At 48.6% G+C, this 140,528-nt stretch overlaps 5 protein-coding genes across 12 annotated transcripts in view; 3 read left to right on the forward strand and 2 right to left on the reverse strand.

Moving 5' to 3' along the window:
• Positions 1-27,103: 27,103 nt before the first annotated feature.
• LOC132376072 (left-right determination factor 2-like) lies at positions 27,104-30,429 on the forward strand. Of its 2 annotated transcripts, XM_059941624.1 has the most exons (5): positions 27,104-27,353; positions 28,652-28,680; positions 28,783-28,898; positions 29,142-29,384; positions 29,714-30,429. In XM_059941624.1, exons 1-5 carry the CDS (start codon positions 27,104-27,106, stop codon positions 30,075-30,077), a joined length of 1,002 nt encoding a protein of 333 aa, XP_059797607.1. In that variant the 3' UTR covers positions 30,078-30,429. The 2 variants fall into 2 exon arrangements, with proteins under 2 accessions (XP_059797607.1, XP_059797602.1); XM_059941619.1 differs by having other exon boundaries at positions 28,652-28,898.
• Positions 30,430-32,784: 2,355 nt separating this feature from the next.
• TMEM63A (transmembrane protein 63A) lies at positions 32,785-69,434 on the forward strand. 6 transcript variants are annotated; one of them, XM_059941573.1, is made up of 25 exons: positions 32,787-33,109; positions 33,446-33,560; positions 36,262-36,437; positions 37,834-38,189; positions 40,632-40,711; positions 42,653-42,716; positions 43,669-43,706; positions 46,962-47,104; positions 47,847-47,898; positions 48,318-48,426; positions 49,212-49,282; positions 51,371-51,451; positions 51,696-51,819; positions 51,912-52,045; positions 53,345-53,482; positions 54,905-55,058; positions 62,256-62,362; positions 62,505-62,591; positions 63,055-63,117; positions 64,070-64,232; positions 65,110-65,215; positions 65,801-65,968; positions 66,695-66,810; positions 67,161-67,223; positions 68,475-69,434. In XM_059941573.1, exons 4-25 carry the CDS (start codon positions 38,004-38,006, stop codon positions 68,640-68,642), a joined length of 2,415 nt encoding a protein of 804 aa, XP_059797556.1. In that variant the 5' UTR covers positions 32,787-33,109; positions 33,446-33,560; positions 36,262-36,437; positions 37,834-38,003; the 3' UTR covers positions 68,643-69,434. The 6 variants fall into 6 exon arrangements, with proteins under 6 accessions (XP_059797578.1, XP_059797570.1, XP_059797556.1 ...); XM_059941595.1 differs by lacking the exons at positions 33,446-33,560; positions 68,475-69,434 and adding an exon at positions 67,893-68,318 and having other exon boundaries at positions 32,785-33,109; XM_059941553.1 differs by lacking the exon at positions 33,446-33,560.
• Positions 69,435-69,958: 524 nt separating this feature from the next.
• EPHX1 (epoxide hydrolase 1) lies at positions 69,959-110,411 on the reverse strand. Of its 2 annotated transcripts, XM_059941611.1 has the most exons (11): positions 110,276-110,411; positions 102,761-102,879; positions 101,869-102,641; positions 89,597-89,784; positions 87,087-87,267; positions 79,122-79,349; positions 78,410-78,539; positions 77,694-77,899; positions 75,140-75,248; positions 71,074-71,190; positions 69,959-70,463 (listed from the first exon to the last, which is right to left on the reverse strand). In XM_059941611.1, the coding sequence occupies exons 4-11, from the start codon at positions 89,777-89,779 to the stop codon at positions 70,262-70,264; spliced, it is 1,356 nt and encodes a 451-aa protein (XP_059797594.1). In that variant the 5' UTR covers positions 89,780-89,784; positions 101,869-102,641; positions 102,761-102,879; positions 110,276-110,411; the 3' UTR covers positions 69,959-70,261. The 2 variants fall into 2 exon arrangements, with proteins under 2 accessions (XP_059797594.1, XP_059797590.1); XM_059941607.1 differs by lacking the exons at positions 101,869-102,641; positions 102,761-102,879 and having other exon boundaries at positions 110,276-110,410.
• LOC132376107 (small ribosomal subunit protein eS19-like) lies at positions 102,200-102,661 on the forward strand. The gene has a single exon (XM_059941639.1). It carries the CDS (start codon positions 102,224-102,226, stop codon positions 102,659-102,661), a length of 438 nt encoding a protein of 145 aa, XP_059797622.1. The 5' UTR covers positions 102,200-102,223.
• Positions 110,412-130,463: 20,052 nt separating the features above from the next.
• SRP9 (signal recognition particle 9) overlaps positions 130,464-140,528 on the reverse strand; it is a 10,478-nt gene continuing 413 nt past the window's right edge. The window contains exons 2-3 of the mRNA XM_059941644.1: positions 136,453-136,521; positions 130,464-132,712 (exon numbers count right to left, since the gene is read on the reverse strand). Of these exons, the coding sequence (XP_059797627.1) occupies positions 132,593-132,712; positions 136,453-136,521 (189 nt within the window). The 3' untranslated portion in view covers positions 130,464-132,592. The remainder of the gene's footprint in view (positions 132,713-136,452; positions 136,522-140,528) is intronic.

Consider the following 140,528-nt stretch of genomic DNA (forward strand, 5'->3'; position numbering starts at 1 on the left):
TTTAGGGGTAAAAGCTGGTGTGAGAGACTAGGGCAGCCTTCCCAAGAAGCACGTGCACAGCACTCACTCTGCGCCAAGCGCCCTGTGAGGCCTGGGCGTGCCGCAGTCAGGAAGACTTGGTCCTTGTTCTGAGTTGCACAAGGGCTGAGGAAAGATGTGGACACAGGGAGGAGAAGCGGAAAACATGGGAAGGCAGAGGGAAAGGCAGCACGGAGATGGGTAAGAGTGAGGAAGGGCGCCAACTAACCCCCTGCCCGCCCTCCCCCATTCTCTGCTCCCACCTGGACTCTGGGGGCAGCCAGGCCTAGAGCAGGCACAGCCCTCGTTTCATAACTGGCTTCTCTCAGGACCCCCCAAACACTCCCTCATCTATTGCCTCAGTTTTGCTCTCCTGTGAAATGGGGGCACAGACCTCCGGCCCAAATGTTAGCAATAGTTACTTTGGGGAAGTGGGATTGAGGTTGACTTCTCACTTGATTTCTTTCTCTGTTTATTTTGCTTTAGATTGTTGCTTGCAATAAGCAGGCATGATCTCCATAGTTAAAAGATTTTAGGGGCTTCCCAGGTGGCGCAGTGGTTGAGAATCTGCCTGCCAATGCAGGGCACACGGGTTCGAGCCCTGGTCTGGGAAGATCCCACATGCCGCGGAGCAGCTGGGCCCGTGAGCCACAACTACTGAGCCTGCGCGTCTGGAGCCTGTGCTCTGCAACAAGAGAGGCCGTGATAGTGAGAGGCCCGCGCACCGCGATGAAGAGTGGCCCCCGCTCGCCGCAACTAGAGAAAGCCCTCGCACAGAAACGAAGACCCAACTCAGCCATAAATAAATTAAAAAAAAAAAAAAAAAAAAGATTTTAAAACGTTTCCACTGATCCCCACCGGCAGGCCGCGTGGGGCGCAAACACACCCTTCTTCATCCTTGTCCGCACGTGACCATTACTAAGCAACGCTCTGGGGAGGGACACCAGAGAGCCTTACTGTGCTTCTTCCCTCGCCGTTCTCGATGGTGTAGACAGGCCTTTCTGCATATCTAATCAAATACTTAAAGCCTTGACCTGTGCTCTGCTTTTACCAATAAACCAGAACGTAGGCAGAATGGATATCGTGTCTACGTGGAATCAGTAGCGTTCTGAAAATGAAATGCACCTCTTTTCAAGGTCCAAGCCAGTGTGGATAGCTTGCTACCTTTATGTAAGAAAAGGAGGAAATAGGAAATTGGATGAAGAAACTCTAGAAGGATACACAAGACACCAAGAAGGGGTACTTGTGGGGGGACAGAGGGAAGGAGGCTGACGGGAACAGGGGCAGGGGTAACATCTCACTATAAACCTTTTTGGGGTGTACTGATTTAGGAATCATACGAGGGCGTTACCTAGTCACCAAATACATTCTGTAGACCTTCAGGGGGCTGCCAGGCCGAGCAGTGCTCTAGCGGGACGCGTTGCCCCCAGGCGGTCAGTCAGGCCCCGAGCGACCCGAGCGCCCTACTCTGGTCCTGTGCTGCATCCAGGAGCACTCTGGGCATGAGTGTGTCCTCCTTGGCAAAGGTGGACAGATGGGTGCTCTGGGCCCAGCCTCTTCCTTCCACCTGAGCCCACCTTCTGTGTCGCTGTGGGCAGGAGCCCAGCTCTGGGCTCCTGTGGAACCTGGGACTCCTCCCCAGTGACACTGACCACGTCGTGTGGTAATCATCTGTTTTCCTGTCTGTTTCCACCAACAACTTGGGTGCTTCCAGGTGTGGGGAACAGGCCATCCCTCCCGGTCCTAATGCTTGACACCCAGTAAACACAGCTGAATGAATGCATACAGTCATGAATGAATGAATGACAACTCTTCTGCTTAAGTGTCAGTTTGGGCTGTTACTTGCTGTGCCTCGAGAAGCTTCTGGTTTACTGGGGTGAAAGCCCTGTGCAGCTCCCAGCCTGACCCTCAGCTGTTGAGTTCCGACTCTTTTATTCAATCAGCAAGTGTTTGCTGAGCACTTCTGAGATGCTGTGCTCGTGCTGGATTGGCTGGGATGTGGGGAACTCTTCGTGAGTTTCTATCCTGGCTGCTCTGTCTCGGGGGCACCTCTATTAGTGCACCCTGGCCCTCCCTCAGGGCTGCCTGGGAGCTTTTCCAGCATGTGGACACCTCAAAGCCATCTGTAACTTCATACAGCTCCGGGGTTCCTTAGGTAAGAAGGAAGCACCTCAGGAATGTTTAGGTAAAATGGGATTGGGATGGAAATCAATTTCATAACGGTTTTCAATTTTAGGAGGGGTTACATAGATAAGTGTTCTCTCTTCCTTGAAGATAAAAACAACCAGGGATGCACTCGGTGGGCTGGAGCAGTAATATCTTTGGTTAGACATCAGGGACTTTTCCTGTCAATCAAGATACGTCAATAGTGGTGACCTGGAGAAGCTGAGAAACCCCAGCACCTCTCAGTTACTGGTCACCCTGAATTGTAAGACCTGAATATTGAACTGGAATTTCATTTGTAGTATGTTTTCAATTACATCACAGTAAAGATTGTTTTCCTTCTGCCAGCTTGGTTAATGCATTTCTGGTGCATTCAGAAAGAGCAAAGGTCTGGGTTCTAATCTTCACTGGCCAGGTGACCTCGTGCAAGTCATTCATCTGCTTTGGTTTCAATTTATTATTATTACATTAAAATGGAAAAATAATAATAATTGCATGTGCTTCTCCCAGGGTGGTCTTTGCTTTGGGTAAAGCCTTAGTGAAGCCTGAGTCACCACGCAGCCTGGTGGCACCTCGGCAGATGACAGTGTTGCCCGGACACAGTGGTGTGTCTCCTGCCCCTCCCCCTCCCCCCCCCGCCCCCCCCCCCCCGCCCCGTCTCCCTCTCATTCCCCGCCCCCCGCCCCTTTCTGCAATCCCACACCGCAAGGTTTCCTCTTTCCTGAGATGGGAAGCCTGGCTGACATTCCTTGTCAAGCAGCTTCTCATTTATAACCTAAAACATAGAAACTTCCTTAATAAACTAACATGTATTTTCTTCCTAAGTGCCAGGCACAATAGTATATATGCAATATACGTGAGCTCATTGAATCTTTAATTGAGTAATTATGATGTAGTTATTATTTCCCCATTTTACTGATGGGAACACTGAGGTTTGGAGATGTTAGGAACAAAGCCAATGAAGGGAAAAGCTTGGGTGCTAGAAACCAAGACTCTTTTTCTGAAGCACTGAACGTCCTGCCTCAGGCGGGCACGGCTGCCCTCCTCACTGCTCTAACTGAGGGGCCCTCCTGCCAGAACACAAGGAACAACAGGAAAACTAGGCTGAGGGGGGATGCAAACGGGGGATAATGTGCAGGGGTCCCTGGCGGGTGCCAGGGAAGGAGACCCGGAACACAGGCGGGGTCAGGACTGGCCTCATTACAGCCTTCAGTGGGGGTAGGGACCTTTTTTTGAGGGTACCAAGCCATGGGAAACCCACTCAGAGAAGTAGATATTTTAATTTTTTTGTTTTAGTATGGAAGCAATATAACCATCATTTTGAATGAAGAGAAAGGAATGAGAAATGAGTATTTACTCATCTCCTTTTCCAACGCCATTGCCCACATCTCCCCAAAAAGGCTCCCCTTGCCCTACACACATGGGCCTGTCTCTGCTGAACCCCGTGCCCCCCACCGTCTTGCTCACTCCATCCCTCTACTGCCTCCCCTCTCCTCAGCCCTCTGCCCCAGCCCTTCACTGGTCCTTAGCATCCTGGACCTCACTCTGTTGGTAATTTTCTTATGAACGCAGTAATTTGCTCGTTAGTGGTGCTATTGAGCTGGCAAGGTGCTGTCACCCATCACATCCCATAGGATTCTCACAAGATCTTGGGAAGCAGGTGGGGAGGGTACGAGCATCCCCATCTCACACAGGAAGAGCTAAAGCAACCGGGGGCCTTAGGTCCCAGCTTTCGGATTCCAAGTCCTCTTTCCGGTTTCCCCCACTCATTTCACAGATGGGTTCTCAGGGACAGTAGGTGGCTCCTAAAAATACCCTTTACACAGTAGGCCCTGAGGAAAGCTTGTCCTGGCTGCCCGGGCCCGTCAGGCCCCCACGGCTCAGCTGCAGAGGAAAGGCTCCCTCGCGCCACTAGAGGGCGCCAGGCGCCAGCCGCTGAGCGCCCAGGCCGCCTGATTCCGGTTGCAAAACGCAGAACGCCTGTGCCCTGGGGAGAAACTCGGTCAGAAACACGGATCCAGCTCGGTGCCCCGCGTGCCAGCTGCAGCAGGTGATTTCATGCATTCACATAACAAAGCAGCTTAGTGTTGGTTACAGAGGGAAGCGCTTGAATCGTCTTCCTCTGAGCAGCCTTTGCCCTCTTCCCTCCGCAGCGGCATTCCTGGTGGGAGAAGCGGGACACCTGACTGCCCACGCCTGGGTCCCTCCCCCGGGCATCCCGGGCTGAGGGAGAGGAGCCTTCTCGAGGGCCCCTGTGTCCAGGCTTCTCATAGGTCGTCTCAGTCAATACACACCAGCCTTGCTCAAGAAGAAGCCTTGAATAAATAAGTACTAGGGATATAATGCACAACACGGTAAAGGTAACACTGCTGTACGTTATAAATGAAAGTTAAGAGAGTCCTAAGAGTTATCGTCACAAGGAAAAAATTTTTTCCTATTTCTCTAATATATTTAATATTTATATGAGATGATGGATGGTCACTAAGCCTATTGTAGTAATCGTTTCATGATGTATGTAAGTCAAATCATTACACTGTACACCTTAAACTTGCACAGTGCTATATGTCAATTATATCTCAATAAAACTGGGGAGAAAAAAAAGCGGCCTTGAGAATCAGATCATTTAGCGGTCCTGTGACCCTGGGCAAGTTACTTATCCTCCAGGCACTTATCTGCTGCATAAGGATGATAACAGTCCCCACCTTGAAGGGTTGAGATGAGGATTAAATGAGATAAAGGGCTGGGCTTGGTGTCTGGCAGGAGGTGAGTGCTAAGGACTGGAGGTGCTGTTGTTTTTACTATAATTGTTCAGGAACCTGAAGCTCAGAGAAGTTAAGCAGGAGGACAGGTCCAAGAGCCAGGGCCTGTTGGAGCCAGAGTCAGGCTCAGGTCTGGGTGTGCGCATGGCCCCTGCTCCCTGGGCACCACTGACTCCAGACCTGGTTCTCAAACCAGTTGGTCACCTGCCTTTTTAACTAAGGGAAATGTAGAGGAAACTAGCATTTTTAAATTTCCATTTCCAATTTTATTACTCTTGACTCTCCAAAATCTGGCCCCCAGACTCACCCTTACCCATATGCCCTCCACGGCTTTTGCGCATCCCCTTTCCTGCACTGGAAATGCCTTCTCCCTCTCTTTTCTCTTCTCTAAATGTGGCAGATCCTCATCTCCCACTAAAACCTCAGAATCAGAGATTCCAAGCCTCAGCCAGTGTGGGAACCACTGCCCAGCACTTGACAAATGGTTGTTGAATTGAGCTGATTGTGGCCACAGCCAACGTTCCCAGGTATCCATGGAGATAGACCAGAAAAAAATGACGACCAGAGAAGAATAGCTGCATGATCACCAGTCAACACGTATTCACTTAGAGCTTATTACGGGCACATGAAATGCAAATTATTCTGGTACCAGGACTCTCCATGGTTTGGTGTCAGTATCCTGAGCCATTCAGGGCAGAGAGGGAAGCTGGCTCTCCTGTAACCTTGTACTTCCTCAGCTGTGTGAGGATTAAATGGGAGGAGATGTAAGAAGCATCTGGCTCAGTCTGACTCGCCTGACTTTGTCAGTCATTTATTCACTCTGCACATCTGGAGCACCCCTGTGTGGCAGACACTGGAGCAGCAAATGTAACCAGACCTGATCTCTTCCTCCCCTGATGGGGTTCCTGATCTAGTGGAGAAAACAGATATGAAAGAAATCGCTGCAAGCTCCACACTACAAGGTGATAAATGCTGTGATGGAGACAGTAAAGACTTGGGAGCCGAGAGGAGGTGTTTGGGAAGATCTGGTGAAGGAAGTGATGTTGGAGCTGGTTCTTGAAAGATAAGGGGAGTTTTTCAGATAGAAAGAGATGGCTAAGAGCAAAGGTGCGCTAAGGAGTGACACCCAGGTGATGGGCACTGCCTGTGCCCAGGTCTAGAGGTGGACAGAGGCCAGTGTCTCTCACCTGGCAAGAGTGAAGGATGTGGGACTTACCTGGTGGTACGGTGGTTAAGACTCCGCGCTCCCAGTGCAGGGGGCCCGGGTTCCCTCCCTGGCCAGGGAACTAGATCCCACATCCATGCCACAACTAAGAGTTTGCATGCCACAACTAAGGAGCGGGCAAGCCACAACTTAAGGAGCCCACGAGCTGCAACTAAGACCCAGCGCATCCAAACAAATAAATAAATATTTTTTAAAAAGAAAAAAGAGTGAAGGATGTGCTGGAGGAGATAGGCAGGAAGACAGGTGAGGCTGCACCATGTAGAGGAGGGCCCACTGAAGGCAGGTGCAGCCAGGGAGGATTTTAAGCAGGGAAGGATCGGGTTCTATTTTTGCTTAAGAAAGGAAATTCTGGAAGCCTTTGGCAACAGTAACTTGAGTCTTGCAGCCATCTGGGTAAAAGATGAGCCAGCAGAAGAAGGTGATCCACTGGCTTACGGACCCCTCCCCCTCTTCCCCCAGCCTACCCCCCTCCATAGTAATTGATTGTTTAAAACTCAATTTGTTAATTAATGTGCAGATAAGCTGAAGCTCCTCCCTGCCCACAGGCTTCATTCAGGCCCGGGTGCTCAGCAGAGCACAATGGCTGTTGTTTAGTAGGTGCTGGATGAGGATTGTTGAGTTAATGAAGCAAACACAGGTCAGATCCAGGAGGCGGGGGCAGGTAGGGGGGTGCAGGTGTGGAGGCCCCGCCGAGGCTCCCAGCTTGGTGGCTCCAGGAGCTGACCTGGGAAATACTGGGTCAGGTTTGAGAGAAATAATAAAAATAACAGCTGCCATTCGTTGAGTCCCAAGTAAGGGTCAGACCCAGGGCTGGGCCTTTGTACAATCTTCCCAAATCCTTGCAAGCAACCCTGCTGAGTGGGTGTTTTGATCCCCACTTTTACAAAGAGGAAATTGAGGCTCACCCATTTGCCCTGGGGCTGTGGCGGGCAGCAGTGGAGGCCAGAGCCTGTGCTCACCCCACTCTGCTGTCAGGGGTTCCACTTGGGGTGAAGTGAGGGTTAGGTAGGGACCCCTGAGGTGCAGCCTCAGAAGAAGCTTTTAGAGCCAGGTGTGGATTTGCGACCCAGCACCATGCTTTAGAGCTGAGCAGAGTTGGAACTTTGTGGGCATCTGCGTGGGAAAAGCAGAAGAGTAGTTTGCTAGGGCCGCTCTAACTAAACACTGCAGACTGGGCGGCTTAAGAAACAGACATTTATTGTCCCATAATTTTGGAGGCTGGAAGCCCCAGATCCAGGTGTCTGCGCGGTGGGTTTCTTCCTAGGCTGGTAGACGGCTGCCTCCTCACTGTGTCTTCACAGGGTCTTCCCTGTGTCTGTGTTCTACTTTCCCTCCTTATAAGGACACCAGTCAGATTGGATTAGGGCTTATGCTAATGGCCCCATTTTACCTTAATTCCCTGTTTAAAGGCCTTGTCTCGGGACTTCCCTGGTGGCCCAGCGGTTAAGACTCTGCGCCCCTAATGCAGGAGGCCTGGGTTTGATCCCTGGTCTGGGAACTAGATCCTGCATGCGGCAGCGAAGATCCCGCGTGCTGCAACTAAGACCCGGTGCAGCCAAATAAATAAATAAGTATTTTTAAAATAATAATAAATAAATAAAAGCCCTGTCTCCAAACACAGTCACATTCTGAGGCACTGGGGGTTAGGGCTTCAACATGTGAATTTGGGGGTACGATTCAGCCCATAGCAAGCACAGTCTGGGGATCATGAAGGTTCAAGGGCTGAGGGGAGAAGGACCAGAGAGAGCCTGGGAGGCGGGAGAGGATGTCCTGGGAGTGTAGTGGCAGCTTGTAGGACGGGGTGGAACAGAAGACCTGAGGCTGGCAAATGACGGAGGCCCCGGGTGATCCAGGGAGAAGGGGCCAGGGTGACCGGGGCTGTGTTCCTGAACCCAGAACTTTGAGAAATGGGTGGATGTTCAGGAGGAGGAGGATGTGGCTGGAGTGGCCACCTCCAGCTAAAGCATCAGTCAGACCTGCTTCAGACAAAGGTCAACGCAGTTGTGGAGGCACCTCTGGTCAATTGCCATCGGGGACTGTGGTGTCTTCATCAGTGGGGATGAAGGCCACTCCCCAGAGCTGGGGGCCGGGGGCGCCTGCTGCACTGACCATGCCCCTGCTGGCGTGACCAGCTGCAAAGCCAGGCCACAGGGAAGCAGGCTCTCTTCAGGTGTGTCCACTCCCATCAGCACGTAGTCTGCTTCAAGCACAGCCCAAGCCTGGGACAAAGGTGGTCCGAGCATCACTGAGCCACTGAGCTACTGACTACAGGACCCAGAACGCCAGCCCAACCCAGGTGTGTGAACCAATTCTGAAGGGGCCAGTTTGGTTCCTTTTCTTTCCCCATCCTGTCCATATCTAGAATCTACCTATAGCCACTCCCATGTGGAGACCAAGGGACCCTGGCCTTGTTATTAGACGCATTCTGGGGGCCTCAGGAGTACCTGCCAGGAGCACCCGGCCTTCCCACTAAAACACAAACAAAGCATTTCCTGGGACGACCATGAGCTCCTCTGTGGTCATCGTGCAGTTACAGAGCCCGAGGTCCTACCCTTGGTCAGCTTGTAGTCAGGGAGGGGTTTGTACACCCATGCACGCACACACACTCTCACACACACACTCACACACACGTGCACACCCAGAGGATGCTTCTGTTTTACCCAGTTGCTGCTGATGCCGAACTAACACATCTCAGGATCTTCTTATGAAAAACAGCAACAGTAAAAATGGAGTGGAAATAAAACAGAGACACATCTTGGATGATTCCCAGCTAGAGGAGACCGCCATGGTCAAGAACCAGTCTCTGGAGGGATGTGAAGATTATGCAGGTCAAATCCCTCTTTGTCCAGAGAGGGTCCTGGGCTGCCCAAGATCACACAGCTCGAAGGCTTGTCCTGCGTCCACTCCCTCTTTCAGGCCCTCTTGGTTTGAGTTCAAGCCACGAAGGCCAGCCCCAAGTCTACCCTTGTCAATGCTGACCCACAAACGGATGCTGGGGTGCTCCCACCCGGTGCTTTGATTCGAGGTGGGGACTCCGGCCTCCCACACAGCCTCCATCCTCTTTCGGGAGGCCCCGGGAGGGAGTTTCCCATGCAGGAAATGAGAGGCTGGTCCCCTGGCAGCCCTGGGGACCGGCTCCCTCCTCACTTCACATGTTCTTCCATTTTTAATTACAGAGCCGAGGCAGCAAAGCCTCCCAGGCTGAGCCAGAAATAGTCAGCTTTTTAATTCGATTTTTGTTCTGATGGAAAGCCTTGCAGGCCCACTGCATGGAACACGGAGTGAGGGGCTCAGTGCAGCCTGGAGCTTGGAGATGCGGGGGATTCTGTGACCTAGACGTTGGACTCCAGCCTGGCTCCGCCTTGGCAGGCCTCAGTTTCCCCATCTGTGAAGTAAGGCATTGGGTCAAAGCTTCCCCTCAGGTCCCTTCCGGCACTAAAACTCTGTGAATCCTGAACGGGCCTTCACTCCTCACGTGTACAGCTTTGCAGGGCCTCTGACCTGTCTTCCATTTCTGGGCTTTCCTCTTTCCTGGAAATGGTCAAAGTGTTCTCCTTCCTTCCCTCCCCACACCTCCAGCACCAGCCTGGGGCTCTCTGGAGTGGGGTGGGGTAGGGGATGTCTCCTGCTTCTCTAACAGCTCCTTTTGTCCCATCTGGCTTCCTCCCTCTCCTCCACCCATAGCCGCTAGTTATTTCCCAGAGTTTGCCCTTGGCCCCTGCGCTCAGCCCGGCCCTTGTGCAGGTGCCTGACCATCTCTCCTTCTCTTACCTCCCGCTGCCAAGGGCCCACGCCTGACCTCCAGCAGATTCCTGGGTGTGGCCTCTGGACTTACCCCTGGCTTCTCAGACTGCCTGTGTCCACTCTCTGCCCCCCCATACGCCCCACCGGCGTGTCCCTATTCCTCCCCTGCCTCAGTTAATGGAGCCACCCCCTGCCTGGTCTGTGCCCTGGGGCCCAGGGGAGTGCAGGAGGATGGGGCCTTGCTGCAGGGTGGGAAGGACCCTCCTCCCCGCTCTCCCCCCAGGAGCTTGACCCTCCTCCTTTCTCTGTGCCCGGTGCAGCTTTCTTGCTCCAAAAGATGGGAACAGATACTTATTTTTGAAATTCCAGGATGTCTATCCCTCAGGCCCAGAGTGCAGAAGTGTCTTCATTATGAGCTGGTGAAGAGTCAGGTCAAAGCCAGGTCTCCAGACTCCTGCCCCTGGGGTGTCCAGGGCTGTTCTGCATGCCATGTCATGCCCTGTCCCCAGCCCCTCAGCACCTCAGGCCCCGGGAGCCCTCTGTGGCCGTAGCACAGACTGATTTCAGGAGGACCTGCCACCCTGGGGCTGAGGGAGGCCAGGCCCCTGATGCTGTCTCCCTCACCAAGCGAGGCCTCCACAAGAGGCACAGGGTGTCCTCCTGTCAGGAGATGCCTCGGTGGAGGGTGACTCTGGGAGGTCCTGGGTGGCCAGAGTCCTTCCTGGACCCAGGGAGCCCGACCACTCAAATGAAGAGCTTATTTTCCTGAGGAGATGAAGTTGAGCCCACCTCCTCACCAGACACATCCTGCAGGCTCTGGGTCAGCCTTACAGCACAGAACCAACTGGGGCCACTGTGTGGGGCTGGCACCCCATTCCTTGCTGGAGCTGAGCCCTGGGCAGGTGCAGAAACTTCCCCGTCAGCAGCGGGGCTCGCTGCTCAAGGAAGAGTCCTGCCCACGGGCACGGGCCTGACACTCAGAGGGCTGCCGGGTAGGAAGCCCACAGCTGGGAAATGCTCAGCCCTTCCAGGTCCTGGGGAGACCAGCCTTGGCAGGAGTCTGGCAGCATCTTACACTGGTGGCTGTTTGTCCAGGAAGACGCCCAATCCACCCTTCTTCTCTCTTCCAGTGCTGTGGAGCTGTAAGGAAAATCTAGTTTATCTCCCTCATTTTACAAAGAAATTGAGATCCAGAGACGTTCACAAAGCTTGCACAGGGACTTCCCTGGTGGCGCAGTGGTTAAGAATCTGCCTGCCAATGCAGGGGACACGGGTTCCAGCCCTGGTCCGGGAAGATCCCACATGCTGTGAAGCAACTAAGCCCGTGCACCACAACTACTGAGCCTGTGCTCTAGAGCCTGCGCGCCACAACTACTGAGCCCCCAAGCCACAACTACTGAGCCTGCAAGCCACAACTACTGAAGCCTGAGCACCTAGAGCCCATGCTCCACAACAAGAGAAGCCACCGCAATGAGAAGCCTGCGCACCACAATGAAGAGTAGCCCCCGCTCGCTGCAACTAGAGAAAGCCTGCGCGCAGCACGGAAGACCCAACGTAGTCAAAAATAAAATAAATAAATAAATTTATTAAAAAACAATAACAACAACAAACAAAAAACAAAGCTTGCCCAGCTAAAACTCCCACTTTTTAATTAACTCATTCATCCAACAAGTATTGGAGTACCCACCACAAGGGCTGGACATTGTTCTCGGCACAGGGACACAGCAGTAAACAGGTAGACCAAGTCACTGAGCTCCTGGAATCTACATTCTAAAGTGGAAGCAGTCAATAAACAGTTAAACAAATGGATGAAGAAAGTAACTATAGATAGTACTAAGTGCCATGAAAAAAATAAACCAGGGTGATAGAAGGGATAGTGACAGGAAGAGATGGGAAGGGTTGCACAGGTATCCATGAGTGGGCAAGAGAGGGCCTTCCGAGGAGGTGACATTTGCTCTAAGTCCTGAATGATAAGAGCTAGCTAACCCTGCAAAGGTCTGCGTGCAGAGCCTTGCAGGCAGAGGGAACAGCTAGTGCAAAGGCCCTGAGGTGGGACCAGCATGGCATGTTTGGGGACAGTAAGAAGGCCGGTGTGGTTGGCTCTTGGGGAGCACGTGAGGAGTGGTGGGACCTGAGATGGGAAGATGAACCCGGCCCAGGTCAGCCTGGTCTTTGGTGACACGGTAAGAAATTTGAATTTTATTCAAAGGGTAGTAAGAACTCATTGGAGGTTTTTTGTTTGCTTACTTGTTTTTTGTTTTTTGAAATAGACTTTATTTTAGAGCAAAACTGAGTGGAAAACACAATAGAATTCCCTTATAATCCCCTCCCCCTGCCCCAACATGCACAGCTTCCCCTTTTATCAACATCCCCCACCAGAGTGGTACATTTGTTACAACTGATGAACCTACACTGATACATCATAATCACCTAAAGTCCATGGTTTGCATTAGGGTTCTCTCTTGGTGTTGTATATTCAGTGGGTTTAGACAAATGAGGAATGACATGTATCCACCATTATAATATCATTCAAAGTAGTTTCCCTGACCTAGAAATTCTCTGTGCTCCCCCATTCATCCCCCCACCAACCCCTGGCAACCTCTGATCTTTATATTATCTCCATAGTTTTGCCTTTTCCAGAATGTCATATAGTGGAATCATACAGCATGTAACCTTTTCAGATCGGCTTCTTTCATTTGGTAATATGCATTTAAGTTTCCTTCATGTCTTTTCATGACTTGATAGCTCATTTCTTTTGAGCGCTGAGTAATATTCCATTGTCTGGAGGCACCACAGTTTATTTATTCATTCATCTATTGAAGGACATCTTGGTTGCTTCCAAATTTTGGTGATTATGAATAAGGCTGCTGTAAACATCCATGTGCAAGTTTTGTGTGGACGTAAGTTTTCACCTCCTTCGGGTAAATACCAAGGAGCATAATTGCTGGATCATGCGGCAAGAGAGTATGTTTAGTTTTGAAAGAAACTGCCAAAGAGTCTTCCAAAGTGGCTGTACAGTTTTGCATTCCCACCAGCAATGAAGGTGGGAATTGTTCCGCATCCTCACCAGCATTTGGTGCTCAAGATTTTGGGCCTTCTAATAGGTGAGTAGTGGTATTTCATTGTTGTTTAATTTACATTTCCCTGATGACATACTATGTTGAGCATCTTTTCATATACTTATTTGCCATCTGCATATCTTCTTTGGTGAGATGTCTGTTTGGATCTTCCACCTATTTTTTAATTAAGTTGTTCATTTTCTTATTGAGTTTTAAGGGATTTTTTTATAGTTTGAATAATAGTGTTTTTTTTAATTAATTTATTTATTTATTTTTGGCTGCATTGGGTCTTTGTTGCTGCACGCGGGCTTTCTCTAGTTGCGGCGAGCGGGGGCTACTCTTCGTGGCACTGCTCGGGCTTCTCACTGTGGTGGCTTCTCTTGTTGCGGAGCACGGGCTCTAGGCGCGTAGGCGTCAGTAGTTGTGGCGCACAGGCTTAGTTGCTCTGCGGCATGTGGGACCTTCCCGGACCAGGGCTCGAACCTGTGTCCCCTGTACTGGCAGGTGGATTCTTAACCACTGCTCCACCAGGGAAGTCCCTGAATAATAGTCTTTAATTAGATGTGTCTTTGCAAATGTTTTCTCCTAGTCTGCGGCTTGTGTTTCTGTTCTTTCTCTCTCTTTTTTAAAAAAAATATTTATTTATTTATTTATTTTGGCTGCACCAGGTCTTAGTTGCAGCATGCAGACTCTTAGTTGCGGCACACATGCCGGATCTAGTTCCCTGGCCAGGGATCGAACCTGGGCCCCTGCATTGGGAGCATGGAGTCTTACCCACAGGACCACCAGGGAAGTCCCATGTTACTGTTCTCTTGACAGTGTCTTTTGCAGAGCCAAAGTTTTTAATTTTAATGAAGTCCAGCTTATCAATTCTTTCTTTTATGGATCTTGCCTTTGTTGTTGTGTCCAAAACATCATTGCTGAACCCAAGTTCATCTAGATTTTCTTTTTTTTTTTTTTAATTTTTATTTATTTATTTATTTATTTATTTATTTATTTATTTATTTATTTATTTATTTATGGCTGTGTTGGGTCTTCGTTTCTGTGCGAGGGCTTTCTCTAGTTGCGGCAAGTGGGGGCCACTCTTCATCGTGGTGCGCGGGCCTCTCACTATCGCGGCCTCTCTTGTTGCGGAGCACAGGCTCCAGACGCGCAGGCTCAGCAATTGTGGCTCATGGGCCAAGTCGCTCCACGGCATGTGGGATCCTCCCAGACCAGGGCTCGAACCCGTGTCCCCTGCATTAGCAGGCAGACTCTCAACCACTGCACCACCAGGGAAGCCCTAGATTTTCTTTTATGTTATCCTCTAGTAGTTTTATAGTTTAGGGTTTTATATTTAGGCCTATGATGCATTTTGAGTTAATTTTTGGAGGATTTTAATGGATAGAGTTCATCTGGTTAAAGTTTGCCTAAGATTACTATTGACTAGGGGGTGGGGAATGGGAGCAGGGAGATGGCAGTGACAGTTGCTCAGGTAAGTGATGGAAGGTCGCGAACAAATACAAGATTTATTTTTCAGGTGAGACCAACGGGTCTTCCTGGGAATTGACTCTGAAGGATGTGGGATAGGGATCAAGAATGACACCTAGGTCTGGAGGTCTAGCTGGGTGTAGGGTGGAGCCATTTACTGAGATGGGAACAGGTCAGGGTGGAAGGGCAGCTGGATATGTGGTTCTGGTACCCAGTGAAGTGGGCAGGCTGAAAGTGTGAGCCTAGAGCCATCAGCGATTGGATGGTGAGGGAAGCCAGGAGACTGGACAACAGCACTGCGGAAGAAAGAGCAGCAGGTTCTTTCCATGACCTCAGGCTGTTTGTAATAGCAGGTCAGCCCCGGCGCCCTTCTGGCCTGAGGTCAGAGAGACGGTGAGACACCATTAATACAGGGGACTGATTGAGTGCAGACCTGGCAAGCGGATCAGTAGAAGCAGACAATGAGCAAATCCCCCAGACCTGTTATCCCTCTGCAAACACAGGCCCCTTTCCTGAATGTGGATTCCACCTGGGTTCAAGAGTTTTGCTGGGGAAGTAAAATAATTGGGCAATCAGCCAGAAGAAGGTCAGTGTGGATTGGGAGGCTTCTTACAATGGACTGATTAGCCCTCTGGGGTGATCTTTGTCATGCAGAGGAAGGAGACTGGCTTCCGGCTGTGGGTCTGGGGGAGAGTCTGGCCCTCTGCAGACTGGCTTTGTCCTAAAAGGCCCAGAGGTGGTGAACTCATCCCAAAGCCAGATCTGCTGTCCCAGAGGACAGGAGGTGGGAGCCGAGTCGGGAGGAAGGGGGAAAGCTCACCACCCCTGACTGCGGGCCTGGCCGTGGGCCTGAGGTTGAGAACACTGTGGGGAGATGGATGGTGGGAGCCATGACCACCCTCCTGCCCATGGAGGCCAGGATTTGACTCCAACTAGAGTCCCGGCTGCCAGCTGAGGCCTCATGAGAAAATATGAGGGTCAGAGGTCATCCCATGGGCTCCATCGGTGGGGATGAGCTGGACCTGGGCCTGGGCTCAGAACCAAAGAGGACTCAGGTCAGTGAAGGCTGGAGCCCAGGAGCAGGTTCCCTTCTAGATTAGAGCCCAGCATCTGGGGGCTCCAGGGGGGTCCAGTTCCCTTTCCAACCGGGGGCAGACACCACTCTGGGAACCCGAGACACCCCGAGGCCCAGTCCCAGGTGTCCTGTGCTGCCACAACCCTGCACCCTTCAGCCTCCCCGACCCCAGACATGGGGGCCCATGTGGCTTTTTGGGGTCTCCAGATACACCCCTACCCACAGGGTGGGCAGTGGGCCCTCCCTGTCCTCCCAGAGCAGCTTGGTCTCAGCATCAGCAGGACCGGCCCTTCCCCGGGGCTCCCTGGGCTGAAGAGGGTGGGGGGGTGGAGGAGGACCCGTGTTTCCCTTCATCCACACCTTCCCAGCGAGGCTGGGTCCTGGGTTCAGTCCTTGCTGGGCGGCTGTGTGGCCTCAGGAGGATCCTTGAGCCTCCTTCTGACAGCTGTCTGCTGGTCAGCTGGGTGAGGCAAGGAGAGGCCTGGCTTCTGGAAGGAGGGCCAGGAAGGACACCTTTGCATCCAGGTAACAATAGCTGGTCTGGATTGAGTGTTTACTCTGGGCCTGTACCTCAATGAACTCCCACCGTGAGCTCGTGGAATACATATTATTAGTGTTCCCACCTCACAGATAAGGAAACCAAGGCGCAAGCAAGGTGATGAACTTGTCCAAGGTCACTGGCCAGGACTGGCCCCCTTCCGTGCTCTCATTAACGATCTATGACCTTGGACCAGGGTCTTAACTGCTCTGAGCCTCCTTCCTGCAGTGTCAACAATGTCTTCCTCCCAAGGGTGTGAGGGGGAGTGAGGGAGAAGTGGGAGGTGAGTGAGGCAAAGGGAGAGCCCAGCCGGGGCAGGGGTGAGGCTGTGGAACCACCCAAAGCATGGCATTGAGGGTGCCCCTGGCGCCCGGCCTCCAGCCCCGCTGAACTCAAGCTTCCTCTTGTATCAGCTGCCCCTTCGTCTTCTCAGCTGCCCCCAGGTTACAGAGAAGAGGCACAATCATCAATATACATTTGCTTAATTAACTGAAGAGGAAGAGAGGCAGGAAGAGGAGCATATGGAGACACAGGGCTTCTAGAAGGTCCTTCCTCAGGGCAAGATTTGAGGATAGTCTACGTGGGTGTTTTTCTTTTCGGACGTTTTTTATTTGGGGGGCAAATCAGAGACTGATACTGCTAATGACTCCCTCAGGGCAGGTTGGTGGAGGGGGGAGGGGAGAAAAGAAAAGAAAAGAGAGGGAGAGGGAGAGGGGAAGGGAGGAAACAACTTGTATTACAATCACAATTGTGATTTTCTGAATCTGGGAACTTCTTGTCTTTAAAAATGGAGAGGCGTGTTTGCAGGTGCGGGATGAGGAGGAGTTGGAGCTGAATTTGTTGCTGTTGACAGAGGACGGCAGGCGACAGCCCCGCCATCAGTGGCCTCGCTTTTGTTCTGGGGACAAAGCCTGCGTGTGCGGCGTGGCCGACCACAGACACGGGAGATGGGAGGGAATCAAACGCTCACCCTCACCATGCACTTTCGAGGTGTTTTCTCCAACGGAAAAATGTTCATCGGCAGATGGAGCTTTAAGCCCTGAAAAGAAAAAACAAACCAACACACAAAACCAAACCAAACCAAGCCTGTAGGGATGTCTGTCTTGAGGCTCCTCTGTGCAGGTAAACATGACTCTTCTGCACGCATACCCGTTTCCGGTGCCTCCCAGGTCTTCTGTACTCTTGTTCCGTGTAGAGTGAGAGCTCTCCCAGTAACGCTCACAAGAAAGAAAGGAAAAGATGAACTCTTGAGAGACACGTCTCGTGCTGGGGAAAAACAACACAAGTCTGGGGCTTCCCTGGTGGCGCAGTGGTTGAGAGTCTGCCTGCCAATGCAGGGGACACGGGTTCGAGCCCTGGTCTGGGAAGATCCCACATGCCGCGGAGCAGCTGGGCCCGTGAGCCACAACTACTGAGCCTGCGCGTCTGGAGCCTGTGCTCCGCAACAAGAGAGGCCGCGATAGTGAGAGGCCCGCGCACCGCGATGAAGAGTGGCCCCCGCTTGCCGCAACTAGAGAAAGCCCTCGCACAGAAACGAAGACCCAACACAGCCATAAACAAATAAATAAATAATCGATCACAAGTGCTCCCTGCACGTGGGAGCAACAGCAGGCAGTGAAGGCGATGCCGTCGCTTTAATCTGGGTCTGGACGTCTCCCTGTGACACAGTCACCCACCCCCTCCAGCTGCCCAGCCTGCCCAGCCCTACTGGAAGACCTGGCCCTGGAAAATGGGTGCCCGGACGCCCACACAACCGCGTCTCCATGGTGCCCCTGACCCGCTTAGTCTGACGTGGGTCCCGCCTTGCGGCTGGAGTGACCTTCCACCCACTGCCCTGTAGCCGTTGAGACTCCCAAGGTCAGGGCACAGCATCTCACTCAGCGAGGGCCTGGGTCCTGTTGGCCGGATGCTCTCCCTCCAGGCCTCCGTGGCTGCCTTCTGGTGAGAGGGCTGCGGAAAGGGGGTCGCCAGGCCAAGGCCACAAGGCCACAGAGGGGCTTCGTTCTGGGCCTGTGGCTGGGGCAGTGTTCCACCGGGTGGACTCCCACGCCGCTGACCTCGGCCTGCACTGGAAGCTGCAGGAGAGCCTCTTCCAGCCGGGTCTCTCCAGCGCCCTCTCTGAGTAAGCTGAGTATCATGCTCACTTTCAAGGAAATGCTTAACGAGATTCCTTTGTTCATCACAGAGCGTCTGTTGCACCCAGAGCTGAGGCGATACACTGGTGACTCACACAGCCCACCCCTTGTAACTCAGCTTCCACATGCTCCCTTCTACACATGGGAACTGCCTGACAACAGGAACACGACGGTATGTTTCCCCCTAACAGGATCCACCTGTCCTTCCTACCCGTGAAGCAATTCTCTCTCGGCTCCAAAATGAGAAGACCCACCATCCCAATAGTTATTGTATCCATCACGGGCTATATTAGTTCCTCCTCAAATTTGGTGGTGGTCTCACTAAATATTCTGTTTCCTACTAAATTGTAAAATTGACCTTCAATAACTCATGTATAAAATTTTTTGAAAAGGGAAGCAGGAGAGAGGAGAATGATTACTTTTTACAGATCAGTACATGCACGAAACAAGCATAGAGAGACAAAGCTACCACCACGCTCATTCCTGCAATAGTCACCAGGTCATAGTTGGTATCTGTGGTTTGCGTCTTCACCGACTCATGCCGTGTCTCCCTAGCCCTCAGCCAGAACTTCAGCTGCTTTGGGTTCTGGAGTGACCCAAATCTTCATTCCCCAAAGGTCTGAGTCCTCAGTTATCCTGCCTTTTTGGGGTTGCTGTAGTTTTCAACTCACCTCTACTGTTGGGGAAGCAAGTACCAAGTGGGTCCCCAGAGAATTCCCTGGATCTCAGACATAGTCTTCTTTTTTTTTTTTAATGTCACATTTCTTTTTTTTTAATTTTTATTTATTTTATTTTATTTATTTATTTATTTATGGCTGTGTTGGGTCTTCGTTTCTGTGCGACGGCTTTCTCTAGTTGCGGCAAGTGGGGGCCACTCTTCATCGTGGTGCACGGGCCTCTCACTATCGCGGCCTCTCTTGTTGCAGAGCACAGGCTCCAGACGCGCAGGCTCAGTAGTTGTGGCTCACGGGCCTAGTTGCTCCGCGGCATGTGGGATCTTCCCAGACCAGGGCTCGAACCCGTGTCCCCTGCATTGGCAAGCAGATTCTCAACCCCTGTGCCACTAGGGAAGCCCTCTTTTTAAAAAAAAAAATTTATTTATTTATTTATTTTATTTTTGGCTGCGTTGGGTCTTCATTGCTGCGCACGGGCTTTCTCTAGTAGCGGCGAGCGGGGGCTACTCTTCGTTGTGGTGCGCGGGCTTCTCATTGCGGGGGCTGCTCTTGTTGCGGAGCATGGGCTGTAGGTGCGCAGGCTTCAGTAGTTGCAGCACGCAGGCTCAGTAGTTGTGGCGCACGGGCTTAGTTGTTCCGAGGCATGTGGGATCTTCCCGGACCAGGGCTCGAACCCGTGTCCCCTGCATTGGCAGGCGGATTCTTAACCACTGTGCCACCAGGGAAGCCCTCAGACATAGTCTTCTTTGCCATCACTGTGTGACGGTCCCCTATTCCCCTTGGTAGTCGGGATCAGTCATGCCAGCCAGGGCAGTAGCTCCTTTTTTGACCTGGTGGTTCAGTGATAAGGAGCCTAAAATGGCCAGGTAGATGTCACATCCGAGGATTCAGTGGAACCATTGATGTGTCCCCTGGTAGAAGCATGTCCTGCTCCATGCAGGACAGTGAGATTTCAGTTGGAAGATGTACAGTTTTTAAATTGCAGGCCCAGATGACTCACACAGTCCATGGTAGCATGACTCACAGAGAATGGTAGCAAATGTTTGGAGGCAGGAGAGGGCAGGACATGTTTTCACTCAATATTGATGGAGCCCCTACTGCTGCCTGCCACCATGCTAGGTCCTGGGGATCTATCAGTGAACAATTCAAGGTTGTTCCTTCAAGAGCTTGCTTTCCATGGGGAATTGCGGGAGCATATTGGAGAAGTGGAGCGAAGAGGGAGGGCAGCCTGGGGTTTTCAGAAGGTCTTGGGTGCCATGTGAAGGGCGCTCACCACCCCTCTTCCCAAGTGCCAGGGTAAAACCCCCTGTGTCTGGGGGCTCAGAGGGAGAGCTTAGGATAAAGGCTCTCCACCAGGGCAGAACCAGTGTCACTCACCGTCCAGGAGCCAGGCCTGTCCTCAGCCAGGCCCCAGGAGGACAGTGGTGTACGAGGAATGGGGCCCCATCACAACTGCTGACAGCTTGGCTCTTAGTAGACCATGGACAGAAGATAGGTATGGGGTTCAGGGCTTTCATAGGGCTGACTCCCCTCTTCTCTTCAGGCCACTGGTGGGTAGAGGGTAAGAGAACAGTGGTACAGTATGTGTATCATAGAATTATAGTATAAAGTATGAAGAAGGAAATTGATAAGTCAAAATCACTGCTAGCCTGAAGGTATTTCCTAAAAAGTTTGTACACAATGACTGCAAATACTCAAGTGAGTGACTGTAGAGAGAAATCAGAGGTAAATATTAGAAACAAGGAGCAAAATTATCATTATTAGCAAATAACTATTTTTCTCTTTCCTAAGAAAGCAAAGGAATACATCTCTAAACACTACGGTATTGCCTGGTTTGAATTTAAATAAATGGAATCATATGTCTTTCGGGTCTGGCGTCTTCTGCTCAGTTTTCTGTTTGTGATCATCACCAATATTGTATATAGTTTGGTTCATTTTCTTTGCTGCAGGATATTCCATTACAGGACTATACTACATTTTATTTATCCATTACACTGTTGATGGATATTTTTGGTGGGTTGCTTCAGTTTGGGCTCTTATAAGCAATGCTGTTATAATCATTCATACACATGCATTTCTGTCCAACTGAGTGGAATTTCTAGGTCTTTGGGTAATGTGCTATCTTGAACTGTAGTAAATACTGGGAAAGAATTCTCCAGTGTGGTTGTAGAACTTTACACTCTCACCAGCAACATAGGAGAGTTCTTGCTTCTCCAGATCTTCACCAATCTTCCGCAAGATCCATTCTTGATTTTTAAAAACTCCTACTATGGATACTTCCTTAATATGATAAAATGTGTTTATCTCAACTGTAAAGCTCATACTTAATGGGGAAATAGTAAAGTAGTCCTGTTAAAACAAGGGACAAGACAATGATATTTATTATCATCAATTTTATTTAGCATTGTTCTGAAGATACTAGCTAATGAAATAAGACAATAAAAAGAAACCAGAGGAATACATTTTTTAACACCTTTATTGGAGTATAATTGCTTTACAGTGTTGTGTTAGTTTCTGCCGTATAACAAACTGAATCAGCTATATGCATACGTATATCCCCATATCTCCTCCCTCTTGCGTCTCCCTCCCACTGTCCTTATCCCACCCCTCTAGGTGGTAGTAAAGCACCGAGCTGATCTCCCTGTGCCATGCAGCTGCTTCCCACTAGCTATCTATTTTACATTTGGTAGTGTATATATGTCAATGCTACTCTCTTACTTCGTCCCAGCGTACCCTCCCCCCTCCCTGTGTCCTCAAGTCCATTCTCTACGTCTGCGTCTTTATTCCTGTCCTGCCCCTAGTTTCATCAGAACCATTTTTTTTCTAGATTCCATATATGTGTGTTAGCATACAGTATTTGTTTTTCTCTTTCTGACTTACTTCACTCTGTATGACAGACTCTAGGTCCATCCACCTCACTACAAATAACTCAGTTTCGTTTCTTTTTATGGCTGAGTAATATTCCATTGTATATATGTGCCACATCTTCTCTATCCATTCATCTGTCGATGGACACTTAGGTTGCTTCCATGTCCCGGCTATTGTAAATAGAGCTGCAGTGAACATTGTGGTACATGACTCTTTTTGAATTATGGTTTTCTCAGGGTCTATGCCCAGTAGTGGGATTGGTGGGTCATATGGTAGTTCTATTTTTAGTTTTTTAAGTTACCTCCATGCTGTTCTCCATAGTGGCTGTATCAATTTACATTCCGACCAGCAGTGCAAGAGGGTTCCCTTTTCTCCACACCCTCTCCAGCATCTATTATTTGTAGATTTTTTTGATGATGGCCATTCTGACTGGTGTGAGGTGATACTTCATTGTAGTTTTGATTTGCATTTATCAAAGGAATACATTTTTAAAAAGAAGAATTCAATTATCATTATGAGCGAACATTGAGATTTTGTACCTAGGGACTTCCCTGGCGGTCCAGTGGTTAAGACTCTGAGCTTCCAATGCAGGGAGTGTGGGTTGGATCCCTGGTTGGGGAACTAAGCTCCCACATGCTGTGGGCAGCGTGGACAAAAAAAAAAAATGTACTAGAACATATATACAATGGAATATTACTCACCCATAAAAAGGAATGAAATAGTGCCATTTGCAGAAACGTGGATGGACCTAGAGATGGTCACACAGAGTGAAGTAAGTCAGAAAGAGGAAAACAAATATTGAATAATACTGCTTATGTGTGGAATCTAGAAAAATGGTACAGATGAACTTATTTGCAAAGCAGAAATAGAGTCACAGATGCAGAGAACAAACTTATGGTTACCAAGGTGGGTGGGGTGGGATGAATTGGGAAATTGGGATTGACATGTATACACCACTATGTATAAAACAGATAACTAATGAGAACCTACTGTATAGCACAGGGAATTCCACTCAGTGCTCTGTGGTGACCTAAATGGGAAGGAAATCTAAAAAAGAGTGGAGATATATATATATATATATATATATATATATATATATATATATATATATATATATATATATAACTGATTCACTTTGCTGCACAGCAGAAACTAACACAACATTGTAAAGCAACTATGCTCCGATAAAAATTAATTTAAAAAAAAGATTTTGTACATAGACAATGCAAGAGAATCAACTAAGAACTACTACAAATGATAAGACTATTCAGTATGCAGGCTGAGTTCAAAATTGGTACACAGAAATCAATATTCTTCAATGATACAAACAATAATTGGCAGTGCTGTGGAATAAAAGATCCCATTTTCAAAAACAAAAAAATATAAACTACTACTATAAACTACTATACAAAATATAAACTATCAGTAACTGATTTAACTATCAAAATGAAAACTACACATACACTGTAACCCAGTGTATCAACTTGTAGACATTTATCCAAAAGATACATTCTTATATGTATAAGTGTCATTTATACTAGGCGATTTATTCCAACATTATTTGTAATAGCAAAGGATTGAAATGGAATTTGAATATTCACTCAGAAGATTCTGGTTATATAAATTATGGTACATCTATATAAAAAATTTATGTAACAGTAAAATAAAATAAAAGAATGTGGCAGTACTATATAGAAGATTCTACAAGGCATATTGTTAAGTGAAAGAAGAAAACTGTAGGAAATATGTGTAGTATGCTAATCTTTGAGTTAAAAAAGGAAAGAAAGAAATGTATCTGCATATATTTGCATAGAATATCTCTGAAGGATACCTAAGAAATTATAGTATTTCCTCAAACCTAAGAGCTTTTGATGCTGGAGCTTCCTTCATCTGACCAGGGCTGAACTGTGTCACAAATTCATATGTTGAAGTCCTAACTCCCAGTACCTCAGAGTGTGACTGTAGTTGGAAATGGTGGTGCAGGGGGCTTTAAGGGGTGATTAAATTAAATGAGGCCCTTAGGGTGGGCTCTAAACCAATCTGACTGGTGTCCTAAGAAGAGGAAATTTAGACACTTGGAGAGACACCAGGGATGTGTGTGCACAGAGGAAAGACCATGTGAGGACACAGCAAGAAGGTGGCCGTCTGCAAGCCAAGGAGAGAGGCCTTAGAAGAAACCAAATTTGCTGGCACCTTGATCTTGGACTTCCAGCCTCCACACTGTGAGGAAATAAATTTCTGCTGTTTAAGACCGCCCCCTCCCCTCTCCCCACTAACATTTTGTTATGGCCGCCAGAGCAGTCTGAGACACCAAATGTCATCAGAAGGTTGTTGCACAACAGTGTCCCAACTGCCACCTGGCTGTCAGTGATTATGAGACAAACTCTGATTTCAAAGAGGCAACATGTCAGAGAGAACAATAAACCCCTTTGAATCAATTGAACTAACAACACTGGTGCCTCTGGGGTGGGGTGGTGGTGGTGGATAGAGAGACTGGGGCCAGGGATGGGAGAGACTTTTTACTGTACCATTTACAGCATAAAATTATAATTTTGAAAAGGGGGTAGTAAGATTCGTATGGTGGGAAAAATATCTGAGTTTCTTTGTAAGCAGACTGTCTCTGGGGAGGAGAAGTGGGAGATGAGCAGCAAAGGCAGGGAGGCTGACTTTTTTTAAAAAATATTTATTTATTTATTTAGGCTGCACCGGGTCTTAGTTGCGGCATGTGGGATCTTTTAGTTACAGCATGTGGACTTCTTAGTTGTGGCATGGTAACTCTTAGTTGTGGCATGCATGCGGGATCTAGTTCCCGGACCGGGGCTCAAACCTGGGCCCTCTGCATTGGGAGCATGGAATCTTACCCACTGGACCACCAGGGAACTCCCGAGGCTGATATTTTTCATGAACGCCTTTTGCACCTTTTGACTCTTGTACTATGTGTATTAACTAGAAAATAATTAAGAAACATTGTTAACTTAAAAATTTAAAAAGTTAAACATGGTAAGTTAGTATCAGTTGAAAGACCCCTACCATTTATTGAGCACCTATTGTGTGTGTGTGTGTGGGGGGGGGTGGTTTGTGAGAGGCACTTTGCTGACATCCCCACTAATACTGACAAGTTCTTTGCAAAAAAAAGTACATTATCCCCATTTTGTAGGAGGAGACTTACACTGAAGGGGATAGAAAACCCATCTAAGGCCACACAGCCGATTAGTGGCACAGCAAGGACTGAACCCAGGGCTCATCCTTGCCGGAAGGGTGTGGGTAAACGGAAACATGGGTCCTTAGTCCTCTCCTGTTCCCCACCCTTCTCAGCCCAGGGAGCCCCAGGGAAGGGTTGGCCCTGCTAACGTGGAGGCCAAGTTGCTGTGGGAGGACAGGGAGGGCCCACTGCCCACCCAGAGGCGTGTCTGGAGACCCCAAGGAGCTACATGGGCCCCCAGGTCTGGGGTCGGGGAGGATAATGGGTGCAGGGCTGGGCCTCTGGGAATTTCGGGAGCACCACAGCAGTGCCTGCCCTGATCAGGAAGGGGACAGGAGCCTCTATCCCCCCAAAGACCCCCAGATGCTCTAATCCAGAGGTGAACTGGCTCCTGGCCTCCAGTCTTCACCAACCTCACAGCTCACTTTGGTTCCAAGCCCAGGCTCTGGTCCAGTTTGTCCCCATCCGCAGAGTCCGCAGGATGACCTCTGACCTCACATTTTCCCACGGCCCTCAGCTGGCAGTCTGGACTCTGGCTGGGGTAAAATCCCAGCCTATTAGGGGCAGGAGGGTGGTAGTGGGCACCTGGCCCCGCTCCTCACCTGCCCTCCTGCCTCAGTCCCTATGATCCATCTCTCCTGGACCCTCTGGGGGCCAGGTCTGCTGCCCACACCCCAAGACGGCCGGCCCACTGCCCTCCGGGGTACCCTCAGCTGTGGGCCAGGTCCAGATTGGCCCGTATCAGGGGTAGTGACGCCCTGTTCCCTTGGCTTCTCTCCTCCCTTCAAGACAGAAGATCTGGCTCAGGGGCCACTTAACCATCTCCAGCCGACCTGACCTGGCAGGGTGTTAGGCCAGACACAGGTTGGGGTGGAAGTGGGGGAGGCCTGGCTCCTTCTTCTGCATGACAAAGGATGGGGGCTGCCCTCCCGCCCGCCCGCTAATCAGCCCATTGTCAAAAGTCTCCCAATCCACATTCGATTTCTTCTTTTGGCCTCTGGCTAAGGTTGCCAGACTTAGCAACTGAAAATATAGGACTCCCGGTGAAAGGTGAAATTTCAATTTCAGATAAACAACAAATAATTTGTTAAAGTACATCCCAAACTGTGTTGGGTATTTCATCTGGCAGCCCGATCCCTGGCTGATTGCCCAACTGTTTTATTTCCCCAGTGAAACTTGTCAACCAGGCAAATCCACGTTCACGTGGGGAAGTCTCAGGAAATTGAGGGACATGCCCCCTGCCCCTGCCCAGCCCTGATCACCTGGATTGGGTCCACTTGGCTAGCTTCAGGGGGTTGAGCAGGACTCTGGCTGGAAATAGCTGAGGCTGTGGAAAGAACTCTGGGCTGGGAATCAGAAGACCTGACTTTACGCAGGCGTCCATCATGAACGGTTGTGAGCCTGGGGATGTTTTGCCTCTCTGAGCCTTGGTTTTCTTGGCTCAAAAACTGGAGGAGGGGATGGCCTGGATTGTCTTTTCGACTCTGACCTCTGAATCCATGAACAGCCAGGAAGAGGGAGAGGATGGGGTTCCTTATTGGACAAAACCCCATTGGAACTAAATTATCTCAGGCTCCCTTGCCTAGGAAGACCCCCCAGAACACCAGGGAAAATAATGGGTTTTCCAACCGTGGACAGCCCAGGAGCTCAACAGCTCCCAGGAGCCCTCTGAGCCCCAGGCTCAGACGCTCATCTCGGCAGGCAGGATCGGTCCTCAGGCAGAGAGCCCTGGTGTTGAATTGGCAGTTTAGCTGCAGCAAGGAACAGGACTCTACGTCCACACTCCAGGAGTTTGCTCTTTGACTTGGGGGACAGGGGATCTAGCACAGAATGAGATCCCTGCCTCTTCTTCAGGAAACAAGCTTTTAAATTTAACTGGTCAGGGACCCCAAGCCAAGGTAGAGGCTTCTGACCCACAACAATAGCCATCTGTCCACAGTCCAGACAGCCCCCTCCTCGGGGCTCAGGGACCTGTCTGGCCGCCGAACTCCCAGGAGGTCCGAGGGGTGTGACCTCCCTCCCTCCCGGGCTCCCTCCCTCCCACCCCCCAGGCCCAGCCCAGGCCTGGCTATAAAGCTGGCCCAGCCGGGCCCTCAGCACACCCAGCTGGGACCCTCCCGGAGCCTCCTCCGGGGACACGTCCTCTCTGCCCCTCCCTCTCCCGAGCAGCACCATGCGGCCCCTCTGGCTCTGCTGGGCGCTCTGGACGCTGCCCCTGGCCGGCCCCGGGGCGGCCCTGACCGAGGAGCGGGTCCTGGGCAGCCTGCTGCGGCAGCTGCGCCTCAGCGAGGCTCCCGTCCTGGACGGGGCCGATGTGGAGAGGCTGGTCATCCCCGCGCACGTGAGGGCCCAGTACGTGGCCCTGCTGCAGCGCAGTCACGGGGCCCGCTCCCGGGGGAAGAGGTTCAGCCAGAACTTCCGAGGTGAGGCCCTCCCTCCCTGCTGCAGCCTGGTCCTCGTGGTGGGGGTGGGGGGAGGGCCTGCTCTGGGGAGGCGGTCTGGGGGCGCAGGGTCCACAGGGCGATGGGGAGGGACCACGGACTGTGAGGAAGGCTGGGCCCGGGCCCCTGGTCTCTGTCTGCACTGAGGGCCCCACCCCTCGGGGCCAGGAGGAGCTGGGCCAGGCTGGACCCACTGCCAAGGCCAAGGCAAGAACAGATATCATGGGGTAGGGAAGCAAAGTGGAAAGAGGGGAGAATAGAGAAGAGAAGACAGGCTGTCAAGGGGACTTCGTGCTGGTGGACAAAAAGGCTGGCCTCAGCAGAGACTGTTGCCTCAGAGAGAAAGGACCGCTGAGTTCAGTTCTCAGTTCTGATATTTGTTTTACTTTGGACAAGTCACCGAACAACTCTAGCCTATTTGCGTTTCTGGAAATGAGATTAAAGTAGCTCTGACTACTTCCCAGAGTTGTGGGCGTTATATGAGATGGGAGGTACCAGGTCTGAATCCTGTTGCAGCCTGTCACCTCCCTGGGGCTGGGGCTCACCTCCTCAGTGCCCAGAGATAGACGAGGCCAGGTGTCTGGGGAGATGAGGAGACCGGTCCTGGACACCTCAGCAGGGGTGGCTGCTTGTGGCCACGTGGCTGGGTGGTCTGGTGATCATGCTGCCCACCCGGAGCCTCAGCTGTTGGGGACATGTCGCTGGTGCCTCTGAAGAGGGTGCTGTACCCATCCTCACCGTTTCCCTCAGGGCTCAGTAGTCCCACAAAAGTGGTTTACAGGCCCCTGGCTCCTCTTCCTCCTTTGGGGGACATTTCACTGGGCATGAGCAGGGAAATGAAAGTAAATTCAGGGCTCTTCCTCTGGCTCTTAGGAAAAGCCAGTTTCAGCTGGTGACCATAGATTTTCACTAGCTTGGTCTTCTGCCTCCCGCCCTCCATTCCCCCTCCTGCCCCTTTGCCTAAAGAAGGCTGTGGGTTTGTAGCCCTCACTGGAAGCCCCAGTCCTTGCAGGGCGTCTTAAAGCTGCCCCTACCAGGTGAGGGCAGATGCCACTAGTAAACGAGCCCCAGCCTCAGATGATGGGGGAGAGCCTGCTTGGCCCTAGCAGTTTTTCTAGGAGTGGAGGTGCTCTCTTTCTGGCCTGGCCCATCAGTTTCCCAGCCCCCAATCTCTCCCTAGGGATTACTGGGGAAACCCTGTTCGCTGGCCCTGGGCCCTGCCGCCCTCAGAGCTCCCCTGGTGCCCGGAGGGGCCCCGCTGACCCCGCTCGTGTCCCCAGAGGTGGCCGGCAGGTTCCTGGTGTCCGAGGTCTCCTCGCACCTGCTGGTGTTCGACATGGAGGAGCGCCTGCCGCCCCACAGCGAGCTGGTGCAGGCCGTGCTGCGCCTCTTCCAGGAGCCGGTCCCCAAGGCCGCGCTCCGCAGCCACGAGCGGCTCTTCCCGCGCAGCGACCGCGCCCGGGTCACCGTCCAGTGGCTGCACGTCCGCGACGACGGTTCCAACCGCACCTCCCTCATCGACTCCAGGTGGGGAGGTGGCAGCTGGGGTGCGGGGCGGGGGATGAGGAGGGGGGCTGGGCCCGGCGCGGGAGGAGGGGTGGCCTGGGGGAGGAGGGGCGGCGCGGTCCCGGCAGGGCCCGGAGGGGGGGGGAGGGGGGAGGGGGAGGGGGAGGGGTGGGAGAGGGCCCCCCCCCCCCCGCCCCGGGGCCACCCCAGCCGTCCCAGTCCCCGCCCCTCAGCGCGGGCCTGTGTCTCCGTGTGGTGTCGCAGGCTGGTGTCCGTCCACGAGAGCGGCTGGAAGGCCTTGGACGTGACGGATGCCGTGAACTTCTGGCAGCAGCTGCGCCGGCCCCGGCAGCCGCTGCTGCTGCAGGTGTCGGTGCAGTGGGAGCACCTGGGCCCGCTGGCCTCCAGCGCCCACAGGCTGGTCCGCTTCGCCTCGCAGGGGCCATCGGGCGCCGGGCAGCGGGAGCCCCAGCTGGAGCTGCACACCCTGGACCTCAGGGATTACGGGTAGGTGCTGTGGGTCAGATGGGTGAACCCGAATAATGAGGCAAATGGCGGAATTAAACTTATTTTGAAATGGGCAACTTTACAGGGTGCTATGGGAATGGATGAATATATAAAATTTCTCCTAACGCTCTTAGGAGTAATATCAGGTCTAATTATTTATTTGGGGGTTATTTCTAGTTATCCATCCTTATCACAGATATCCAGCATTTTGAACATAACAAGAGATGGACCATAAATCTCCCTCCAGATGCCCCACTAAGCCCCGCCCTGGGCCCCCTGACCTCTGCCCTCCCAGCTGACCTCTGACTCTGCCTCTCCTTCCCCCACAGAGCTCAGGGAAACTGTGATCCTAAGGCACCAGTGACCGAGGGCACCCGCTGCTGCCGCCGGGAGGTGTACATTGACCTGCAGGGGATGAAGTGGGCTGAGAACTGGGTCCTGGAGCCCCCAGGCTTCCTGGCCTATGAGTGTGTGGGCACCTGCCAGCAGCCTCCAGAGCCCCTGACCTTCAAGTGGCCATTTTTGGGGCCGAGACAGTGCATCGCCTCAGAGACGACCTCGCTGCCCATGATTGTCAGCATCCTGGAGGGAGGCAAGCCCAGGACCCAGGTGGTCAGCTTGCCCAACATGAGGGTGCAGAAGTGCAGCTGTGCCTGGGACGGGGTGCCTGTACCAAGGAAGCTGGAGCCGTAGGCACAGGGTGTAGCCATCGAGGGACTTGGCTTGTGTGTGTGTCAGAAGTGTTCCAGGGCACCAGGAGAGATGGGGATTACTGAACCGTGGATGGCACATGCTCAGTGCTCTCTCCTGAGTTCTTCTGACCAGTCAGCTCACCTTCTGATTTTTGTTTCCCAGGAACAAGACTCCCTGGCCACTGGGTAACTCCCTGCCCAGTCTACTCTTTTCTTGACATTATTCACTGCACTGTATCCTAAGCACTTATCTGTGTAGATTTTGTAACCTAAGAGGAGAAACCCCAATTTGTCATTGTTTCCTTGTCCTGTCACTGGATCTGGGCTGAGCTCTGTGGTATAGGTGGGAGATGCAGCTGCCACTCTGGGCCTAAACCCTAGGGTCAAGTATGGGTTGTGCATTCCCAACTCAGATAATAAGGGCATTCTGCAAGAAACAAATAAAACAGATTTTATTCTGTATTGCTATGTTTTACCCAGAATCCTGCAAATTGTGAGGGAACAGAAAGTTCTATAGGGATTAGGTCAACCAGATTAGAAGACTAAGGGAAAAGCTTAAAAAGACTTGTTCAAGGTCTCAGTTAAGTGATACAGGGTGCTAGGATCAAAATGCATTGATTCTAAGGTGCCTGTCCTCTTAGGATTAAGGCAGAATTGTTTTTGATCATTGTTGTTGACATTTTTACTTTTCTGGGCACAGGGAGTGGGCTTTATTTCAATTCTACTTGATACAAAATTTTTAAAAATCTGTGATCAAAATAATCATCAATATTACAAGAATGTGGGTCACTCCTTTAGATTTGGGAGCAGATAAAGGGAGCAAATGATAAAATGGTGAACATAAGATTTTCGAATGCCAAGATTACACTGGCTTTTAAACTGAGTTTGATGTAGGATCTGGGCCTGGGGCGTGGATGTCTTGGATTCCTTGCCAGCCAGGCTGCACAGCTCTTATTAGCTATAAATTCTATATCCTCTAAATTTTCATTTTCTTCTCTGTCAGATAGGAACAATCCCTGACTCCTGTACTTTTACTGGAGATTTAAGGAAATAGTGTTTTGTTTTGTCTGTTTTTTAAATATTTATTTATTTGGTTGTGCCAGGTCTTAGTTGCAGCAGTGGGCTCCTTAGTTGTGGCATGCTTGTGGGATCTAGTTCCCTGAACAGGGATCGAACCCGGGCCTCCTACATTGGGAGCACAGAGTCTTAACCACTGCGCCGCCAGGGAAGTCCCAGAAATAGTGTTTTTACAAGCACTCTACATACTGCCTGACACATAATGGGGGCTATGGTTATCTCAACTCACATTTTGATCTATCTTGGCCTTCTCTTGATTTTGAAATAACCTACTGAAAGTCAAGTTTAGAAATCCCTTCCCTCTCTGAAATCAAGGATCCTAACTTTTCTCTTTGTCAGTGGCTCCACCAGGGTAGGGGTTAGAACTTTGCACTCCCCTGGGGCCCAGGGTACAGACCAGGCAGGGGGTGGCTCCATTAACTGAGGCAGGGGAGGAATAGGGACACGCAGGTGGGGCGTATGGGGGGGCAGAGAGTGGACAGAGGCAGTCTGAGAAGCCAGGGGCAAGTCCGGCGGCCACACCCAGGAACCTGCTGGAGGTCAGGCGTGGGCCCTTGGCAGTCGGAGGTAAGAGCAGGAGAGATGGTCAGGCACCTGTGCAGAAGGACAAGGGCCGGGCTGAGCGCAGGGGCCAAGGGCAAACTGGGAAATAACTAGCGGCTGTGGGTGGAGGAGAGGGAGGAAGCCAGATGGGACAAAAGGAGCTGTTAGAGAAGCAGGAGACATCCCCTACCCCACCCCACTCCAGAGAGCCCCAGGCTGGTGCTGGAAGCGTGGGGAGGGAGGGAAGGAGAACACTTTGACCATTTCCAGGAAAGAAGAAAGCCCAGAAATGGAAGACAGGTCAGAGGCCCTGCAAAGCTGTACACGTGCGGAGTGAAGGCCTGTTCAGGATTTACTAATTTCTAGTGCGGGAAGGGACCTGAGGGGAAGCTTCGGTCCCACCCCCTCGTGTTGCAGACTCGGACGGAAACCGAGGCCTTCGGAAGAGGGCAGTTTGGTGCCGCAGGCAGGCGGTGGTCTTCGGTTTCACAGGGGGCGCAGTCCTCACTGAACCCCGTCCTGCGTGTGGCCCAGACACACCCTGGCGCCCCCCGGGGAGCTTACAGTCCAGTTGCGGAGGCCGCTGGCTCATAGGAAACACCCTGGGACCCAGCCCGGGGAAACAAGCCACGCTTAGGGAGCTGAGCTAGATGGGTGCTCCCGGCGGCCTGGTCCTGGCAGTACCCGCTTTGGCTCCAGGGGACCGCTGAAAATACTGCGACCTCCGTTTGGGGCCAAACGTAGGACGCACCCACCCACCCTCCACAGGGTGTTCCCTGTTCGGCTGCCCAGAGCGGTAGGGGAGCCGCGGCCTTTCACCCTGGGAGCCGGGTGACCGCGTACTGCGTGGAGCCGAGGTGCGGGCGGAGCCCAGCCGAGCTCCCCATCCTCCCACTCCCCCGGGCGGGCCTAAGAGCCGGTCGCGGAAATGCAGTGCAATACAGGACAATCAAGAACGTTTGCCGATGCTCTCCCCGCGCATCCCCCGGACGCGACCACCCTGTGCTAGGCCCGGGGCTCCCCGAGGTGCCGGGGGGAGGGGGACGCGCCGGGGGCTGGGGAGAGGAATTAGCCGTGGCGGCGCCCTCCTCTGTCCCAGGACGCGAGCCGGCCCGGCCAGGGCCTGCAGAACTTTAGGAGGAGCTGCGCGGGCTGAGCAGCCGCCCCGGGGCCAGGCCAGGGCGGAGGATCGCCGAGGGGCGTACGGTCCAGGGCCCGGGAGCCGGCGGCAGCGCGGACGCCTGCCCCGCCGAAGCTGCAACTTGAGCCAGCAGTGGATGCGGGTCTGCGCATGTGCACGAGCGCCGGAGTTTCACTTTGTAACTTTTAAGTAGTCAGGACACCGCCCCGTCCGGCCAAGTGGAGCCAGACAACCTCCCCGGGCCGCGCCGGGCTGCAGCGACGCCGCCGCAGGTAAAGGGGAAGAAGCGTTGGGAGGGGGGAATGTCGCCCTCCGCCTTTCCCGGGGCGTGCAGGACCTGGGGTCTACGTCAGGGTGCCATGTCTAGTGTCCGGTTCCGGGGTGCGGCCCTCCGGCCTCCGCAGACCCGACTCCGGAGCAGGGGTGACCGGGTGGGTGGGAGGAGAAGGTCCGTCCCTGGGCCGCGCACACCCCGCGCCCCTCTTCCAGCGCCGCGCCTCTCCAGCTTTCCTAGCGGCTTTTCGGGACTTCCCCCTCCAAGGCTCCAGCTTTTCGCTTTTATGGCTGATCCCTTTCTCTTCCCACCCCTCTCTTTGGGGATTTGTCAGCTGGAGTCGACCTCCCAGCCTAACCCGGAGCGCAGCCTGGGGGCCCTTCCTTCTCCGACTCTGCGAGGTGGGCCTGGGAAGGGGCCAGGCATCTGAGTCACCTGCTGCTGGGAAGGTAGAAACCACCTTGGGGCTGCTCCTCAGTGACCACTCCCTGCAGCCCTGCTGGAGTCCTGAGGAGGGAAGCTGGGGCTTTGGGGAGGGGTGGGGAGGGTGAGGAGAGCTCTGCTAGGAAACCCAAAACGCAGAGGTGCCAGTACCTGATAAGCCCGGCCACCTGAGACTCGGGGGTGAGCTCTGTCTTTCAGCTCAGGCGGTGTCCTGAAGGGCAGGAGGCCACCGCGGTACACAGAATGACCCGCCGGCTTCCCTCCACGCTGAAGTCGCGTGGCTGTGGCCCAGCCGCACAGCGTGCAGGGTGTGAGGTTAAGCCGGTGGGTTGCGCTCACCAGTTCAGGCCCAGTGCGTACAAGGCGGCATCCTGGGGTCTTTCTCAGGCCCTGGTTCCTGCAGGGCTGTGGACAGTCGCTGGGGAGAAGGAAAGACTCCAGGTCACCGCTTATTGGAGAAACGACTCATATGTCCCTTCTCCCTTCTGCATGCCCATTGTCTTTCTACCTTCTTCCCTCCTCTGACACCTGTCAGGTAGTCCTGAGTCTGCTTCTGCATTGAGGTGGATGTGTACAGAAGCAGAGGCCTCCTTTCGCCTTCATACGCCTCTTGTTTGTTTAGTTTGGGGGCAAAGGTCTCCCTTGGCTGTTCACTGGGCTGTAACAGGAAAAATATCAGATGGGGTCCTGCTATGCCTAATATTGTCTTTCCCATTGTCTGGAGAGGTGACAAAATGAGAGCAGATTTTGAGTGCCCACGAGGGCTCAGTGCTTTATGGACATTGCCTCTCACCAGCCCTGCAGGAGAGACATCATTGTGCCCATTTTATGGAGAAGGAAGCCAAAGCACCGAGTGGTTAAGCCACATGTCTAAAGGCATGTGGTGCTGAGACCCTAACTCCAGAGCCTGCCCAGGTGACTGCCGGCTGCCCTGCCTCCCCGTGCAGCCAGACTCTGTGCCGTTTCCTTGGCGCTCCAGGGCTTGTGTCTGTGGAGGTAAATGGTTGTCCAGGTTCCTGGGCCCTGTTTGGTGGGACTTTAAGGAGAAGTTTGCAACCTGCCATCTACAACATCAGAGTCACCTCCTGTGGCAGAAGGCCTGGAGCTGCTTGTCGTCCTAACAAAGTCAGAAAATTTGGTGATGATAAAAATACCCTGAATTTGCAAGAGCTGACGACTCTCACACACTTCCTGCAGCGTTCTGTTGCCACTCCTGGCAGGGGAGGCGTAGAGATCTTCAGGTGTGCTGTGGGGGCCAGCAGCTACCAGCTCAGGTGGGCAGGGGGTTAGCATTGGTGGCTGACTTCTTTGGCAATTTTGGGACCAGCCATGGCATTGAGCTCTCAGTCTCACTGGCCACAACCAGACTGTAGGGTGTATGTGGGCTGAACTTTGCGTTGGGGCCTGAGTCACATGCTGCTCACCTGGCACCTGGGCCTCAGCAGTATATCTTGCCTTTCCTGAATGAGACGATGAGCAGAGAGCTCTCTGGAAGGCATGGATAAGACTAGGCATTCACACATGCATATCTGACAAATATGGGATGAGTGGACATTGCCAGGCAGGGCGCCTTTGGCCACAGGGCCTACTTGCTGGTTTGGCCCCTGCCCAGCACTACCAGTCTTTTGCCCACTGAGCCAACTCTCTCCCGGTCACCACCAGCTGAGTTCCCTTCTCTCCCCCTCCCGTTCCTTCTGAGCCTGGTGGGGCTACCCTGTGGTGCGTGTGTTTCCAGCTGCCCTCTCAGAGTGTGCCCGTTCGGGAAGATGCAGGGGGCTGGCCCTGGAGGGACCGTGATGGTTCAGCAGAATCTGGACTTTCCATGTGTAACAGACTACAACTAAGCAGAAAGTTCTGAGAGAGCATGCGGGCCCCCAAAGCTGTGCCCTCACCTGGAGGGGGCAGACAAGACAGGCCACCTCTGGGGAGCCCTGAGGTTCCATCCCAGGCGGGTGCGATTTGATGGCTGACCTCACTGAGTCCTTCTTATCAAACTTTGTAAAACCACCCAGGGGAGCCTGTTTGACTTAGAGGCGTGACTGGGGCTGAAGGGGGAAGAGGAGCATAGGTACCTGCTTCCCACGGGGCCTCTGCTCTCCCAAAGCTCAGCACAAAGCAGCATTGGTGAGGCTCATCCTGCCCCAGCACCACTGCACCAGCCGCCCCTTTCCAGGGACAATGCTCCCTCTGTGACCATTTTATGGGGATGTATTTTTCTTTCCACTTCACTTTTCAAGCCTTCCTTGTTTGTTCTGCTGCATTCCTTTTTCCTGATTCTAGTCTTTGGGGGCCCTGGGGAAGCCTCTTGGGGCCCGCATGAGGTCCTGGACTCAGTCTTCCTGGAGCCTACAGCTGCCAGCGCTTCTGTGGGGGGAGGTCCACTGCCCTGGCTTCAGTAGGGCCTTGAGCCGCTGGACAAGAGGGGAGAGGCTGGACCCTCAGGTGATGCTGGGGAAGAGAGAGGAGAGAGGAGCAGGGCAGCACAGAGGAGTGTGGACCCTCCGTAGTGCTAGGAGTCTGGGGAGAGAGAGCCAGGGCAGGAGGGAGCGCATTGGGAAGAACCACAGGCTCCGTATGGGCGTTTGAGTGCCGACACATTGGGGCACGTGTGAGTGCAGGGGAAGTGTGCTGCAGGGTTTCAGGCCAGAAGCCCTGAACTGGAAGAGGGCAGCTCCCACGTGACTCTGACTGTCTGTGTTCCTTCAGGGAGGTCTGTAAAGGCTGGTGCCCCATGACCCCAGTCAGGAAAGCCCTGCAGGAAATGAGTGGCGGACCTGAGGCAGCTTGGGAGGTGGCCAGGGCTGCCACTGCCTTTGCTAGAGCCTGCATCAACTGAGGTCCTCTCCAAGGCATTCACCCACACTTCCTTCCCCTGGCATCTGGTAAGTGCGGGGACAGGAAGGAGGGGCAGGCCTTTGCCAATCAGTGTCAGGCTGGGCGTTCCGCTGGGGTGGTGCCAGGGGGTGGGGTTTAAAGGAGGGAAGCTAAGACCATCTGTCTGCCAGAGGCAGCTTTTGTGGCTCTGCCATCACACCCTCCGGCCACTGCCCAGTCTCTTATAGGGATGAGAGAGTGACTTGGCCTTCTGGAGAGTCCTCCCATGCCCTTGACCTGCCACCTCCCCCCACCCACCCTGCACTTCCTGTCATGTGTGTGTGAGACTGTCCCCAACCCAGCCGTCCCAGGGGCCAGAATTGGGAATCACCTTCCCCCAGCACACATCCTGCCAGTATTACCAGGTAGTCCAAATATCTGTCTGTTCTCTGTACCTCCTCTTCTTGTCCCCAAGATTTTTGTCCCTCTAACAGGTAGAAAGACCAGACTTAGCCGAAGCCCTGGGAATCTAGGTTAACCAGATTTAAGGAGGTGGGACCTTGAGAGAAGGTGTTGCTGAGCATTTCTCCAGGCTCTTCAGCCACAGGCAGGGTGACAAGCAGGCCAGAACTTGGCCACTAACACTGGGGCCTTTGGTGTTTGGAGATTTCCATTAGTTTCACCTGGGTTACCAGGAGCCTCAAAGGAAAAGTCAACAACCAGCCTGGAGCGATATTTGCTTTGGAAATGCTGGACCTTCCAGTAAGGCTAGGGGTGTAGGAATGAGAGGGCCCAGCCTGGGGAGTGCTCCAGCGCTGCACGGTGGGTGACTCAGGGGTCCCTGAGGAGGCCTGGGACCCCATCCTCCTCACCCTAGACCACCCCCTTTTGCCTTCTCTGTCTCCTCTCCGCTGCCCCTTCCCTGGCTTTTACTCTCTCACTAAACTAACGCATGTGTGTAGACGGCTGCAGAGGGAGTGTGGCGTAGTAGAAAGAGAGCTGGCATCTGGGACCCGGGAGGCTGGGTCTGAGACCCAGTTCTGCCCCGACCAGCTCCTTAATCTTAATGGAAATCTCAAGCCTCTGAGCCTCGGTTTCCAAGTGTATGGAGTGGGCCTGTCTCTGAGGCCCCGGCCTGACATCCCATGAGCTCTCGTCTGTGGCTCAGATGATCAAGAGTTGTTGCACGTGGACGCTCTTCCTCCTCCTCTGTTGGTCCCTGTGTCCTGCCTGCCCTCCGGACCTCCCAGGGTCCCCCTGCAGGAATGACTTCCCGGCAGGAGTCTCTCCTGAGGCTGGAGGAACTTGGCACCCCTTAGGCGGGCACCACAGCAGCTCCTGTCCTTCCCTGTCCTCCTGTTCACCCCCCACGCTGGGGAGGCGGCCAGCTGTGTCCTGGGTGAGCCGTCCGCCCGGTCCATCTGACCCTCCGGGCTGTTCCCACAATGGAGCTATTCTCTGTAGGCTCTGCCGGGCACTCGGGGCCAGTGTCCGCCTCTCCCCGATCCCTGTGCCCCACCAGCCCCTGGAGGAGACACCCGCCCTTGGCTCTGCCAGCGCTGGCTGGGGAAACCACGGGAGACTTGGAGCCCTGACCCTCCGCCGGGCCCCATTCTCCAGGGAGGACCAGCACGATGACCGACTCCCCATTCCTGGAGCTGTGGCAATCCAGGGCGGTGGCCATCCGCGAGCGGCTGGGCGTCGGGGACCAGCCCAATGACTCCTACTGCTACAACTCGGCCAAAAACAGCACCGTGCTCCAGGGGGTCACCTTCGGTGGCATCCCCACTGTCCTGTTCATAGACGTCACCTGCTTCCTGGTGAGACTCCTTGGGAATCGTGTCAGTTATTTGTTTGTTTAACCTCCACCAACCCCCCCCCCCCCACCACTCCCCTTTCTGGGAGACTCAGGTGAGGAGCCAGCAGACATCCCTGGGTTTAAGTCGTAGCTCTGCTACTTCGCAGCTCTGTAACCTTGGGCGTGTTACATAGCTTGTTTAGGCCTCAGGTGTTTGCTCTGTAAATGGAGGTAATAATTTTTACCTCGAAGATTCTGGGACAAGATTAAATAAGGCGATGGATGTAAAGAATACACATTACGATTCTTTTGATTATTACCATTGTTACCGAGTTATCAGCCCGTCATGTGTCTAAGGCCCTTGGGAAGGGTCAGTCCACAGGGATGAGAGATGTGAATGAGAATTAGAGCAGCTGCAATTCCCAATTTATAAATGTCACCCCCCTGCTCCCCACTGGGGTCCCTGGGCCTTTAGAGGATCAGACGAGAGAAGGAGAAAACTGGGGAAAGGCGAGTATACCTTATCAGTGCCGACCCTCACAGGTGGCCTTTCTTTAGTTCAGACCTCCTTGTTCCCACAGACCGCCCCCCCAACCCAATTTGAAATATGCCGTATTCTCCCCTAGACTGACTCAGACTTGCTAGGTGAGATTTACTGGGGCTCAGGGGCACCTTCTTTTGACAAGTGCCCATGGGATGGTTGGTCCCTCTTGTCACCTTCTCCTCCCATGTAGGGGAGACCATCTGATTAAACAGGGTAAGAGTGGGCGGAGGGAGTAGACCCCTTGGACTGCTTTGTGCCAGAGGTTAGGTGGGGGCCTGGGGGAGGGGGGTTAGGGCCCCTGTCCCTGAAGGAGGCGGGTATCCAACCCAAGTTTGCTTGCGGGGAAAATGTTCATAGGAAGAGGGAAAGGGAGTCCTAACTCCTCTTTGCGTTTTCCTCCCTAGGATTAAAGTCTAAATTGTTGCCTTAGACTTTTGCTACATTGTTGGTCCTCTAGGGGCAGATGTGGGAACCAGCGTGCTACTCATGTTGCTTTTACGAAAAAGGGCTCTTTAAGTGCAGAATAACCCACGTCTTGGAGCCAAAACCCATTTGTAGGTTGAGAACAGTCATATCTACCAGCCTTGGTTGGGAGGAGAGAGTAGGCAGGATCGTGGTGATGGATTTGAGGGTTGGTGGGATTCACGGAGGAGGGTGGCCCTAGAGCTGTGATCCAGCGTCTCCAGGGAGGGGAGGGTCTGGGCCAAGGAGAGAAGTCCTGAGAGGCAGGCTGGGGTGGGTATGTCTTGGTTGAGAAGAGAGAGTAGCTCTCCAGTGGAGTGTGCCGGTGGGGGTGGATTTGTATTGCGGGAAGTTACGGGGATTGGGGGTGGGGTGGAGGAAGGGGCCCACCGAAGAGCCAGAGGGGCCTGGAGGAGAGAGATGCACGGGAAGTGTCCACACCGCTCAGGCCAAGGGGGGCAGCAGCCAGGGCAGAGCACAGGCACTTGCCGAGCCGCCTTCACGTTTATCCGACAGCAGGACTCACCTGCCTTTGAAAATATATCACCAACTTCCAGATTCACCTTGAGAAAATTCTGCTGGAACTCAGCCCCTCTGGGGTCCAGAACCCACATTTAAAACCACAGTTCCTGACGAGGGCAGGCAGGGATATACTGATTAAAACGCTGAGCCCTGAAGGGAGGGAGCCTGTCCGGGAGGGGGGAGACAGGAGCAAGGCAGAGGACCTGCAAAGGTGGGCACCGAGGGAGCGAGGAGACAACCTAGAATCGACAGACTTTTAGAGCGGGAAGGGGGTTAGACTTGAGTGCAGCCCCTCGCGTTGCTGTTGGGCGCACGGGCCTGCCGCCCGAGCGCCCCTGCTTGTGGAGGCGGAGCCACACGGAGCCCCAGGCCCTCAGTGGGCGCTGCCCCTGCGTGCCCTGCGCCGGGAGTCCGTCCCCAGGGCTTGCCTCCAGGAGAACCAAACTCAAGATAAAGGTCTGACCACCTCTGGCTCAGCTTCCGGGAGCTCTGCTACCTCTGTTCTATAATTAAAAATGCAGCTCTATGTAAAGCGAAGGAGGGAGCTGGTCCCCAGGGCTGCTGTGAGGACCCTTCCTGCTCAGGAGACCCTGCAGGCACACCAGGGCCGAGGACGGCCGTGGCTGTCAGGGCTGCCTTGGGAGTGAAGAGCAGGGCCTGCGTGCTTGACTGGGGGGCTGCCAGGGCGAGCTCCGTGTCAGCGTTGACAGCCTTTGTGGCTTGGGCACAGGGGACAGGAGCTGGTGAAGGGGGTGAGCGTTGAGCCCTTGAGCTGTGTGGCCTTGGGCAGCTCCGTGCCTTCTCTGGCCCTTTTAGCCCTCCTGAGTCTGGGGGGCGGGGGTTGGGGAGGGGTGGGCTTTGCCCCTAAGACAATTGCCCCTAATTAGAAGCCATCCAATATGCATTTACAAGACTTGATTTCTTTTCTACTTTTAGTTTTTAATATTGGTATTTTCCATCATAAGAAGAAAATTCTGGGATTATGGCCGCATTGCCCTGGTGTCAGAAGCAGACAGGTAAAAAAGACTCATTACGTCAAGTGTGTGTGTGTGTGTGTGTGTGTGTGTGTGTGTGTGAGAGAGAGAGAGAGAGAGAGACAGAGACAGAGGCTGGGATGGGGCTGGGGGCTTGTGAAGCCCACCAGGCACAGCCCACACATGATGCTCATATTAGATTGTGTTCATTAGTGTGTCTGCCAGGCCTGTACCAGAAACTGTTCCCTCTCCTCTTTACCACAGACCTGTGAGATTAGCCTTGGTGCCTTCCTTGTGGTGGTAAGAAAACCATTGCCCACACACCCAGCTTTCCCCTGGGGCTTGGAGCTGGCGTGACTGTGAACCAGCTGCTTCAGGCTACGGAAGAAATCTAGTTGCCTTAGATACTTAAGGCTTTCATCATCAGCTGAGGAGGATGCCAGCTTTCTTTCTCGCCTTGGACATTTTCAAGTGTATCTTCTTTGAGATTAATTAGTTCGGGGCTGGGGATGAGGCGAGCTGGATTGAGAAGGGCACCAGGGCCGTAGGTGAGCTGCTCCTTTCCTCTGGGTCAGGGTCAGCCAGTGGCCCTAATCCGCCAGCTTCGGACGCTCTGTCACAGAGCACAGACTGCCTTGGCCAGGACTCACGTCCTTCTACCTCCACCCTGGGCTCTCTACGCATGTCACTTGAAGGGGGAGAATGAGTTCCACGTCTGCACAACTGGAATTTCCAGCTCCAGCTAGCTGTCCCTCACCCCAGGATCTTGTGTCAGATGCAGCAATAGGAAGCAACTGGGGAAACAGAGACTGGCCCGGGCTGCCCCACCCAAGCCTCCCCGGGGGTTCCGCAGGCAGACCCCCCACTCTTGCTCCACAGGGGGCTCCCGTGTTGAAATGCGGTCTGTGCGGGAGGGGCGATGGGGGTGTCTGTAAATGCACCTTCTTTCCCCACGGTCTCCATCCTGGCGTTTGCGAAAGCCCAAGGGTATTAACCTTGGGCTAAGGTGCTGGGGCCTCTGCTTCAGGTGTGTGCCAGCCTTGGACTGTTTGGGGGGAAACTTCTGAAACACCTGGTGCATTTTTGGCACATTCACTCCTAGGAGGGCTGAGTACTACAACAGACTAGAGCACCTGGAAATCAGGAGCCTCCACACTTCCATGGCTGTGTCATCTTGGTCAGGACCCTGAGCTCGTCGGGTTGTTTCCTCTGGCCTTTTCTTGCCTGTAGGGTTACCATGAAGGTCAAATGAGGCAGTTCTCTGGAAAGGCTTTGAAACTTGAGCTTCATCAGGCCTTATGCCATTAGAAGTGGGATGGTGAAGCCAGGAGTAGGAAAACGGAGAGAAAAGCAAAACTTAGCATACCGCAAACACCTCAAATTCACAGCGCACAGGGTGTTTTTATGGGTTACTCAGAAGAAAGGATCTGCCCAAATTAGCAATGTAAAATGCCCCAGTTCATCAAGTCTAAAATGCGCATTTTTGGCATTTTCTCATCTATGAAATTGGGTGCAACTTATTATCAATGGTGATCATAGTTAATTGACAGCATCCTTTACTTCTTAGTGGTTCAAAAAATAATTGTGCCCTTTACAACCAGTGGTGTCTTAGATTTGATAAAATACAGTATTCCAAGTTTTATTTGCTATATTGGGAAATATATTGTAAACAGGCAACACTTTGAAGTCACTTTATGTAGACCAGTCACAGGGCTGAGGTTCAAGGGTGTGGAGCACAGGATGGTGCACTGATGCCCTGACCCCCTGTTATTCATCCCACGTAACATAGAGTTTGATGTCTCACCAAACCTTGGAATGGTCGATGCCCTTCCCTATATTTTTCACAGGGTGAGTTATATTTTGTCCCAGCCACTGAGCGCTAGTAGCTTTGGTCCTGAGCTCTAAGAGGCAGCGAGATACTAGGCATAAGTTTTTAGACCTTTTAAAAGAATTATCTGCCATTTTTCCCTTTTGTGTTTCTAGTGAGTCCAGATTCCAGAGACTGTCATCTTCCTCCTCAGGGCAGCAGGACTTTGAAAGCGAGCTGGTTGGTATTTAAGGGGCAGGTATGGTTGTGGCTGCGGGATGGGGGCTTGCAAGGATGGGCAGTAGTGAATTGGCAGGGAGAGGGCAGTTGTACTCCTGCTGAGCCGCTAACTCAATACCCTTGACCTTGAGTGGCACATGCTGGTGAGAGCTCTTCTCTGCTTTGACAAAGACACCTGAACTTGGGAAATACCACAGCAAAGATGGCAGCTGGGTGATCCAGGATTGTGAGACTTGATTAATTCTCAGGCACCTGGCTACAGCTCTTGTCTGTGTTATCACACTTAGCGGCTTTGTGTGACAGTTAATTATTGACTTGCTTGCTAGCTTATGAGCCAGCTGTGGGCAGGAACCAAATCTTATCCAGCCCTGTTCCCCACCTCCTGACACCCAGTAGGTGCTAAGTAACTGTCAAGTGAATGACGAGCAAATATTTGTCTTTCCCAGCTGGGTGAGAGTCCAGCTTTAAGGGGTATCGAGTTTAAGAGATACGATGGACACTAAAACCCATGAAACCCTTTCCCTCTCTAAACCCCGCCCCAGGGAACTGTCCAGTTGAGTGGGCTTGGTTCCTTGCTTTTGTCTTGCATCTCATTCAGTCATCTTGAAACAAACAGAAGCCCCCATCAGCTTCTCCAGAGCAGCCTTGAACTTTCATCAACTCTCCATTCAAGTTGCACCATTTGACCCAGGAGCCTGTATTAATTCCACAAATTGTCAAAACTTGAGAAGCTTTCACAAGATTTCCAGGCACAGGATGCATGTTAGAAAGGACTGGGGGCACACCGACTCTGTCGTGTTTGGACAAGAGGGCTGCTTGCTGAATTTGGGACAAAAGCACTGCTTTTTATAAAACGGGAGGTTAGATGGTTGTTTAAAGTCAAAGATGATGATTATATCTGCCTCCGAAAAACAGAGATTGTTGGAAGCTAATCCCTGTTCTCCGTTTCCAGGGATGCTGCCCCTGGCTGACTGCAATCTTCCGCCTGCAGTGAGTACAGCGCGGGTGGCTGGAGGTGTCTTTGTTTGGGTGGGTTTGTTTGGGTGTTTGGCCAATCAGGAGGAGAGAGCCAAGATGCCTGATCCTGAGCTGGAGTCTCTCAGATACTTTTCAGTTCAGACCCAAAGATGTAGTTGGGGGCTGAGAATTAAGGTGGCCCAGGGAGCCCCTGTGCAAGCTAATTAAAGCTAATTTTTTGCTTTAGGCAGGAATTATATCTACGTACTGTGTAACACGGATATATTTGGATGGAAGCTCTTCTAGGCAGTGTCATGTCTTTGAATTAGTGAAAAGTGGAGACATAATGATTGCTTAATATATTCAGCTCATTTGGTTAAAAGTTTTCTTTTTTTTCTTAAAACTTGGGCCCTTTGGAGAGAAATCCTGAAAGAGGTGCTTGGTGATTATAAGCCAGTTATTCCTCTTGCACGTGGTGGCAGAGCTAAGCTGCGAGTCTCAGCTCTGCTGCCTGCGGCCGTATTGCATCCTATCTGAGAAACCACCGTTGTAAGACGCACAGCACCAGGAATGAGAAAATGCTTCCTATTATGCTGTGATTGGCTGTGATCCCAGGGTGCTCCCCCATTTCAGAGGTGTTGAAATATGAAAATGACATCTTAGAAGTGATGAAATGTGATAGTTCTAGGACATTGGGTAAGTCCCTCTCTCTGGGCCTCAGTTTCCCCAACTATAAAAGCAGGCTGAGAATAGCACCTGCTCTGTCTAGTTCAAATGCATTCACACGTGTGAGCGTGTTATAAACAGTCCAGGCTGGTGAGAGTTGTTCCCAGGGGAACTGGCAGGAGGCAGTTTGTGCAGAAGAAACCAGTGAACTCTGGTTTGGAGCAGGAGGGGAGGTTTCTGGGAGGGAAGAGGGGACAGAGGTGGGAGAGGTGGATTTGCCAGCCTCGCCCTTCCCTGCCCACTCCAAAATCATGTCAGCGTTTCCTCCGGGTGTTGGAAGTCATGCATATTCTGTGCAAAAATCCATCACGTACAGAACAGAATTAATAGGAAGAAATTTTAAGTCACCCTTACCCCTGCCTCTGAAAGATGCCCTTGGCGTGTTTTCCTCTGCTCAGCCACTCCCCATGACACCGCTGGCTGGGACTCAGGCCATTCCCCTACCCTGGGCTGTGCCCCCCACTCTCTCCCTGGATCGGGTGGGGCAAAGCCAGAAACTTTGACTCATCATCTTCATGTTAACTAGCAAAGGCTGCTGACGGTTTGCACTGGAGCCAATACCCACTGTTTCTATCACTCCATGTCCCCTTCCTGCCCTCTCCGCGTGGACCTCACTTCTCATTGAGTGAGGCCATACCCATACAGCTGCGTATTCTGCTTTGTCATTTTAATGCTGTATCAGACATATTTTTCCATTTCAACTCCCACTGTTTTTTCTCTTCTGTTCCTGCCACAGAAAGGACTACCCTTTGACTTTTTTTAAAGCTGCAATTAAATTTTAACAGTTGCTCACGCCCAGCGTTACAACTGACATTTAAAGAGGCCTCTCAGTTTCCATCCAAATTGCCTTTCCCAGCAAGATACGGAAATTAGAGGTGTATCTCAAGAAAAAATTGTTGATGAAAATTGCTCACTTATTTGTTTTATTTTTAAAAAAATATTTATTTATTTATTTCGGCTGCACCGGGTCTTAGTTGCGGCATGCGGGCTCTTCGTTGTGGCATGCGGGATCTTTTTAGTTGCGGCGTGCACGTGGGATCTAGTTCCCCGACCGGGGTTCGAACCCGGGCCCCCTGCATTGGGAGTGTGGAGTCTTACCCACTGGCCCACCAGGGAAGTCCCACTTACTGGTTTTAATCTTCACCAGTGTTTGTTTAGTAAGCACGTATTGTGGCAAAGTATATGCATTTTGGTAGTTTATTTAGAAGTGAAAACAGTGTGGTCAGCGGCAGAGCTTTGTCCTCCAGGTAAGCAGTAAAAAGGAGTAACATTAGCAAGCGCACTGCGAGCGTCCACCCGGCACCAGGCACGGCGTTGGGCCCGGATCCTCATTGCCTCCTGTGCGCCTGCTGAGTGACCAGCTAGCTAGCGGGTAGTAGCCTCCCTGCTTTAGGTCCCAGCCTCAGGTGGGTGCTGTGACCCTCTCTGGAGGCGGCTGAGCTGGATTCCACTGTGGCCTGTCTGGCTGGCTGCAGAGCCCACACGCCACACCTTTCACACCTGCCTTTTTATGCTGTGGCCCTGCTTCCCTGAGCTCTCTCTTCCCAGTGTAGGGCTTTCCCTGCCTTCTGGAAGCAGGATCCTCAGGGGAGCTCCCTGTCAGGAGAGTGGGAAAGCAGGAGACACCCCCCTCCCCTTATCCCTCTGCAGCACGGAAGTCTGGCTGTCAGAACCCAGAATTTTCTGGGTCGCCAAATGACCTGGAGCCTCCAAATACAGCACTGAGAGTGGGAAAGGGTGGAGCAGGTCGCCCCCCACCTCTGGGGCCACAGCAGGGACACAGGGAAGAGGCAGGGCCAGCAGCATGGACTGAGCCTTAGAATGTTTAAAGCAGTAGCTCCAGGGACTTCCCTGGTGGCCCAGTGGTCAAAACTCTGTGCTCCCAATGCAGGGGGCCCGGTTTCAATCCCTGGTCAGGGAACTAGATCCCGCGTGCCACAACTAAAAGATGCCACACGCGGCAACTAAAGATCCCGCGTGCCGCAATGAAGATCCGCACGCGGTAATGAAGATCCCGCACGCCTCAACTAAGACCAGCACAGCCAAATAAATAAATAAATATTGAAAGATAAATAAAATAAAGCAGTGGCTCCACCTCTGTCTCCCAGTTTCCCTGAGGAGGAGATGGGAGAAAGGGTGGGAACCATGAGCCTGGACACACACAGCTTTGCTCAGGAGATTCTCAGCAGCCCTCTTGTCAGTGGCTTTGCTTGTCCATAGATGCAGGGAAGGGCTGAGGGATCATTGTATTTACACACAAACGTGGGCACAAATGTTTCTAGAGACCTAAAGTGGAGCAGTGGCAGGTTCCTTCGTCCAGGAGTACGGGGCGAGGGCTGAGAGGCAGGCTCTGGAGATCATAGCTCTGCCGTTACAGGCTGGATGATTGTAAAAGTTAATGTGCTTTTTCTGTACCTGTTTCCTCATATTTAAAAAAATGGAGATCAAATTGGGACCTACCTCACGGACGGTCACGAGGGTTAAATGAGATCATCCATGCAAGGCCCAAAGGGCCCAGCCTGTTACCACTGCTCATTAGGATTCCATGTGTGTCTTGCGCAGAGATGACCAGATCATGGAGTGGTGTGGGGAGGACGCCATCCACTACCTGTCGTTCCAGAGACACATCATCTTCCTGCTGGTGGTGGTCAGCTTCTTGTCTCTGTGTGTCATCCTGCCCGTCAACCTCTCGGGGAGCTTGCTGGGTAAGGACTCCTCATCTTGCCTGAGTTGGGCCCAGGCAGAGCAGCAGCCCTGGGGAAAGGGCCTCAATGTGGTGGATCAGAACCCCAGGATTCATGCTCACATTCAGATGTGAGAAGGTCTCAGGGTGACTTTCTGAACTTTTCCATTTGCTTAAAGATCTGGAGAAGAATCCACCCCAAACCTGGGCCAAGAGCTGGGGCCCCTAATATCTAAGTAGGAGGAAGACCCCAAGACTGATAAGATCAGGGGCTTTCAGAGTGTGTTTTATAGTTTCCTGCCCCCACCCAAATCAGGAGGCCACAAGTAGTGGATCCAGAAGATGTTTGTGATGCTCTAAGTGAAAATCGGAGTGTGGAATTCTATTTCCAAACACCCACGGGAATCCAGCGTCACCATCACGAATCCACTTCTTATGCCCAGTGATTCCCAGCCTTGGTTTTGGGAACAGCTTAGGGTGTTTCTAGATTTCTCAAGGAATGCCACAAGAATCTCAAAGCAAGATGAATTCAGATTTTGACTTTACCCACATGGGAGGTTGAGAAGAAGTTGTCGGGAGCGTCTTGGAGTAAAGCAGAGGCCTTGGTTGGTGTAGCTCTGAAAAGTGGACGGTCGTCACAGTCCTCTGGCTTCTCGGACATCTTAATGCTCCTCCTCCTTAGAGCTCCACAAACCAAGGCTGTGTTGCCCCCCTCCCACTTCCCTAGTGTGACCCTGCAACTGAGTATCTGTGCTTCCCTGCAGACAAAGACCCTTACAGCTTTGGGAGGACGACAGTCGCAAACCTACAGACTGAGTGAGTTCGAGGTGGGAGGGCGTGAGGGTGCTGATGGGTGAGACCAAGGAGAGGGCAGATTCTGGAGCCCGGGATAGGCCAGAGGTCGTCCAAAGTGAGCGAGTTAATGTCTGAAAGCCTCTTTGCCGCTAGTGCCTGCTGCTGGGCTATGGGCATGGACACGCCCCAGGCCGCTGTTGTTCTGCAGTGGGTTTTAGGAAACACAGAGGGCCCCGTGGAGCTGGGTGGGGTTCATTTGTCAGGACAGTGCCTTCTCTAAAGGGCACTGGCCACTCAACCTCTGTTGGAGGATCTGTTGTGAGGAAGCCTTCGGCCCTCAGCTCAGTGCCAGGAGGGTAACCAAGCCCAGCCCTGCACCCTCACTCCCTGCCTGGGAGCCCAGCCCTGATGGCAGGTGGTGTCCCTCCCCTCCCCCCCAGCAACGACCTGCTTTGGCTGCACACCGTCTTCTCTATCCTTTACCTCATCCTCACTGTGGGCTTCATGCGGCACCACACCCAGTCCATCAAGTACAAAGAGGAGAACCTGGTGAGTGAGGGGCGGTGGGGGGCTGGGCGTGTGCTGGGGAGGGGCTCAGGTGGGAGCTGGGGAGGAGTGGCACCAGGCTTATTCCCCAGCACCACGATGGCCGTGAGTGTAAGGAGGGGCCTCAGGCTTGCAAATGTGTGCTCAGAATCGGCATTAAACATTTTTTTCTGGTAGATTGTTTTAAGATTTGGCTATTTCCCCCCATTTTGCCAACTAGCCTTTAGATTTGTGGGGTTTGGGCTTGTAGTTACTGATTCTAAGTAACTTCCAAGAAGTTTGAATTGAGAGCAACTCCCTCTCTCATTGCAACCCATAACTTGATGGAGGGAGAGGGAGTTTCTATTACTTGGTTCCAAGCCTGGGTCCTCCTCTGATCTGCTGTGTGACCTCATTTGAGTCACTTCCCCTTTCTGAGTTCTTTCTCAGTCTCTTGTCATGCAAAGGAGGCTCATCGAAATTGCTTTGGAAATGTATTTTTTTTTTGGCCATGCTGCGTGGCATGTGGGATCTTAGTTCCCTGACCAGGGGTCGAACCCATGCCCCCTGCAGTGGAAGCGCAGAGCCCTAACCACTGGACCGCCAGGGAATTCCCTGGAAACGTATTCTTGACTGCCTAGAAGAAGATGCTATGTAAAGAAGAGACTTCAAGGCTCTGTCAGGCCAGGAAGGCGAGCACCTGAGCCTCTGAGTCCCCATCGTTTTCCTTGGGGAGACTTGAACAGGGTGTTCCCCTGGCCGACTGGCTTGCCCTGGTGACTTTTCTCCCTGGTGTGTTTCTCCGGCAGGTGAGGCGGACCCTGTTCATCACAGGACTCCCCAGAGACGCGAAGAAGGAGACTGTGGAGAGCCACTTCCAGTGAGCAGGGCCGCTTCCGCTGGGAGGGAAGGGGAGAGAGACCCTAGGAGGACCTGGCCCAGCCACCGAGCCGCAGATGCTGCTCTGGGCAGGCTCTGCTGGGGCTGTGAGGGCCTGGGCTGGGGCGGCACGTCCTCTGCCAGCAGCCACGGCTGCCCACGTGACCACAGTAGCCAGAATACAGGCCAGGGTGTGGGGCAGATAAACATCTTGAGAGCTCAGGGGCAGAGAAAAAGATTTATAGAAACAACACGCCCACACACTCCCCGCAAAAAAAAAAAAAAAAAAAAAAAAAGAAAAGGATTCACCCTGGGCTTCTCAGCGTCAGCTTTGCAGAGTAAGAGATACCCGAGAGACAGCAGTCTTGGAGGCGGGGAGGGACCTGGGCCCCGCTTTGCATTTCGTGGTTCATTCTTCTGCTCAGCACGTGTCTCTTGAGTGAGCACTCCGGGTCCGGGGCCCTGTCCTCACAGAGCTCACTCACGGCTCTCCCAGCAGAACCTCCTTTCCAGCAGCCTCCTCTGAGCGCCTGCACCAGGGATACCTGCAGGTGGGGGCTAGAGGAAGGGCTTTCCTGTGAGAAGGAAGTTGTGTGTACGGGGCGATGAACGCAGGGCATCTCATGGAGCTTCAGGAAAGAGAATGGTCCGGGGAGAGCAGGCCGGGAAGGCTCCCAGGACCCTGGGCTGGAGGGCTTGAACCTGGGCTAGGGAGCTGAGGTTTCAGTCTGTATTCATTCCTCATCAACAGTCATTAATTTGTAGTATGGATTAGGGGTTGGCTATGGCTTGGCTTTGCACTATTTATGAAGAACACTTGCTAAGCAAATTATTAGTATAAACAGAATTGTAAAATGAATGTTTAAAATGTATCGACTAACCTCTCTTTTAGAAACTCTTAAGTATTTTAGAAATATTTTTCTATATGTAAACACTGGGTACTGGAATCATTTTTCTCTATTCCTTGAAACAGCTCCCCAAAGTTGCCTGTTAGGCAACATTTGGAAACAGTAGCTCCACTTAATATATTACCTTAAAGAGAAAAACAAGTCCTCTCATTCCCATTACAAACACTGAATCACACTTTCTCCTATTTCAGGAAGCCCTTTTAGTGAACACTGCTGCAATCCATGGGGATTGATGCGTGAATTTGCCTTGTAGCAGGGACGCTTACACCATTGTTCTCTTCCGCAAAGCTCGTAATGGGACCTGAAATTGTCTACCTGACATGTCTATGGGCTGTGTCTCTCTCTCTCACTAAAATGTAAACTTATCCAGGCTCCATCCCAGTGCCCAGCAAGTAGTAGGTGGGGATTTACACGGTTCAGGAACGCCCAGGAGTTGTACATAGGATTTTGCGTATATGGTGAGAGAGGATCATACGCTGGGTACAGGCATGGGCCCTGGAGCTGGGCCGCCTGGATTTACTTCCTGGCTCAGACACTCACTAGCTGCGTGATCTTGGGCACCCGTCATTTTACCTCTCCGACGCTTATTTTCCTCATCTGTAAAATGGGGACAAAAACCTCACAGGTTATGGTGAGGATCAAATAAGTTAATGCTCTAACAGTACCTGGCCAAGAATTAGTATACATACAGCATACTTACAGTATTTTACTATGATTGTTAATGCATGTGTAGACATTTACTGGGCTGAGGGTCCTTTGCTTTCATGAGACCGAAAAGGTCTGTGATCTTCAAAAGGGTCACAAACTGAATAGGATTTCGGTGATGGTCCAGAGTAGAAATGACCTAGAGCAAACAATAAATTTACTCCTTTGCATGGGTAGAGGAGGTAATGAATAGTGTTATTTTTTTTCTTCAGGAGAAGTACTGACTGATTTAAAGCCAAGTGGGTATAAACTTGTCAGTTTCAGGCAGTTACTTTCATGCTATTTAAAAGGACCTCTTTGTATTACATTTCAAAATTTCCCCCTTTGGTAAAAGACAAAGAGGAAAGAGGTCTCCCCTGGCACAGAAATGAGCAGTGTAATTACTCTGCCACCCCTGGAGTCTTGGGGGTCTCTCCTGCCTGGGCGGTTCTCTTTTCCAATGGCTATCTTTTGCTTTTGATCTGCCCTGGGCACAGGGACGCGTATCCCACGTGTGAAGTGGTGGAGGTCCAGCTGTGCTACAACGTGGCCAAGCTGATTTACCTGTGCAGGGAGAGGTAAGGGAGGGCTGGCAGGGCGGGTGGGCGTGGGCTGAGATGGCCTGCATCTTTCTGACTCCTTCTCTCTGAGATGCCATCCTCGTTCCTTGCTGGCCTCAGATCCCCTAGCGAGGAAAGGAGGGGAGCGGCTCTGCCGCTTTCTTGTTTAGAAAGCTGGTGTGACCAGTGGTTGATGATGGGTGTGGGGACCGTGAGTCACACCACAGGATTGCGAGTCTGAAGTTTGTCCCTCCCACTGCAGAAAAAAGACAGAGAAGAGCCTGACCTATTACACAAACCTGCAGGTGAAGACAGGCCAGCGGACCCTCATCAACCCCAAGCCCTGCGGCCAGTTCTGCTGCTGTGAAGTGCAGGGGTGTGAGTGGGTGAGGGCCCACACCCCCCGGGAACGTGGGCGCTGGGTCCCCCGAGACCTGCACAGGACCACGTCATCACAAGGGGATGTGTCCTCTGGTAGGAGGACGCCATCTCCTACTACACGCGGATGAAGGACAGACTGATGGAGAGGATCACAGAGGAGGAATGCAGGGTCCAGGACCAGTCCCTGGGAATGGCCTTCGTCACCTTCCAGGAAAAGTCCATGGCCACCTAGTGAGTGTGGGCATGTCCCTTGTCTGCCTCCAGATAACTTGCTGTCCCTCTTGGTTAGAGACGGTACTGCTGAACCGCCATTGCTGGGATTTGTTTGTAGCATTTCCATCTCCTTCTGCGGGTGTGGCTGGGATTGGGGGCAGACATCCACACCCACTGCCTTGGTGAGCCCTGCTGATGTTTGTGTGCCAGCTGAGCATGGGTGATTCCAGCTGAGCCCCTCTTGGGTTGATATGGCCTTACCCCACTGCCGGGCTCTCACCAGCTGCCCCAGGGGTCCCATTGCCTCTATGACCCAGCATTTCGCCAGGTGGGGTGGATGCCACCCTCTTTCACGTACCCACTCTGGAACCACAGATCTTCCTTCTGTGCGTGGCCTTCCCATCTCCCTACAAATGCACTGCTGTGGGGGAATACCTCCGGGCACTCCAGGATGCTCACTGCTGCTGAGAGCCTGGCCCAAGGGAGTGGGTTTTCATAGTGCACCTTGGCGTGAGCTCTAGCTCCTAAAACGCTCTCATGCCTGGGATCTCCATGTCGTCTCGCCTTGGGAGCAGCAGGGAATGGGGTCGGTAGAGGGAGGCGGAAAGGAGTTGGCCCAGCAAATGCTCCTTCCCCTGCCTTCCCTGCTTCGGGCATCGTGAACCCTGGGAACAGACTCCTGGCTGTGCCTTGCAGATTCTCAAGTGAGGCTGGGGTGGGGACGAGGCCAGTGGAAAGAGGAAGAGTGTTCTGAGACAGGAGTAGGGGGGCTGGTGGGTTCTTTGTGGGAGACTAAAGGGGGAAGGAGTGGAGAGTGTGGGGGTGGGAGTCCTAGGGAGGGGCATCTCGGAGTCATAGGTGATGCAGTCTAATGCTGCTATGGGACCTGGGAAGAGGCGAGGGAGTGGAAAAGTGGGGCCCCGGGCCTGGCAGCGGGATGTCCGGCTTCATGGGCAGGGCAGAGGGGGGCCGCAAGGAGGAGCCCTATGTTGGGGCAATGCCAACAACATGGGAGCTGGGGTCAGACAGACAGGGTACAAAACCTAACTCTGAGAGCCTCAGTTTCCTCATCTGTAAAATAGGAATGGTAATCCCCGGCTTAGAGGGTTGTCCTGAGGATTAAGCAAAATTCTGCACATAATGTGCTAAGAATGGCATCTCTTTCATAGCACTAATTATAGCATAAGTATAATAAACTAATAATAAAGCAAAGGTCCTGTGCCATGGGGCTCCCACTCTCACACGGTCCTGTTTGCTGTGTGGGTACATGGTACCCCGAGGGGTCTGGACCCTGGCCATTTCTACATTTCCTGGCAGCATCCTGAAGGACTTCAACGCCTGCAAGTGTCAGGGCCTTCAGTGCAAAAGTGACCCGCAGCCATCCTCCCACAGCAGAGAGCTCTGCGTCTCCAAGTGGACGGTCAGCTTCGCCGCTTACCCCGAAGACATCTGCTGGTGAGCCCCCAGGCCGGCAAGGGGCGGGAATGGGGCCTGGGAGCCCTGCAGGGCTGCCCAAGTCACCTGGAAGCCCAGGTGTGCCCTGGCAGCCCAGGTGTGACCTGGCACTCAGAGAAACACTCATACGCTCCTGCGCCCCTCCGGGCCGCGGTGGGAGGCGTGATGGGGGTGGGTGGTGTGTCCACACCCAGGGCTTCTCTCCCCGGCATCAGCGGTGTCTGGTAGGATTATAATGGGAGCAATGTATGCAATTTTAAGTTTCCCTTTAGCCACATTAAAAAAAGTAAAAGAAACTGGGGAGTTCCCTGGTGGCCTAAGTGGTTAGGATTTCAGGCTTTCACGGCCATGGCCCAGGTTCAGTCCCTGGTCAGGGAACTGAGATCCTGCAAGCTGCACGGCGAGGCCAAAAAACACCAGAAAAAACCACAACAAAAAAACAGGTCTTAAAAAAAAAAGAAGTAAAAGAAACTGTTAAAATTAATTTTAATAAGAGTTCTCCCTCTATATCTAAAATATTATCATTTCAACATGTAGTCAATTGTTTTAAATTGAGATGTTTTACAGTCTCCTTTTCATACGTAGTGTCTTTGAGATCCAGTGTGTATGTGCCACTTCTGGCCCATCTCTGTTTGGACCAGCCACATTTCAACACACAGTAGCCTGCTGTGGCTCGAGGCTACTGTACCAGACAATGCGGCCCTGGGTTAGGTGCCAGCCGCCTCTCTAGCCTGGGGCACAAGCTGGTGAGCTGAGCTGTGTCCCCAGGAGCCTTAAGCACAATGCCGAGGGTGAGGACAGCCCGGCAGAGGCCCCAGCATGGCTCGCCATCCAGCCTGGCCTCAGTTCCTGATCCAGAGCAGGGTTTGGGCGCTCATCTCCACTGGGCTGTATTTCAGCCCCTGGCAGTTCTGCTCTTTGGTTCACTGAGCTTTCTAAACTTGGGACTGCTTTGCCGGTCTGCTCTTGGTGGGGTGAGAAGCCAGGGCGGGTTCCAGCTGGGCCTTTTGCTTTTGTCCCCCACCCCCCTCCAACTCACACCCCAGCTCACAGCCCCGTGGGGAGTCACGTGTCTTTAGCGTGTCTGAAAAATGCCATGTTGGAGCCTTGTTTGGCCTGTTTGGGGGCTCATGGCATCTCTTCGAGTAGGGTCTGGCTCCCAGACTCTAGCTGCAAATAACCTGTTTTCCTTCTGAGCTCATAGGGACCCCAAATTCGACCTTCCTGTAGCTGAAGGTCAGTGCAGGACACTTGCCTGTGCTCCCAAGGTCAAGATGGGCCCTCAGCCAGAGCCCTCAGTCTAGTCTCTTGCCTTGCGTAAATTTGACCTTCTGACTCACCCAAGCCGTGGGCACTGTAGGTGTCATAGGTGGCCAGAGCCTGAGAGATAAACCTCCAGGGCCTGTGTCCTCCCCTCTGCAGGAAGAACCTCTCTATCCAGGGCCTCCGCTGGTGGTTCCAATGGCTGGGCATCAACTTCACTCTCTCCTTGGGGCTGTTTTTCCTGACCACACCCTCCATCATCCTGTCCACCATGGACAAGTTCAACGTCACCAAACCCATCCATGCGCTAAACGTGAGTGACCATCCTGTAGGGCCTCTCGCAAGAGGGCATGGAGGGTGGGGGAGGAATGAGACCAAGAGCCGTGGGGGCCACTGAACCAGGAGGCCGTGTCACTCGGCTCACGTGCTTTTAAGGCCTGAGCAGGCATGGCCACGTTTATTACAATGTCTTTATAGTAATGTTATGTAGATATACATATGTGTATATACTTTATGTATACATGTATGTGTATGTATATGTGTGTGTATATGTGTTACTATAGAGACATAGATACAGTGGAATCAATCTAAATGTTCAACAGTAGGGGTAATTTGAGTTGAATGAGGTATATTCAGTCTGACAGACTGTTAAGCATCCATTAAAAAATTGTGTAGACTTTGTGGCAGACATGGGGTTTTACGATAAAAGCAGAATATAAAATTCTCTCTCGGCGATGGTTATAGTGATGTACCAGTGATGTGTGTGCAGGATGGCTGCTACGGGGAGTGGGTAGCAAAGAATACAAAGCGCTTCTCTGATGGGGGTGGCGGGATCATGAATCAATTTTTCTTTTTATATTTCAGTTTCTGATCATCCTGTTGTAAAGTTACTTATTCTAGATGGGTAATGAATGATTTTTAAGGATCTTAGATGAATTGGTAACAGCTGAACACTCCCTAAAATGGCATCTACTTGGTTTCCCATAATTGGCTTTGCTGAAATGTCACTCCACATCCTTTTCTTTTTTTCAGTTCCACTTGGCATTCGGTTAATCACACTCTGGGAAAGCACAGGGGGCTGGAGGCCCTGAGGGCCTGGTCCTCGCTCAGCCATTCCCTAGCTGATGAATTCTGAGCCTTGGATTTTCCTCTAAAAACTGGCTTTGTCCTCTATAACACTCTGCTATGTTATACTCATGGGGCCGTTGTGATGATCAAATGACTCAATAGATAATAAAAAATACGTAAGTTTTGTTTAGATTTAAAGCATCTAAATGTGTATTCCTTTGCCAGTCTTTTTTTTTTTTTTTTTTTCTGAAACATTTATATTAACATATTTCCATACATATTTCCATACAAATACAAATATGATTTTTAGAAATTTCATGTAATGTCTGAAACGTTTATATTAACATATTTCCATACATATTTCCATACAAATACAAATATAAGATTTTTAGAAATTTCATGTAATGTCTGAAACATTTATATTAACATGTTTCCATACAAATAACCCAATGAAAGTTTAGTATTAGTTGTTTTGTTTGTTTTTTTATACTGCAGGTTCTTATTAGGCATCAGTTTTATACACATCAGTGTATACATGTCAATCCCAATCGCCCAATTCAGCACACCACCATCCCCACCCCACCGCAGTTTTCACCCCTTGGTGTCCATATGTCCATTCTCTACATCTGTGTCTCAACTTCTGCCCTGCAAACTGGCTCATCTGTACCATTTTTCTAGGTTCCGCATACATGCATTAATATACGATATTTGTTTTTCTCTTTCTGACTTACTTCACTCTGTATGACAGTCTCTAGATCCATCCACGTCTCAACAAATGACTCAATTTCGTTCCTTTTTATGGCTGAGTAATATTCCATTGTATATATGTACCACATCTTCTTTATCCATTCGTCTGTTGATGGGCATTTAGGTTGCTTCCATGACCTGGCTATTGTAAATAGTGCTGCAATGAACATTCGGGTGCATGTGTCTTTTTGAATTACGGTTTTCTCTGGGTATATGCCCAGTAGTGGGATTGCTGGGTCATATGGTAATTCTATTTTTAGTTTTTTAAGGAACCTCCATATTGTTCTCCATAGTGGCTGTATCAATTTACATTCCCACCAACAGTGCAAGAGGGTTCCCTTTTCACCACACCCTCTCCAGCATTTGTTGTTTGTAGATTTTCTGATGATGCCCATTCTAACAGGAGTGAGGTGATACCTCATTGTAGTTTTGATTTGCATTTCTCTAATAATTAGTGATGTTGAGCATCTTTTCATGTGCTTCGTGGCCATCTGTATGTCTTCTTTGGAGAAATGTCTATTTAGGTCTTCTGCCCATTTTTGGATTGGGGTGTTTGTTTCTTTGATATTGAGCTGAATGAGCTGTTTATATATTTTGGAGATTAATCCTTTGTCCGTTGATTCATTTGCAAATATTTTCTCCCATTCTGAGGGTTGTCTTTTCGTCTTGTTTATGGTTTCCTTTGCTGTGCAAAAGCTTTGAAGTTTCATTAGGTCCCACTTGTTTATTTTTGTTTTTATTTCCATTACTCTAGGAGGTGGATCAAAAAAGATCTTGCTGTGATTTATGTCAAAGAGTGTTCTTCCTATGTTTTCCTCTAAGAGTTTTATAGTGTCCGGTCTTATATTTAGGTCTCTAATCCATTTTGAGTTTATTTTTGTGTATGGTGTTAGGGAGTATTCTAATTTCATTCTTTTACATGTAGCTGTCCAGTTTTCCCAGCACCACTTATTGAAGAGACTGTCTTTTCTCCATTGTATATCTTTGCCTCCTTTGTCATAGATTAGTTGACCATAGGTGCGTGGGTTAATCTCTGGGCTTTCTATCTTGTTCCATTGATCTATGTTTCTGTTTTTGTGCCAGTACCATATTGTCTTAATTACTGTAGCTTTGTAGTATAGTCTGAAGTCAGGGAGTCTGATTCCTCCAGCTCCATTTTTTTGCCTCAAGACTGCTTTGCCTATTCGGGGTCTTTTGTGTCTCCATACAAATTTTAAGATGATTTGTTCTAGCTCCGTAAAAAATGCCATTGGTAATTTGATAGGGATTGCATTGAATCTGTAGATTGCTTTGGGTAGTATACTCATTTTCACAATGTTGATTCTTCCAATCCAAGAACATGGTATATCTCTCCATCTGTTGGTATCATCTTTAATTTCTTTCATCAGTGTCTTATAGTTTTCTGCATACAGGTCTTTTGTCTCCCTAGGTAGGTTTATTCCTAGGTATTTTATTCTTTTTGTTGCAATGGTAAATGGGAGTGTTTCCATAATTTCTCTTTCAGATTTTTCATCATTAGTGTATAGGAATGCAAGAGATTTCTGTGCATTAATTTTGTATCCTGCAACTTTACCATATTCATTAATTAGCTCTAGCAGTTTTCTGGTGGCAGTTTTAGGATTCTCTATGTATAGTATCATGTCATCCGCAAACAGTGACAGTTTTACTTCTTCTTTTCCAATTTGTATTCCTTTTATTTCTTTTTCTTCTCTGATTGCCGTGGCTAGGACTTCCAAAACTATGTTGAATAATAGTGGTGAGAGTGGACATCCTTGTCTCGTTCCTGATCTTAGAGGAAATGCTTTCAGTTTTTCACCATTGAGAATGATGTTTGCTGTGGGTTTGTCATATATGGCCTTTATTATGTTGAGGTAGGTTCCCTCTATGCCCACTTTCTGGAGAGTTTTTATCAGAAATGGGTGTTGAATTTTGTCAAAAGCTTTTTCTGCATCTATTGAGATGATCATATGGTTTTTATTCTTCAATTTGTTAATATGGTGTATCACATTGATTGATTTGCGTATATTGAAGAATCCTTGCATCCCTGGGATAAATCCCACTTGATCGTGGTGTATGATCCTTTTAATGTGTTGTTGGATCCTGTTTGCTAGTATTTTGTTGAGGATTTTTGCATCTATATTCATCAGTGATATTGGTCTGTAATTTTCTTTTTTTGTAGTGTCTTTGTCTGGTTTTGGTATCAGGGTGATGGTGGCCTCATAGAATGAGTTTGGGAGTGTTCCTTCCTCTGCAATTTTTTGGAAGAGTTTGAGAAGGATGGGTGTTAGCTCTTCTCTAAATGTTTGATAGAATTCACCTGTGAAGCCATCTGGTCCTGGACTTTTGTTTGTTGGAAGATTTTTAATCACAGTTTCAATTTCATTACTTGTGATTGGTCTGTTCATATTTTCTATTTCTTCCTGGTTCAGTCTTGGAAGGTTATACCTTTCTAAGAATTTGTCCATTTCTTCCAGGTTGTCCATTTTATTGGCATAAAGTTGCTTGTAGTAGTCTCTTAGGATGCTTTGTATTTCTGCGGTGTCTGTTGTAACTTCTCCTTTTTCATTTCTGATTTTATTGATTTGAGTCCTCTCCCTCTTTTTCTTGATGAGTCTGGCTAATGGCTTATCAATTTTGTTTATCTTCTCAAAGAACCAACTTTTAGTTTTATTGATCTTTGCTATTGTTTTCTTTGTTTCTATTTCATTTATTTCTGCTCTGATCTTTATGATTTCTTTCCTTCTGCTAACTTTGGGTTTTGTTTGTTCTTCTTTCTCTAGTTTCTTTAAGTGTAAGGTTAGATTGTTTACTTGAGCTTTTTCTTGTTTCTTTAGGTAGGCTTGTATAGCTATAAACTTCCCTCTTAGAACTGCTTTTGCTGCATCCCATAGGTTTTGGGTCGTCGTGTTTTCATTGTCATTTGTCTCTAGGTATTTTTTTATTTCCTCTTTGATTTCTTCAGTGATCTCTTGGTTATTTAGTAACGTATTGTTTAGCCTCCATGTGTTTGTCCTTTTTACGTTTTTTTCCCTGTAATTCATTTCTAATCTCATAGCGTTGTGGTCAGAAAAGATGCTTGATATGATTTCAATTTTCTTAAATTTACTGAGGCTTGATTTGTGACCCAAGATGTGATCTATCTTGGAGAATGTTCCGTGCGCACTTGAGAAGAACGTGTAATCTGCTGTTTTTGGATGGAATGTCCGATATATATCAATTAAATCTATCTGGTCTATTGTGTCATTTAAAGCTTCTGTTTCCTTATTTATTTTCATTTTGGATGATCTGTCCATTGGTGTAAGTGAGGTGTTAAAGTCCCCCACTATTATTGTGTTACTGTCGATTTCCTCTTTTATAGCTGTTAGCAGTTGCCTTATGTATTGAGGTGCTCCTATGTTGGGTGCATATATATTTATAATTGTTATACCTTCTTCTTGGATTGATCCCTGGATCATTATGTAGTGTCCTTCCTTGTCTCTTGTAACATTCTTTATTTTAAAGTCTATTTTATCTGATATGAGTATAGCTACTCCAGCTTTCTTTTGATTTCCATTTGCATGGAATATCTTTTTCCATCCCCTCACTTTCAGTCTGTATGTGTCCCTAGGTCTAAAGTGGGTCTCTTGTAGACAGCATATATATGGGTCCTGTTTTTGTATCCATTCAGCCAGTCTATGTCTTTTGGTTGGGGCATTTAATCCATTCACGTTTAAGGTAATTATCGATATGTATGTCCCTATGACCATTTTCTTAATTGGTTTGGGTTTGTTTTTGTAGGTCCTTTTCTTCTCTTGTGTTTCCCACTTAGAGAAGTTCCTTTAGCATTTGTTGTAGAGCTGGTTTGGTGGTGCTGAATTCTCTTAGCTTTTGCTTGTCTGTAAAGCTTTTGATTTCTCCATCAAATCTAAATGAGATCCTTGCCGGGTAGAGTAATCTTGGTTGTAGGTTCTTCCCTTTCATCACTTTAAGTATATCATGCCACTCCCTTCTGGCTTGCAGAGTTTCTGCTGAGAAATCAGCTGTTAACCTTATGGGAGTTCCCTTGTATGTTATTTGTTGTTTTTCCCTTGCTGCTTTCAATAATTTTTCTTTGTCTTTAATTTTTGCCACTTTGATTACTATGTGTCTCGGCGTGTTTCTCCTTGGGTTTATCCTGTATGAGACTCTCTGCGCTTCCTGGACTTGGGTGGCTATTTCCTTTCCCATGTTAGGGAAGTTTTCGACTATAATCTCTTCAAATATTTTCTCTGGTCCTTTCTCTCTCTCTTCTCCTTCTGGGACCCCTATAATGCGAATGTTGTTGCGTTTAATGTTGTCCCAGAGGTCTCTTAGGCTGTCTTCATTTCTTTTCATTCTTTTTTCTTTAGTCTGTTCCGCAGCAGTGAATTCCATCATTCTGTCTTCCAGGTCACTTATCCGTTCTTCTGCCTCAGTTATTCTGCTATTGATTCCTTCTAGTGTAGTTTTCATTTCAGTTATTGTATTGGTCATCTCTGTTTGTTTGTTCTTTGATTCTTCTAGGTCTTTGTTAATCATTTCTTGCATCTTCTCAATCTTTGCCTCCATTCTTATTCCAAGGTCCTGGATCATCTTCACTATCATTATTCTGAATTCTTTTTCTGGAAGGTTGCCTATCTCCACTTCATTTAGTTGTTTTTCTGGGGTTTTTTCTTGTTCCTTCATCTGGTACATAGCCCTCTGCCTTTTCATCTTCTCTATCTTTCTGTAACTGTGTCCCTTTGCCAGTCTTTTGATGTATGGTCAAGGCCTGTTCTTTTGAGGAAGGATCTGCTGATTAGATTTCTCCTTTGTGTATTTTATATAAAACACACGCTTATTTCATTGTTTGTGATTCTAGTTTTGGTTTCTTACAGTCAAGCAAGAACTTAGAGATACTTGCAAAGCCATTCAAAGGATAGAACCCTCCTAGATTTCATTTCCCTTGGTCTTTTACAGTTAATTCACTCTCATCTAATTCAGCAGCATTTTTGAGAAATTGGCCTTTATCAAGTCTTTCCAATGTATCCAACTTAGTTTTCAAAGAAATCTCTCTATTGCTATGCTCATTTTATCAGAGAAGGTAATAAGCTAATCGAACCATGTAATTGCAGTAACAGGTACAACAGGCATAGATGAGATTGGGAACAAACACGAAGCAGTTCTGGGAAGCTACGACTGGGCCAGTGGGAGCTGAGTGGGCAGGCAGCTGGGGAAGGGCCCTGGCCGTCAGTGCTCTGTCTTCCTTTGGTGTCCGTCGTTGGCTTTCTATAGGGAATGGAGGAGGTTATCTCTCTGGTCAGTAAGACAAGTGGAGTTCAGTTGTATGTGAAGTTGCATTCTTCGCTCTGAAGAGCTATACAGGGACTTCCCTGGTGGTCCAGTGGTTAAGACTCCGTGCTTCCACTGCAGGGGGCACAGGTTCGATCCCTGGTGGGGGAACTAAGATCCCACATGTCACGTAGCGTGGCCAAAAATTTTTTAAAAATAAAAATAAGAAAAATAAAGCACTGTACAAATGTCAGGTGCTGTTATTGTCTGTTCAGCCAACATTATCTACCCTGTACCAGGTACAACGTTGGTTCTAGGGGACAAAAGTGACCAAAATCCCAGAGGTCACTGAGTCACCATGCCAACAGGTCACGGCCCAAGGCCCCCAGGGCTCACAGCTCTCTCTGCTATGGACTGTTTTTTTTAGGACCCCATCATCAGCCAGTTCTTCCCAACCCTCCTCCTGTGGTCCTTCTCAGCCCTGCTGCCCACCGTCGTTTACTACTCTACGCTGCTGGAGCGTCACTGGACCAAGTGAGTTCCCTGGGGCTCGCCCCTGAGGTGGGTGTCTCTGATGCCCCCTCCCCGCCAGCGCGATGGGCATACAGCAGGGCCCTTAGTGGGGACGCCCGGTGCATCTGAGGGACTGTGAGGGCTCACCTCTGACTTCCTGCAGGTCAGGCGAAAACCGAATCATGATGACCAAGGTCTACATATTCTTGATCTTCATGGTGCTGATTCTGCCCTCCCTGGGCCTCACCAGGTACATATTACCACCTCCTGCTCTAAATTCAGAACCAGGGTCACGACAGAGAACACTGTCCGCAAGAAAATGCAGATGGTTTGGGAGTCGTTGCAAATTCCTGACAACATTTAAACCTGTCACACTCACTTGGCGTGCAATTGTGCTGGCCCACTGATTCTTCCAGAGATATGATCTTTCTGCCTTAAAAAAAAAAAAAAGCTTGAAAATGAAACTTACCATGGACCTTCCACTTAGGGAGAGGGTCTGATCATGGCTTTGGTTATTTTGAGGAAGGAAGTTTCTGTTAAAGCAGGCCCTGATGAGTTATGGTATAATAAGTAGCATCTTAGAGAACCAGGGTAGATCTTGAGATTTGGCCTTTTTTTAAAAAAAAAGCAGAAAGCAGAAAAAAATGAAAACATATGCAGTGATCACATGGACTGTTGGAAACGAGTTCTTACGGGATTCATTTTTCTTTCAGTTTGGATTTTTTCTTCCGGTGGCTCTTTGATAAAACTTCCTCGGAGGCCTCTATCAGATTGGAGTAAGTATCAGCCACGCTGAGTTTTGGACCCACGTCCCCCAGGGGCTGGGGCTGGGGCTGCAGTGGGGGGGAGGGTTGTCTGTCCTTCAGGGCCTGTGGACTCCCCGCACCACTACAGGTTCCTGGCGGGGCTGCACCGGGGAAACTGACCCACTTTGTGCTACAAGTGCAGAAATGTGGTTAATCTTTTAGGTTGAAACTCAATTAGTGGCAATCTCATTCATTCTTTGAAACTTACTTACTGAGAACAGAACCGCCTGGGGAGAAGGAACTGCTGGGTCTCAGTGGTGCCAGGGACGGGGGAAGGAGAATAATAATTAACACTGCAACCAGAATGACTGTCTGGTCCAGGATTATTTTCGCTGGGAGAGAGGAGTTGAACTTATTTCTAATGTGTGTCCTTGTTAGTATTTTCAACTTGTACCAAACCCACTTAACAGTAATAGCTGTTATTTAAGAAGATGCTATGCTAAATGCTTGATTCTTTTTTTCATTTAATCTTTAAACAAGCTATGAGTCAGAAATTTGACTATTTCCATTTTACAGATGAGGAGACTGAGGCCCAGACATGCTGAAGATAAAAAGGCTACCCAGCTAGTTAAGAGACAGAGCTGGGATTCATCCCCAGCCCCTACTGTACTATACTTTAAGTCCTAACGTAGGCCCGGATGTTCAAGATAGACTTTTCCAAAGGACTGTTCACAGGGAAGCCTGGCCGTGCCTATCTGAAAGGATAGAGTGAATTTTCTTAAATGGGTTCTCGCTGGGTAAACTGAGGACTTGGGAGCTGGCAGCCACAGACAGACACACCCATACCCAACCAGCTGGGGTCTAGGTTGACAGTGACTTCCAGATGGCCAAATCCGTGGTCAGTTGTGGGTCCCGTCTCTGCTCAGTCACGGGCCCCTCTCCCTCTCGGGGCACTCAGCTCACACACCCGGTGGTTCCCCAGGTGCGTCTTCCTGCCCGACCAGGGCGCCTTCTTTGTGAACTATGTCATCGCCTCGGCCTTCATTGGCAACGGCATGGAGCTGCTGCGGCTGCCCGGCCTCATCCTCTACACCTTCCGCATGGTCATGGCCAAGACTGCCGCCGACCGCAGGAACATCAAGCAGGTACAGAGGGTGGGGGTGGGCGCCGCCTTCGTCCCAGAGCCTCCCCGCCGCCCGCGTTTACCCAGCCTCCTGCTGAGTGCCGGGCGCTCTCACCTGGGCCCAGGGCTGTGGGGAGAGGAGGTGTAAGGAGCCTGCGTGAGGGTGGCCTGGCTACGTCATCCTCCACGCTGACTCTCGGGCTGGAGGAGAGAGTGGGGCTTTTTGCATTTTAACCGGGCTGATCACACACACACACACATACACATGCATTTCTTTCCCATGGACCTTCATTTGCATAAGTTCTTAGATTACTACAGAGGTCAAAGCATTTTGGGCTGGTGGCATTTGTTCCATGACTCTCTAGATTGGGTGTGTGGGGTTCTCTTTTATTCTCCTTTGCCACTGTGGGAACCAGAAGAGGAGAAGCCCTGCATCCTGTCATTTAATCCTCAGAGCCCGCTGTGAGATGGGCGCTACTGGAGCTTGCTTTGCAGACGCACAGACTAAGCCACCGGGAGGTCAAGTGCTTGGCCCAGGACACACGGCTAGAAGGGGCGGAGTGATGTTGGGTCTGACAGAGTCTGTGGAGGGTCATTCTACAGTGAGATGTACCCCCTCTGCCCTTTGGGGGCTCACAGGCCTGCTGTGTAGACAGGATTAGAACAAGAGAAACACTACGAAAACACGAGTCATTGTGCCTTTCGAGGTCTGGGTGTGAGCCAGGTGAAGCTGGAGGAGGCTTGTGGAGGGACAGAAGGGGCCTTGAGAGGTGAGGGGCGCGGTGAGGCTCCCACTTCCGAAGTCCTCCCGCACTGTGTTCTCCCCAACCGCTTGGAGTGCACGGAGGCGGGTTGGGGTGGACCAAACCCCTAAGCCCCTCACCACCTCCCGCTCCCAGAACCAGGCCTTCGAGTACGAGTTTGGAGCCATGTACGCGTGGATGCTGTGTGTCTTCACCGTCATCATGGCCTACAGCATCACCTGCCCCATCATCGTGCCGTTCGGTGAGTGGCCCTGGGGCCGGTCCCAGGGCAGGTGGGTGGCTGATTCGGCCGAGCACCCCAGGACAGCCATCAGCAGGGCGTCATGGAGCCCCACAAACAGAGGGCCTCTTGTAGCCACAGGAACCGTAAGCTGCCAAGGAGCCACAGGGGACACCAAATGTAATTTCACTTCTCATGGATTCCTTCCACGGGCCTTCCTTGAGGGATAAGGGGAGGGGGGCTCAGCGTGGGAGGAAGTTGAGGCCAGGCCTCTGGGTGTAAAATCGCCGCTTCCCCCAAAATGGTCCTAGAATTTCAATGTTCCGTGGGGACAGCAGCACGGACGCCTCTACTCCCTGGGTCAGAAAGAGGCTGGGAGGGAGGAAGGGGAGGTGGGGAGAGGAGAGAGGGGGAGAGGTGGACAGGGAGGCGGGGGGAGAGAAGGAGAAGGAGGAAAAACAGTAGGAGCCAGGACATGCACGTGTGCACGTAGACCAGCCGCAGCCCCAGCCCAGCTCCCGGCACAAACAGCCACCTCTGGGAGGAAGGGGGTAGAGTGGCCCCTGCGGCCCAGCCGCTGTCCAGCTCACAGCCCTGGCTCTGCAGGCCTCATCTACATCCTGCTCAAGCACATGGTCGACCGGCACAACCTCTACTTCGCCTACCTCCCGGCAAAGCTGGAGAAGAGAATCCACTTCGCAGCCGTGAACCAGGCCTTGGCTGCTCCCATCCTGTGCCTCTTCTGGCTCTACTTCTTTTCCTTCCTGCGCCTGGGTGAGTGGCCCTTCTGACTAGGGCGGGGGTGGAGGGCAGGAGGCAACACCCAGCCTCCTATTCCCGCATCCACACCAGCCCGTCAAATCCCTTCCTGTTTTAAGAGCATCAAGTCGTTGTCCAATCAGAAGGTGGTACCCCAAGGGTGAGGGCTGATTGGGTGCAGCACTGACAGCCCAGTTCCAAGCTATCCTGAGGTCAAGTGTAACCTGGGGAAGGCCAGGGCGATTGCCCCAGACAGCCTTACAGAGAAGATGGTCCCTTTACCAGCTGTGAAGGGGCTGAACCAGAGAGGGGGAAGCTAGTCTGCGATGCTATTTGCGGGTGTGGATGGGCCCAGGTCCTCACGCTTCACAGTGTGGAGGCAGTGGGGACATGCCGGAGGGAAAACTGCCACTCTTGAGAAAAAGGAAGAGGCAGAAGAGATGTGTGACTCTGCTGAGGGCACTGGAGACTGGAGGGAACCGACTCAGCAAGGAGGCTGGCAACTTGCCTTTGACTCGGTGCCCCAGTACCTGAAATCTGACCAGGGATAATGCCAGCTGTTCAGTGGGTCACTCTCTGTGCTCCTGCCTGTGAAGATACCATCCCAGCTGCTGGAGATGGTGGGAGGCGGGGGGGTGGGTGATGCCTTCTCTTCATTTCCGGCCTGAGAGAGAAGCCACACACAGTTCCTGCACCAGGGGTGAGCTCTCCCCGCCAAGGCTGGCATCCCTTTGTCCCCAGGTCTGAAGGCTCCCCTCACCCTGTTCACCTTCCTGGCGCTTCTGCTCACCATCCTGGTCTGCCTGGCCTACACCTGCTTTGGATGCTTCAAGCACCTCAGCCCTCTGAACTACAAGGTAAAGGGCCCCTCCCCCACTGCTGCCCAGCCAGGGTGTGGGAGGAGAAGATGGTGGCTTCCTTCTCCATCCCTCCTCCACCTCTTCCCACATCAACAGATCAACAGCCCTCTCCAGGTTTCATTTATCCACGGGGAAGGCGTGGGTAGTTGGGTGTGATGTGTAGCTTCCCTCCCTGCCCCCTTCCCTGCTCCCTGCCCTGCCCACACCGTCCTCTCTTGGGCTGCCGCTGGGAGCTTTGTGCCAGCTGGTACTATTATTCTGGGTGTTAATAGTCTGTTTGTTTAGAGGGTGTTAGTTCAGGAAGATCGGTTTTGTTTATCATCGCAAGTTTTTGCTGTTGTCTGCAGATGGAAGAATCGGCAAGTGACAAAGGAAGTGAGGCTGGGGCCCACGTGCCTTCACCGTTCACAGTAAGTGTGGTTCTCAGCCGCGCATGAGCACCTGCAACGGCCCCGACCAGATGGGCCCTGCAAACCTGCTTTGACCCTCTCTTGTTAAGACAGAAGTCCCTTGATCACGTGCCAGGCGGGTTTCTGAATTAACGTCATTTGAGAAGGAATCCCTGGTCCCTCTGGATGTTTTCTCTTGCATGTGCGAAGCCACATCCGGCACCAGAAGATAATTAGTTTTGCCATGATGTATACCCACCTCCCTTGGTTTCAGTTGCCTGCTCACTTTCCTTCTCTGCATATTTAATGCTTGGTGAGCTTGGGCCTTTAGTGAAGCCATATCGCAAGGCCCTGCGGTTTGATGAAGCTTTATCAGAGCATTTCGCCAGCACCTGCCTGTGTGAGGTCCTTTGCTAGGCACCAAGAGGGTATCACACTAACTCCCGTCTGAATTCAACAAATGAACATTTTACCTGCTATGGAGCGGGGCACAGTGTTAGAAAGACACCAGGACTCCTTTCCTTCCTGGTTCTCCCTGCTCCCGGCCTCCAGGGTCCTGCTCCTAGGGTGGGGTTGGGAAAGGAAGGTAGCCACAGGCTCCCGGAGCTGTGACCGCCGGCCTGACGGACGGGGCCAGGACAGCGCCGATCTAGATCAGCAGCAGCATTCTTTCCCGTGGCTCCCTCTCAGGTTTCAGGCGCTCTTATCAGTGTCTGTCTTTGGACCAGCCCCAGAGAAGGTCTCAGGAAGATTCATTACCCAGAGGCACACCTGTGACTATGCCTGCCAGACAGGGCAGGTGGATGACGCAGATCCCTCATTCTCAGCCTGGTCCAGGGTCGGCAGCTGGAGTCTGGGATTGAGAGGAAACAGAACCTACACAGCGTCGGTCAGCTGCTCCGAAGTCCCACTGACAGCATTCTAAGCCTGCCCTGTGTAGACAGACCTGTTTCCTACATAAAATGAGAAATTCTTCTAGAATACAGGGCCAGGAAAAGTTTTGCTTCCTCTGAGAAATTGGTGTGTGTGCTTTCTTCTCTATGACCACGAGAACTCTGTGACTCTGTGTTCTGATTTGCTCTGGCTGTTAGGAAAATTTACAGTTGGCGTATTTTAGGTCCTGACGTCCTAGGTTGATGTTATTTCTTTATGTGTCCGTCAGGAGCATTCTGTGTGTCTTCCGGCTGGAGGGAGGCGGGGCGGTAGGGGAGGAACGGGATAGGGATTCTCATGCCCACCCCCCCAAGCACTAACACCCCCATTTGTTGGCAGTCCTACGTGCCCCGGATTCTGAACAGCTTGTCCTCGGAGAAAACAGCCCTGTCCCCACAGCAGCAGCAGACCTACGGTGCCATCCACAACATCAGTGGGACCGTCCCAGGGCAGTGCCTGGATCAGAGCCCCGCGGACAGCGTGACGGCCGCCTGCCAGGAGGCCTGAGGGCCGGGGAGCTGCCGGGCTGGTCCAGACCCGGGGAGTTGGGAGGGGAAGAGACACAGGTGGAGAAGTGGCTTGACTCCAACCTCAACCAAGTCAGGACTTCTTTTCACCTGTTTTAAGCACAACAGCTCTAAAACGATGGGAGCAGAAAGGGGCTCTGGCCCTTGGCTGAGGCGGAAGTGCGGGACTGCCATCAGGTGGTGGTGTTTTCTAGTCCTAGCAGTGGTAAGGGGAGGATGTGCAGCCCTGGACTCTCCCTTGCTTGCCCGAGGCTCTGTTTATCTCCAAGTCCCCCTTCTGCATAAGTGCCGGGCTCTGTGGCCGGGATGACGCCCCTGATGATTTTCAGCAGGATCGCGTGCTGGCGCTGTGTTCCTCCAACCCGTTAGTGTGGTGACTGTATCAAGTAAGAGGGGGAGGTACCGTGTGGAAGACCTTCTCCTTCTGAGCATGCAGACACTGCCCCCCTCCTCCGGGCACACACGCAACTGATAACCAAAGAGTCTGCAGCAACCGCAGGCCTGAGATGGGTGCCAGATGATGGTCCGGGTCCATCCCAGCTTCCCCTTCTGGATATCAGGCCCTTCGCGCCCCTGCCCCCGCCCCCCCAGGAGTGAGCTGCAGGGAGCAGGACGGGAGCGGGCCAGTGCTGGGCCGCCCCAGGCTCCTCCACATCCCTGCCATGGTTCTGTGTTTTTCTGTCACGTTGCCAGTGACACCGTGGCTGGGTCAGGGTCACCTGCAGCTGGCAGGGACGATGAGGACCACTAATAAAACGCCCATTCAGCCAGACTGGTGAGATGCAGCCTCTTCGGGGCCCAGTGCGTGGGGCTCAGCCTCCAGCCCTTGATTCCATCTGTCTGTTCCCTCCAAAGGGAACAGTGCTCGGGGCCTCCTTGAAGCCAAGGGAGAACTATGGCCACAGAAGGAGGGGCGCAGCCTCTCGCTTTTTCTCTCCCCACGGGATCCCGCGGCTGGGACGCACCTTTGGGCGCTTGCCGGAGAAGCTGCCTCCCTACTGCCAGAGGCACAAGCCGGCGTGATGGGTGCTGGTGGGCAGAGCTGGGAGGCCGCTTCCGTCCCCGCTGAGGCGAGGCGGGCAGGTCCCCGGCAGTCACTCGGCCTCACTGCCTCTGCTCAGAGCTGCCTCGGGCGGGCACCTGGGAGGACAGAGTGGCCTCCCGCTGGCCCCAACGGCCTGTCCTGCCTCTCCCAGCCAGGGTGGAGCAGGAGCCCCAGTGCAGACCTGGCAGCTCTGCTGGAAGGGGCACCCCACGTGGGGTTGGGGCTCGACATGTCACTTGTTCCAGCTGCTCTTAGAAGGAAAATCATTTATCACCAAAGCCATGCTTGTTGCTTAACAAAGTGTGTGGGGAGTGCGTGTGGAGGGGAGAGCATGGGGTCCCAGCACGGGCAGGGGACGGAAGCAAGCACATTCTTGGGAAAAGGGGCAACTCCACCAACAGAGAACTGGGAAGGGGCCTCCCTGCCAGCCTCACTTCTACTGGGAGCTGGGCTGGGAGACTGGGGGCTTCCGGGGAAAAGGGCGGGTGTCAGGAGGAAGCCTGCCATGCCAGGGCAGGGGCTGCCTGCGAGGTGACAGCCGGTCGCTGCCAGGGTCACTGCCGCTCCAGCAGCCCCACGAACTTGTGGATGTCCTGGGCGAGCAGCTCTGGCTCCTCAAAGGCAGCGAAGTGGCCCCCACGGGGCATGTAGGAATAAGAGATGAGTTTCGGGTACTTGGACTTCACCCACTTTTCTGGGACGTGTACTAACTCACAAGGGAAGGCAGCAAAGCCCGTGGGCACGTGGACCTTTATCCTGGAAGAGACAGAGATCCCACTGAGGGGGAAGCTGTGGCCTGGCCCCCCTCTCCCCCAAAGCAGGGGTTCAGGGGGCTGGGGGTTCAGTTCACTCACCCACGTGGGGCCATAGAAGGACAGACCCAGGGTTTTAACCACCCACCTCAATTCCAAACCTCTCTGGGTCCCTCTTTTCTGGAACGGCTGCCCCAGCTGGACAGTGTCACCGAGGTGGGATGGGACAGCCTCTAACTCCCACCTTTGTTCCCCTTTCCCTTTGCTGCTGCCTGAGAGTCTCCCTGTGAGATCTGGAAAGGGCTCCAGGGACGTCCCAGAGCCATCACTGCCACCCTAGGACAGCCTCCTGGCCCTGGGGGAGCCCCTCGGGATGTCTGGGGGCCAGGCCTGGTGTTCCCTCCGTGAGCTACTTCTAATGACAGGAATTTCTCCCAACACCCCTGACCTTTCAATTGTGTTCTCACCTTACGCTCCCGGCGCACACCCAAGGCTAGGCTGTACTTTTCCGCATCACACGTCCTCCCTTGAGTCCAAGGCCAGGCCGTTCCCCCTGCTCCCTGCCTCGGAGGCACCCTCCTCAGAAGCCCCGCCCCGGGCTCAGCCGGACTCACCCCTCATGCGTATTGTCCAGTCTCAGGTTCTCTTTGTAGAAGCGCTGGGAGGAGGTGATGGTGCCTGTCGTCCAGTAGAGCATCGTGCCCGTCAGCAGATCGTCCAGGGAGAACTTCCTGGGAAAGCAGACCGGAAGGCCCCTCTCAGTGCCAGGGGCAGTTGTATGACAAATAAGAGCTGCCACTTTCAAGCTGTATGCCAGGCGCTATGCCCGCCTGGCTTCCCTCCTCAGGCCTCACTGCCAGCTTGGTGATCTTATCCCCGTGCCACAGGCAGGCCTGGCCCAGGGTCACCAGAACCGTGACGACAGGCAATGCAGAGTGATGACCATGTACACGGCAGGTTGTCATCTTGGGTGGTGTCAGCCAACCCCCTCCCCCATCTGCCTAACGGTTCAGGCCAGAAGGGATGAAGCAGGTGAGGTCAACTGAACCCAGAGGCTTTGGCTGGTCACCGCTGGGTAGCCAGGAGGTCTGTGGGCAGGGTGCTGCAAACCCTGCTCAGAGGTGGTGCCCACTCCCGGGACCTCAGTGCAGGCCACCTTCAGACCATCCTCAGGGGCGCCCACCCCTGCCAGGCCCTGAGCAAAACCTGATCTCCAGGCAGGCTTTAGAAGCCCTGATCCTGTCCTGACCGGGCACCAGGAGAAGCAGGGCAGGGTCAGCAGCTCCTGGGGCATTTTTATTCACTAGCCCGCAGCTTGCCTCCCGCCAAACCTGTGTCACCCCAGGAGGGAGCCATGGGGTCCTGCAGAGACCCGCCACACCCACTCAGCATGGGACACCCCTTTTCTTCTCCAGCCTGGGAACTGCTGAGCAGGTGAACCCCACCCAGACTGCAGAGCCCCACACTCTGGAAGGAAATAGTCATTTGGTACCTAATGTTGGAGCACGTGGCCTGTGGACTCTGGAAAGCCCCACTTCCTCCTGGGCCCACCCGGCCCTTGGGCCCTCTCCGTCTCCTGCTGCTGGGCTCCCTCAGCCCGGCCTGCGTCCAGAGCCCCCGGAACCCTCCATGGCCCCACCTCTGCCCACGTCAGCTGCTGCTTTCCACTGGCTGTGCCTCCTGGGCCTCCATCTCCCCACGGCTCCCCAACTCATCTTCCACTCCCCAGCATCTGCCCTTCGGCCCTGGAATAACTGCCCACCGCACCCCAGACCCTCTCGCTCCCCTGACATCCCTCGCCCCTTCAGTGCCCTCACCCTGGGGGCCTTCTGCCACCCTGAGCCCACCCGACAGTCCACAGGCGTGAGGGGACTCCAGCGCTACTGACGCCACGCGCTCCAACCTCAGCTGCCACCTCCTCAGAAGGTCCTGACGGCCGTGTGCTCACCCACAGCCTCCCGCCTGCCCTGCCTTCCTCTTTGAGGAAATCCAAGTTCACGGAGCAACAGCTCCCGCCCCCCATACCCTTCCCTGCTTGATTCCAGATTTGGGGCTGAGGAGAGCTGTCGCCCCCTTGTCCTGGGCCCTAAATGCCTCCATCTGCCTCTTCAGGCCCCAACGTCAGTCACCCGCCGCCCCCCACAACCCCGAATGCCCTCAGGCCTTCCCCTCCCTCCATACCCCTGTCCCCTCTCTCCCGCCCCTGCATCTCTCCCATGCCTCCTCACCCTGCACACCGGAACTGTCCCTGCTGCCCAGCCCTCGCGGGTAGGGCCCTCTCACTAGGTCTGTCCTCCCAGACTCTCGCTTCTGGCCCTTCTGCAGCCAGTAAGGCCCCTCCCAGCATCCCCGGATGCTGCCTGCTGCTCTCTGTCTGAGGAGATCGACCCTGTGGCTCCAGCTACTAATTCGCCAAGAGAACAGTGGAAATAACTCCTTCCAATCCGACCCCTCACCTGAGCTCCAGACCTGTGAGCCCAGTTACCAAGGGGACGCCTCCGCCCGGGCAATCTGCCAGCATCTCCCACTCGGCGTGTCTGCGACGAAAATGAGCTCAGCCTCTCTGTGTCCCCGCCAAGCCCTGCTGCCCTCACTCCTGCATTCCCACCCCGTCCTCGCTGCCTGGAGTAAAGAACATTTGCTGCTCCGCCTGCCGGGCTCCTCAGCTGTATGCAGTTAGCTTCGTTGATTCATCAGAAGCCAATTGGCCAAAAATGGTCAGTTTGCTTAATTTACTTGTTTGCTTCAGCTATTTAGATGCAGTTGGTCAATTATATTTTTATCCTTAGAACCACATTTTGCGCCACCAGGGAAGTCCTGAACATCTTTTTAAATGCAATTTTGATAACAAAATGAAAACCAGTCAATGGAAACTGAACAGTTAAAAGAAGCATTTAAACTTGTGAACTGGGACTTCCCTGGTGGCGCAGTGGTTAAGAATCCACCTGCCAATGCAGGGGACATGGGTTCGAGCCCTGCTCCGGGAAGGTCCCACATGCCTCGGAGCAGCTAAGCCCGTGCGCCACAACTACTGAGCCTGCGCTCTAGAGCCCGCGGGCCACAACTACTGAGCCCACGCGCCACAACTACTGAAGCCGGCGCGCCTAGAGCACGTGCTCCACAACAAGAGAAGCCACCTCAATGAGAAGCCCGTGCACCGCAACGAAGAGTAGCCCCCACTCACCACAACTAGAGAAAGCCTGTGTGCAGCAACGAAGACCCAGCGCAGCCAAAAATAAATATATAAATTTAAAAAAATAAATAAATAAACTGGTGAACTGGCTTTTGGCAAGTTGGCCAAGTGCTTCCATCTCCCCTACAGCTCTGACCACAGCTTGAAAACTACCACAGCAACCATTTCCACCCTCCTGCAAAAAGATCTGTGTCCCTTATAGAACACAGATCTGATCTTGTCTGTCCCCTGCTCAAAGCTTTGGTGCTCCTGGTATGCAGCCGAGCAGGAGCTGAAGGGGGAGGCCCACGGGCGGTCTGGCCGGCCTCACATCTGGCTCCAGGTACTTGTGTGCAAGGAGCAGGGCCGGACCCCTCGCCAAGGTGCTCCCGGTGGCACTCCATTGACCTTTGGGTGCTGCCCAGTGTGGGGCGGGGGAGACAGATCCCAGGGTGAGGCTCTTGGAGGACCCGCCTATAGGAATGAGTTTGTGGTCTGGCTCCACTGTACCTGCTCCAGCCTCGGGACAAGTTACCCCTTCCAAGTACACCAGGCATTTTAATCACTCCAACCTTTGCTTCTGCTCTTCTCTCTTTGCCTAAATTCCCTTCTTCGCCCTTTCCACCTGGCAAACTCCTACTCATCCTTTAAGGCCCAGATCAAATAGATTCTCCCAGTCATTTCCCCTCCCTGTCCCTTAAACAAAGTGAATCCTCCTTTCTCTGTGCCCCACAGTCCTCGGCATGTATCTTTAGAGCTCATTTCATCAGACAAATATTTATTGAGCACCAACTATATGCCCAGTGCTGTTCCAGGTGCTGGGGCTAGGGCATGGCTTAGACAAAGTCCCTACTTCCAGGGCCAGATCCATTCACTCTTTTCCACATCTCAGCACTGTATCTGGCACTCTCTGTGTCTCTGAAGGAATAACAAAAGGGATGGGCCCTGGAGAAGGTGGGTCAAGACCAACCTTGATGAAGCTTAAGTCAGACCAGGGACCCAGGAGTCTTGCGCTGTCGAGGCTGCAGCCTCCAAGGCTTCGGGAATCAGGACGGCCTCCCCACTCTTTCTGCAGCCACCCTGCAGGACCGGCTTCCACAGAGCATGCATTCCTTCGGGCATGAGGCCCGGCTCTTCCGGGGTTCAGGGGGGAGGGGCCGTGAGCTGCTCCCACGTCTTGGCCAAAAAGAGGCTCTTGCCGCCCTCTGGATGCCCCGGTCCCAGGAGGCTGCTTAGCAAGCGGAACAGTCTTGAGCCCTGCATCCTATTCTTGACCCCTGCATCCTATTCTTGACCCCTCCACTGTGAGGCTAGACCTTTCTGGGCCTCAGCTTCCTCCTCCAAAGATCAGGGTTAGGCTGGCCACAGGGTGAGGATTTGTGGGACATCCAGCAGCAGATGGAACTTGCTGACCATCCCGCCCAGATAAAGCAAGCAGAGGTGAAGATGGCGAGGAGGGAGGTGGGTGAGGAAGGTGGTGCCAGCAGCAGGGGTGGATGGGGTCTCACCTCTCCAGGCCTCCATCCTCCAGGTCTCGGAACTCTGGATTGGTCCAGGTAGAAAACTTCTCCAGAATATAGGCAGCCAGTCCCACGGGAGAGTCATTCAGAGCACAGCCTGACATGGGAAGAAGCAAGCGAGCGACTCAGGCCTGGGGCCAGGGAGCTGGCCAGCAGGACAGAGGTGTGGTGCTGGGCCCACAGAGCGGCACCGTGGGCAGGAAGCCCGCGTCAGAGCCCAGCTCTGCCCTAACTCTTGGGGTGCTCCTGCACCTCACTTCCTTGACCCTTGGCCTTGGAATCCTTAATGACAAAGGGGGTAACACCTCTCCCACTACCTCCTAGGGATCCATACGCTACATGGGCAGCTTCCTTCAAACTGAAGAGGCTATGACTCCGGGTTTTGTAGGATCCAAATGAGAAATACATATGAATGCTATTTTTTAAAAGTGGGGTTTTTTTGGTTTCTATTCTATGATTAGTGAAGAATTAGAAACAACCTACAAGTCCAAAATAGGGAATCAGTTACAGATAATATTGATCCACTCATAAGCTCAAAGACTGAGCAAGCATTAAAAATGGCATGGATGGATCTCACAAACAAAACATTCAGCAAAAGAAGCCAGACTCAAAAGAGCACCTATTTGAGGATTCCAATGCATATAAAGTATAAAAACAGGCAAAAGCAATCTATCTGTCAGAGTTCAGGAGGGTGGCTGCCCTGGGAGTGGTGGGTAGTGCCCAGAAGAGGGTACAGGTGGCTTCTGGGCTGGCAGGTCATGCTTTGTTTCTTGAGTGCGTGCTGGTTATATGGACAGATACCATTTGCGAAAACTCATCAACCAAAATGTTAGCAAGTTCTTCTGCAGGTCTGGGAGAGGAGAGGTAAGGAAGGACGAGAGGTTTCAGGCGATTGTCTTTTCTGTTTTGTGCTTTTTTGCATCTTTCAATTTTTTGACAATGAACATGGATTACTTTTATAATCAGAGGAAAAAAACTGGTTTTATAAAACACTGTTACTATTATCATGAGCTGCCTAACGTGTGTGAGCATGAGACTGTCGTGGAAACTCTAAAAGACTTGGAAATGGGCAAAACAATTTCCGGGTGTCCTCTGAGTGGGATTCAGGGAGTTTCTAGTGGACCCTTCTGGGGTCATGTGATTGTCAAGGGGGCCCCTCTTCCCTTGTCTTAGAGATATTTTACAGCTCTGTAAATTGTTGAAAACTAATAGGAATGCAAATGATTCTTGTTCACAGAGAAGCAAAGTAGATCCTAAAGGTTCTCATCACATGGTAAAAAACATTATTTTTTTCATTTTTTTGTATCTATTAGATGTTGGATGTTAACTAAACTTATCGTGCTAATCATTTTGCAACAGATGTAAGTCAAGTCATGATGCTGTACACCTTAAATGTATACAGTGCTGTATGTCAGTTATATCTCAAAAAAACTAAAAGAAAAATAAATTTGTCCAGTGGAGATTTACTTGAATTTTACCCTGTGGATTTTGACAAATTTTGCATCTATTAGCAAATTTACTTTAGTGTTCCCAATTGCCTTCGACTGTTCTGTTTCACATTTTACTAGTTCCTTTATTAATTAATGAGTTAAATAAAATCTTTGACACGTGTTCATTTTTTATTTGTATGATTTTATCTTTTTAAATATTTTGGGGGTTTTTATTTACATTTGTAAATTACTTTATTGACAAAATATATGGTATACCCCCCCCCCACACACACACAAAGTATAGCTGTGTGATTAATATCTTTAAAAAAATATTATTCCGGGCTTCCCTGGTGGCGCAGCAGTTGAGAATCTGCCTGCCAATGCAGGGGACACGGGTTCGAACCCTGGTCTGGGAAGATCCCACATGCCACGGAGCAACTAGGCCCGTGAGCCACAACTACTGAGCCTGCGCGTCTGGAGCCTGTGCTCCGCAACAAGAGAGGCCACGATAGTGAGAGGCCCGCGCACCGCGATGAAGAGTGGCCACCGCTTGCCATAACTAGAGAAAGCCCTCACACAGAAACAAAGACCCAACACAGCCAAAACTAAATAAATAAATTAATTAAAAAAAACAAAAAACAAAAAAATATATTATTCCTTAACAGGGCCCTGATGGCAGAAACGGTTGCTGCGCCCTCCTCACTGTCTTGGGGACACTCCGCCCAGGCCCTGGGGCACCCTCCTGCCCCCAAAGCCCCAGACCTGATGAGCCCTAGGCTTCGTCCTCCCCCCATCCCTGTCCATCCCTCTGCTTCTCACTGTAGGACTTGGGCTCAGGGGTGGAGGGACCAGGGGTCAAAGCCAACAGGAACACTGATGCCGCTCAGTGGAGTTGTCTGGGAATTTTATGACCACGCACCACTCACGTCTGTGGAGAAATGCCGGGTAAGGGTGGAAGGAGCTGAGTCTCTCACAAGAGGTTTTCACCCCGTGAACCGTGTTCCTGGGGTGGGTGAGGCTTCCCCCCGGTTGGGAGCCTTGCTGAATGGAATGGATGTAAGCCCACCCCACCCGAACCACTGAGCCAGGCTTTCTTCCGCCTGCTCACTCACCTACGGTGTCCGGCTTGGTGCTCTGGATGTGCATGTAGCCGGTCTCCCTCACTAAGTTGAAGAAGATCTTCTTCAAGGGGGACATCAGCTCCATATCCCTCTTGGTGTAGCCAAAAAGCCTCCCAAAACGCCATCCCAGGAGAAGGGTCAGGGTGTAGAAATTTCTTAAAATGAATGCCATGTTCAAGTGCAGGCCTTTCACGTGGCTGAGGGCAGAGAAGGGCCAGGGGAGGCTGGGTGGCATCAAGGATGGGGAAGCGACAGGGGCGGAGGTGGAGGAGGAAGAGGCCACAGGGCTGAGGAGCACAGGGCCGGCCCTCTTCGGCATCTGCCCCCTGGGGTGACCACATGAGGTGGAGAAGCAGGTCCCGGTCAGGCCTCTCCCAGGACTTGGTCCATCAGAAAGGTCTACTCCCCGACTTTCCCCTCCTCTAACTGGCCCTCTGCCTGGGAACCTGGCCCAGAGTCACCAATCCTGTGTGACACCAAGTGGAGGGAAGATCCACGTCGAAGTGCCCCAGGCAGAGCTGAATGACAAGCTCCCTTGTCTCCCCTGGGCCCACACATATCCTGCCTGTGTGGCCCCTGCTCCGAGGCTCAGACACTACGTCCAGGCAGGGCCTGGCGTGCATAACCCGCCTCCCCGCACATCCACCTCACATGGGCTGTGCACACACACCTGCACACGTACACACACACCTGACAGCCCCCCTCACCTGGGCACCAGCTGGGCCATGTTGGTGCAGATCAGGGCTCCCCAGTCCCCGCCTTGAACATAGAATTGCTGGAAGCCCAGCCGCAGCATCAGCTTATAAAAGATCCTGGCAGTGGCCACTGAGTTGAAGCCTGGTTGTAAAGGGGAAAGAAGAACCATGCAGAGGTCACGCCTTGGGTCCTCCCAGGTCCTCTGAGGTTCCTCATCCCCCCTCGCCCCAGGCTGAGGGGAGAGCAGCTCACAGGGGGTGAGAAGGACTCCTGCAGCCCAAGGGTGGGGTGCCCAGTGCCCAGAAGGCAGTGCTCCTGGTGCTGGCCTTGGTGCAGGAGACACTGAGGGCGTGTGATGGGCTCAGGCCGGTCCTGCTGAGCGTCCGTGGGCCCACACTGTGTGTGGGGCTTAGTCGGCCTTGCTGGCCCAGAACAGTGCAGGGCCCAGATGTGGACCTGCCTTGAGTGGGCAGCTCCTGAGGACACGAGAGTCCAGGCCCTCAGCCAGCTCTGGACAGTCGTGACTCTGCCCGGTCCCCCGCCTGCCACGCCCCTCACATCTTGAGAAGATGCACTGGCCCTTTGGCAATAAAATCGCCCCCATTGCTTCTCTTCCCTCTGGTCTCAGACCCCTCCTTCCTCAGCCTCCTTAGGCTCTGAAGGAAGCTGTCCCAGCCGACTCCCCACCCCTGGGGCAGTGACACAGCCTGCAGCAGCCCGTACCCTTCTTGGAGGATGCCTCTGAGAAGCCATAGCCAGGAATGGATGGACAGACGACTTCGAAAGCAAGCTCATTGCTCAGGCCATGCTTCTCGGGGTCAGTCAGGAGCGGGATGATCTTATAAAACTCGTAGAAGGAGCCAGGCCAGCCATGCACCATCAGCAAGGGCTTTGGGGTCTGGCCGGAGGGCAGCTGGGGGGGCTTCACGTGGATGAAGTGGATGTCCAGCCCTAGGGAGACAGAGCACAGGTAGGGTCAGGGGGAGAGGGCCCTGAGGCTGTGGAGGCCACAGTCCCAGCTCTCAGGGTAGCCAATCAGGCTCTGCGCCGCCAGAGCAGGGCTGCCATCCTCGGCGCCCCCACGGTATTGACTACGGTCACCACCGCTAGTGCTGGCTGAGTGCTTACACGGAGCTCCAGATACCCGGGTAGCTCGCTCGGCCTCACGGCCGCCTGCAGCCACCTGCCTTTCACGTGAGAACGTGAGCTCTGTCTGTAAGGCCCGGGGCAAGGCTGCTCACGCACGGCTGGATTCCCAGAGGCCAGAATAGGTCCTGGCTCGTGGCAGCACTCAGTGAATACTTGTTTAATAATTTACAAATTGCGGGGGAAAAAAGCCCTGTATATCCAGCAGTAGAGAATGAAATAGATTATAGTTTAACAGTATACTGTAATACGACACAGTCATCTAAAATGACTTCCCTGGCGGTCAGGACTCCCCGGGCGGTCCAGTGCTTAGGACTCCGCGCTTCCACTGCAGGGGGCACAAGTTCAATCCCTGGCCGGGGAACTAAGATTCCACATGCCGGGCGGCGCAGCCAAAAAGTAAATAAATAAAATAAAATGACAGTGTCGACGTGTATTGAATATGGAAATCAGTTCCTTACACATTGTTAAGTGGTAAAAGCAAACTACCAAGCCATATCCATTGTATGACCCAATTTTTGTAAACAGTCATGTGTATGCATATGTTTACACGGTGTGCATAGGAATTTTAAAGTCTGAAGAGATAAACTACAAGAATATAAGAAGTAGTCCTCTCTGAGCAATAGAATTTCAAGTAAATTATTGTCTTTTTTGTGTTATATGAACTTCTAAATTTTTCTACAATGGACATATGCATAACTTTTTTTTTTTAAGTGGAGAAAATTTTTCTAAGGTAGAGTGCTGGGCACTGGAACACCATCCTGGCCAAGGGCAGGTGAATGGATTCCAGGCCCCACTAGAGTCCCTTTGATAGCAGCCCCTTCCCAGGCAAGTGGCCTGGATTGTGCCTGGGTGTTCACGGCAAACACAGCCAGGGCTGCTGGCACACCTGGAACCCTCCACCATGAGGGCTGGCACCGATAGCAAGGTCTGTTGTTTATTCATTATACAAATAATACATGTTTCCTACAGAAAACAGGAAACAAAGGTAAATCAAAAGGGGGGGGAAATCACATTGTAATCCCATGATCTGAAGAGAACATTGTGTTGTCTGTCCAACTTTTTGCAACAAATTTTTTTGGGGAACAATTTTATATTTATAGAAAAATAGTGAAGCTAGTACAGGAAGTTCCCATATACAACTACTCAGTTTCCCCTACTATTAACATCTCACGTTAGGATGGTACATTTGTTACAATGCATGAACCAGTACTGATACATTGATAACTGAAGTCCATACTTTAAGTATTCAGATTTCCTTAGTTTTTTTTCTTTTAAGTTTTAATTTTTTAAATTTTATGGTGGTAAGAACATCTAACATGAGACCTACTGTCTTCACAAAGTTTTAAGTGTACAGTACAGTATCGTTATCTACAGGTGGAATGTCCTTCGGCGCATCCTTAGAACTTACTCATCTCGTGTAACTGAAACTTTGTACCAAGTAATTAGCAACTCTCCAGTTCCCCCACCTCCCAGACCCTGGCAACCACCATTCTACTCTCTTTGACAATTTTAGATACCTCATATGAGCGGAATCATGCAGTATTTGTCCTTCGGTGATTGGCTTATAACACTTAGTATAATGTTCTCAAAGTTCATCCATGTTGTCACATATTGCAGGATTTCCTTCTTTTTAAAGGCTGAATAATATTGGTACATACAAACAGTGGAATATTACTCAGATTTCCTTAGTTTTTTACCCAATGTCCTTTTTCTATTCCAGGATCCCATCCAGGACACCACATGACATTTATCTGTCATGTCTCCTTAGGCTCCTCTTTGGCTGTGACAGTTCAGACTTTTTTTGAAAAGAGAGAACATAACTTTCTTTTAACAGAAATAGAACCCTACATACATTCTATTTTGGAACCTCATTTTTTTCACTTAACAATATATCCTGGGTGTCCTTCTATGCTGCTAAATTTACTCCTAAAGTTTGTTTTAGTAGGTAATTTTATCTCCTTTGGAACACAGAGCATGATGTGAGATTATTTATTTTTGATTCGAATTCTATCACTCACGTTATCATTTGAGTTTAAAGTTAGAAAAAAACACACATATACATCCATTCTTGTGTATGCATGGGCTATCCCTGGAAGCGTATGTTTTTGGTTTTTTTCTAATAAATTTGTGTATTTATTCATTTTTTATTTATTTATTTTTGGCTGCGTTGGGTCTTCGTTGCTGCACGCAGGCTTTCTCTAGTCATGGTGAGCGGGGCTACTCTTCACTGCGGTGCACGGGCTGTCATTGCGGTGGCTTCTCTTGTTGCAGAGCATGGGCTCTAGGCGTGTGGGATTCAGTAGTTGTGGCACGTGGGCTCTGTAGTTGCGGCTCACGGGCTTTAGAACGCAGGCTCAGTAGTTGTGGCGCCCGGGCCTAGTTGCTCCGCGGCATGTGGGATCTTCCCGGACCAGGGCTCGAACCCATGTCCCCTGCACTGGCAGGCGGATGCTTAACCACTGCACCACCAGGGAAACCCCTGGAAGCGTATGTTTAACAGAAGCAGACACTGTCCCTGGGGAGGGACAAGAGGGAGACTTCCTTTTCGCTCTGTCTCCTTCTGTACTTTTTGAATTTTAAATACGTAAACTTTTAAAATTAAAAAAAAATGTTAAAATATGCCCTATGGGCCCCCCTTCCCTTTGGGGAGGAAATGCTCTCTCGGTTGCCCTACATGGTACCAGTATGTTCTCTGTGCCCAGGCTGCTGGGTCAGAATCGAGAAGCCAAACTGGGCTCAGAGGGCAGCACTGGGCCTGGCCAGGGGTTGAGGGGAGGCGGTGGTCACAGCCTAGGGCCCGAGCTGAAACCGTGGCCACAGGTGAAGGAAGAACAGACAGGCTGGGAGGCTGGAGAGCTGGGTTCTGGCCCTGAACCTCCACTTCCCTGTGACTCGGGCAACTCCCCCCTCCCGTCTGGAGGTGATGGGCTGCATTCCCCGGAGGCCTCTGAAGCCCCTGAATGTCTCAGACTCTCTGAGAACAGAGGCTGATCTGTGGCAGGAGGCCCAGGACATGGGCTGGAGTCAGAAGCTCATCACAGAACAAGGAAGTGGCAGGAACAGGGAGGCCGAATAAGGAGGCTAGTGGGGATGAGGACAGAACATCGGGGAGGGGTCAGAGGTTGAGCCTTGAGCAGCCTGGAGCACAGGGGTCAGTGCAGAGACAGAAAGGACCCCGAAAAGGTCCAAAAGTGAGGGAGGAGGATGGCAGCAGAGAGAGTGGTGAGGGAGCCTTCTTGGGCCAAGAAGGCTTTTCCTTGGGCTGGGGAGCCAGGAAAAGAGACACGCTGAAGGCGTGCTGGGCCCAGGGCTGGGAGGTGGCCAGCTCAGCACTGTGGCGGGGGGGCAGACAGCATGTGAAGCCGGGTCCAGCAGGAGGACCCACACTGCAGGGCCCAGGGCCAAGGCCAAGCTGCAGGCCTAGGGAAGTGACTGAACTGCACACGGGTTCAGTCACAGTGGGCTGCTTCCGTGATAAACTCCACGCAAGAAACTACCCCCTTTGGAGCACTTGTACCCTGAGAAGGTTTTGTGCTATAAACACTTGATATCCTGTGATGTCGTGAGGAACCCTGAGACGGTCCAGTGGGGTAAGGCTTTCTCAAGCTTGCAAGCCTCCAGGAAGGAAACAGCCCTTTAGTGCCTCTTGCCTCTGGGTTTTGGAACATGCTGTTCCCTCCTCTGGACAACCTTCCCCACACACCTGGCAAACTCCCATCCATCCTTTAAGTTTCAGCCTAGATGCCACCTCCTCCAGGAAGCCTTCCCTTATACTCCCAGGTGGCATGTGGGGCTCACAAAGTTCCCGGAGCCTCCTCCCTCATAGCACCCCTTACCACATGCTATAATCACCCCCAAGAGCCTGTGAGCTGGGAAGGCAGGGACCTTGTCTTCTCTGACTGTGTGTCACAAGCAGAATGCTTGGGTACAGGAGGTGCCCTGTCAATATCTGCCGGATGGACATTGAAGAGCTGGGGTAACTGAAGGAGCTGAGTCAAACCCAAGGGAGCCAGGCATCTGGCACCAGGGATCCAAAAGGCAACCTTTGTAAATTACATACAAGGACCTGTAGGTACTTTGGCTTAGATAAAATGGTTTAGATCCTCTTGTTAGGCTCATGACAGAAGGTATCAAAGTCCTCTAAAGTGCACAGCAACAACTGGTTTATATTTAGAATTATTCTCCTACTTATTGAAGTTACAGATTTAAAAATTATTCTTCAACTTACTGAAGTTACAAATTTCAAATTTAAAGCTCTTCATTAAGCATTTGAGTTCAACTTAAAAATATTATTCTATGTAGTTCTTAATCTAGCAAATGTTGACAGTCATTCTCCAGGAACCTTTGATTAATGGGGCTGCATGTCTATATTTGCTTTATGACACTTCCTTAAACACTGTATAATTTCAATTTCCTTTATAAGAACTTTACTTGATTTGACTAACCAGTATATCTTCCACAAACTTTAAGTAACTCTTAGAATTTTAATAAATTAAATTTATAAATATGGTGAGGCTTAAATCTTCCAATATTGCATATAAACTCAGGAAGATTTTCATATAAAATCACAGGTCTAAATCCATGACTCAATTAACCCACTTTAAATTAGTACTGAAAAGTCGTATCTGTTACTTGCAAAGGCCAAAATTCTCTTAAACATTACAAATATCTAAAATTCCAAACATGCACAATTTCTTCAACATGAAAAATTATTGGTAGAGCAACCCACAGAATGGGAGAAAATATTTTCAAATCACATTATCTCATAGGGGATTAATATCCAGAATATATAGAGAACTCCTAAAACTCAACAACAACAACAACAACAAACAAACAACTCGATTCAAAAATGAACAAAGGACTTGAGTAGACATTTCTCCAAAGAAGAAATACAAATGGACAACAAGCACATGAAAAAGTGCTCAACGTCATTAATCATTAGAGAAATGTAAATCAAAACCACAATGAGATACTACTACTTCACACCCATTAGGATGGCTATTACAAAAACAAAAACAGAAAATAACAAGTATTGGCAAGAATATGGAGAAACTGGGAATCTTGTACACTTCAAAAATTATTTACTCGGGCTTCCCTGGTGGCGCAGTGGTTGGGAGTCTGCCTGCCAGTGCAGGGGACGCGGGTTCGGGCCCTGGTCTGGGAGGATCCCGCGTGCCGCGGAGCGGCTGGGCCCGTGAGCCACAACTACTGAGCCTGCGCGTCTGGAGCCTGTGCTCCGCAGCAGGAGAGGCCGCGATGGTGAGAGGCCCGCGCACCGCGGTGAAGAGTGGCCCCCGCCTGCCACGACTAGTGAAGGCCCTCACACAGAAACGAAGACCCAACACAGCCATAAATAAATAAATAAATAAATTTTTTTAAAAAAAAATTATTTACTCATTTTATTATTTTTCATCCCCAAATACATATAAATGAAAACCTACTCTTCAGATGCAGGGAGGCCCTTGCCTATAATGTAGTATTTATTACGTTTACATTACAAAACATTCTCATATGAAAATCAGTATGCAGCTCTTTCACACGCAGTTTTATATATACTCACACACAATATATGTAAGCAGTTAGGACTTTTCTACTTACATATTCCTCTGTGGAAAATTAGGAAACTGGGCAATTCCCACACTTTTCAGCCTTGGGAAGGTAAATACAACCTCTCTGAACATTTTTTAAGAAGATGAATTTAAAATGGTGCAACTGCTAGGAAAAACAGTATTATAGTTCCCCCCAAAATTAAGCATAGAGTTACTACTTGACTCAGCAATTTCACTTCTGGGTATATACCTAAAGAACAGAAAGCAGGAACATAAACAGATATTTGTATACTCATAATCATAGCAATATTTTTCACAGTAGCTAAAAGGCAGAAGCAACCCAAGTGTCCACTGACGGATGAATGGATAAGCAAAATGTGCCTATCTATACCATGGGGTATTATTCAGCCTTAGAAAGGAAATTCTGACACATGTTACAACATGGATGAACCTTGAGGACATTATGCTAAGCGCAATAAGCCAGTCAAAAGGACAAATACTGTATGATTTCATTCATATGAGATACTTAGATTCAGAATCATATTTAAATTCATAGAGACAGAAAGCAGAATGGTGGTTTCCAGAGGCTAGGGAGAGGGAGGGAATGAGGAGTTATTGCTTAATGAGTACAGAGTTTCAGTTTATTTATTTATTTATTATTTATTTATTTACTTTTGGCTGCGTTGGGCCTTCATTGCTGTGCTCGGGCTTTCTCTAGTTGCGGCGAGCGAGGGCTACTCTTCGTTGCGGTGCACAGGCTTCTCACTGCAGAGGCTTCTCTTGTCGTGGAGCACGGGCTCTAGGCACGTGGGCTTCAGTAGTTGTGGCACGCAGACTCAGTAGTTGTGGCTTGCGGGCTCTAGAGCGCAGTAGTTGTGCACGCGGGCTTCAGTATTTGTGGCACACGGGCTTCAGTAGTTGTGGCACCCGGGCTTAGTTGCTCCGCGGCATGTGGGATCTTCCCGGACCAGGGCTCGAACCCGTGTCCCCTGCACTGGCAGGCAGATTCTTAACCACTGCGTCACCAGGGAAGTCCCCAGAGTTTCAGTTTTGCAAAATAAAAAAAGTTCTGAAGATAGATGGCTGTGCTGGCTGGGTAACAATATAAAAGTACTTAATCCACTGTGGCGTTACACGTAACAATGTACACTTAATGGTTTAAATGGTCAACTTTATGTTATGTGTATCTTACTATAATTAAAAACAGATAAATTTGTAAAAATTAACAGCATGAGTTTGATTTTCTTAAGCATTTCTATATTTGATTCTAAATCTTTCTGGGGCTAAAAAAATGCTTTTCTACTTAGGAAACTATTATCTCATCCCAAATGATCTTAGGTTACTTTCCCAAGAACATTTTGAGAGATACCTTCCCTTCCAGATGAAGTTGGGTGACAACCTGTGATACTGTTGGGACAGGAGGTCTAGAGCTGCAGAGACAGGACAGTTTTTATTCGGACCTTGACTGACAGGCTGAGCACCCTTGAACAGTCACAGCATCATGGACTCCAAAGCTTCAAGGAGGGGCTGATTGACCAAGGCCACGTCCAGATGTAAATCTTATCTCCATCCTCTCAGAGACTGTTCCATCACTGAAGTGGATTGTGCATTTCTTTGGTTTTTAATTTATTTATATGTTTTCCTGTTTAGCTCTAGACCATTGGATATGTTGGGATTCTGCATTATTTCTGCATCCTCGTGGCGTTATACCTTCCAAATACATCTCAGTGACCAATAATTGAATTCTGGGTCTCCTGGCTTTATCTAAGTCATGTCCAGTATCTAAGGAAGGTTGTTTTTTTTTTTCTGCCGTACTGGGAGGCATGTGGGATCTTAGTTCCCTGACTACGGATCGAACCCATGCCCCTTCTGTGGAAGCACAGAGTCTTAACCACTAGACCACCAGGGAAGTCCCTAAGTCACGTCCAGTACCTAAGAAGGCCCTTCCTGTGATATACAACCCCCTCCAGGTGGTGTTCTGGAAACATACCTTCAATCTTAGTCTTGAAGTGAGGGTATCCGTTGAGAATCTCCACCTGCTTCCTCCAGTCAAATTCATTCCGCCAGTAGGAGATGATTTTCTTCAGATAGTTGGAGTTGAAACCGTAGTGGAAGCGGCTGTCCTCCAAAGGTGGGGTTAAACGGACCTTGTCAATCCTCTGGTGTAAATCCTGGAGCAAAATGCAGGACCCCAAGTAGAGAAGGTGAATGAGGCAGAGCACAAGAGAAAGTTTGTTTCCAGAAGACAGTTCCAAACCCTGCAGCCACAAGACCCAAATATTATATATCTTATAACATTATTATATTATATAAAATGTATATTATATATTTTATATTATTATATCTTATATATTATATGTAATATATATTATATATTATCATATATATTAGTATAGTTAATATATATGATAATATATGATATCTAATATGTATTATATATTATAATTATATTAATATACATTATATATAATATGTATAGCAGAGGCAAAGCAAAGTTTCACCAGACAAGGTGAGGAGACTCCTGGTCTGCACACTCGCGCTCTGGGTTGTTAGGTTTATCCCAGAAGAAACCTCCGGGCTTCCCACAGCAGTGGCTGTTCCCCAAACATATGTTCTTCACTTTCGACTTCAGGTTTACTTCTCATCTTTCAGTTTTTAAATGTATGAACAATACGGATCTTTAATTTATCAAGGCTTATATACAGCAAGGGTTGGCAAACTTTTTTGTAAAGGGCCAGATCATAAATATCTTAGGCTTTTTGAGCTGCAGCTACTCCACTCTGCCCTTGTAGTGTGGAAACAGCCGTGGATGGTACATGGACAAATGGGCATGGCTGTGTTCCAGAAAAACTTTATTTATGGACACTGAAATTTGATGTCATGTGATTTCCACATGTCGCAAAGTATTATTCTTCTTTTGACTTTTTTCCAACCATTTAAAGATGTAAAAACTATTCTTAGCATGGGAGATGTACAAAAGCAGGTGGCAGACTACAGATAAAACAGATAATCAACAAGGACCTACTGTATAGCACAGGGAACTCTACTCAATATTCTGCAATAACCTATATGGGAAAAAAATCTGAAAAAAAAATGGATATATGTCTATGTATAACTGAATCACTTTGCTGTACACCTGAAACTAACACAACCTTGTAAATCAACTATACTCCGATATAAAATAAAAATTAAATTAAAAAAAAAAAAACAGGTGGCAGGATGGATTTGCTGACTCTGATAAGCAGCACTGAACGATACAGTATATCCTAACTCACTTAGGATAAAAATGACAGACCCAGAGAGAAGGTACAAGTCTCACGGGCAGGCGTGCATCAAGCTGAAAGAGCAGCCCCAGCTGGGGAAGTTCAAGTTGGTCCACGGAGCCTCTCAAGTGTTACCCTTCCCAGAGTGTCCTCCCAAGCACTGCAGTAACCTCCACACAGATTTTAGGAATGTCAGACGCTGAGCCTAGGAACCCACTAAAGGAGGTATCGACAGGGCTCAGCCTCTGTCCTCAATAGCGACACCTTGTCAAGTGCTACCAAGGGAGCCTCAGTCTGGTTTCTCTTGGGTACAGCTGTCTCTGCTCTTTTATCCTGTCCTCCTCAGTGCTCCCATGACTTTTTATGGGCACTTCTTACCGCATTTATCTCTATTAATCATTAACTTTTCTCTGTCCACATTTCTCAACTGCTGACTAGGAGCTCTTTGAGGGAAGGCTCTCCCTCTTCTTCCAAGCACCCAGCACAGGGCCTGCACACAGTAGGTGCTCCCACACCCACAAAATGAAAAAAGGATGAGTAGGGACATCCCAGGTCCCACCCACCCTCCTGGCCCTGCTCAAGCCTCGCTCTCAGATCAGCCCACCCCACGATCATGTCTATCCATCCTGATGCCAGCCCCGTGCAGAGGACGGGCATAGTCTTTGGAGTTAGACAGATCTGAGTTTAAACCCTCTGCTTATTATCTCGGTCACCTTGGGTCAGTTGCTTTGCCTCTCTGAGCTTCAGTTTCTGCATGACCGCAGGGACTGCATGTGACTACAAGGGGGCTGGCACACAGTAGGTGCCTGGCCACGGCTGGCCCTGTGCCAGGTTCTCTGTGCAGCAGCATTTATGTCACCACGGCCTTGCTTTTCACTCACGATCTCCACCCAGGCCCTGAGCCAACAAGCTCACTCCCAGGGCTTCAGGTGGGGCACCAAGGAGGAAAAAACAGCTGCTTTCTGTGACCCTTGGGTCCGGCTGGCACCCACTCGCCGGCCTGGGTACTGCTGGGCCTTGGGAAGGGGAAGGCGGAAACAGGGGAGGGAAGGAGCAGAAGGGATGGGTGGGCAGAGTGGGCGAGCCCAGTGGGAGAAGAGCAGGCGAAAAATACCCCCCCACCGAGAGGAACCACTTCCCAAGCCCCTCCGCATCCCAGCCCCAGCCTGAGTCCCAGCCCCAGAAGGGGCCTCCCCGCCCTCCCCTCTGCTCCCTCGCCTGGAAAGAGGTGCCTTACATTGATCTCCTCGTCTGACGTTTCCACCTTGAACGGGCGGATGCTCTCGTCCTCCCCAGCTGTGGGCCTCACCCCGGGCCCCCACCATCCATCTTCAAGTGGCAAAGTTTCCTCCTTGTCCTTGGAGACGAACCAGTAGATGACAAAGCCCAGCACTGAGGCGAGGAGTATTTCCAGCCACATGACTCCTGCAAGGGGGAAAGAATCCACCTTGACCTCTGGCCGGAAACACCAGATCCCCGACTTCTTTCCCACCCAACCCTCGACTTTAGGTACTTTTGACCTGAAAAAAATAATATAAGCATAGTATGGAAAAACTGGAAAACAACAGAAAAAGACACAAAAATCACCCATGATCCTACTGAGCTATGAAATTCATGAATCAAATTTGGAAAAGATGAAGCTGCGTTGGCTTCCGCACAGCCCTGGGTGGTGGGGCTGCGTTTCTGAGGCCTCATGGTTCTCTGAGGGGCCTCTGGCTCCAGACGCTTCGGAGAAGCTTCTCTCCACCCTCGTGACACCCTCCGCAACGGGAGGCGCAGGGGCTTCTCTGAGTGGTGGGCTCAGGAGAGGAGATGGGGCCATGCTTGCCCCTTGCTGGCTCTCTCTGAGGGGGGCCTGTCCTCAGGGTACACATAAGGGGTATGAGGGGAGGTCTGAAGAGCTGGGAGGCTAAGTTCATTCGGGGTGGGGGAGTGTTCAGTGGCCCAAACATGGCCACATATCTCAGCTGGCTGTCAACAGCTTTATTGAGATATAATTCATATACCATGTAATTCACTTGTTTAAGGTGTACAACCCGGTGGTTTTTAGTATATTCACAGATATGTGCAACCATGACCACAATTTTAGAACATTTTCATCACCACAAAGAGGAACCCTGTACCCTTTAGCTATCACCCCGCTTTGTCCCTCACACCACCCCAGGCCCCAAGCAACCACTAACCCACCTTCTGTCTCTATAGACTTGCCTATTACATTTCATATCAGCTCAGCTCTTTTAACCCTCATTTGTCTGATTCCCCTGCTTTTTTCTCAGAAGGGCAAGAAAGAAGAACTTAGTTCCTGCAAACCAGTACCAGGCTGGCCCAGCATTATCATCTAGCTCCTCATCTTGCACATTCCCAGGGAAGTAACCCCCCGGAGGTTCACATTCAGAGAAATGTGCGTGAATACGGGCACCGTCCTCGGGCCTGAGCCAGCAGAGGGTCTGCTGGACGCAGGCCAGTCAGGACCCAACCGGAGGAGAAAGCATGGATCTCAGGTGAGGCCTCAGCAGACCCGCTTCCCAGGCCCATCCAGACTCTCTCTTGGAAAGCTGGGGCAGGAGGAGGACGCTGCTAGCAAACCCACCCTAGGGTGCCCTCTATCTGCCACAGGGCTCTGCTGGGGGCTTGCTGAGGCTCTGAGGTTTGCTCCTGCCAAGAAAAGAAAACATGCACAGGCTTCTCCCACCTCCCACAGAGAGACGCTCTGTCCCTGCCAGGAAATCCTACCCCTTGAGAAGATGGAGAAAAGCCAGCTGCTAGTCTCTGTGGTATTGGAAGGCAGGACTAGGCTTAGGGATTGTGGGGCACTGGGGAGCATGTGGGAAAAGGCAGAAGGCAGAGAGCAGAGCTGCCCCCAGCAGCAGGAGCAGATGGACACAGTTCACCCGGTGGGAGGGTCACAACACAATAGTCTGGAGCTGGGAAGGCAAGGACCGTGTCTATCCTGGTCCCTGCCCTGACCCCAGTGCCCAGTATAATGCCTGCCCAGAAAGGCACTTTGCCAATATTTGTGAAATCAGCATATGCGGTAGAAGCAAATAAGATAAATTGTGCAGGATGTTGTCAAGCACAGAGAGGCCAAGAGCACGGCTGTCACTTCCTGCTGGGATATAAATGACCAACTTTCCCTTTTCTGCATAGAATTATCCCAGTGCTTTCACTTGTCCACATGAGCTCTGAGTTCTCACCCTTTGATCAGCTCCTTGGGAAGCAGCCAGGGAAGCAGAGCGGTGGAGTTCTGCACCCAGACACATGCTAGGGGCGCTACAGGCGCCACCCTTACTCCCCACTGCCTTTTTTTGTTTGTTTGTTTTTTAGTTATTTATTTTTGTTTGCATTGGATCTTCGTTGCTGCGCACGGGCTTTATCTAGTTGCGGCGAGCGGGGGCTACACTTTGTTGCAGTGAGCGGGCTTCTCATTGAGGTGGCTTCTCTTGCTCCGGAACATGGGCTCTAGGCACACGGGCTTCAGTAGTTGTGGCATGTGGGCTCAGTAGCTGTGGCGCACAGGCTTAGTTGCTCCGCGGCATGTGGGATCTTCCCGGACCAGGGATCGAACCCGTGTTCCCTGCATTGGCAGGCGGATTCTTAACCACTGCACCACCAGGGAAGCCCCCCCACTGCCTTTTAACAATTGCTGGGTTCTACCAACTTAGCAGATCCGATGTGTGTGCAGCGTAGTTATGTCCCCGGACTTGGACAGCAAACAGAACCACGAGAGAGAATGTTGAAATGATCAGTGTTCAAGCACTGCATCTAAACTCAGGGAACCAGGACAAGGGGCACCATGATGGGCCACGGCCCAGGGCAAAATAACAGATTCAAGGAGAAAGTTTAAAGTCCTTTCTCTTGCATCCTAATTAAGATAATAAGAATATTAGTCCTTGGTTCAAGGAGGGCGCTTTAGAGCCACTGATCTCAGATTACAAAGCAAGCTTTACTGCAGTGTGTTAATCTGCCACCTATTAACCGCCCTTTATTTAATAGCGGGTCCTAAATGCACACGAAGTAGGGCGCTCTAGGTTAGCCAGGTGTAACAGGCATTGACTGTCTGCAGGTGGGTTTTCCAGGGATATGATAAACCATGGCCCATGCAAATCCACCCACTAAGGAGTCAAAGTTCATTGAACTTGACTTTCCTTTTCACTTAAGGTAAGAATCAGAGCAGGCAAGGGACTTGCCCCAAATCGCATCTCACTTATGAGGATTAGAATTTGTAGTCAAAGCATTCATTCCCTGTCTGTCATTGGGCATGTTGCTCCTGCCAACCCCGCCCCCAGCCCTTCTTGTCTCCCTTCAGCATGTTTTCAGCCTCAAGCCTTCATACCTGTTCTTTGCGACCCTCAGAGCACAGGCGAGCCACGACTGCAGGCGGGCCGCGGCCGTCTACCCGAGTGGGTCTCTCAGGCCTGCACATTTTTTTTCCGAAAAATTAAATAATAATAAACAAGACCTTCCCCTTCCTGGTGCACAGGAGCTGCAGGTCCATGAAGAAGATCAGCGAGCTCCAAGAAGAGGCGGGGCCTCAGAGTCCGACCAATCAGAGTTCACGGGCCCCCTGCGTCCTTAGGTTTAACTCCGCCCCCACGCTCCCTGGTAGGGAGGGAGAGCCGAGGCGCCCACCCCCGGGGCGTGGAGAGTCTGGGCGTTCCGGGCGCCGGCGGGACGGCCACCAGGGTGCCGCGGCTATTCTCAGGCCTCCGGCCCTCCCTGGCCAGGACTGCTGGTTTACTTAGAGTATGAGGAAAGTGGAAGTTTGAGGCTCAGGAGAGAAGGCGCCGCTCTGCCTGCCCAGCTCCCTGCACAGTGCAGGCGAGGGCGTGGAGCTAGCTGGTGACTCTCCTCCCCAGGGCGGGCTCCTTGGGGCTGGGCTCCCCATCTCCCCCAATGGGGAGAAGCGCTGTTCACCGGGAAACCCAAGGCCAACTGGACTCTGGCTGCCACAGCCTGGGTTGGGAAGGCGGTAGCACTAGGCAGATGACACAGCCCTTACCTGCCTCCCCTCCCCCAAGGCCTCTCTAGGCCAGTTGGCACCTGAGAGGAAGAGTAGGGCTGCATCAGCCCAACCTCCCTGGGTCTGCCAGTTGCTAGGTTGGAACCACTGAACCTCCAGGCTAAAGAGGAACTCAGCAACGTGAGTTCACCCCCCTCACTTCATAGCTGGGGAAACTGAGGCCGGGGGTGGCCGTGACTCCCCCCAGGTCATGTGGCCAGGGAGCAACGCATCTGGAACAAAGGGAGAAAAGGACCACTGCCCTCCCTGCCCTCTATGGTAACTGCTCTAGGGCAGGGCTTCTCAATCTCAGCACAACTGACATTTTGGACCAGATAATTCTTTGTTATGAGGCCTGTCCTGTGCATTGTAGGGTGTTTAACAGCATCCCTGGCCTCTACCCAGTAATACCAGCTCCACCTCCTCCCCTACCCCCCCCACCCCCGCCACCCCCCGTGTGACAACCAAACATATCTCCAGATATGGCCGAGTGTTCCCTGGGAGGGAAATTGCCCTCAGTGCAGAACCCATGCTGCAGATCAGCGGTTCCAACTTCAGGATGTGTTAGAATCACCTGAGAAGCTGTTAAACGATTCAAGGGATCTGGGGTAAGGCCGGAGAATCTGCATTTCTAACTAGTTCCCAGGTAATGCTGCTGCTGGTGGTCCGGGGACCACACTTTGAGAACCCTTGCTCTAGACTGGATTATAAACTCTAAGAAGGCTGGCTATCTGTCTTGCTCCCCAAGGTATCCCAGTGAGCACTGAGCCCAGTTCTGGCAGATGCAGGAATCTCACCAACAGCTGTTTAATAAACACTTGGGCCTGACCGAGGTGGGAGGGACTGTGGCCCTTCTGTAGGATCAAGAAGCAAAGAGAAAATGCCATCTCCAAGGTAACAGGTGAGCAGACAATCCCAGAGCCTCTCTCCGCACACAGACTGGTAAGTTGGTCCCGTGCAGAAAGCTGGATTCCCCAAGCTGCCCTCCTGGTTGTAACCCTCAGGGGGAAGGGTGGACCCATGACTCCACATCCATGGTGTCCAAGATCCCAGTAGAAACTTGAAGAAAATGCTACAGTGCCAGGGGTCCTGCTGCCCCCCAGCCAGGCCTGTGAAAGTCTCAGCAGCCCAACTCTCACATTTTACCAACTCTCTTTTCCTAGGGAGGAGAAATTCCATAATCTGTCCTTCGCACAGCCTGCAAGCTACAGGCTAAACTCCTAGTCAGCCCCAGGAGGCACCCCGACTCTGGAGCCTGAAGCCATACAAAGCAGTTTCTCTGTCCCCCAAAAACAGACCTCCAAATCCTGGGACAACCCTCCATTTTCCCTATCAGAACCCTGCTCTTCCTTCCTCAGGAGTCAGCAAAATCTCTTGTCCGTGAGCCGCCCTTGCCCCCATGGCAGTGTATTTATGCTCGCCCCTGAACTCTCACCCCAGTGGGCTCAAGGTCTGAGGGTAACAGGTATCTTAGGGAGGGCTTCCTCGGACACTGCTGTGAGCAGTTTGTATCATCTGACCCATTAATCCTCACAACAGTCCCACTTTACAGATGAGAAAACCAAGGTTGTGTAACTTGTCTGAGATCACAGCCAGTAAAGGGGGTGGGGTTGGAGGGGAAATGTGGCAGGATTCTAATGCAGACAGCCAGACCCACAACCCACCCTTCCCCAGACCACCTCTATTCCTTATGCTTTGTTACTTGGGGAGGATTTTTCTGTACGATGAAACTGTGTGCTTCTCAAAGGCAGGGATTCTGTCCTTTTCAGCCCCAAATCCCCACCATGCCTTGTTTGTAACAGGAGGCCGATAAACCACAGAACTGAATACTGTAATAGCCAAGCCCGTTGTGACAAAGAGAGCAGGGCGGAGGCTCAGGGAGACCACATGGCTCTGCTCAAGGTCACCGGGGGTTATGAGCTAGCTCAGGCCTGCTTGGGGCAGGGGGACTGCTGAGAGCTTGTAAGGAAGCTGGGAGACGCTGCCGTGCTGTCCAAGTCACCTTCCTTGCAGGCGTCTTTCCTATCTTCCCCTGACCCCTCCGCCCCCTCCAGCTAGAATGCGATCTTCTGTTTCTTCGGTCTTCCCCTTGGCTCCAAGCACGGGGCTCTGCCCACAGAGGCGCTCAGTGTCAGCGCAGGCACACACTTGAAGCTGCAGGGCTGGGGTGGCTGGTGGGCGTCAGTCCTACCACTGGACTCAGGTAAGACGTTGACCTTTAAGATGGAAGGGTATGTGGAGGGTCCCCTCAAAATTGGAACTGAGGTAACAGTGCTAGAGAGAAACTAGGATGAATCAAAATGTAACAGGAGACTTTCATACAGTCACTCTGGAAGACTGTTTGGCAGAATCTACTAAAACTGGGCAGATACAAACGCTGTGACTCAGCAATTCATTCCTAGGTATAGATCCAACGAAGATGTGTCCACGTGTTTACCAAAAGTCACAAACGAGAATGTCCGTAACAGCACGATCCAATCCGATCTGTAGAAGCCAAAAACTAGAAACAATCCAGATGTCCTTCCACCACAGATGATGGTCTCTTGACACAAGGGAACACCATACAATGAGAACAGACAATCTGTTAACTACACACAGTGACAGGGATCAATCCCACAAACAGTGCTGGGCCAAAGATGCCAGACACAAAAGAGCACACACCGCCTGACTCTACTTACATAAAGGACAAAGACAAGCTAAACGAATCTATAGTAAGAGACTTGAGAATAGCGCTTTCCTTTGGTATGGGGGCTGGAGCTCAAGCGCTATTTTTTAAACTCCCCAGTGAATACAGTGCGCAGACAGGGGACAAGTCCGTATGTAGCCCAGAAAAGAGAGGCCTCAAGAGCAAGACTTGGGCATGTGCCTCAACAATGCAGGGGTGCGCTGAGCAGTCACGAGTGTGGGGTGGCCACGGTCACAGGCCTCCCCATAAGCCTGTATGCTGCCCCTCAACTGTGGCACCCCACCCGGGCTCTGGTTCTCTACTCAGTGAGAACTACTGACTCAGAAGTCAGCCGCAGGTAAGCCTGATTGCTGGAGGAGGGTGGGACATTAGAGGGCAGACCTAGTCACTGGGCCCCCAGGAACAAGGTGTCACCCCGTCCTGCCATACATCAAGGAAATGCAAACACCCTGTGAGTTTGGGGAAGCCTGGTGGCCCACTTGGGTGTTCCCATTTGAACAGCCAGCCTGGCTTTCCTGGAGAACCCCCATTCCATGAGACATCGCCCCACCAACAGCAACTTGGACTACCTTTGATTTTAAGAACCGGGAACGTTTTGGAGTTTACAGTAAAGGATCTTCTAGCTTGCTTCCCTGTTTGAGTAGTTCAAAGCCCAGCTCTGGGCTTCCCTGGTGGCGCAGTGGTTGAGAATCTGCCTGCTAATGCAGGGGACACAGGTTCGAGCCCTGGTCTGGGAAGATCCCACATGCCGCGGAGCAACTAGGCCCGTGAGCCACAACTACTGAGCCTGCGTGTCTGGAGCCTGTGCTCCGCAACAAGAGAGGCCGCGATAGTGAGAGGCCCGTGCACCGCGATGAAGAGTGGCCCCCACTTGCCACAACTAGAGAAAGCCCTCACACAGAAACGAAGACCCAACACAGCCAAAAATAAATAATAGATAATAAATAATTTTTTTTAAAAAAGAAACACATCTCTACATAGCCATGGATCAAAGAAAAAGTTATGATATGAGAAAATATTTAAAAAAAAAAAAAAAGCCCAGCTCTGCCATTTACCAGCTGAGGGGCTTTGGACAAGTTACCAAACTGCTCTGACCATCTGTGGCCTCCTCTGTAAAATGGGGATAACGCTGACCTCACAGGCTCAAAACAGGTACGCTACCAACGTGTGTTCCTTCCCCTTCCCCCAAAGCCTTTATTACTGTGCAGAATCTTCATGGAGGAAGAGACCCCAGAGGACCCCTATCCCTATTAGATGACTTAGGTATAAGCAGGCTGGGAGCAGGAAAGTGCATGGCGTGGGCATCTGCTGGCCTCCCCATGTGCCCTCACCAAGGACGGACTTGAAGGATAAGGAAAGCACAAGGCCACATACATCTTGGCTACCAGTGTTTTGCAGTACGTGTACCTGGGTAGTCCCCACTCTTCTGAGAAGTTACATTCTCAGCGTTAGAGAGCAGAATTCTGTTTACTAAGCCTTCCCGTTTCCAAGGAAAGCTATATTTATCTCTTCTGTGTGGTCCGCTCCTGCTGGTGTAGAAAATATTCTATCTACGTCAAAACATCAATATTTAGGAGACACCATGAAAAATTCAGAAGTAATACAATGCAAAACAAGAGTGCCTGCGTTATTATGCTAGCACCTGAAACTGGAGGTTAATTCATCTACTCCAAAAGTTCAGAAAATATATTTTATCTGATTAAGTTGTTGTTTTGTTTTGTTTTGTTTGTAATGCACTTTTCCAGAATACTGGCAAAATACTTTGCTGAGGGAATTGGAGAGCGGGGAGTAGCCTTTCAGAATGAAAGCATTTTTTTCTTGGAGCCACAGTACCCTTCCTTAAAAAATGATTAGTTTGTCTAGTAAGGAAAATGCAGTTTTTGTTGTAAACTAGCCTAAGTTTTTTAAAGACACAGTAACTGGAGGACAGTGGTCATTTAGTTCTAAAATGTTGAGCTTAGAGGTAAATCTGAGCAGCAGTTGACTACTCTGATAAGAAATGGGATTATATGAAGTTTAAGTCAAGTCCCCACATTCTATATTGAAGCTTTGAGCATGCACTTCTGAAACCTGGGAAAAAATTAGGAATTAGTTCAAGTTGAAGAAGTCAGTTGTGCAATATGGTGACCTTTACCCTTAAAAGATGCAAATAGAGCAATTTATTATTTTACTTTTCTTTTGTCTTTCTGGGTCTTACTCGCAAAGGACAATTTTAAATATAGGAGATCAAGTAAAAGGGGTGCTTAGTTCTCTAAGATTGCTAAAAGGAAACCCAGTCTAATAATTTCACTGACTGTATAGTATTTCTGTTATGCTTGGGGCAAAAACACAAGTTTTAAAGCATACAATTGGGACTTCCCTGGTGGCACAGTGGTTAAGAATCCACCTGCCAATGCAGGGGACATGGGTTCGAGCCCTGGTCCAAGCCTGTGCACCACAACTACTGAGCCTGTGCTGCAGAGCCCATGAGCCACAACTACTGAGCCCATATGCCACAACTACTGAAGCCCACACACCTAGAGCCCGTGCTCCACAAGAGAAGCCACCACAGTGAGAAGCCCGCGCACCGCAACGAAGAGTAGCCCCCGCTCGCCGCAATCAGAGAATGCCCGTGCGCAGCAACGAAGACCTAAGGCAGCCAAAAATAATAGATAAATAAATAAATAAAAATACCGATGGAATTAAAAAGAAAAACATACGATTCACTTTTATTTTTTTTCTTTAATTTATTTATCTTATTTTATTTTTGGCTGTGTTGGGTCTTTGTTGCTGTGCATGGGCTTTCTCTAGTTGCGGCAAGCAGGGGCTACTCTTCGTTGCGGTGCACGGGCTTCTCACTGCGGTGGCTACTTTTGTTGCAGAGCACGGGCTCTAGGCGCACGGGCTCAATAGCTGTGGCACGTGGGCTCTAGAGCGGAGGCTCAGTAGTTGTGGCGCACGGGCTTAGCCGCTCCGCGGCATGTGGGATCTTCCTGGACCAGGGTTCGAACCTGTGTCCCCTGCATTGGCAGGCAGATTCTTAACCACTGCGCCACCAGGGAAACCCACGATTCACTTTTAGATTGATACTGAAGGTTCAAGTGAAAACTCTTTTCTTGTAATTTGAATATGTAAAGTATCAAGAAGTCATTTTGTTCGTTTAAAGTAAATAAGAGATTTGTATTGGTGCTGGAAAAGTAAGTATAAACTTGCTTTTGGATCAAAGGGCAGTTTAGTAGACGCTACCCATGACTATGAGCTGGGGTCTTTGCAGGCACAAGGAAGAAGACACAGTCCTGTACCTGCTGAAGTTTATGCTCTAGTAGGACAGATAAACAGATGAACAAATAACACCTTTCTAATGATAGATACAATATATCTGCACAGATGGAAGAGAAGTGTGCAAAGTTAGAGTGGTAAGTCTGCCACAAAGGTTTCACAGAGGAGGGTGTCACTGAGTAGGGTTTTTAAGGATGAATAGGAGTTTACCAGGCAGAAAATAATGGTGGAATGGGGATAAATCTAGGGAGAAAAGAGAACATGTGCAAAGGCATGGAAGTAAGAAAGTGCGTGGTGTAAGCAAAGAAACACAAGAATCTACATCCATGTTCGGTGTAGAGTTGATGATTACAAACTTTGGAGTGTAGTCATTTAATTTCTTTCTATTTAGCTGAAAGGAGTCCCTACCTTATCTCTTTTATGAATTGTTACTTCATCATGTTGAAGCTGACCCAGGAGTTTAACTTAGAAATTGTGTTTGCAATTCAGATGACCCTTCTGTAAATTAGATGCCAAGGAGAGTGAGGAAAGGAAATATACTTGGGAGGTGAGTATTTCATGGTTGCATGAGAAAAAGGTGGCCAGGGCAGGAGATTACTCAAAACCAACATTCCACCCCAGCTGCCCTTAGTGATTGGGATGCTCCAGCAAATATGCCCTCAGATTGATAGTGTGGCAGACTGCCAGCTATGTTTTCCTCTTTGTTCTCAGCACTGGAATTTTTATTTTAGTTGGAGAAGCGCAGCTAAACACTACATTTCTTGGCCCTCTTTGCAACTCAGTATGACAGGGTGATTAGGTGCTGACAAAGAGCTGGAAGTGTATTTGAGGCAGAGCCATCTGTGACCCAGACAGAACCTTTGTGTGAATTAGGAAAAGGCATCCATTCCTCAAAATACCATCAGAAGATGAACCTAATATACTGCTTTGCCATATGCTAGAAAGCACTTGTAAATAAAATATAAATCCATGTTGATGATATGAATGGCATCCTTGTCCAGTGAACAACCTACACAAGAGTACATGGGTCCTGCATGTGTGTGGAAGACTATGTAGAGAGCCCTGACTCAGCTGGGAAGCACACCCTTTTGCCCTTCCCCTTTCTTTTCATGCCTCCTGGGACACAGACATGATGGCTGGACTCTGGTAGTCATTTTGGACCATGAAGTGATCTTGAGGATGGAAATCAGAGATGATGGAAGGATCTTGCATTCACCACGAAGCCACTAGCCCAGGCCTGGACTGCTTACTCCCAAACTTCCTTTGTATGACAGGAAAATAAACTTCTATATTGTTTAATCCATTGTTATTTTGAGTTTTCTATTATATAAAGCCTAACATAATCCCAACTAATTGAGAAAGTCAGGGGGGAAAGAAAATATATCAAGTTCCCCCAGGGCACACACTCTTAAGAACAAATGCCCAGTCTTCAAAATTTTCAATGCTCTATTACTGTTCCGTCTCTGGAACATTTATATGATAAATAAACATTTTCCTGCTGCCCCAATCACATAAAGGTATGTTCTCAAAAGACAGCAAAGAGGAAACAAACTTTCACTGAATATGCTTTTGCATGTTGAAAAAAAAATTTTTTTAACCAAATGCATGTACTATCTACCCCAAAACAAAATAATTATACATTTAAAAAATATGGACAACCACAAGAGTGAGTCTTCCCTGTGATCCGGCTCCAACAGTGAGTCAGACACCTCGCGGCACCAGAACTGCGCAAACGCACTCAGCAGCTGAGGTGTGACCTCCCAGTGGCCAAGAAGCCCTGGAGACAAAGGTGAATCCAGAAACTCAGAAACCCATGGGCATCTGAGGGCCGGGGCCCTGGCGAACATGTGAAACAGGGTGAAGAAAGCTGGTTGGGCTGTGGGAGAAACACTGGCTGCCGAAGAACTGGTGTCCAAACGGGGCTGTCCTTTCTGTGCACATGGCTCCCGCTGCCACCTCTGGACAGATGACGGACGTGAGCATCTCTAACCCAGACCTCCTCTGAGCTCCAGACCCAGGCACCCACCTGCCAACTCGATAGTTCCTCAATGTCTCAAAACCTCCTCCAGTGCATCTGAAGTTGCACTTGTCTCCCTAAGCTTTGTCTCCTTCTGGGGTTCCCTCTCACTGTAGCTGGCAGTAGCCACCTTCCATCTGCCAAGCCAAAAACCCAGGCGATGTCCTTGAAACCCCCCTCCTCCATTTCATCCACATCCAATCTCTCGGCAAGTTCCGGCAGCTCTACCTCCCAAATTATATCCCCAATCCTTCTCCACCACCACCACCCCGCCCAGGTGCCCAGGTGCCCGTCTCTCCCTGGACTACAGCTGGTCCACTCACCCCTGCTCTGCCCCCTCCAATACACTCTGTAGCCACAGCGATCTTTTGGCAATGCAAATCTGGCCCTGTCGCGCCCCCTGCTAAAACTCTTAAATAGCTTCCTGCTACTCTGGGGACAAAGCAACACTGGTTAAGGGGACCTTCAAGGCCTGTGTGGTCTGACCTGCCCACACCCCTCCCAGGCTTCAGCCCCGACCCCCATGTCCTTTCAGGCCCGTGTGCTCACCTGCTCCCTCCTGCTGCAGGGCTTCGCGGAAATGCTGGTTCCCTCCGTCTGCAATGCTCTTCCCGTCCTTTCTCAGCTCCTTAACTTGTGTTCATCCTTCCGATTTCAGATCGTGTCCCTCCTCCAAGCCTATTTCAGCACCATGCACCCCTCCTTCCTACCCCTTGTCACTGTCACGTTTGTCCATGAGGTTGTGTGACTGGTAGGGGTCTCCCCCCCGGAAGGAAGCTCTTTGAGGGTAGAGACTAGGGCTGCTTTGGCTCCCCTGGGTCCCCAGTGCCTGACACTTATTGGATGCTCGGTAAATATTTGTTGAAAGGCCTTTTCCCCCGGCCGGCAGCTCGCAGGCCACACAATGCTTGGAGTTACTGTAAAAGACGTGAACCAGCGGGAGTTCGTCAGAGCTCTGGCTGTCTTCCTCAAAAAGTCCAGGAAGCTGAAAGTCCCTGAATGGGTGGACACTGTCAAGCTGGCCAAGCACAAAGAGCTCACTCCCTACGGTAAGAACTGGTTCTACACACGAGCTGCTTCCACAGCACGGCACCTGTACCTCCGGGGCAGCGCGGGGCGGGGCTCCATGACCAAGATCTATGGTGGGCGTCAGGGAAAGGGTGTCATGCCCAGCCACTTCGGCAGAGGCTCCAAGAGCATGGCCCGTCGGGTTCTCCAAGCCCTGGAGGGGCTGAAAAAGGTGGGAAAGGACCAAGATGGGAGCTACAAACGCACACCTCAGGGACAGAGAGATCTGGACAGAATCGCCGGACAAGTGGCAGCTGCCAACAAGAAGCATTAGAACAAAATAAAGTGCTGTTGACAACTTGTGATAAAAAAAAATTTGTTGAATGAATGAATTTAAAAGTTCTTTGAATGACAGCGTTGAACATTATCAGACCTTTTGAACAGAAAGATGGCTGAATTCTCCTTGAGGGATTATAGACGACCTACTGCTGAGCCTAGTTTGTAGAGAAGGGCCGGTATCCCAGGCGCACTGTACATGTCAGGGTTTGGGACCTAGAAAGATGACGATCAGCCTCAGGATCCTGCTGAATACAATGGGGGGAGGGGCGGGTCGGCCAGCCTGCCCTCGGAGAGTCTCCTCCCTCGGACCCAGGCAGGTGGTGAGGACCTCACAATCTGAAAATGCTCCCCAAGTTATAGAAAGCTACTAGCTAACTCCAACTCTTACCACGTACCTGGCCTTGGGCTGGATGCCCAAATGTCCTTCAAGAGAAGAGGCCGAAGAGGGTGGACACAGATCTGAGCCCGAGGAGAAGGCCCACCTGTGGCCTGCACGGGGGATTCCTCCCTCCACCCTGTTGTCTGACGTCTTCCTGACAGGGATTCAGACTCAGGAGCGTGATAACCTTGTGTTCCTTCTGGGGAAGTAGTCGGCCAGCGGTCCACAACCGCGGGGCAGAGGGGTACACTGTGTGCCCCCAGACTCCAGGCCAGAGAAAGGTGGGGCTGGGGGTCTGTGTGCTTCCTCAGCCTCGGCCCCTCGCCGCCCTACCCAGCCTTGCTGCTCCTTCCTGGGGAGAGGCATATCCAGCAGAAAGGGGAAAACAGATGGCTTCCCTTCCACTCCAGGTGGGCATGCCAAGGAAGGCCGCCCAGACCAGCAACGTCCCTCCAGCAACGTGCACCGAAGGCCGGCCAAAGCCTGGGGCTCCCAGGGGCTCCCCAACAGTGATGCCCGAAACTCCCAGGCAAGCTCACTGTAGCGGAGACCGCTCTGGCCCAGGATGGATGGGGGAAAACCCTGGGTGAAGGGCCTCCCCAACTCTGCACAGCCCAGCACGCGACCAGCCTCTCCACCCACAGGCCTTTCCCGGAACCCCAGTGGCCAGCGGTGCTGGGGTGGACGAGGCCCATGGGCAAGGTCAGCTGGGCTGGACAGATTAGAATGTTCTGCACTTGGGACAAGGGCCATGTTTATCTCCCTGAAAGATCTGGAGCCAAGCCCCGGGAGAGCAGCCTGGCAGGAAAAGAAACATGACGTTTGTAGGCAAAAACAAAGGGAGGTAAAAACGTAAAAACAGTGTGGGGGGCAGCCTTCTTATGGGGAACCCTGTTCCGGGGCCTGAGTGAAGGCACATCGCTGTGTGCCCTGGAGGGTCATACCCGCCCCCTGCCTGCATTCCCATGCCCCCAACGAGATATATATATATATATATATATATATATATATATATATATATATATGCACACACACACATACACACACCTGTATAGACAGACAGAAAGAATACAATTACTGACTGCTAATCTGATCTGATGAAAATCTTCATGGACTCAGGAGCCAGTTTGGCTGGTGGTCAGGCCCTCAGGGCCTACTTTGAATCCTGGCCCTATCCCTTACCAGCCATAGCCTAGGTAAACTTAGGCCAGTGCTTTCATTTCTCCAAGCCTCAGTCTCCACACCTGCAAAATGGGTGGAGTAAAGTACATCCCTTACTGAATGAATGCAGGGAAAGTGGCCGCACAGGGAACAGCTGTCACAGGCGTTCGCGTTTTGTTTTTAAATCCTGAGGACACTAAAGGTCGGGGAGAGAGGCCCACCCTGAAGCTGAGGGAACCTTCCCTGAGGAAGTGTTACCTGAACCAAGAAGGGAAGTTAGGAGTTGAAAAGTTGAAAGAGGGAAGGGCAGAGGGTTCCAGGGCAGATAGGATGCCTGAAGGCCAGTGTGGCTGGAAGGCAGAAAGTGAGGGAAGCGCGGCCTAGGATAAGGAGGGGGCTCTGGGGCCTGAGTGAAGGCAGCCTCAGCACCTGCCTGGAGGGTCTGGATGGGTGAAGGGGGGGAATCATATGGCTGGGCTGGCTGGCCCAGAGCACCTTCAGAGAGGGGATGCTGACCTCCACAGATTTTAAATGCCCCTGAGCTGGGGGAGCAGGGGCCACCACAAACTCATTTACACAAGCTGCCATGCAGACTTTTAGTTAAACAACACAAGCGGGGAGCAGACTCTCTCCACCCTGCAGGGTTCACACACTCACGCTCTGGGAGTTTCACTTGAATCCTTTCCATCTCGAATTCTGTCAGGTTGTCCACTGGTTCTAAATTACCAGAGAAAAAACCCAAGTGGAACACAGTTCACTGCCTATGAGGAAAAAACATTACCTTCCTGGAATTTCAATACGTGGCATTCTCTACTTGAGGAGAGAAAGACTCCTATTTCAGGAGATAATAGGCGTGGGCCATATAATACACCTATTTGATTTCCTTTCCACCATTAACCACACTCTCTCTCCTCCCTCCCCTCCCCAAGCCTGCTTTTCCTCAGCAATGTGCTCCCGGTCTGGAAGCTTCCTCAATAGTGTGTAACAGGATAGCACTGCGAGCTGGGCCACAGCACAGTCACCTGAGCTGGCTTTATTGTCTGAAACGCACTGAAAGGGTCCCTGTGCTTCAAATACTGCAGCCCTAAGGACTAGGGTCTGAGTTCAGAGGAATATTCTGGGTTGCTGGTGTCTTGGTGGGGTCAGTTTGCTTGTGGAAATGTCTAGGTTGCAAAAAGAAATAAAAAGTCAAAAAAGGCTAAAAATACTTCTGAAGTTCAACCAAAGGTCCAGGGCTCAACTCTGAAATTAAGGTGTTCCATCTTGACAGTATCACTGTGACCCTGAGACCCACCTGTGGGAAGGGGGCACAGAACCGGCCGAGGGCAGGGGGCCGCCTTCCCCCACCCGGTGGCCAGCCTGCCGGCTCCGGCCTCCTCACAGCGACAACTTGGTTCACAGGCAGAAAACCTGGAGAGCAGGAAAATACATCCATTTTCTCCCAAAGAGTTGGTAACAGCGTCAGATTTCCCTGAGCCCTTGGCACTCAGGGGTTAATCACGGAGCTTGGTGCTGGAATCAGCGTTTCTCTTATTTTCCAAAAGGCCCAAGTCTCTCCAGTTCTAACGAGAAGGGTAGTACAATCGGAAAGTCGCCCCCAGTATCGCAAAGGTCACTCATGCCACCTGGAAAGCCACGTCCCAGGTTGAGCCGCTGGGGGGACACCCTGAGGTGGTGGTCCTCGGGGAAGGGTGTAGGCCCACGCGCAGCCACTGAGAAGCACCACGCGGGTCTCTGACACGGAGGCACCTGGCCTCCCGCTCCTGGTCATTGGCTTCCTGCAGCCCTCACGGTTCACTGCAGGCCACAGCCTGGCTAGAGCCAGCCCGATAGGCCCACGGCGGGGACGCTCAGAACCCTTCCAGAACATGAGGACGCGTCTGGGCAGCACCACCTCCTCTGAGGAAGCCCAACGAAGCCCTGGACCGGGGCATGGTGGTGGGACGACTCCATAAGCACATCATCCCCTGTGCTACGATAACTCTAAGAAGTAAGGCGGAGTTGTTTTCTGTTTTAAAGCGATTTAAAAATGAAGCTCCAGGGCTTCCCTGGTGGCGCAGTGGTTGAGAATCTGCCTGCCAATGCAGTGGACACGGGTTCGAGCCCTGGTCTGGGAAGATCCCACATGCCGCGGAGCAACTGGGCCCGTGAGCCACAACTACTGAGCCTGCGCATCTGGAGCCTGTGCTCCGCAACAAGAGAGGCCGCGATAGTGAGAGGCCCGCGCACCACGATGAAGGGTGGCCCCCGCTTGCCACAACTAGAGAAAGCCCTCGCACAGAATCGAAGACCCAACACAGCCAAAAATAAAAAAATTTAAAAAAATGAAGCTCCAAGAGGCTAAACAGTTTGCCCAAGTTAACCCAGCTTGCAAGTGCCAAGAAGATATTTTAATTCAGTCTGTTTATCAATCTTCCCAAACGCTAAAGGTAGTAAAAACTCCTGCTCCTGACTCGGGACAAGACCCATGGTTCCCATTTGTGAGTTAGCTATAGATTCCTCCAGAAAGTCCTTGAGATCCCCAAATAGAAGAGCATTTTTTTTTTCCTAATGCAAGCACTTTCAGTTGAGCCTAACAGGTGTGGCTTTGCAGTAGTTGGACCGTGCACTCAAATGGCTCCTCATGGGAACAGCGCCCACTGCCTGACAGCAAAGCCAAGACAGACAATGGGTTCCACTGGACAGGAAGACTCCACTCCAGGTCCTTGAGCCTGTCTAGAGGAACGTTCACAGGCTAGACTTTAGACAGTGAAAACAGCTGCTCTCTGGTGACAAAGGATGAACTATGACCTCCCTCAGGAAGTAAACATAGAGTCATTCCTCAGTATCCGTGGGGGATTGGTCCCAGCACCCTCCGGATACCAAAATCGGTGGATGCTCAGGTCCCTTATATAAAATGGCAGAGTGCAGTCTGCCCTCCACATGGCTGGGTTCCACATCCACGGCCTCAAAGCCTAGGGATACGGAGGGCCAACTGTAACCTTGATGGCAGAAGAGGCTGTGTTTCAGTTTGAACCTGGTTTGCACAATGGCGTGTTCAGTTAGGCAACCAAGGGCAGGATCGTACCGTTCTCTCCTTGACAAGACAGCGTCCAGCACTCCCTACTCAGGGAAGGGGGTGGGGGGGTGCTGGATCCTTGGCAAAGCTTTGGTTCCCTCTTGGGGGAACTGCTGGGGTGCCATCTCCCTGCTGCAACCTCCCCACCTGACCATACAGCCCCTGGAGCCTCTGCTCCTAAACCACTGGGCTCAGGCCAAGAACCACCCACCAGCAGCCCACAGGTGACCCATGGGGCCAGCTGGCCTGGGCAGTGACACTTCTGCCTCAACCCTGGGCCCTCGACCTCTGCCTGGGGTTTTGCCCCCTACACCCTGGCCAGGCCCTTCACTCTATTTGACGCTGCCCGCAGCGAACCCGGCGTAGGCTGCAGGACCACCCAGGCCCCATCAAAGCTGACAGCTCCCCACTAACCTCTTTCCTTTTCTGAAGATCCCTTTGGACTCTTAACCGCAGAATCATCACATATTAGATCTGTAAGAAGCCTTGCAGATTATATAGCCCAACCTCATTTCATGGATGAGGTCCCCAGAGGGGAACTTACTGGCAGAGCTGGGACACCAGCCAGATATTCTTCCTATGCCAATTCTCTTTCCACATCACTGTATCACCTCTCAAAGGAATGAATCATTATGATGGGATGTAGGGTCCTATCAGAGGTGGGTTTTGAGCATGGGATCCTAGAGACCCCTCAAGTCACCACAGGCCTGCTCTGTCTGTGTCCACTCCAGCCTGAGTGGGTATGCTCTGGGCTCCTTCTTCGGCAGTAGTGAGCAGCTCACACTGAGCCCTGCCTTATTTTGTAAGCCCAGCTGGGTTCCATGTCTTTGAGTATCTCAGCTCAAGGATGGAGAACTGGAATCTGAGCAGCCCCTGCCTTTCCATGTCTGGGCTAGGCCAGGATGCTGGAAGGAAAGTCAAGGTGCAAGTCAGCAATGACTAAGCCTGGGAGTTGGGTTATGTCAATGGGAGGGTCACCGTGTATTGATAACAGGGGGGCCTCCTGTGCCCTCCAGCTGGTGCTGGATTTAGACCTCAGACATGAATGAGGACACCACAGGAGGGGGCTGGGGGAGGCACTCCACTTCCTCCAGTGATCCGATGCCCTTTCTCTAAAGGTCCCTCTGCCCAAAGAGGCCCCATTCAGTCTCTTACCACGGATATCCCACTCCCATAAGTCTGTACCAGCCCATGCACTTAAGGGATAGCCGGGAGGCTGGTGGGATCACACAGGGAGCATGTGGGTTGGAGCAGGTGGTGTTGAAGTTCACCCTGGCGGCCTTGCTGAGCAGTTATTTCCCATGGAAGACTTTCCTTTCCTGGAACTGGATGTGGGGGGAGCCTCTTGTTCTCAGGCTGAGCCAGTTACGTTTATCCAGTAGCTCACTCACACCAAAGGACCCTGGTGGCAGCTTGGCCCACACTCAGCAAACACAGATATAAAGTTCATCCATGCCAGCCACATGCCTGCCATGGGGCCTTTGCACTTGCTTGACCTGTGCACCATCACTCCAGATAGCAGTCTGCCACCCCCTTACTCCTCAGTATTATTCAAATATCCCCTCTCAGGGGGGCCTTCTTTTACCCGCCCCCCCACTTCTCTTTTCAGTGCTGTATTTTGCTCCCACATCGCTTTCTAACATAGTTTATATTTTACAAATTTATTGTGCGTATCATCAATCTTTCCCCCAGCAGAACGTAGACTCCGTGAAGGCATGCTCCCTGCTGAGCCCCCGAGCCGGGGCAGAGCCTGCACACAGTGGTCAGTCTGCTCGCATTGCCCACGCCTAGGTGGGAAGGAAAAAACTGCTTTTTGCTAAATCAGACCTGCTGGGGCTAGTGAAAGGCTCCTACAACGTCCCCAAGCCCCCACTCCCTGAAGGAAGCAACCACCATACCAGAAGACAATGCTACTTCCCAGAGCGGTACCGCTTCTTGCCAAAGTTTATTTTTAATGCTGAATTCAGAGGAGTCTGCAGAGCGGCACTGAGACAGGCATAAATCCCAATGCTCTCAGCAATTTCCCGCAACAGCTCGTAAATCCGATGTACTGGGTGCTGAGGTGCCGAATGCAGAGGTTCCCCCCCCTACTCCACGGCGGAGCCGGCACCGAGCTGCAGCGCGGGGAGGCGGGCAGGGCAGAGAGAAGGCTGTCTGCGCATCCGGGCGCCAGGGGCCCACCCAGGCTTTGTGGAGCCTGAAGTTTATATAGTGGAGGAGAGTGAAGGGGGTGGGAGACGAAGCTTTAAAAGAAGTCAAAACTAGGATCACAACATCGCTAGAGTCTCTGACCGCGCCTCCACCCCGAAGGCGTCAGAAGGGCCGGGCAAGTGAGGGGCCGGAGGCTTAAGTTCCCCAGCTTCCTGCGGGGAGGGAGGCTAAAGGAGTCTCGGGTCTCTGCTGCGCTTACACTGATCACATCCCTGGGCTCCTGCTACATGGTGAACTCTTAACCCCGGGCCCAGGTTTCCTCTCCTGTGCGCTGAGTTGAGCAGGCTGGCCTTCTCTCCCGAGAGAAGAGCAAGGGGAGGGAGAGAAAAACTGGGGCGGCGCACAGAGATGGCGAGAGAGCACGTCTCATCTAAGAGACTTGAGATCGGTTTCAGTGCACCGGTGACAAACAAGTGCAGCTGCACTGCGTGAGCCAGACGCACCCTGGAAGCAGTACTCCCCAGGAGAACTAGGCAACGGGGCCCCGCTGCTCTCCCCCGCTGGCCCGAGCCCGCTCGCAGGGCTCACGCGGGCCTCTCCCGGAGTCCGGAGCGCTTGCGGGCCAGAGGGGGCGGGGACCGAGCGGCGCGCTCGGAGCCTAGGTCTGGACGGAGCTGCGGGCTGCGGGGAAGCGGGCGGGAGCGGAGGCCTGTCTGGAAGTCTCCCTGGAGCCCTGGCCGGACGGCGCCGGCCGACAGCGTCCCCCAGCCCGCGGGATCGCGATCCGCCCCTGCACCCTGGGAGCGCGGTCACGGCCGCCCGGGCCCCGGAAACTGCGCACGACGCCCCCGGGCGCTTACGGTCGTCTGCTCCTGGCTCCCGGGCTCGGCGGCAGCAGGTACGCGGTCCCTCCGGCTCTGGCTCCCCGGGTTCCCCGGCTCCCTATCCGCACGTCCCCTACCAACCCCGCGCTGACCCCGCCCCGGCTCGGCCTCCCAGAGGGGCGGGCCGGGGCCGGGCCCAGGGCGGCGGGGCGACCCGGGTTCAGTCGCGCTCCGCCCCTGTTACCTGAGCGACCCGGGCGAATCTCTGCACCTCCCTAAGCTCTGCCTCTGCTTTGGAAGAGGGCTCTCAAAGTGCTGTCCGCTGACCCGAGGAGAGAAACGAAGCCGAAGTGTTTAGTAACTCAGGCAGTAACTTTGTCCACTGAATCAAAAAACAAACAAACCCCAAGGTTGCACGTTGTATGACTTGTTTCATATTTCTAGCCGTTCATTGCTATTGTATTTTACACGTGTATTGGTCCAGGACAGATTGGGAAATTTAAAAACAAACAAATCTGTCTTTCAACACAAAGAGTCTGAGAAGCATTAGTCTGGGTGAAAGTACGACCCATTCAAAGAGGTCTTCATCGCACTCGTAGAGAACGGACGTGAGGGCACGGATGGGGCGAAGGGGAAGCTGGGACGAAGTGAGAGAGTAGCACTGACGTATATACACTACCAAATGTAAAATAGATAGCTAGTGGGAAGGAGCCGCATAGCACAGGGAGATCAGCTCGGTGCTTTGCGAAAACCTAGAGGGTTGGGATAGGGAGGGTGGGCGGGAGGTTCAAGAGGGAGGGGATATGGGGATATATGTATATGTATAGCTGATTCACTTTGTTGTGCAGCAGAAACTAACACAACATTGTAAAGCCATTATACTCCAATAAAGATGTAAAAACAAAAACAAACAAACAAAACCCAAAGAGGTCTTCATGGTGAGGATGAGGTCTACAACGGGTAGTTCAACCCCTGGAGAGTAGCACTTAATCAATCCACTTCCGTTCAGCAGAAGCTGGGCGCTCAGGCCGGTGGATGCTTGGCTCTTGACTTCTGCAACAACCGTTAATCCCCAGATCTTCATCCTTTGGAAACCTACCCTGTCACCTCCGTCATCGCTCCTCGTCACCGCCTCACAACTCCTCCGACACCGCTTTTATGTGCTCACAGATGCAGTTTCAACACCCGAGATCCTCAAGATCACAGCCGGCAGACCAGAACCAGGGCCTGTTACAGGGATATTAAGCTTCTGACTGTCACCCTGCATACAACTTCAGGATAAAGTTCACCCCCTTGGCCTCCAAACTTACTGCTCACCCTGGCCCAAGAACTCTCCATTTCAATGAAGAGAGGCTGTTCCTGGCTAACAAACACACTCAATTCAATCACATCTCCAAACTTTGCTCGTGCAGCATGCCTGGAAAGGATGCTCTCCTGCATCCAAACATGAAATCCTACTGTTTTTTAATTCCACACCCTCCTACAAAAGCCTTCTCTCATCCCTGCAGTCTCTGGCATCTCTGTGCTCCTTGAAAACGTGCAGCCTGTGAGATCCCTCCATCCCTCCCCCACATCTTTCAGACAGAAGCTGCTCTGCCTCTGGCCATTTTACCAAGGGACTCAAATTTGTTACTTTTCAAACTGCAGTGATGATGAAAACATTCTAAAATTAGATATTGAGGATGGTGTATCACCATAACTCTGTTAATATACTAAAAACTACTGAATTGTACACTTTATTTTTTTATATAAATTTTAAAATTTAGTTTTGGCTGCGTTGGGTCTTCGTTGCTGCGCGCGGGCTTTTTCTAGTTGCGGAGAGCGGGGGCTACTCTTCCTTGCGGGGCGCGGGCTTCTCCTTGCGGTGGCTTCTCTTGTTGCGGAGCACGGGCTCTAGGTGGGCGGACTTCAGTAGTTGTGGCTCTCGGGCTCAAGGCTTAGTTGCTCCGTGGCATGTGGGATCTTCCCGGGCTCCAACCCGTGTCCCCTGCATTGCCAGGCAGATTCTTAACCACAGCGCCACCGGGGAAGCCCTGAACTGTTCACTTTAAAAGGATGAATTTTATGGTATGTGAATTATATCTCAAGAAAACTGTTATTTTTATATTAAAAAACTGCACTGAGGTTGTAACCTCACTCCTCACTCCTGTATCCTAATATCCTCCTCCTTGGTTAGATATTCATCCAGTGTTAGACTATGAAATCCAGGACAGTGCAAGATATTTCAAAGTACAGTCTATATATACACAGTCAGTAAATAAATAAAACACTGAGTCCAACTCAGCAGGGCAAAATTTAGACAATCAGATTTCAGCTTTTGGTCAAAAGCTGTTGAAAGGTTTATGGAGTGAAAGAATGGGTATAAAGTGATCTCTAGAATAAACTATGTATTTTTAAAAAGTCAGAACAAAGGCTGTTCTTCTGTACAGACTTCTGGACAGTTTCCAGGTACATCAGGGAGAATGAAGAATAATGTGTTGGGGGGAACAATCTTGGCTAAAAATTGTAGATCAATTCCTGATTCACTGGAAGGAAACAACATCTTTTATGCCAAAAATGCATAATATGAATCTAATCATGAGGAAACATCAGGAAAAAAAAAACACCAAAACCCAGATTAAGTAACATTCTACAAAATAACTGGCCTGTACTTTTCAAAGATGTCAATGTCAGAAAAGTCAATGTCATGAAAGGAAAGGAAAGGCAGATAAAAACGTTCATGATGAAAGGAGACTAAAGAGTCATAAAAACAAATCGCAACGCTCTATCCTAGACTGGATCCTGGACCAGAAACCATTTCTATGAAGAATATTATTGAGACTACTGGGGACATTTGAAGAAAGTCTATAAATTAAATAATAGTATTATATTAATGTTAAATATCTTGATTTTGAGAATGAATTCTTTCTAAGTGAATATCCTTGATCTCAGAAAATACGCACTGAATTATTTAAGGAGTCATGGCTGAAATGTCCTTCCATTTCATACACTATATATACTCTACACACACATATATATATATATATATATATATATATATATATATATATATGGAGAGAGAGAATTACAAAGCAAATGCAACAAAACGTTAACAATTAGTAACTCTGGGTAAAGCATATATGGGAATTCCTTATACTATTCTTGCAACAACTTTGCTGTAAGTTTGAAATTATTTTGAAATTAAAAGTTTTTAAAAATGTGGGTTAAATAAACATGTACATTTATCTCAGTTCCCTACTGAAAACGCCGTGAAAATAACTACAGAGGGGTAGAAAAGCTATAAATTCCACCAGGAGAAAGTGATTGGGAGAAAAGATAACAGCAGAGGAGAAATGTCAACAGATTTTTGTAAGATGAAAAGTCAGATGATTGACTTAGCAGAACAGATAAAGCTAAAAACCTTTCTACAACCAGAAGCAAGCAGATTCTTGCCCTAGTCTTGCAGAGATCATTCAGCTATAGCCCATGGGCCACGTCGGACCCACAACTTGTTTTTGTAAATTGTTTTTGTAAATAAAGTTTTACTGGAGTACAGTCATACTCGTTTGTTTGCATATTGTCTATGGCTGATTTCATACAATAGCAGAGTTGAGTAGTTACCTGTGAAGCCTAAAATATTTATTATCTGACCCTTATACAGAAAACATTTGCCAATCCCTGCCTTAGAGCCCTGCCAAGTCTTAGGAGCTAGCGGTATGGGGAGTCTCTGAAGGCAGGGGTGTGGTGGTGTGGGAAATGGTCATCTGCCACAGACCTTGAGTGTCCCTGCATGTTCCTGCTGGATGTGCCAAGAACGCAAGGCAAAGACTCAGTAATGGAGCATTGCTGTTCAATGGGTGTAGAAGTTCAGTTCTGCAAGATGAAAAGAGTTCTGAATGGGTAGTGGTGATGGTTGCATGACAATATAAATGAATGTGCTTAATGCTACTTAACTGTACACTTAAAAATGGTTAAGATGATAAATTTTATATTATGTGTATTTTACCACACACACAAATACACACACACACACACACACACACACATTGGGGGAAAAAAAATCCTAGGAGGATTAATTTAAAGTTTGTATAAGGAGAATTTATATCTCCTGTCCCTTGTTTATAGTCTAAGCCAGTGACAAGTCCTCCCTCACTGTGGCTGACCAGGGGTTTATTTTCTGGAAACTGAACTGAAAGGCTTCCACCCCAGGGGCACTAGGCCCAAGTAGAACAGGGATGAGGCACCCAACTGAAAACAGTAGAACCAAGTGAAAGTCTTCCCATTAACCTGTGAGGCCCTCCTCAGCCCCTTCCCACTCGAGTTCACAGAACACTGTCTCCAAGTAATAATCCCGAGGCAGGAAGCAGAGGATCTGCCTCTGAACTAAATGAGCTGTCCCGGAGAAAAGAACCGCAGATAGTGACATCTGGAGGCCTCAAAACAGCTGGCTCCCCATCTGACCACCCTCCATTGAGGTCAATCAGGCTACTGCCCCCCACGCACACAGAACTTCCAAATGGTGTTTTAGTGCCTCACTCCTAAATATTAAAAGATCACCAGACACTGGCAAAAGTCTCCCACATAAAAGGCAGAGTCCAAAATTGAGAGAGAAAGTGCTCACAGGTAACAGAAGAAACTATAATATCCTCAAAGAGATAAAAAATGAATTGAAGCAGGAACAAGACACAATTAAAAAAGAAGCATTCAGAGAATTAGAATGCACTTTTTGAAATTAAGAATTTAAGAGAAAGGTCAGAAGATAGAGTTGAGGAATTCTCCCAGAAAAATAGAACACAAATCAAAGAGATAGACAGTGGAAGAAAAAAAAAAAAGGAAAAGAAAAATCAGAAGATTGATCCAGGAAGTCACCAGACTAATAAGAGCTCCATAAGAGAGAAAAGAGAATATAGACAGAAGGAAATTATTAAATAAATAATCCAAGAATATTTCCCAAACCAAAGCACAGGAGTCTCCAGATTAAAAAGACACAATAAAAAGCCAGAAGAACACACCAATGCAAGTCATTGTGAAATTTCAGAATACTAAAGAAAAAGAGAAGATCCTAAAAGCTTTGGTTGGGGGGGACCCAAAAAAACAAAAATAGTCAACACAAAGACTCAATAATCAGAATATCCTCAGACTTTTTAGCAATAACACTGGATGCCATAAAATAGTGAAGCCAGGCCTTCAAAAGTTGTGGGAAAATTATTTCCATAGAAGAATTATATAATAAAGTGTGAGGGCAAATTAAGGACATTCTCATACATATAAGGACTAAATATATTTTTACTTCTCATGCACCCGTTTCTAGGGATACTACTAGAGGATGTGCTCCAGCAAAACAAGGGGGTAAAATATGAAAGGGGAAGACATGATATTCGGGAACCAGGGGATCTAATAAAGGAGCAGCAATAGGAGTCCTAGGCTGACAACTGTGCAGCAGGCTTAGAAAGCAACCTGTCCAGGTTGAAAGAGGAAGACAAATGGCTGGGAGGCAGGTCTCCAGGGAAGAAATGAAATTATACATTAACTGAGTTAACTTTTTGGGAAAAAACATGAACAGATATTTGTCAGATCTGATTGCTTATTTAGGGGAAAAAAGCTAAGGAAAGGAAGATAGAAAAATAAGTGAAGGAGGAAAATGATTAACAACAGGAAAAACAGAAAGTTGTTCAAGAAAGCAAATCTAATCATGGTACACTGCTTGGCTGTGTAGTGAGCATATTTACATAGTCATCATTAGGTAACCACTATTGATTTAACACAAAGTTATTGTTACTATCTTGGGAGGATGCAGTGGGAGTAGTAGGGGCGGGTGTATAATACTTAAGTCTTTACTATAAGAAAAAATCAATAGGTCATGTCTAAAATTGACAAACCCAGAAATATGCATTATAGGCATATTATTTAGATATTCAGAGGTAAATGCCAAAAGACTTGAAAGTAGAATGAGAAAAATGAGGGGAGGGGATTGTTATATTTTATTCTAAGCTTTGATTATTTGATTTCTCAATAACCATGTACAGATAAAAATAGAAATTCATTTTAAAATATTATCTTCTAAGGCCATTGGACACTCCAGATTCGCTGCATTTCTCCCTAGATTTCTAAAGCATGACTTGCACTCTTCCCAATTCCAGGCTCATATCAGTTCCAATAAACTGCTGTTTACTTCTGCTTCCACTCAAACTTTTCCTTCACGTTTATTCACCATGGGGCTCCTGCCTTGCACTCTCTACTCTCTGGATGCTTATCAGTAAGTTCCTTTTCAGATGCCAATTGAAAGATAATTGATTGCATCAGACCCTGTATGTATTTTATTAGAGTTAGGTTCTCATATCACCTGCTACTCATCACAAAAGTGTTATCTACCTCAAAATGAACAGATTACAGATCCCCTGGGACTTTAGAGTGGAGGTGAGGATACCAAATGGCTATTTTACAAAATGCCCTAAAGAGAGAGCATTTTGTAAGAAAATCAATTACACAGAATTATTTCATATCTGTATTTCTCATCATTTTTATAATCAAGTATATTTAACAGTCATCTGTTAGCATACGGTGCTACCCCAACTAATGGAAGAGATGTTCACATAGTGAGGTATAAGAACTTATTCTGGCTTATACATGATTTAACTTGAACTTTAGGCTAACAAGAACAGCTTGTTTGTGGCCTATTAAACATGCATTGCACATCTGCTTTAACCATTAACACAAAGAATGCATTTTAAAAAATCAAAATGGAGTAACTGTGGTTCAAGCCTTCAAAATGGAGCTGAGTGGCCATTTTGGACACTGTTTCAGACACGTTCCTGGATTACTCAGAATTAAATTTTCTGAACTGTATCAGACTCAAGGACACAACCCTCCGTTCTCAAAACAATATCTGATAGCTGCCAGCTGCAACCTCACGGTCTCAAGGTCTCCCCTTGTAACTATGTAACCATTTGGGACTACAATCAATCCTTCCTTGGCAGGCAACCTTGCTTCTTGCCAGCTCCAATTATAATTCTTGACAAACAGCTCCTGTAATTTTGCAGTCTTTGCCTTTATAAACCTCCTCCATTTTGTAGTCTGGCAGAACACAGTTCAAGCGCTACTTGAATCTGTGTCTCCTGGGCTGTAATCTTCAGTTTGACTCAAATAAAACTCTTTTCTATTCCTATTGTAGATTGGTTTATTGATTTTTTTCCGTCAACACAACAAAACAACCAATAAACAAACACAAACGGAACCCCCAGCTTCTAGAAACTTGCTCATGTACAATAGACAAGATAATTTACAAAGATATCTTTTGGGAGATTATCAAGAATGACAAAATAAAGTAATATGTCCTGAGTCACCACAAATAGAAAATAATTTTAGCTTTTAAATAGATTTCATAGTTTTACAAAAAGATGCAAACGAAGAGGAAAGATGCAAAATGTTGGATTTTTTAAAGCACTTTTCCTATGTCCACAGAAAGGCAGAAGGATACATACTTACTCAACAATCCTGAAGTTTCTTTTAAATTACTTCACACTGACCGCTTTCTCCCACGTTTCTTGAGATCACTGACTATACTATATTCCCAGGACTTCAAGGTCAACAATATTATCTCATGAAGATCAAAAGTCAACAGAAGAATTTAGTAAAGAAGCCAGTTGTAAACACAGTTTATACACAAAGTTCAAAAGAAGTCAAGGCCCTCTTGAGCCCTCTATGGGCCTGCATTGGACACTGCATTATGACGATGCCCTATTTGAGTATCAGAATCATTTCGTTCCTGTTTTGCCCAGGATGGGGAGACTGTTATTTAAACTCAGTATTTTAATCAGAGTCAATCACTTGAAGCCTCAGTTGGCTCTACGTGGTTTTAAGACAACAGCAGTTTCAGCCCTTTTCCCCCACCCCCATCCCCCGTCCTCCTTGAAGAGCAAAAACCAGGTTTAATCCTTTTAACTGATTCTTTTTATATTTGTATACTTAAGTGTTTTTCTTTTTTAACCTCATCTTAGGCACTACCTGTTGAAGACTTCAACAGATAAGGAAATCAGCTCTTCAACTGACTTCGCTAGGGAACTTCCATCCGCCCCGTATTCCTTCCCCCCAATTTTAGTTATATTTTAATATTCAGTGTTTTCATTGTTATGAAGGCAACTCAGGGCCAAGCTATTATCACTATGATTTTCTTTTCCTGTGTAACATGATGTTTTCCCTAGAATTAATATTTTTAAAATTTGCTTGGTTTTCTGTGTACCGATCACTACTTCACCACCGACCTCTCTATCAGTTATATACATCCCTTCATAGTAAATTCATTCACATCAGATTTTTTTCCTTTTCTTAAAGAAGTGCCTCAGGAGCCCTCTGACCTGCCTCTGATCTGGTCTGGTGGCACAGCTGTCATCTGAGTTCCCCCTTCACCACCATCCTGGGGATTCCTTGCTGCTGTCTCCTATGTTAGGTATCCACTTGCTATATCCCATGTCTTCGTCTTTCTTGATTCATTCCATTTTAGAGGAACACCTCCTTAAGTGACTTCCTGAAAAAGGGTATGTAGGAGGTAAATTTCTGAGACATTGTGGAGTAGATTACTGCCCTGGCGATTTGCTGGATATGTATTCCTGCCCTTTGCTATGTGACCTGCAGTGCCTCCCTACAGATGAATATAATTCCCCATGTCACCAATACCAGGCTTGGGCATGTCACTTGCTTTGACCAACATCTGAGCAGAAGCTTTAAGAGCTGTCTCCAGGTTCTGCTCTTTCATCCTGGATCCTGGAATGAAGACACTGGAGCAGGGGAGGGGCTGAGGAGCCACAACTGTCTGTAATTTGAACAAAAAATAAACTTTTTTCAAGATACTGAGATTGGGGGTTTACCTCAGTAAAACCTAATCTAAATGTGTCTGGGAAATGTCTTTATTCAATGTTTCCCTTTAACTGTTTGGATGAATACAAAATTCCAGGATGGAAACAGTTTTCCTTCAGAATTTTGAAGGCATTGCTCCACGATATTCTAGTTTCTAGTATTGCCCTTGAGAAGTCCAAGGCCACTCTGATGCCTGATCCTTTTAAAGAACCACCCCTCACCCCCAGGACCTCCCTGGTGGCACAGTGGTTAAGAATCCGCCTGCCAATGCAGGGGACACAAGCTCGAGCCCTGGTCCAGGAAGATCCCACATGCCGTGGAGCAACTAAGCCCGTGTGCCACAACTACTGAGCCTGCGCTCTAGAGCCGGCGAGCCACAACTACTGAGCCCGTGAGCCACAACTACTGAAGCTCACACGCCTAGAGCCCGTGCTCCACAACAAGAGAAGCCACCACGATTAGAAGCCCACACTGCAACGAAGAGTAGCAGCCAAAAATAAATAAATTAATTAATTAAAAAAAAAAGACCCCTCCCCCTTTTTCCTCTGGAAGCTTATAGGAGCTTCTCTTTATCACCATTATACTGAAATTCTGAGATCATAGGTCTTGATATTTGGTCTACTTTCACCCTCATGCAAGGCACTAGGCAGGCCCTTTCAGTCTGGAAATTCATGTCCTTTAATTTTGCAAAAATTTCTTAAATAATCTTGTTGATGACTTCTTCCACTCCATGTTCTTTTTAAGGGAATTCCTATATCCAAATCTTGAACTGTTTTTCCTATCTACTCTCACCTTTTTTTCTGCCTCTTTTTTCTTTTTGGCTCCATTTTCTGAGGTATTTCTGCAATTTTTTCTTTTCCCGCTTCTACTTTTTCACTTCAGCTGCCATGTTTTTAATTCCCAGGAGTCTTTTCTGTTCTTTTAACCTAGGCTCCCCTCAAAGCAGAGCCTGAGACGAAGGCTTACTTATGGTAGCTTATTTGGGAAGTCATCCCAGGGACAGGAGTGAGGGCTGGGAGGTGAAAATGTAAAGGAGGAAAAGACAATACGAGGATGTGTTTTCAACTACGCCACTGCTCTGGGTAACTGGTGCTTGATTCTATGGGACCTTCTGAGAAGATTTATAAAATGATTCTCAGAACCGTCCACCCAGGGAGCAAAAAGTAGGAGTATTAGCGCCATCCCTCACTGGTCAAGGGTGAAACTCACAGGCTTAGAATTCCCTGCATTTCTGGGTTGCATGTACATGAATGCCAAGAAAAGTGGTGTCAGACTGAAACCATAAAGGAACGGACTAAGAGAGTAAGTGACTATATCAAAATCTGAAACTTCTGCGTGGCAAAAGGTATCTGTGGTAGGCTGAACAATGGTTCCCCCAAAGACATCAATGAGCTAACCCCCAGAACCTGTGACAGTTACCTTAGATGGCAAAAGGGACTTTGCAGATGTCATTAAAATGTGAAGATTATCCTGGGTTATCTGGGTGGGAACTAAATGTAATCACCAGGGTCCTTATAAGAGGGAGTCAAGAAGGTCAAAGGAAGAAGGAGATGTGGTGACAGAGTACAGGTAGGAAAGGAGATGCAGCGTGGAGCCATGAGCCAAGGAATGAGAACAGCCTCGGGAGGCTGGGAAAGGCAAAAAATGGGTTCTCCACTGGAGCCCCCAGATGGAATGCATCCTGATTGATTTTAGCCCTTTTTCAGTCACTTCAGACTTCTGTTCCTGTAAGAGAATAAATGTGTGGGTTTTTTAAGCCACTAAATTTGTGATAATCTGTTATGGCAGCAATAACAAACAAATTAGTTTCCAAGGGATCAAAACAGTATCCATACACAAAGATAAAATATGAATGACAGAATGGGCAAAATGCTTAGGACATACTTAACAAAAGACATTCTGAAAACATAGAGGATTCCTGTTTTTTTAATTTAATAAACACATAGAAATTACTATGTACCAGGCCCTAAGTGCTTTACAAATGCTAATTCATTTAATCTTCATAATAACTCTATGAGGTTCTTATTATCTGCCATTTTACATCTGAGGAAACTAAGGCACAGAGGTTAAATAACTTGTCCAAGGTTCCAAGAACCCTTAAAGAAATGACAACAACCCAACAGAACATTAGCCAAAAATTTAAAATTCAAACAGACAACACACGTTTGAAGATACCGTTATCAACTCAAGTTCTCTGGAAAGCACATACCAAGATGGAATAAGAAGTGTAGAGGTCTATTGGCAGAAATGCCTGTGAGCAGGAGAGGGAAAGAGCCTCAGACCACAGTGCAGGTCTGACACCTGTGAAGGGAGAGTAGGGAGGAAGGAAGATTGGGTAGGAAGGGCCTCAGCCTGCAGTGCTGGTTCTTGGCCAGGCTATACGGGGCAGGACTGGCCCAGTGCTAGTATCCCTGCCATGGTCAGTTACTGGCTGGGAACAGCCCAGGAAGAGTGACATATCAGTGTGAACCTGCAGCAAATCTCACAGATGTGGCAATTGGAGGCTGCCAGCTAACTGCAGTTTTTTTCAGGAGGTTCTCTCCTTTTCTTCAGAACACCGTATTGAGGTATAATTGGCATACGATAAACTGCAAATATTCAGAATATACAATTTCGCAAGTTTTTATATATGTGTACACCCATGAAACTGTCACTATAATTAACATAGTGAATATATCCATCACCTCCAAAGGTTCCTCATGTCTCATTATAATCCCTTCCATCCACATCTCCCCTCTTCCCCAAGGAAGCCACTGATCTGCAGTCACTATACACTAGTTTGCACTTTTTAGAATTTCATGTAAGTTAAGTCATTTAGTATGTGCTCTTTCCTGTCTGGCTTCTTTGACTCAGCATAATTATTTTGAGATTCATCTACATTGTCATGTATATAAACAGTTCATTCCTTTTCATTGCTGAATAGTATTGCTATGTATGGATGTGTCACAATTTGTTTATCCAAAAACCTGTTGATGGACTTTTCAGTTGTGTCTATTGATAGTGTTTTAGCTATTAATAAATATAGCTGCTATGAACATTCAGGTACAAGTCTTTGAATGGATGATTAGACATATGTATAACTTTTAAAGAAACTGCCTGTTTTCCAAATGGTTGTAACAGTTTACATTCCTACCAGCAGTATGAGAGATTTGGTTGTCCCACATCCTTGGCAGCACTTGGTATGGTCAGTCTTTTTAATTTTAGCCATCGTAATAGATCTGTAGTGGTATTTTGTGATTTTAATTTTCATTTCCTTAAAAACTAAAGATGTTGAACATCTTTTTTTGTGCTTTTTTGCCATCTTTCCACCTTTTTCAGTTAAGTGTCTGTTCAAATCTTTTGTGTACTTTTTTTGCGGGGCAAGGGGAGTTTTGACAGTTTTACTCATTTTTTGTTTGTTTTGTTTTTTAAATTTTATTTATTTTTGGCTGTGTTGGGTCTTTGTTGCCGTGCATGGGCTTTCTCTAGTTGCGGTGCATGGGCTTCTCATTGCGGTGGCTTCCCTTGTTGCGGAGCAGGGGCTCTAGTCATGCGGGCTTCAGTAGTTGTGGTATGCGGGCTCAGTAGTTGTGGCTCGCAGGCTCAGTAGTTGTGGCTCACGGGCTCTAGAGCGCAGGTTCAGTAGTTGTGGTGCATGGGCTTAGCTGCTCTGCAGCATGTGGGATCTTCCTGGACCAGGGCTCGAACCCATGTGCCCTGCATTGGCAGGTGGATTCTTAACCACTGTGCCACCAGGGAAGCCCAGTTTTACCGAGTTTTGATAGTTCTTTATATATTACGGATACAAGTCATTTATCAGATATATGCTTGCAAATAATTTTTTTCTGATATGTGGCTTGTCTTCTCGTTCTCTTAAGTCTTTGGAAGAACATAAGATTTCAATTTTTTTTTTCTTTTTTTTTTTTTTCACACACACACTGTATTTTATTTTTACAAGAGATAAATAGACTGACACCAAGCATTGTACATGGATGACCACAACAAAAGCAACACTGATTGCAATTACCAAACAAGATTTCAATTTTGAAGTCCTTTTTTTTTTTTCTTTTATAAATTGTATCTGCCTAGCCAAGGACCCAAAAGATTTTCTCCTGTTTTCTTCTGGAAGTTTTATGGTTTTATATTTAGAACTATGATTTGTTTTTTTAAGTTAATTTTTGTATATAGTACAAGGTAGAGGTCCAGTTTCATGTTTGTTTGTTTTTAAAGATTCCTATTTTATTTATTTATTTTTTGGCTGCGTTCAGTCTTTGTCACTACGCACAGGCCTTCTCTATTTGCGGCGAGCAGGGGCTACTCTTCGTTGCAGTGCACAGCCTTCTCATTGTGGTGGCCTCTCTTGTTTCGGAGCCCAGGCTCTAGGCACGTGGGCTTCAGTAGTTGTGGCTCATGGGCTCTAGAGTGCAGGCTCAGTAGTTGTGGCGCACGGGCTTAGTTGCTCTGCCGCATGTGGGATCTTCCCAGACTGGGGCTCAAACCCGTGTCCCCTGCATTGGCAGGCAGATTCCTAACCACTGCGCCACCAGGGAAGCCCCCAGTTTCATGTTTTTAAAACATGTGGATATCTAATCATATGAGCATCATTTGTTGAATAGACTATCCTTTCTCCATTGACTTGCCTTTGTTCCTTTGTAAAATGTTATCCATGTATGTGTGGGCCTGTTTCTGGACTCTCCATTCTGTTCCATTGGTCTAGATGTTTATCTTGATGCTGTCTCACGTAACTGTAGCTTTATAATCAGACAGGAAAGAAGGCGGTTTTAGCTTTTCACTTTTTTTTTTAAGAATTTATTATTTATTTATTTATTTAGGCTGCATTTGGCTACGGGAAGGCTTTCTCTAGTTGCAGCAAGTGGGGGCTACTCTTTGTTGCAGTGCACGGGCTTCTCATTGCAGTGGCTTTTGTTGTTGCAGAGCACGGGCTCTAGGTGTGCAGACTTCAGTAGTTGTGGTTCGCGGGCTCTAGAGCGCAGGCTCAGCAGTTGTGGCGCACGGGCTTAGTTGCTCCGTGGCATGTGGGATCTTCCCAGACCAGGGCTTGAAACCATGTGCCCTTCATTGGCAGGCGGATTCTCAACCACAGCACCACCAGAGAAGTACCTAGCTTTTCACTTTAATTCTTCTTTTGCAGAATTGTTTTAGCTATTTTAGGTCCTTTGCTTTCCATATAAATTTTTAGAATCAGCATACCAATTCCTACAAAAAAAAAAAGGCCTGCTGGTATTTTAATTGACATTGCATTGAATCTATAAATCAACTTAGGGAAAAATGACATCTTAATAATACCAATTCTTCTGACCCATGAATAAGATATATTACTCATTTTTTAAAAAATTAATTAATTTATTTATTTTTAAGGCTGTGTTGGGTCTTCGTTTCTGTGCAAGGGCTTTCTCTAGTTGCGGCAAGTGGGGTCCACTCTTCATCGCGGTGCGCGGGCCTCACGTTATCGCGGCCTCTCTTGTTGCGGAGCACAGGCTCCAGACACGCAGGCTCAGTAATTGTGGCTCACGGGCCCAGTTGCTCCGTGGCATGTGGGATCTTCCCAGACCAGGGCTCGAACCCGTGTCCCCTGCATTAGCAGGCAGATTCTCAACCACTGCGCCACCAGGGAAGCCCCGTATTACTCATTTTTTAACTCTTCTTAATTTCTCTCAGCAATGTTCTGTAGTTTCCAGTGCGTATCTTGTGATGATTTAAATTTTTTTTTAAAGTAGGTTCTTATTATTTATCTATTTTATATGTAGTAGTGTGTATATGTTATTCCCAAATTCCTAGTTTATCCCTTCCCCCCACCTTTCCCCTTTGGTAACCATAAGTTTGTTTTCTATGTCTGTGAGTCTGTTTCTGTTTTGTAAATAAGTTTATTTTTATCATTTTTTTTTTTTTAGATTCCACATATAAGTGATATCATATGTTATTTGTCTTTCTCTGACTTACTTTACTTAGTATGATAATCTCTAGGTCCATCCATGTTGCTGCAAATGGCACTATTTCATTCTTTTTTATGGCTGAGTAATTTTGCATATATATACCACATCTTCTCTAACTATTCATCTGTCGATGGACATTTAGGTGGCTTCCATGTCTTGGCTATTGTAAATAGTGTTGCTATGAACATCGGGGTGCATGTATCTTTTCAAATTATGGTTTTCTCTGGATATATGCCTAGGAGTGGGATTGCAGGATCATATGGTAGCTCTGTTTTTAGTTTTTTAAGGAAACTCCATACTGTTCTCCATAGTGGCTGTACCAATTTACATTACTACCAACAGTGTAGGAGGGTTCCCTTTTCTCCACACTGTCTCCAGCATTTATTATTTGTAGACTTTTTCATGATGGCCATTCTGACTGGTGTGAGGTGATACCTCATAGTAGTTTCGATTCATATTTCTCTAATAATTAGCAATATTGGGCACCTTTTCATGAGCCTGTTGGCCATCTGTGTGTCTTCTCTGGAGAAATGTCTATTTAGATCTTCTGCTCATTTTTTGATTGAGTTTTTTTTTTGATATTGAGCTTTGTGATGATATTAAAAATGTATTTGTCTTTTAAATTTCCATACCTGTTTGTTGCATACAGTGTACAGAAATAAAATTATATATGTTGATCTTGTAACCTGCAAACTTGGTAAACTCACTTACTAGTTTCAGTAGCCTTTTTGTAGATTCCATAGAATTCTCTATGTGTCCCATCATGTTATCTATAAATACGGATAGTTACTTCTTCCTTTCCAATTTGGATGCCTTTATTTTTCTTGCCTTGTTTGCACTGGCTAGTTTCCAGTATGACATTAATGAATGTCTCACATGCACTAGAAGTATTCTGTTGTTGAACTGAGTGTGCTGTGTCAATTAGATCCAGCTGGTTGATGGTGGTGTTCAGTTCTTCTACATCCTTGCTTATTTTCTATTTACAAGTTTTATTACTGAGTGAATTGTTGTATAATAAAGAATTTATTTAGTCTTTGTCCCTGGTTCCTGGGAATTAACCTCTAAATCTTAGGAATTTCCTGAGTGACAGAAGAGTCTTTGTTATTCATGGTGGTCCCTGGGACCATGTCTTGAGTTTATACTAATGAGATAACTTGCGATGGGGCCTGGCCATGCCAGAAGGGCCAGTCATATGATTAGAGGGTTGGTGATCTTAGGCCAGATGTCTGGCTCATCCTCTGGGGAGATGAAGTGAGGTTGGAGATTGAGTTCTAGCACGTGGCCAATGATTCAATCATTCCTACATGATGAAACATAATGGACAGCCAAAGTTCAGGTGAGCTTCCCTGATTGGTAATCATATATATATGTGCTGGGAGAGTAATTTGTCCTAAGAACATGGAAGCTTTGCAGTTGGTACCCTCTCAGTTCTTACCCTATGTCTCTTCATTTGACTGGTCCTGACATACCTTTTATAGTAAAACTGCTAAGTATAGTGCTTTCTTGAGTTCTGTGAGTCACTCTAGCAAATTATGAAAACGGAGGGGATAGAGGGTACCCCTGAATTTGTAGCCAGTTGGTCAGAAGTGCAGGTGGCCTGGGAACCCCAGAGCTTGCAGCTTGTGTTTGAAGTGAGGGAGTCTCATGGAGGACTTTGCTTTTAACCAGTGAAGTCTGTGCTAACTCTGGATATATGATGTCAGAGTTGCATTGTAGCCTTCAAATATAATTGTGGATTTTTGTTTCTTCTTTCAGTTCACTTCAGGTTTTGCTTCATGCATTTTGAAGCTGTTTATGTGTAATCACATTTAGGATTATTATGTCTTGGTGAATTGACCCTTTTATCAATATATTGTCCCTCTTTATCCTTGGAAATATTCTTTGCTCTGAAATCTAATTAAAAAAATTTTTTATTTTATATTGGAGTATAGTTGATTAATGTTGTGTTAATTTCAGGTGTACAGCAAAGTGATTCAGTTATACATATACATGTGTCTATTCTTTTTCAAATTCTTTTCCCATTTAGGTTGTTACAGAATATTGAGCAGAGTTCCCTGTGCTATATGGTAGGTCCTTGGTGGTTATCTGTTTTAAATATAGTAGTGTGTTTATGTCAATCCCAAACTCTCAATTTATCCCTATCCCCCAACCTTTCCCCTTTGAAGTCTACTTTTTAATATTAACACAGTCCAGGTAGCTTTTGATTAGTGTTTGCATTGCATGTTTTTTCCATCATCTTACTTGTCACCTACTTGTTACCTTCAAATACCATTATATTTGAAGTAAGCTTCTTGCAGAGAGTACAACTGGTTCTAGTATTTTGCGTTTTGATTCTGATAATCTGTGTGCTTTAACTATTTGCATTTGATGTAAGTGTTGATATGTTGAACTTAGGTCTACCACTTTATTATTTGGTTTGTGTCTGTTTCCTATATTTTGCTCCTGATGCCCTTTTCTTGCCCCCCACTTTTTAAAAATGTTTTTTAGTATTTCATTTTATCTACGGTGTTATTATATTTCTTTGCATAGTTCTTTTAGTGATTGCTTGAGGGATGAGGATATACATACTTACCTTTTCAGTCTACTTAGAATAAATATTTTTTCACTTTGAGTGGAATGTAGAAAGTTTACTATCATATAGGTCTCTTTATCCTCCTCCTTTATGCTACTGGTATCTTATATATTACATCTACACACAGTGAGAACACCATATATATTTTATTTCTACTATCAAACATATTTTAAGAACTCAACAGAATATTCTTTTAACCTAGATAATTACCATTTCTATTGCTCTTCCTTCATTCCTGAATGTTTCAGTTTCCCTTATGGTATCATTTCCCTTCTAACTGAAGAACTTCCTTTAGTAATTCTTTTTTACACCAAGTCTGCTGGCAACGGATTCTCTTCCTTTTCCTTCATCCAAGAATGGTTTTATATCACTTTCGTTCCTGAAGGATATTTTCTATGGATATAGAATTCTGGTTGACAATTCTTTCCTTTCAGCAATTTAGAAATATTGTGCCACTTCCTGCTGTCCTCCATGATTTCTGATGAGAAATCCAGTCATTCAAATAATTGTTTCCCTATAGATGCTTTTCACTGGTTTCTTTCAAGATCATTGTCCAGTTTCATTATGATTGTGATTGGATTTCCATTATGATATGGATTTCTTTGGCCTTCTTGAATCTATAGGTTTTAAGTTTTTCACCAAATTTGGAGAGTTTTCTATGCCAGGAAAATTTGGATTGTATCCTTCACATTTTGAATATTGTTACCAACTCTGGGCCTTGTTTAAATCCTATGGAGAATACAGAGTTTTTGTTTGTTTCAGCAGGCAGTCAACCTGGTTAGGTTGCAGGCAAAGGCTTTTTTTGTTTCTTTTGGTTACTTTCAGGTGTTCAACACCAGGTAGTTTTTGAAAGGTGAACTGACATTGGAATCATAGCCTACAGAAGACAGGTGCAGCTTTCAAAATTTTTGCAGTGCTTTTTGGACCTACTGCATGTGAATGCCTCCCAACTGCTGGTCTGGAATTTGGGTGGTGGTCTACCTATTCAGTTTCTAAGTCTTTAACATGCTGAAAAGAATCAGATCCATACACATTAGCAGATTGGGGGCAGACTCAGAACTACATAAACAGCTTTATAAGGTCACTTTTTTGAGTTCCTTCCTTTCTATGATCTCCCTGGTACTTTCTGATTCCTTCTATTGGTTCTCGGGCCAAAAGAAATCTGGCTTTAGTTACCCTGTGCACTTCTGCCACCATCTTTTGCATCCAGGGCCAAGCAGATAGAGAACAAAGAGAAAAAAATGAAAGTTGGTTCCACTCTCTTGGAAACACAGCCGTACTGGAAAGGTAGGGCTATCTCCCTGAGTTTTGGCTCCTGCAGGCTCCCATTGCCAGTAGTTGACACTGTCACCACCATGGGATTGCTTGGGAGTGGGCTGTAAGAGAACAGAAAAGGGGGGGCGGGGAAAAAGCAAAAGGATTTCTGCACTCTCTCCAAATATTAGAAGTTACCCTTTTACTTCTTGGGTCAGACCCAAAGGCTTCTGGCACTCCTGGTCTGCACCCCAGTACTCACTTCTAGGTTTCCAATGTGTTGAATTCAGGCTGGGGGATACCAGAGGGGGGAAAATGATAAGACTCATTCATCACTGGTTCAGTGGTACTTCAAATTCTTGTCTTCTTGCCCAACCCACCTGCTATTTTCTTTTCAGAGTCCTCAGACAGCTGCTCTGTGCATTCATAGCTGTATTCAGCAGAAGAGCCATGGCGGAGTGTGCTTCTTCATCTTTATCTGGAACCAGCCCAATCACTACTCTTAATGTAAGAAAGAAGAATGAAATATTTTGACTTTCTTCTCATGCTATCATAAATTTTAACTGTAGAACTAGAGGAATATTTTCTGTTTTAAAAAGAAATAATACTAAATACTATGATATTACCATTACCACAACAAGGTATTTTTTACTAAAAGGGGAACAATAAATATTAACGAGGGATTTGGTTTTGTTTCATTTCTAGTAGGCAGAAAGGAGTACCTCTTACTGTCCTTGGGCAATTAATTTCACATTTCACTCATTTTGAATTAGTTTTAGAATACAGCTGACCCTTGAACATCACAGGGGTTAGGAGTGCTGACGCTCTATGCAGTAGAAAATCTGCATTTAACTTTACAGCTGGCCCTCCAGAACTGTAATTCCAACCAACTGCAGATTGTGTATTACTGTATTATGCATTTTTGAAAAAAACTGGTATATAAGTGGACCTGTGCAGTTCAAACCCGTTGTTCAAGGGTCAACTGTACTTTCAAGACTATTACCATCATATTGTTGTGTTCAATTTTTCTAAGGGTAACAGAAGATATCAACTATAAAATGCTGCCAACACTGCCTCTAATCACTGACTTAGAGCTGTGACTAAGAGATTTTATATTTTTAAGACACAAAGTTGGCAGGCTAGGGAGAAAGGAGAAGCCAGCCCTTTCAACAGAGAACATATGTAGCCAACAACGCTTAATGGGCTCTGTGCTCCAAGGAGAGTGGGTCTTTCCAAGAGAAGAACAAAACTGCTAACTGTACCTAGAATCTTAATTACTATGATGACTTCATTTGGATTACCTTAGGGTCAGCAGCATTTGATCAAATACATCACAAAACAGTTTGCTAAAAATTAGTTCATGGGGAATTCCGTGGTGGTCCAGTGGTTAGGACTTGGGGCTCTCACTGCTGGGGCCCGGGGTTCGATCCCTGGTTGGGGCACTAAGATCTCGCAAGCCGTACATGCAGCCCCCCCACCAAAAAAAGTCCATGAAAGTGTGATTATAGTATCTAGAAATACTTCCTAATAAAAGAAAAAAATCAGAGTATACAGCATTGCGATTTTCAGAATACATAATTTGGTGTTTTATTATTTATATGGTCTTTAAGAGATTCAATACTTTCACCACCAATTAGTTCTCTTAATAATTTTATTTTGTGTAGATACAAATAAACATGTTTCAGATTTAAGGATTTCAGTTTCCCCCACCACATAAGAACACTCCTCATGGGGACAATCTTGTTTTACTTCACCTGCCAAAAATGGCATTTGATAATAAGACATAGCTCGGTAGAAAAGGCAAACGTTACTTATAAGTAACTATTCAATTACAATTATGAGAAAACTTAAGAGCTGGCTACTTATACCCAGTCCCCTGAAAAATAACAATCATAACAATAATAGTAATAATAGCTACCATTTATTGAGTTTTACTGTGTTCCAGGTACTGTGCTAAGGGCTTAAAGGGGATTATGCCATTTAACTGTCAAAGCCCTATGAATACTACTGTCAGCCCAATTTCCAGAGAAGAAAATGGAGGCTTAGAGAAGTACTGTCTCAAAAGCCACAGAATTGGGGAACAGTGGAGCCAAGATTGCAACGCAGGCGGTCTGCCTTGGAACCCCTGCTCTTAATCACTGCTGCAAGCTACAAGGACTCAAAGAACTCAAATAGAAGTCCCACCCATTCCCGGTTATCTTCATAAAGTAGTGTTAAAAAGTGGAAGATGGGGACTTCCCTGGCGGCCCAGTGGTTAACACTCTGTGCTTCCAATGCAGGGGGCGAGGGTTCGATCCCTGGTCGGGGCACTAAGATCCCACATGCCGTGGAGTGCAGACAAAAAGTAAAAAAAAGAAAGAAAAAAGTGGAAGATGTAAATGAAAAAGAAAAAGGCCAAAAAAACCTCCGGTTATCCTACTATGGGGGGAAAACACCAAAACCCAAAAAACCCTATACTATTTGATGTTACTTTTCTTAATCAAGAAAACAAAATGCCATAGCATACAGCTCAGAGAAAGTCATATAATAAAAGTACCAAGAAACAAAATAAATAAAAATGTATATATAGCATCATTAGGCTCACTTTAGTCTAAATAAATATAGAATATCCCAGTCAAGAAATCAGTAATTCTTGAGAAGTTAAAAACTTAAAGAGAAACAATATATATTCATGTAATATTTTATTTACTGATCTCTCTGAAACATGCCAAAATTCATATGGCTAATGGAACTTTCCATGTTAAAACGCTGGTCAACACAACAAATTCCTAACAAAAAATATTTTAATGTAGGAATCAACATGTGAACATTATATTTAGGTGGTAAAACTCAGGTTACAAATATAAGATAAATATCAAACAATATCATACTTCTGGTTTAATGGAGAACAGTTGTGAGAGTCATGCTTAACACCTTGGTTAAGTAATGAGAGAAATGGGTGGGGGTGTCATAGAGGTATGCAAAAATTTAACAGTTCAAATAATCCTTAGCCCTTCTGAGAAAACATAGATGGCAAATATGTGGCAAATATTTCTGTAATATGGTGGTTTCAATCCATTAGTGAGCATTCTGTTCATGCATTTATAGTAACAGCAGATGTTTCTGAGCACTGAAAATTAGATTCAAAGTTAGTCTTTGCTCAACAAGTTAATGATACTATGAATCCCTTATATTTAAAAATATAGTTTAAATTTGTAAAGTTTAAGGTAAAGCATACTTGTTTTCATAGTTATTTTTAGATATAATTGAGACTACACTACCATATATAATCAGCTATACTGCTGTGCAGTTAATTCCAGTTACCATTATTTTATATTTGCTGGTCATCAACAGCACAAAATTTATGCTCCAAAAGAAATATATCAATCCAGCAAAATGGTTCCATTTAATTTTTCTTTTAAAGACAGATTAACTAAATTTAAGGAAGAATTGGCTTTTCTTGATATCTCATTTTCAAATTACTGATACAAACTTACCAGAGAGTAATTATTTATTTTGCCTAACATCAAACAATCTGCAAAGTTTCCAAGATAGAGCCATTCCTTGTTCCATTTCCAAAAATAAATAAAGGCTTTCTAACTGGAAGCGTTTACAGTCCTAGCTCTCTAAAGTAAACATTAAAAAACAAAGTACAAAAAATGATCTCTTGGCTTCTGAATAGCCCACTTAGTTACATAAAGTATTTTCTGTCCCAACACTTTCTCAAATTCAAAAGATATTTACTTCCTAAGAACATGACAAACAGTCTTCATTTCAAACCATTCAGTCCGTTTCCATGGCAACACTGCGGGATTCCTTGGCCACCATAAGTCGCATTAGTTGACTGTGGAATTTCTCAATCTTCTTTACATCTTGAGCTTGGTCTGTTCTATATACCAAACACTGTCAGAAATTTTAAAAGCACACATTAACTATGTAAAACTAGATTATCAATGACGTAGCAAACATATGATTGGATAAAATTTTGAGTCTTTTCCTACCACTGTTTTGCTCTACTTCCTCTGGAGGTCATACTAAAGGAATTACATTCAAGTTTCCAAGTCCCCAACAATTACATTCCTTAAGTTTAGTATTTTATAATATTTTAAATGCCACTGCTGTGGTTAAAAAACAAAGTGAACTCTATTAGAAGCTTCTCAAAAATGACCAGTTGAATAATGTATTCAAATTCTGCCATGGTCTGATGAGAAGACTTCAAGATTGGAATTAGATATTTTCTCCCTGGGATCTGGTCATAAATGATTGAGTTACAGTGGGAAAAGCATATAAATCTTAGGATCCCTTTCTCTATTTGTGAAATGGGAGGGGGGGGAGGGTTAATGATAATTTTTTAAAAATCTGGAATTCCTTGCTTACTGCTGGTCACTACCTAAATCAAACAAGATAAATCTATTCAACCTTGATTTTTCTGACATTATTTATAATTTTTAAACCAAACCAAATTCTTCCTTGCTATAAATTCAATTCTTCATTAGATAGATACTTATGATCTGTTTATCGTTGGCCATAAAACCATTTGTTCTAGAATCTTCAAAATTATCAAATTTAAGCTGGCAGTCTTTTTTTCATCTTGTAACACTGATCCATTTTTCTTTAGCCCATCTTAGATTCACGTGAGTTTTAAACAATGGGCGCTTCATGATCCTACAGTAATATTCATCAACTTAAGTAATTTGGAGTTCAACCCCATCACGCCCAACTGATCTGAATTCATACAGCCTTTAAATCACTTACTTAAAAAAATTTTATCCACACATTGTACAAATTTGTCTAACAATTTTGTAAAGTGGCCATAATCATCTCCACCGTTTCAATTTTAGTATATGTTCTGTAGAAGAACAAATACCTTCTCACTACAGTTTAGTGAGAAGAACAAATACCTTCTCACTAAAATACACAGAAAGATTTTAGGTCCACAGAAGAAAATATTATAAATCAGTCATGGCATTGGAAAAAAATGATGCATAAATGGGACTATAAAAAAGTCAAAGAACCATGACGATAATAATGAAGTCTAAGACGAGTTTTGTGAAGGAATTATTAGCCATTAAAATGAATTACTGAAGTATACAAACTTTTCTTTAAGAGTCATTAGAAAACAAATTTTTATGTTGGAGTTGATTCATACATTTACTGTTTAGGAGGATGGGTTTGATTGTGTCTTTGGTCCCTTCTAGACATGGACTAGTTCTCAGTAGTTTTAAGAAAGGGAACAAAAAGTATTTTTCATATTTAGATCTTGTCATAGGAATCATCAATTTTAAATAAAGTTCTTTCCAATACTGCTTACCATGAATCCTTAACTATATTTAATCATTACCAGAGGCAAAAAGTCATCATCTGGAGATAAAGCCTCTTGTATTGAATTCAATTCTGCATTTTCCTCCATTTTTAAAGCAGGATATACCAATTTCTCTTCAGTAGATATATCTATTCACTCTGCGACAATCATAAGTAAAATTTTTCTCAGTGTGAATGCTCAAGATTCAAGTATACATTTACTGAATCTACTAAGTGCAGGCACTAGTGCTAGGCACTTCCACATATTTCATTTACACTCCACAACAACCCAACTGGGTGAGCAGACTATCACTGTGGCACTTCATAGACAAGAAAATTATGGCCCCAAAAGCCAAACTTTTGGCCTGAACTTTCCGCAGGATGAAATGCTGGTAGATGGCTAAGCTAGGATTCAGATCTCTTGAATCTAGGTTTAGCACAATACAGCTCAATTTATTCTTCCTTTTTCACATTTTCCCAGTTACTTCACCAAACTCAACTGGTTCTTGGAAGATATGGTAATCATTAAAAGATCTGACTTCACACAACCTCATAATGGAACCCTGAACACAAACATAGTAAAATATATGACCAAAAAGTCATTTTTAAAGTCACTATTAAATTTTTAAAAGAATTAATCCATTAAAAAAAAAGTGTTTGCTAAGTACCCTCTGGGTCAGGACACGATGCTAGTCACTACAAATACCGGTAAGAATATTACTGATCTATCTTTATTTTGAAGCTCACAATCTATTAAAAGTCAAATGTGATAAGACAATTGTGACACAGCACAAAAAGAGGCAGAAATAAAAGTAAGAGATGAAGCAATCCTTTTGAGCTGGGTTTTGAAAGATAAGCAGCAGGCTTGTCACATTGGGGCAGGGATGGGATTCAATACTGCAGAGATGGAAACAGACTGTTCAAAAGCTCAGAGGCCTCAGACAGCATGGCATATGAAAGGAGCCCTTAAGTAACATTGAAAAGACGAAGATTAGACAGGATATGAGGGTGGAATTTACATTATGAGTGATGAGAAGCCACTATAAAGATTTTTTTTTTGGCCACTAAAGATTTTTAAGCAGGGTAGTAACAAGCAAATTTGCATTTTTAGAAACCACTCCGGCAGGGCAGCACAGGACGACTAAAGGATGAGCTGGAAGCAGGGACACAGTTAGAGCCTATTCTACTAGTCCAGGTGAGTGACGTTGAGCCCTTAAAGTTACGAGGTTAGCAGTGAAGATGGAGAGTTCATGGCAGAAAATGAGATGAGGGAGCTTGAATCAATAATTCACAAATGCCCAGCAAAATGTATGGAACTTATCGGAGGATCAAAATACAAGTTTTTCAAATGAAGGAATAGTTAACGTGAGAATGAGGGAAAGGAAGGGACCAAAGATGATCCCCAGGTTTCTGAGCAGGTAGATGACGGTGCAACTAACAGAGAAAAAACGGGAAGAGCCAGTTTGATAAGACATGATGAGTTCCATTCTAGACAGGCTAATGTTAACGAGGAGAGGAGGAAGGATGCTCAACTTAGAGCTAGTCAGGAAGCCAAAAGAAAAATATGAGCTAAAGGTACAAAACTGGAAACAGACAGATACAGGCAGTACTGGACTTAATGGGTTGGTCCAGAAGTGGTATGAAATGATCAAGAACAGAATCCTGGAGAAACCAATATTTATGGGGGCACATCAGTGAAATAATTAGCAAAGATGAATGAAACAGAAAAAGAAAAACAAGATAAAATGGAGCACAGATGCCAAAATAATAATTTCTACAAGAAGTGGTTTTCTCAGAAGCAGCCAGAAGGTCGCATAAAATATGAACTGCTGAGACTACTGGGTTTGAAAATAAAGGGGCCGCTGCTGAGCTCTCACCAAAAGCAGTCTGAGTGGAAGAATTCATGCAGAAACCAGATGGCAGAGGGGTAAGGAATGAATGGGGTGTGAGGAACAGACAAGAGTGAGCAGACAGGGGAGGTCAGAAATATAATTATAGAGCCTATAACTTGTGTTCAAATACCATTATTTACTTCTCACACACGTATAAAGAAACCTTTACCCCTCATATCCACTTTTGGTCTCTACGTTCCTCTTGCTTAGGGTCCAAAGAGAGCAGTTATTAAACTACACTTAACATACTACTGCATTAATGAAGCAAGTTGAATTATCTTTCCAAGTGCCTATAACAATAGCTTCCAGACCAAGGTTCTTGACTTGGGAATGCAATGTGAAATAAGCATCCTAATGGGTGACCTGCATAAATTCTATGTAAATAATTTCAAACAAATGATTAACTCAAACAAATCTGAAAGTATGCAACAAGTAAAAATGTATACTTACAACTAAATCATCTGTTACTTTAATACACAAACTCCCATCAGAATGCCTATATTTGAGAACCACACGTGCCTGAAATAAAAATACATATTTAGAAACAGTGAAGTCAGAAGACATTTCTCATAAATAATTTAGTCTTCAGGTGGGCTAAAATGGATCCTTTTAGAATTAATAGCCAAAACATCTAAAGGCACCTTTACTGTAAATTTATTGAAATGCGGGAAAACAGCATTTTGTTCATTTCTATTGCTGCAATTTTTCTGAGACTTAAAGTCAGGTATTTTATTTTCAGCCACTTTGAAGAGATGTACTGAAAATTCCCAAGACACATCCATATTCAGAGAGCCTGTGAGACTCTTAAGGTGGTTTGGCATTTCTTGCCAGTAAGAATAATATACTGAAGGGTATTCACAGCTTGCCACCTCAAAGTATACCACTTAGGCATAAGGAATGTTTTGAGCTGAAGGCGATTAGCTCTCTGCCCTTTCTGGCCAAAAGCAGGACATAAATTAACCTTTGTAAAGGTGACATAAGTTTCCAATTGTAAAGGTGTTTCCCTCTCCCTGGGAAAAGAGAACAAGGTTTGTTCCCTAACAAACCTTACTAAACAACTCTTCTTTCCCATACATTTCCTAGTCACCTTCTCACAACTTACCCCCTCCCAGAAACCCCAAACCTCTTTTCCTTTGTCCAGCCTCTTTCCCACCCTTTGTTAAGATGGCATATAGGTCCCAAGTTCCTCAGGTCACATTTCTTTGTGAACTTCTGTGCTATGTATGTTTCTACCTGTTAATTTGCAGAGCCCCAGTTATAAAACCTAAGAGAGTAAAGGAGAAAGTTTTTTCTCCCCTACAACACCAACACACCTAGCCACAGAGGAATGATAGGAAAAGAAGGGGAAAAAAATAGCAGATATGGCTAGTTAAGTTCAAATCCATTCCCCAGGAAAGAGCACTGCAGTCACAGTTCATACTTTCCATTTTCCCATGGCTCTCAGGAGGTGGACTCAGGCTAAGTTACTCAGCAAAATCACATTTTTATCATGATGGCACAAGATGTCTCCATCAACAACTTTCTAAATCCAGAATAACTCCTATATTGAGTGCCATGCTACACGGCACTTTTTGTTGTTTGGTATTCTACAGTTAGGAAGCCAAGAAAATGATTTAGGTATTATGATATTCCAATAAAAGAAGACATCTCCCAATAGAGTTTACAACTTCCATGAACATTATTTTTACTTCTTTAAATGATGGATTCAAAAGTGTACTGCAGCAGAGTCAAGTTTCTTGTTAACCAAAATAAATAACTCTTGTTTAGTTTTAGCTAGCTGTTTTAAAAAGTGCTAAGTACCTATAAGCCAAAACAGGAATAAAATTTTAAAATGGTTACAATGTAGCACAGGACCCTCAAGACAATTCTGGAAACTAGATAAAAAGGGCTATTAGAGCTTTTCCTACAGCTTTTCCCATTATGCTCTCTGCTCTCCTGGGATTGCAAAAAAAAAAGTCATACGACCCTGAGATTTGTCTTGGTGAGGGAGGAAAGGGAACACACCAAGCACTTAATTAGGTATAAATAATGAAAACTAGGTTAAGTATCTTTAGACTACCTGATTCTATTTATTGAGCTATTAAATTCAGTTTTACATATTTAAAAAAATTCAGTCCTCCAGAAACAAAAGGAAACTGAAACTAAAAAATATACTAAGCATGACAACTACATAAAGTTTTAACTCTCACTTAAAAGAATCACTGGTGAGTAGGAGAAATGAGAGTTAAAAGGTCTGTGGTACTATAAGAGAGTCCATTTTGTAACTTAGGGAGCGCCTAAGTTACCATGCCAGATGCCCCTAAGAGAGAAAAAGAAATCAAGGTTCTTGCTTTCTTAGGAACTTTGAATTCAACCAAGCAAAATAATCAAAACATAAGACAACATAAATTAAACCCTATAAAGGCATATACAGGTAAAATGTTAAAAGAGAACACAAGTAATTTAGATTGGGAGAAGGGGAAGTGTAAAAAGGCTTTATGGAGATGGCTTCAGAAACGCATTTTTTTTTTTCTTTTAGGGAAGAAGTTAGGAGAAAAGCTGAAGTGGCAGTCTGAAGATATGATGCATTATGTAGCTTCATGAGACTAGGGCTGAGGATGGTGGAAGTGGTGGAAGACAAAGCCAGCAAGACTGGAGAGAGGGTCAGACTGGGGACTGGGAGTCCGGATGTCTACCAGCAATCAATGAAGAACCAGTTTTAAAGCAGGAAACTGAGAATTCAATTTTTGTGTTTTAGATAGCTGTGGTAAGAGAGTGAAGAAGGGATTTTAAAAACAGGCAGACTAAGAGGTTATTACATGGTCCAGAAATAATGCCATCTTCAGTTAGAGCAGATGCAACAGAGAATGGTAAAAGGTGATGGATGTAATCAACAGGGAGAGAAGACAGAATTCTGTAAAACAGATCCTAAAGAGTTCTGACAAAATTTCTTTTCTTTTTTAGTCCCAGCAGTATGGACCGGTAGAGATAGCATGAACATGGGGTTTAGAGACGTGAGTTCAAATTTTAGCTTCATTTCTTAGAGATTAAGCAAATCATTTAATGTATCTAAGATTGTTTATTCATCTACCTCAAGGGGCTGTCTTAATTGTTCACATAAATTATACAAATAAATATATATATAAAATGTCTGTCACATACAAGGTACTCAATATAACTGTCAGTCTCTCCCCACTCATCCCCTCACCTTCCTATCAAAAAAATCACTAGTTTTTAACTAGTGCAAGGCTATCATAAAAAGGCACAAGTTTTTAGGCCACTGGAATTTTCTGATTGGGGAAAGAGCTCAAAGATTCTCGCTCTCTTGCCTATACTAGACATGCCTTGTTCACAGCAATGCTCTATAATTACCATTTTATTTTCATTTTCCCTAAGAATGACCACATTCTTAAAATATGATTACTCTTGATGTGAATTTGTATATTCTTTACTATCTTTTCAAATATTTTTAGTTTACACTGTGGGTACTTCTGGACAAAAATCCTGTATTGTCCTCATGGTGTACTGCTTAAAGAAACAGATGGCCCTACAAACAAAATCTACCAAATGGAGGAGCCAGAAATTGTGTCATAAACAAAGTACTCAATTTCAATAATATCTAACTCATTTCATAATTTGTTATTATTACATCTTCGTATTGCAAAGAATGAAACTAAGAATGTTTTACAGCTTCTTGTTACTTATCTAGGTCTAAAAAGCTAGCAGGATTTTTTTTTTTTTTTTTTCTGGCTGCATGGGGTCTTCGTTGCGGTGTGCGGGCTTCTCATTGCGGTGGCTTCTCATGTTGCGAAGCAGGGCTCTGGGCGCGCGGGCTTCAGTAGTTGCAGTACGTGGGCTCAGTAGTTGTGGCGCACGGGCTTACTTGCTCCTCGGCATGTGGGATCTTCCCGGACCAGGGATGGAACCCGTGTCCCCTTCATTGGCAGGCAGATTCTTAATCACTGCGCCACCGGGGAAGTCCCGCTAGCAAAATTTCTAATTAACAGGGAGCTGCTTCAAATATTATTTAGATGACAATAAAATAAATAAAAACCTGAGAGGAAGAAAGGTCAAGACCCAAATGCTATATTCTCATCCTTGCGACTTCTCTGCTTTTAAATAATAAGCTAACCTCTGACACTCACTTGTTATAATTTTTGTGGGGGCCATGAATGAATTACAGGGATCCATGGGCCCTCTAAAATTGTTTACAAACTTCTACGTACAAGTGGATTTTTCTGAGAAAAGGGTGAAGCATCTCATGTTCTCAAAAAGGCAGTGACCTCCAAAAGAATAAGAACCACTAAGCTAATGGCTGTAGATGCCTCCAAACTGGGGTCTTTCCAAAATTTCTCTGCGGTGGCAGAAAAACATAACCGTTTTATCTTACACGAGGTAGTACGGGACAAGGGCACCAAAACAGCTGAGGGACAGAAGGCCGAAACTGCAGGGGGAGAAGCCCTGCCCTTAAGAGACACGTAAACCAACGACAGCCATAAGGGATGTTCAGTGACTGGGGGCCGGGGAAAGCTACCTAAGGGCCCTGA

This window comes from Balaenoptera ricei, chromosome 1, assembly GCF_028023285.1.
Source record: "Balaenoptera ricei isolate mBalRic1 chromosome 1, mBalRic1.hap2, whole genome shotgun sequence".
NCBI lineage: Eukaryota > Metazoa > Chordata > Mammalia > Artiodactyla > Balaenopteridae > Balaenoptera > Balaenoptera ricei.

Bases quoted from the DNA above. Each gene is read 5' to 3' on its own strand.
- LOC132376072 (XM_059941619.1), top strand. From the start codon at position 27,104: ATGCGGCCCCTCTGGCTCTGCTGGGCGCTCTGGACGCTGCCCCTGGCC. The intron at 28,899-29,141 runs GTGGGGAGGTGG...GTGGTGTCGCAG, and splicing joins ACCTCCCTCATCGACTCCAG to GCTGGTGTCCGTCCACGAGA. The intron at 29,385-29,713 runs GTAGGTGCTGTG...CTTCCCCCACAG, and splicing joins CTGGACCTCAGGGATTACGG to AGCTCAGGGAAACTGTGATC.
- LOC132376107 (XM_059941639.1), top strand. From the start codon at position 102,224: ATGCTTGGAGTTACTGTAAAAGACGTGAACCAGCGGGAGTTCGTCAGA.
- TMEM63A (XM_059941587.1), top strand. From the start codon at position 38,004: ATGACCGACTCCCCATTCCTGGAGCTGTGGCAATCCAGGGCGGTGGCC. The intron at 62,363-62,504 runs GTGAGTTCCCTG...GACTTCCTGCAG, and splicing joins CTGGAGCGTCACTGGACCAA to GTCAGGCGAAAACCGAATCA. The intron at 65,216-65,800 runs GTGAGTGGCCCT...CTGGCTCTGCAG, and splicing joins CCCCATCATCGTGCCGTTCG to GCCTCATCTACATCCTGCTC.
- EPHX1 (XM_059941611.1), bottom strand. From the start codon at position 89,779: ATGTGGCTGGAAATACTCCTCGCCTCAGTGCTGGGCTTTGTCATCTAC. The intron at 87,268-89,596 runs GTAAGGCACCTC...ATTTTGCTCCAG, and splicing joins CGTCAGACGAGGAGATCAAT to GATTTACACCAGAGGATTGA. The intron at 71,191-75,139 runs GTGAGACCCCAT...CTGCTTTCCCAG, and splicing joins GAGGATGGAGGCCTGGAGAG to GAAGTTCTCCCTGGACGATC.